Source organism: Pseudophryne corroboree (genome assembly GCF_028390025.1).
Source record: "Pseudophryne corroboree isolate aPseCor3 chromosome 3 unlocalized genomic scaffold, aPseCor3.hap2 SUPER_3_unloc_4, whole genome shotgun sequence".
Classification (NCBI taxonomy): domain Eukaryota; kingdom Metazoa; phylum Chordata; class Amphibia; order Anura; family Myobatrachidae; genus Pseudophryne; species Pseudophryne corroboree.
In genome coordinates, this window is record NW_026967530.1 from 613,433 (window position 1) to 727,960 (window position 114,528).

Below are 114,528 nucleotides of genomic sequence, written 5' to 3' on the forward strand. Positions count from 1 at the left end.
AGTTTGCAATAGGCTTGGGGACACAAGACTCTACTCTCCACAAGGTTTTCATCACTGATTAACTGAGGGCTGGATTTCCAGATTGCGCCTGCGATTCATTCCCATGTGTGTAAGTTTCTCTCTGTGACCAACCTTATTCTCTGACTGTATTTTGCCATGTTCTCTCTTTTACTCTCTCTCATTGTATGTTATTGTTTGCGATTGTGCCGCTATTGTATATTTATGTGTAGTTATTCTGTTAGATATTGATGTTAGCCTGTAGTGTATAAGATGTTAACTGTATTTTCCCTTTTGATATAACTAAATCTCGTTAGTAAAGGTTTTGGAACCTTAGCAAGGTATTGTGTGTTTATTACATTGCTGAGGGTATTCGGAGCGTCTCAAGCAGCTTTTATATTAACAAGGTTAAGAAGCGTTATAGAATTACAGTATTTCAGTAGTAAGGTTTACAGTATAAGCTTAATCTTTCAGTGTGTTGCATACAAGGTTTACTGAGTGTCATCCCGTGAGCGTCTGCGCATCATGATACTATTAGCTCCAGCTTGGCCCAGAAGACATTGGTACACACATTACTCTATTACTGGAGGTCCCTAACTAAGCATAAGTCCAGGGCTTGGACCCCACAAAGTCGGCTCAGGCCCGACCACCCTAGGGCAGCACACCATTGGGACAGTAAAGTATTAATATGTGTTAAGAAAGAAGCAGAAGCTATGGGTTAGAAAGTGCTACAAAAATAAGGGTGTTAATAAAATACTCAAAAGAGTAATATTAGTGAAAAAATAGGAGTGTTACATAAGTGCTAAATAAATAATATGGCATGCTACCCCAAGGTGGCCCAGCCCCACCAGACCCGGGTGGTACCACTCCCCAAACCCATACACAGCATAATAATAATAATAATAATAATAACATCCACTATGGGTCATACAATTGCTTAATGTATGGCCACATGATAATGGCACATACAGAACATATCCAGATTGAGAGCTAGCTTACCTGGAGGCACCCCTGTATCCTCCAAATGGCACCACAGGACCCAGCATGCCCTTCTAATGCTGGCTCCATCTATGCCTCACTGAACTGCAATAAATAGTGGCAAACTGCTCTAATCAAGCTGGTAACAATCCCCAGGTGCTGCGGGAGGGGGTTACTCTAGACCAGAAATACAAAAGGGATTTTTCCCACGCACTCTGCTGGCTGTTAGTAAGAAGAACTATATACTATGTAATAATAGGAAATTTAGAGCTCTTCGTTACATATGTTTTGCAAAAGATATGATAAGCCTCCAGGCCACTTCACGGCTGCTCTATTACTGGAGGTCCCTAACTAAGCATAAGTCCAAGGCTTGGACCCCACAAAGTCGGCTAAAGTATTAATATGTGTTAAGAAAGAAGCAGAAGCTATGGGGTTTTTTTTGTTGCTTTTGCTTGAACTTCTTCCAATCATTGTTGCAATGGAGATCTGGGACTATAGGCTTAGTAATCATAGAATTGGGTTCTGGTGTGACAATTTGGGGGCAGTTCAGGAAATTAATAACCAGAAGACTTTGTGTTCGCATGCGATGAGGTTGCTGAGGCATTTAGCTTTAAGGTGTCTGCAGAAAAATATTGATTTCAATGCTAAGCATGTGCCTGGGGTTGAGAACGAGATAGATTTAGAAGCTTAGCAAGGTGGATGGATTGTCCTGTCCTGATTTTGTACGGCAGATCATCAAGCCGGTATGAAAGCTTTAGCGTTGAAAGCATTGGCTCCTGGAACTTTGAGAATGTATTCTGTGGTTTGGGATGATGGGCAGGCGTACATGGCTTCTAGTGGTAGGGGTAAGAGTTTGCAGGATGCTATCTTGGAGTTTGTATGGTTGTGGAACGAGAGAGGTCGTTCTAAGGTGGTTATGTTGGGTGCGTTAGCAGGAATATCTTACTTTTCACGCTTAGAGGGGTTAGTCAATACCATTAGATCCTTCATTCTATCAAAGGCATTGAAAGGATGGGCTAGGGAGAGGTAAATGGATTTCTGTTCCTACACAATCGGATCCGAGCATTTGCCCCATAAGATTAGCTGAGAATTACAGTATTGCCAGAATCGTCCAAGTGGGGGGAAAAATGGCTGGTGCATAGGGATTTTATTCCTTTATCGAGACTTCAGTTTACCAGCGTGTTTAATAAGTGTCTGGAGCAGTATGGGACGCATTCTTTTAGGATAGGTGCAGCAACTTGTGCGGCATCGACATCCAGCGAAGAGATTACGCCGACAGAAAGCGTCAGTGATCCAATCAATGGTCCGGGATGTCCTGAAGCCAACCCGGGCATCGGTTGGTTAGAAATTCACTCCTCTGGTGGCTCCAAACTTCTCACCTCTCGATGTGATCCCGACCATTTGTCCAGGAAAGCCAGTAAGAAGAACCCTGCGTGGAATCTTCAGTACTGTAAAGCCTGGTAGGAGGCTGCCATTTTCTGGGAAGTCAGATGCTTATAAAGGTTATATTCGGGGGCGATAAGTTGCATACCTAGGTGCTTCCAGCGAGTTTGATGTTTGGGAATCCCAGGGCCTTAAGCTCCCCGTCGTTAAAGGGGGTTTGGAGTTCTTTTCTCCTTTTTCCTCGTAAAATGTTGAGGTTTGGTGTTGTTCACCTCCATCTGGTTCGCCTAAAATTGTTCCTTTCCCTGCAAGCAATTAATATGAATTAGTACTAATATTAAAACATTCTTTTTATTTTTACTGTTTCCTACAGGTTGTCTATTGAGCCGGTAGGCATCTGGCGTCTAAGTCGTTCCCCTTTAGTGTTAGGTGGACAGGGGTAAGGGGTATGAGATGGTGTAATTTATTGAACTTGCTCTGGGAAATTGAAGAGAAGTGGGGTGCCCCAAATTGTTTCATTGTGCATTTAGGGGGTAACGATTTAGGTACTTGTAAGTGTATTGAACTTATTAAGGACATGAAGAGGGATTTTCAGTTAATTATGGAGCATTGGCCGTTGGTTAAGGTGCTGTGGTCGGAGGTTATACCGCGTAGATCTTGGAGGGGCACTGAAGGGGGCGCAGTTTTGGATGGGGTGTGGAGAAAGCTTAATGTTGCAACCTCTAGATATGTCATTAGTTTAGGGCGGGAGGTTGTAAAGCGCCCGGAGTTGCGTTATGAGAGGGTGAGTTTATATAGGCTGGATGGGGTGCATTTGTCTGAGATTAGATATTTGTCACAGCCTTATTGAAGGGTTTAAAGGAGTATTCTAGAAAGAGAAAAGAAGACTCTATCTTGGGGGCACTCTTTGAAATATAAATAGGGCCAGATATACCCTTAGGTATCATTAAAATATAACCTTTAATTGTATCTTTAAAATTAATAGGAATTTGAAAAGGAAAAATATATAAACACACACACAGGTTTATTCATATACACCTTGGGATCACTTGGGTTATAAAAAAATCTGAATAAAAATAATTAAAACAAGCTCCTCGGTGAGCAATCAGTGTTCTCTGAACCAATAAGCTCCATAGTGAGCAATCAGTGTTCTTTGAACTCCTTGTGATAGGCAAGTGATCCCAAGGTGTATATGAATAAATCTGTGTGTGTGTTTATATATTTTTCCTTTTCAAATTCCTATTAATTTTAAAGATACAATTAAAGGTTATATTTTAATGATACCTAAGGGTATATCTGGCCCTATTTATATTTCAAAGAGTGCCCCCAAGATAGAGTCTTCTTTTCTCTTTCTAGAATATTTGGTTTTCTGACTCTGGGGAGCAACACCAACCCTGTATTATGGTGAATCTACCCGAGTAATCATAGGTATTTGGTTTTCTTTAAAGAAATAACCCCCCTCGTGTGCTCATTTTGTGTGTAACTGTGTCATCCAGGCACAAACAAGGGGGTATCTTGTTGCGGATCATCACAAATGTTTCTTCCTAGGGTTTAAAGGAGGTTTGAGGCGTTGGTTTGTGGTGGCGGTTTCGTAGTCTTGAGCCTTTGAATTTGGTGGAAAGCAGTGATCCTCGGCGGCTCAGTTTAGCGCAGCAGAGCTTGGCTAGCATTTCCCCTTTGAGAGTCGGTCACTACCTCAGGGGTGGACCAGGTCACCATCTTAAGGAGGGACCAGCACTGTGCTGGTTAAGGGGAGATGGTTCTACCCAGGACGGATTGCGCAAGGTGTGGAAACTCTGCCCCAGTTGTTTAATGATTCACTTTTTTTAAGCCATGGCCGAGTTGGCACTGCTTTTTTCCCCACCAGTGATTCATATTTCCAATTCTGATTTGAATTTAATCAATTTGGATGTGACCTCCTTTTTTCCAATCTATACAGTGGTCCGTGTCTTTATTTATGAATGAATTGGTTAAGTGTTACGTAGTAATAAAACATATGGGTGACTTATAAAAAGTTACACATCAGAGACACATTTTGTGCAAATCAAGACCAGCCCTGTAGTTACTTATTCTGTGCGATGATCGCTGCGACGAAGGTCCCGGAATTGACGTCAGACACCCACCATGCAAATGCCTGGTCACGCCTGCGTTTTTCCAGACACTCCCATGCGCATGCGTAGTTTTGCCATTTTTTTAAATGATCGCTACGCAGCGAACAACACAGCTAGCAATCAACTCGGGATGGCCCCCACAGTTGGGAGGGAAAATCGCGGCCGGCTACATCCAACCTGGAACCTGAAGTCCAGGCATGGCCTCACTTTAATATGGAGGTACTGGGGGGACTTATATAAAGCTCTCATCTACAGGAGTGATACATATTAGAGCCTCATCATTGATGACTGTTACAGAGGACGATTTATTCTGACACATACTGCATATTGCGGGTCATTCCGAGTTGATCACTAGCTGCTGTTGTTCGAAGCACAGCGATCAGGCTAAAAATCTGCATTTCTACGCATGCATATGCACCGTAATGCGCACGCGCAACGTACGGGTACAAAGTTCTTTGCGGTTTTGCACAGGTTCTAGTGAAGCTTTCGGTCGCACGGCACAGCGCAGGAAGATTGACAAAAAGAGGGCGTTTCTGGGTGGTAAATCAATGTTTTCAGGGAGTGCTTAGAAAAGCGCAGGTGTGTCGTGGAAAATGCAGGCGTGGCTGGGCGGGTGTGTGACGTCAAAAGCCGTCCCTCCATCGTTAGATTCAACGCACACGAAGAGTATGTTCAGGGCTGGTCTTGTTCTGCACAACATGTTTTTGCAGAGCTCTGCAAAGCAAAAATACACTCCACGGTGGGTGGCGACAATGCGTTTGCACGGCTGCTAAATACTGCTAGCGAGCGAACAACTCGGAATGACCTCCATTATTGTATTAAGCCTTAGATGAGGACATCTTATTTTTTTTAGAGTAAAAGGTAAGCATACTGCAACACCCACATAACAAAATGATACAAACCAATAAAGGGAAATAAACCCCAAAAACTATATAGTATAGCCATGTGGTGCAAGGTATCAATCTGCGACCCGCCAGATACTCATTATAATCATAACGTGGCAGAAAATAGGGGGGGGGGGGTAAAATCAGGGGCAGAGTTTGGTAGTTAGCGGAGACCAGGGAGACGTGACGACTGATAAAGAAACCACGGGGACCAAACCTTGTGAATCGTGGACGAGGACTTATTCTGCAAACAAGTAATAGACTCAATTGAGGCCACAAAATGAATCCGGCCCCGAAGGGTCACTAGTCAGGGTGCCACTGGAGACCTTCATCTCTTAGCTATCACGGATTTGGGCGAATTACAAATATGGACCACTAGATTGTCCAGATATTTATCAATCACTTAGAGGGGCTATTGAGCATCGCAGGCAACCAATATTCCTCACTCCTGGGAAATCAAATTCCAAACGTAATCCCGGGGGCACAGGACCCCACCACGCCAGCGCAGGCGTCCACCCCAGGGCAGCACACAGGTGAAAATAAAGAAATTAGTAAGGGTTAATTAAGCAGCACATAGGTGTTATGGAAGTGATAGGTGTGATTAAAATAATACAAAAATATAAAATTAGACGAAACATTGGTAAGTGATAGGGTGAGCCGCCCTAAAGCAGCCCTGCCGCACCAGCACAGGGGGCACAGCACCCCAAACCCAGCCCAAATAATCATTACAATACGTCTGGGTCACATGACAATGGCTGCTACAGCATCTGAGAGCCAACTTACCCAGAGACGCCCCTGACTTCTCCAATGCCAATCCCTCCCAATGCTGACTTATCCAGGCCGCGCTACCCTGCAATACACATTTACTGGCAGCTGCGCAATCACATTGTGATGTCGATATAAGCGTGTGACCAGGGCCCTCCTACCTCTATATAGTGTAAGCGTGTGAGCAGGGCCCTCCTACCTCTATAGCTCTATATAGTGTAAGCTTGCGAGCAGGGCCCTCCTACCTCTATAGCTTTATACAGTGTAAGTTTTTGAGCAGGGCCCTCCTACCTCTATAGCTTTATACAGTGTAAGTTTTCGAGCAGGGCCCTCCTACCTCTATAGATTTATATAGTGTAAGTTTGCGAGCAGGGCCCTCCTACCTCTAGAGCTCTATATAGTCTAAGTTTGCGAGCAGGGCCCTCCTACCTCTATAGCTCTATATAGTGTAAGCTTGCGAGCAGGGCCCTCCTACCTCTATAGCTCTATATAGTGTAAGCTTGCGAGCAGGTCCCTCCTACCTCTATAGCTCTATATAGTGTAAGCTTGCGAGCAGGGCCCTCCTACATCTATAGCTCTATATAGTGTAAGCTTGCGAGCAAGGCCCTCCTACCTCTATAGCTCTATATAGTATAAGCTTGCGAGAAGGGCCCTCCTACCTCTATAGCTCTATATAGTGTAAGCTTGCGAGCAGGGCCCTCCTACCTCTATAGCTCTATATAGTGTAAGCTTGCGAGCAGGGCCCTCCTACCTCTATAGCTTTATACAGTGTAAGTTTTCGAGCAGGGCCCTCCTACCTCTATAGATTTATATAGTGTAAGTTTGCGAGCAGGGCCCTCCTACCTCTATAGCTCTATATAGTCTAAGTTTGCGAGCAGGGCCCTCCTACCTCTATAGCTCTATATAGTGTAAGCTTGCGAGCAGGGCCCTCCTACCTCTATAGCTCTATATAGTGTAAGCTTGCGAGCAGGTCCCTCCTACCTCTATAGCTCTATATAGTGTAAGCTTGCGAGCAGGGCCCTCCTACATCTATAGCTCTATATAGTGTAAGCTTGCGAGAAGGGCCCTCCTACCTCTATAGCTCTATATAGTGTAAGCTTGCGAGCAGGGCCCTCCTACCTCTATAGCTCTATATAGTGTAAGCTTGCAAGCAGGGCCCTCCTACCTCTATAGCTTTATACAGTGTAAGTTTTCGAGCAGGACCCTCCTACCTCTATAGATTTATATAGAGTAAGTTTGCGAGCAGGGCCCTCCTACCTCTATATAGTCTAAGTTTGCGAGCAGGGCCCTCCTCCCTCTATAGCTCTATATAGTGTAAGCTTGCAAGCAGGGCCCTCCTACCTCTATAGCTCTATACAGTGTAAGCTTGCGAGCAGGGCCCTCCTACCTCTATAGCTCTATATAGTGTAAGCTTGCGAGCAGGGCCCTCCTACATCTATAGCTCTATATAGTGTAAGCTGGTGAGAAGGGCCCTCTTACCTCTATAGCTCTATATAGTGTAAGCTTGCGAGCAAGGCCCTCCTACCTCTATAGCTCTGTATAGTGTAAGCTTGCGAGAAGGGCCCTCTTACCTCTATAGCTCTATATAGTGTAAGCTTGCGAGAAGGGCCCTCCTACCTCTATAGCTCTATATAGTGTAAGCTTGCGAGCAGGGCCCTCCTACCTCTATAGCTCTATATAGTGTAAGCTTGCGAGCAGGGCCCTCCTACTTCTATAGCTTTATACAGTGTAAGTTTTCGAGCAGGGCCCTCCTACCTCTATAGATTTATATAGTGTAAGTTTGCGAGCAGGGCCCTCCTACCTCTATAGCTCTATATAGTCTAAGTTTGCGAACAGGGCCCTCCTACCTCTATAGCTCTATATAGTGTAAGCTTGCGAGCAGGGCCCTCCTACCTCTATAGCTCTATATAGTGTAAGCTTGCGAGCAGGGCCCGCCTACCTCTATAGCTCTATATAGTGTAAGCTTGCGAGCAGGGCCCTCCTACATCTATAGCTCTATAAAGTGTAAGCTTGCGAGAAGGGCCCTCCTACCTCTATAGCTCTATATAGTGTAAGCTTGCGAGCAAGGCCCTCCTACCTCTATAGCTCTATATAGTGTAAGCTTGCGAGCAGGGCCCTCTTACCTCTATAGCTCTATATAGTGTAAGTTTGCGAGAAGGGCCCTCCTACCTCTATAGCTCTATATAGTGTAAGCTTGCGAGCAGGGCCCTCCTACCTCTATAGCTCTATATAGTGTAAGCTTGCGAGCAGGGCCCTCCTACCTCTATAGCTCTATATAGTCTAAGTTTGCGAACAGGGCCCTCCTACCTCTATAGCTCTATATAGTGTAAGCTTGCGAGCAGGGCCCTCCTACCTCTATAGCTCTATATAGTGTAAGCTTGCGAGCAGGTCCCTCCTACCTCTATAGCGCTATATAGTGTAAGCTTGCGAGCAGGGCCCTCCTACATCTATAGCTCTATATAGTGTAAGCTTGCGAGAAGGGCCCTCCTACCTCTATAGCTCTATATAGTGTAAGCTTGCGAGCAGGGCCCTCTTACCTCTATAGCTCTATATAGTGTAAGCTTGCGAGAAGGGCCCTCCTACCTCTATAGCTCTATATAGTGTAAGCTTGCGAGCAGGGCCCTCCTACCTCTATAGCTCTATATAGTGTAAGCTTGCGAGCAGGGCCCTCCTACTTCTATAGCTTTATGCAGTGTAAGTTTTCGAGCAGGGCCCTCCTACCTCTATAGATTTATATAGTGTAAGTTTGCGAGCAGGGCCCTCCTACCTCTATAGCTCTATATAGTCTAAGTTTAAGAACAGGGCCCTCCTACCTCTATAGCTCTATATAGTGTAAGCTTGCGAGCAGGGCCCTCCTACCTCTATAGCTCTATATAGTGTAAGCTTGCGAGCAGGGCCCGCCTACCTCTATAGCTCTATATAGTGTAAGCTTGCGAGCAGGGCCCTCCTACATCTATAGCTCTATAAAGTGTAAGCTTGCGAGAAGGGCCCTCCTACCTCTATAGCTCTATATAGTGTAAGCTTGCGAGCAAGGCCCTCCTACCTCTATAGCTCTATATAGTGTAAGCTTGCGAGCAGGGCCCTCTTACCTCTATAGCTCTATATAGTGTAAGTTTGCGAGAAGGGCCCTCCTACCTCTATAGCTCTATATAGTGTAAGCTTGCGAGCAGGGCCCTCCTACCTCTATAGCTCTATATAGTGTAAGCTTGCGAGCAGGGCCCTCCTACCTCTATAGCTCTATATAGTCTAAGTTTGCGAACAGGGCCCTCCTACCTCTATAGCTCTATATAGTGTAAGCTTGCGAGCAGGGCCCTCCTACCTCTATAGCTCTATATAGTGTAAGCTTGCGAGCAGGTCCCTCCTACCTCTATAGCGCTATATAGTGTAAGCTTGCGAGCAGGGCCCTCCTACATCTATAGCTCTATATAGTGTAAGCTTGCGAGAAGGGCCCTCCTACCTCTATAGCTCTATATAGTGTAAGCTTGCGAGCAGGGCCCTCTTACCTCTATAGCTCTATATAGTGTAAGCTTGCGAGAAGGGCCCTCCTACCTCTATAGCTCTATATAGTGTAAGCTTGCGAGCAGGGCCCTCCTACCTCTATAGCTCTATATAGTGTAAGCTTGCGAGCAGGGCCCTCCTACCTCTATAGCTCTATATAGTGTAAGCTTGCGAGCAGGGCCCTCCTATCTCTATAGCTCTATATAGTGTAAGCTTGCGAGCAGGGCCCTCCTACCTCTATAGCTTTATATAGTGTTGGCTTGCGAGCAGGGCCCTCCTACCTCTATAGCTTTATATAGTGTAAGCTTGTGAGCAGGGCCCTCCTACCTCTATAGCTTTATATAGTGTAAGCTTGCGAGCAGGGCCCTCCTACTTCTATAGCTTTATACAGTGTAAGTTTTCGAGCAGGGCCCTCCTACCTCTATAGATTTATATAGTGTAAGTTTGCGAGCAGGGCCCTCCTACCTCTATAGCTCTATATAGTCTAAGTTTGCGAACAGGGCCCTCCTACCTCTATAGCTCTATATAGTGTAAGCTTGCGAGCAGGGCCCTCCTACCTCTATAGCTCTATATAGTGTAAGCTTGCGAGCAGGGCCCGCCTACCTCTATAGCTCTATATAGTGTAAGCTTGCGAGCAGGGCCCTCCTACATCTATAGCTCTATAAAGTGTAAGCTTGCGAGAAGGGCCCTCCTACCTCTATAGCTCTATATAGTGTAAGCTTGCGAGCAAGGCCCTCCTACCTCTATAGCTCTATATAGTGTAAGCTTGCGAGCAGGGCCCTCTTACCTCTATAGCTCTATATAGTGTAAGTTTGCGAGAAGGGCCCTCCTACCTCTATAGCTCTATATAGTGTAAGCTTGCGAGCAGGGCCCTCCTACCTCTATAGCTCTATATAGTGTAAGCTTGCGAGCAGGGCCCTCCTACCTCTATAGCTCTATATAGTCTAAGTTTGCGAACAGGGCCCTCCTACCTCTATAGCTCTATATAGTGTAAGCTTGCGAGCAGGGCCCTCCTACCTCTATAGCTCTATATAGTGTAAGCTTGCGAGCAGGTCCCTCCTACCTCTATAGCGCTATATAGTGTAAGCTTGCGAGCAGGGCCCTCCTACATCTATAGCTCTATATAGTGTAAGCTTGCGAGAAGGGCCCTCCTACCTCTATAGCTCTATATAGTGTAAGCTTGCGAGCAGGGCCCTCTTACCTCTATAGCTCTATATAGTGTAAGCTTGCGAGAAGGGCCCTCCTACCTCTATAGCTCTATATAGTGTAAGCTTGCGAGCAGGGCCCTCCTACCTCTATAGCTCTATATAGTGTAAGCTTGCGAGCAGGGCCCTCCTACTTCTATAGCTTTATGCAGTGTAAGTTTTCGAGCAGGGCCCTCCTACCTCTATAGATTTATATAGTGTAAGTTTGCGAGCAGGGCCCTCCTACCTCTATAGCTCTATATAGTCTAAGTTTAAGAACAGGGCCCTCCTACCTCTATAGCTCTATATAGTGTAAGCTTGCGAGCAGGGCCCTCCTACCTCTATAGCTCTATATAGTGTAAGCTTGCGAGCAGGGCCCGCCTACCTCTATAGCTCTATATAGTGTAAGCTTGCGAGCAGGGCCCTCCTACATCTATAGCTCTATAAAGTGTAAGCTTGCGAGAAGGGCCCTCCTACCTCTATAGCTCTATATAGTGTAAGCTTGCGAGCAAGGCCCTCCTACCTCTATAGCTCTATATAGTGTAAGCTTGCGAGCAGGGCCCTCTTACCTCTATAGCTCTATATAGTGTAAGTTTGCGAGAAGGGCCCTCCTACCTCTATAGCTCTATATAGTGTAAGCTTGCGAGCAGGGCCCTCCTACCTCTATAGCTCTATATAGTGTAAGCTTGCGAGCAGGGCCCTCCTACCTCTATAGCTCTATATAGTCTAAGTTTGCGAACAGGGCCCTCCTACCTCTATAGCTCTATATAGTGTAAGCTTGCGAGCAGGGCCCTCCTACCTCTATAGCTCTATATAGTGTAAGCTTGCGAGCAGGTCCCTCCTACCTCTATAGCGCTATATAGTGTAAGCTTGCGAGCAGGGCCCTCCTACATCTATAGCTCTATATAGTGTAAGCTTGCGAGAAGGGCCCTCCTACCTCTATAGCTCTATATAGTGTAAGCTTGCGAGCAGGGCCCTCTTACCTCTATAGCTCTATATAGTGTAAGCTTGCGAGAAGGGCCCTCCTACCTCTATAGCTCTATATAGTGTAAGCTTGCGAGCAGGGCCCTCCTACCTCTATAGCTCTATATAGTGTAAGCTTGCGAGCAGGGCCCTCCTACCTCTATAGCTCTATATAGTGTAAGCTTGCGAGCAGGGCCCTCCTATCTCTATAGCTCTATATAGTGTAAGCTTGCGAGCAGGGCCCTCCTACCTCTATAGCTTTATATAGTGTTGGCTTGCGAGCAGGGCCCTCCTACCTCTATAGCTTTATATAGTGTAAGCTTGTGAGCAGGGCCCTCCTACCTCTATAGCTTTATATAGTGTAAGTTTACGAGCAGGGCCCTCCTACCTCTATAGATTTATATAGTGTAAGTTTGCGAGCAGAGCCCTCCTACCTCTATAGCTTTATATAGTGTAAGTTTACGAGCAGGGCCCTCCTACCTCTATAGCTCTATATAGTGCAAGCTTGCGAGCAGGGCCCTCCTACCTCTATAGCTCAATATAGTGTAAGCTTGCGAGAAGGGCCCTCCTACCTCTATAGCTCTATATAGTGTAAGCGTGTGAGCAGGGCCCTCCTACCTCTATATAGTGTAAGCGTGTGAGCAGGGCCCTCCTACCTCTATATAGTATAAGCATGCGAGCAGGGCCCTCCTACCTCTATATAGTGTAAGCGTGAGAGCAGGGCCCTCCTACCTCTATATAGTGTAAGCTTGCGAGCAGGGCCCTCCTACCTCTATAGCTCTATATAGTGTAAGCTTGCGAGCAGGGCTCTCCTACATCTATAGCTCTATATACTGTAAGCTGGAGAGCAGGACCCTCCTACCTCTATAGCTCTATATAGTGTAAGCTGGAGAGCAGGACCCTCCTACCTCTATAGCTCTATATAGTGTAAGTTTGCGAGCAGGGCCCTCCTACCTCTATAGCTCTATATAGTCTAAGTTTGCGAGCAGGGCCCTCCTACCTCTATAGCTCTATATAGTGTAAGCTTGTGAGCAGGGCCCTCCTACCGCTATAGCTTTATATAGTGTAAGTTTACGAGCAGGGCCCTCCTACCTCTATAGATTTATATAGTGTAAGTTTACGAGCAGGGCCCTCCTACCTCTATAGCTCTATATAGTGCAAGCTTGCGAGCAGGGCCCTCCTACCTCTATAGCTCAATATAGTGTAAGCTTGCGAGAAGGGCCCTCCTACCTCTATAGCTCTATATAGTGTAAGCGTGTGAGCAGGGCCCTCCTACCTCTATATAGTGTAAGCGTGTGAGCAGGGCCCTCCTACCTCTATATAGTGTAACCATGCGAGCAGGGCCCTCCTACTTCTATATAGTGTAAGCGTGAGAGCAGTGCCCTCCTACCTCTATATAGTGTAAGCTTGCGATCAGGGCCCTCCTACCTCTATAGCTCTATATAGTGTAAGCTTGCGAGTAGGGCTCTCCTACATCTATAGCTCTATATACTGTAAGCTTACGAGCAGGGCCCTCCTACCTCTATAGCTCTATATAGTGTAAGCTTGAGAGCAGGACCCTCCTACCTCTATAGCTCTCTATAGATTGTAAGCTTGCGAGCAGTGCCCTCCTACCTCTATAGCTCTATATAGTGTAAGCTTGCGAGCAGGGCCCTCCTACCTCTATAGCTCTATATAGTGTAAGCTTGTGAGCAGGGCCCTCCTACCTCTATAGCTTTATACAGTGTCAGTTTTCGAGCAGGGCCCTCCTACCTCTATAGATTTATATAGTGTAAGTTTGCGAGCAGGGCCCTCCTACCTCTATAGCTCTATATAGTGTAAGCTTGCGAGAAGGGCCCTCCTACCTCTATAGCTCTATATAGTGTAAGCTTGCGAGCAGGGCCTTCCTACCTCTATAGCTCTATATAGTGTAAGCTTGCGAGCAGGGCCCGCCTACCTCTATAGCTCTATATAGTGTAAGCTTGCGAGCAGGGCCCTCCTACCTCTATAGCTCTATATAGTGTAAGCTTGCGAGCAGGGCCCTTCTACCTCTATAGCTCTATATAGTGTAAGCTTGCGAGCAGGGCCCTCCTACCTCTATAGCTCTATATAGTGTAAGCTTGCGAGCAGGGCCCTCCTAACTCTATAGCTTTATATAGTGTTGGCTTGCGAGCAGGGCCCTCCTACCTCTATAGCTTTATATAGTGTAAGCTTGTGAGCAGGGCCCTCCTACGTCTATAGCTTTATATAGTGTAAGTTTACGAGCAGGGCCCTCCTACCTCTATAGATTTATATAGTGTAAGTTTGCGAGCAGGGCCCTCCTACCTCTATAGATTTATATAGTGTAAGCGTGCGAGCAGGGCCCTCCTACCTCTATAGATTTATATAGTGTACGTTTGCGAGCAGAGCCCTCCTACCTCTATAGCTTTATATAGTGTAAGTTTACGAGCAGGGCCCTCCTACCTCTATAGCTCTATATAGTGCAAGCTTGCGAGCAGGGCCCTCCTACCTCTATATAGCTCAATATAGTGTAAGCTTGCGAGCAGGGCTCTCCTACATCTATAGCTCTATATACTGTAAGCTTGCGAGCAGGGCCCTCCTACCTCTATAGCTCTATATAGTGTAAGCTTGCGAGCAGGGCCCTCCTACCTTTATATAGCTCAATATAGTGTAAGCTTGCGAGCAGGGCTCTCCTACCTCTATAGCTCTATATAGTGTAAGCTTGAGAGCAGGGCCCTCCTACCTCTATAGCTCTATATACTGTAAGCTTGCGAGCAGGGCCCTCCTACCTCTATATAGTGTAAGATTGCGAGCAGGGCCCTCCTACCTCTATAGCTGTATATAGTGTAAGGTTGTGAACAGGGCCCTCCTACCTCTATAGCTTTATACAGTGTAAGTTTGCGAGTAGGGCCCTCCTACCTCTATAGATTTATATAGTGTAAGTTTGCGAGCAGGGCCCTCCTACCTCTATATAGTGTAAGCTTGCGAGCAGGGCCCTCCTACCTCCATAGCTCTATATAGTGTAAGCTTGCGAGTAGGGCCCGCCTACCTCTATAGCTCTATATAGTGTAAGCTTGCGAGCAGGGCCCGCCTACCTCCATAGCTCTATATAGTGTAAGCTTGCGAGCAGGGCCCTCCTACCTCTATAGCTCTATATAGTGTAAGCTTGCGAGCAGGGCCCTCCTACCTCTATAGCTCTATATAGTGTAAGATTGCGAGCAGGGCCCTCCTACCTCTATAGCTCTATATAGTGTAAGGTTGTGAGCAGGGCCCTCCTACCTCTATAGCTTTATATAGTGTTGGCTTGCGAGCAGGGCCCTCCTACCTCTATAGCTTTATATAGTGTAAGTTTACGAGCAGGGCCCTCCTACCTCTATATAGTGTAAGCTTGTGAGCAGGGCCCTCCTACCTCTATAGCTTTATATAGTGTAAGTTTACGAGCAGGGCCCTCCTACCTCTATAGCTCTATATAGTGTAAGCGTGTGATCAGGGCCCTCCTACCTCTATATAGTGTAAGCATGCGAGCAGGGCCCTCCTACCTCTATATAGTGTAAGCCTGAGAGCAGGGCCCTCCTACCTCTATATAGTATAAGCTTGCGAGAAGGGCTCTCCTACCTCTATAGCTCTATATAGTGTAAGCTTGCGAGCAGGGCTCTCCTACATCTATAGCTCTATATACTGTAAGCTTACGAGCAGGGCCCTCCTACCTCTATAGCTCTATATAGTGTAAGCTTGAGAGCAGGACCCTCCTACCTCTATAGCTCTATATAGTGTAAGCTTGCGAGCAGGGCCCTCCTACCTCTATAGCTCTATATAGTGTAAGCTTGCGAGCAGGGCCCTCCTACCTCTATAGCTCTATATAGTGTAAGCTTGTGAGCAGGGCCATCCTACCTCTATAGCTCTATATATTGTAAGCTTGCGAGAAGGGCCCTCCTACCTCTATAGCTCTATATAGTGTAAGCTTGCGAGCAGGGCCCTCCTACCTCTATAGCTCTATATAGTGTAAGCGTGCGAGCAGGGCCCTCTTACCTCTATAGCTCTATATAGTGTAAGCTTGTGAGCAGGGCCCTCCTACCTCTATAGCTCTATATATTGTAAGCTTGCGAGCAGGGCCCTCCTACCTCTATAGCTCTATATAGTGTAAGCTTGCGAGCAGGGCCCTCCTACCTCTATAGCTCTATATAGTGTAAGCTTGCGAGCAGGGCCCTGCTACCTCTATAGCTTTATATAGTGTAAGCTTGCGAGCAGGGCCCTCCTACTTCTATAGCTCTATATAGTGTAAGCTCATGAGCAGGGCCCTCCTACCTCTATAGCTTTATATAGTGTTAGTTTTCGAGCAGGGCCCTCCTACCTCTATAGATTTATATAGTGTAAGTTTGCGAGCAGGGCCTGCCTTCCGCTATAGCTTTATATAGTGTAAGATTATGAGCAGGGCCCTCCTACCTCTATAGCTCTATATAGTGAAGCTTGCGAGCAGGGCCCTCCTACCTCTATAGCTCTATATAGTGTAAGCTTGCGAGCAGGTCCTTCCTACCTCTATAGCTCTATATAGTGTAAGCTTGCGAACAGGGCCCTCCTTCCTCTATAGCTCTATATAGTGTAAGCTTGTGAGAAGGGCCCTCCTAACTCTATAGCTCTATATAGTGTAAGCGTGCGAGCAGGGCCCTCCTTCCTCTATAGCTCTATATAGTGTAAGCTTGCGAGCAGGGCCCTCCTACCTCTATAGCTCTATATAGTGTAAGCGTGTGAGCAGGGCCCTCCTACCTCTATTACTGATGTTCTAATTGTACAGCGCAATGGAATATGCTGCGCCATATAAAAAAGTGTGAATAATTAAATGTCACTCAGACGCTAAACGTGCAGTAATTCTGAGTAAGAAAAACATTCTGCTGTCGCTAATGCTCCCAGAGTGCCTGCACCACATAATATCACATAATACACAGATCTTGGTGCTTATAGATACTATTATAGGGTTTAGTCCCCGAGGACACACGGCAAGGCGTCTCTGTTTCACTGGGGGACCCTAACACACTGACACCACCACTGCCTCCCCCTCACTGCTACACTCTCTGCTCTGATTGGCTCTCACAGTCATGTGACCCACACAGAGCACAGTCATGTGACACAGCCAAAGCCAGCACTAGGCTTACAAAGTCTCAAGTAGCCATACTATAGAAGCCTGACCCTGTTCCTGGAGGTATTAGCCCTACACAAAATGGCCGCCTGGGAGAGGACAAAAGTATCACATAACAGGGAAGCTCTAGTGGTCACCTGATATGTACTACACTACCCAGCATGCTTTGTTTCCTCATCTCATTCCCTGATATCACACGGTGAGTATGTGTCCTGCAGCGTAATAATCCCTGATGTTATATTATATTATACTGTATATTATATCCCTGTTATACCTCATACACTGTAATATACACACAGCAATGTCATCACTGATCTGTATTATACTGTATATTATATCCCTGTTATACCTCATACACTGTAATATACACACACACAGCAATGTCATCACTGATCTGTATTATACTGTATATTATATCCCTGTTATACCTCATACACTGTAATATACACACACACAGCAATGTCATCACTGATCTGTATTATACTGTATATTATATCCCTGTTATACCTCATACACTGTAATATACACACACATCAATGTCATCACTGATCTGTATTATACTGTATATTATATCCCTGTTATACCTCATACACTGTAATATACACACACACAGCTATGTCATCACTGATCTGTATTATACTGTATATTATATCCCTGTTATACCTCATACACTGTAATATACACACACACAGCAATGTCATCACTGATCTGTATTATACTGTATATTATATCCCTGTTATACCTCATACACTGTAATATACACACACAGCAATGTCATCACTGATCTGTATTATACTGTATATTATATCCCTGTTATACCTCATACACTGTAATATATACACACACACAGCAATGTCATCACTGATCTGTATTATACTGTATATTATATCCCTGTTATACCTCATACACTGTAATATACACACACACAGCAATGTCATCACTGATCTGTATTATACTGTATATTATATCCCTGTTATACCTCATACACTGTAATATACTGTCAAAGTCAGAAAAATATCTCTATGCACACTGCCATATTTGCACCTCATTCAGGTCCGCGCTGCGCATGCGTACGCTCTCCCGTGTGTGCGCATACTCACAGTCGCGGGCACCCGCAGGCGCACGGTATGCGTATTTACGGTAGAGTTTATGCAATCGTAGCGTGCGACTCATTCATTACATATTTTCACTAATAATGTATTTTGTAGATCATGGTCCCTTTGATAGATTTTGAAAGTTTGGTTAACATAGCATGTTCCTGAACAGAGAGATCCCTCTTTGTATTGTACGAAGGGTCTAACAGGGGTCATACAGTAGTGTTTGGTACCCATCGGAAGAGTATTTAAATAGCAATATTCCGGTGTTGGTTTGGAGCAGATTAATCGCTCGTGCGAATAGTTATGGACATAAGAAGTTTATGTCCATTTACTATTATTTGTTCTTACTTAGTCATGCGGCGGGAAAACCAGTATCCCACCCACCTGAACAGTTGGAAGTAGTCACAGCCCACCTGTATGAATCAACCTATGACCTTTTGTTATAATGCGAAGCCGAATTCCTGTGTCCAATGAACAATGAGATTGTAGGGACCATTGAATTGTATTGTGTGTGGGGCATAAATAGGCAGGCCGACCATATCCAACTTCACTCTCATCAACGGTTCTCATTGCTGATAATCGGGAGCTGGATATCGAGGCGCATGCGATCGTTTCCCCTTGTGCGTAAGTTCTCTCCGTAATCATATTGTTCTTCTTGTTATTCTGACCCAATCTCTCCCAATCTCTCTCAATCTCTCGCAATCTCTCTCAATCTCTCTCTCTCTCTCTCTCCTTCTCTTTCTCCCGTATTTTCCCTTTATTGTATTGTATTGTATTGTATTTTCTGTGTAGTTATCTGGTTAGTTAGTCTATGTTATATTGTAGTGTATGCTTTGTACTGTGATTCTTTTGCAAGTATAATACTCATAATACATATAATAGGTTTTGGACCCTAAGCCCAGGTATCTGTGTATTTCTTATAGTGTTAAGTAATCTCAGAGCGTCGGTGACGCTCAAGCAGCTTTGTAGTTAATCAGGTTACACCAGGTTGCACTTACACTCTATCACCACACTAAGGTTTACTGTATATTTCGTTGTTAAAGGTATAGATATAAAGGTTTAACGTTGGGAGCGTCTGCACCGCTGGTGATCTCCTCGTGGTCCCGAGCGTCCGCTACGCTATAGCGAATCATTACGTTAGTCGGCAGCCAATAGCGTGCCTGCCTGTGATCTCTGGGCCGTAATCGAACGCGATGCTTGAGCGACTCGACTACGGTTGAGCGATCGTTACGCAAATTGCGGACCCTTACGGTACTTCCTACGTAGATAGCGTACAGTGGCCCTCATTCCGAGTTGTTCGCTCGGAGTTTTTCATCGCATCGCAGTGAGAATCCGCTTAGTGCGCATGCGCAATGTTCGCACTGCGCATGCGCCAAGTAAATTTACTATGGAGAAAGTAAGTTTACTCACGGCTTTTTCATCGCTCCGGCGATCGCATTGTGATTGACAGGAAATGGGTGTTACTGGGCGGAAACTCTGCGTTTTAGGGGCGTGTGGCTGAAAACGCTACCGTTTCCGGGAAAAACGCAGGAGTGGCCGGAGAAACGGTGGGAGTGCCTGGACGAACGCTGGGTGTGTTTGTGACGTCAGCCAGGACCGAAAAGCACAGAACTGATCGCACAGGCAGAGTAAGTCTGAAGCTACTCAGAAACTGCTAACTCGTTTGTGATCGCAATATTGCGAATACATCGGTCGCAGATTTAAGAAGCTAAGATTCACTCCCATTAGGCGGCGGCTTAGCGTGTGTAACTCTGCTACATTCGCCTTGCGAGCGAACAACTCGGAATGAGGGCCAGTGTTCTTAGACCTTTTAAAGTGTTTTATATACGATAAATATTCAGCTTTATCAATACACACACATCAATGTCATCACTGATCTGTATTATACTGTATATTATATCCCTGTTATACCTCATACACTGTAATATACACACACACACACAGCAATGTCATCACTGATCTGTATTATACTGTATATTATATCCCTGTTATACCTCATACACTGTAATATACACACACACACAGCAATGTCATCACTGCTCTGTATTATACTGTATATTATATCCCTGTTATACCTCATACACTGTAATATACACACACAGCAATGTCATCACTGATCTGTATTATACTGTATATTATATCCCTGTTATACCTCATACACTGTAATATACACACACACAGCAATGTCATCACTGATCTGTATTATACTGTATATTATATCCCTGTTATACCTCATACACTGTAATATATACACACACACACACAGCAATGTCATCACTGATCTGTATTATACTGTATATTATATCCCTGTTATACCTCATACACTGTAATATACACACACACAGCAATGTCATCACTGATCTGTATTATACTGTATATTATATCCCTGTTATACCTCATACACTGTAATATATACACACACACACACAGCAATGTCATCACTGATCTGTATTATACTGTATATTATATCCCTGTTATACCTCATACACTGTAATATACACACACACACACACACACACACAGCAATGTCATCACTGATCTGTATTATACTGTATATTATATCCCTGTTATACCTCATACACTGTAATATACACACACACACAGCAATGTCATCACTGCTCTGTATTATACTGTATATTATATCCCTGTTATACCTCATACACTGTAATATACACACACAGCAATGTCATCACTGATCTGTATTATACTGTATATTATATCCCTGTTATACCTCATACACTGTAATATACACACACACAGCAATGTCATCACTGATCTGTATTATACTGTATATTATATCCCTGTTATACCTCATACACTGTAATATATACACACACAGCATTGTCATCACTGATCTGTATTATACTGTATATTATATCCCTGTTATACCTCATACACTGTAATATACACACACACAGCAATGTCATCACTGATCTGTATTATACTGTATATTATATCCCTGTTATACCTCATACACTGTAATATACACACACACACACACACACACACACACACACAGCAATGTCATCACTGATCTGTATTATACTGTATATTATATCCCTGTTATACCTCATACACTGTAATATATACACACAGCAATGTCATCACTGATCTGTATTATACTGTATATTATATCCCTGTTATACCTCATACACTGTAATATACACACACAGCAATGTCATCACTGATCTGTATTATACTGTATATTATATCCCTGTTATACCTCATACACTGTAATATACACACACAGCAATGTCATCACTGATCTGTATTATACTGTATATTATATACCTGTTATACCTCATACACTGTAATATACACACACACACACACACACACACACACACACACACACACACAGCAATGACATCATTGATCTGTATTATACTGTATATTATATCCCTGTTATACCTCATACACTGTAATATACACACATACACAGCAATGTCATCACTGATCTGTATTATACTGTATATTATATCCCTGTTATACCTCATACACTGTAATATACACACACACACAGCAATGTCATCACTGATCTGTATTATACTGTATATTATATCCCTGTTATACCTCATACACTGTAATATACACACACACAGCAATGTCATCACTGATCTGTATTATACTGTATATTATATCCCTGTTATACCTCATACACTGTAATATATACACACACACAGCAATGTCATCACTGATCTGTATTATACTGTATATTATATCCCTGTTATACCTCATACACTGTAATATACACACACAGCAGTGTCATCACTGATCTGTATTATACTGTATATTATATCCCTGTTATACCTCATACACTGTAATATACACACACACAGCAATGTCATCACTGATCTGTATTATACTGTATATTATATCCCTGTTATACCTCATACACTGTAATATACACACACAGCAATGTCATCACTGATCTGTATTATACTGTATATTATATCCCTGTTATACCTCATACACTGTAATATACACACACACAGCAATGTCATCACTGATCTGTATTATACTGTATATTATATCCCTGTTATACCTCATACACTGTAATATACACACAGCAATGTCATCACTGATCTGTATTATACTGTATATTATATCCCTGTTATACCTCATACACTGTAATACACACACACACACACACACACACACACACACACACACACACACACACCAATGTCATCACTGATCTGTATTATACTGTATATATTATATCCCTGTCATACCTCATACACTGTAATACACACACACACACACACACACACACACACACACACACATGTCATCACTGATCTGTATTATACTGTATACTATATCCCTGTTATACCTCATACACTGTAATATACACACACACAGCAATGTCATCACTGATCTGTATTATACTGTATATTATATCCCTGTTATACCTCATACACTGTAATATACACACACAGCAATGTCATCACTGATCTGTATTATACTGTATATTATATCCCTGTTATACCTCATACACTGTAATACACACACACACACACACACACACACACACACACACAGCAATGTCATCACTGATCTGTATTATACTGTATATTATATCCCTGTTATACCTCATACACTGTAATATACACACACAGCAATGTCATCACTGATCTGTATTATACTGTATATTATATCCCTGTTATACCTCATACACTGTAATATATACACACAGCAATGTCATCACTGATCTGTATTATACTGTATATTATATCCCTGTTATACCTCATACACTGTAATATACACACACACAGCAATGTCATCACTGATCTGTATTATATTGTATATTATATCACTGTTATATTACACTGTAATATTACATAAAATATTTCTAATAATGTTTATAAATCTATTTTTAACAAGGTGCAAGACCAAAATTTTCAGATACATAGAAGATGGACAAGGATGAAAATGTGAAGACAGAAAAGATGCTAAATCTCATCATGGAGATCATCTACCTGCTAACTGGGGAGGTGAGGGGATCTGAGAGTCACAGTGACATTACATATCTCTAGTTATAATAGAGGGACATGACTGGGAGGTGAGGGGATTTGGGAGTGTCACAGTGACATCACATGTCTTTATTAATAATACAGGAACATGACTGGTGTAGTGAGGGGATCTGGGAGTGTCACAGTGACATCACGTTTATCTATAGTAATAATACAGGAACATGACTGGGGAGGTGAGGGGATCTGGAAGCATCACAGTGATGTCACTTATATCTATAGTAATAATACAGGGACATGACTGGGAAGGTGAGGGGATCTGGGAGTGTAATAGTGGCGTCACTTATATCTATAGTTAAAATAATACAGTGACATGACTGGGGAGGTGAGGGGATCTGGGAGTGTCACAGTGACATCTTTTATATCTATAGTAATAATACAGGGACATGACTGGGGAGGTGAGGGGATCTGGAAGTGTCACAGTGACATCACTTACATTTATAGTATTAATACAGGGACATGACTGGGGAGGTGAGGGGATCTGGAAGTGTCACAGTGACATCACATATATCTATAGTAATAATACAAAGACATGACTGGGGGTGGTGAGGGGATCTGAGAGCGTCACTGGGACATTACTTATATCTATAGTAATAATACAGGGATATGACTGGGAGGTGAGGAGATCTGGGACTGTCACAGTGATATCACTTATATCTATAGTATTAATACAGGGACATGACTGGGGAGGTGAGGGGATCTGGGAGTGTCACAGTGATGTCACTTATATCTATAGGAATAATACAGGGACATGACTGGGGAGGTAAGGGTATCTGGGACTGAATACAGTGATATCACTTATATCTATACTAATAATACATGGACATGACTGGGGAGGTGAGGGGATCTGGGACTGTCACAGTGACATCACATATATCTATAGTAATAATACAAAGACATGACTGGGGAGGTGAGGGGATCTGAGAGCATCACTGGGACATTACTTATATCTATAGTAATAATACAGGGACATGACTGGGAGGTGAGGAGATCTGGGAGTGTCACAGTGATATCACTTATATCTATAGTAATAATACAGGGACATGACTGGGGAGGTGAGGGGGATCTGGGAGCGTCACAGTGATATCACTTATATCTATAGTATTAATACAGGGACATGACTGGGGAGGTGAGGGGATCTGGGAGTGTCACGGTGACATCACTTATATCTATAGTAATAATACAGGGACAGGACTGGGAGGTGAGGAGATCTGGGAGTGTCACAGTGATATCACTTATATCTATAGTATTAATACAGGGACATGACTGGGAAGGTGAGGGGATCTGGGAGTGTCACAGTGTCATCACCTATATCTATAGTAATAATACAGGGACATGAATGGGAAGGTGAGGGGATCTGGGACTATCACAGTGACATCACATATATCTATAGTAATAATACAAAGACATGACTGGGGGTGGTGAGGGGATCTGAGAGCGTCACTGGGACATTACTTATATCTATAGTAATAATACAGGGACATGACTGGGAGGTGAGGAGATCTGGGAGTGTCACAGTGATATCACTTATATCTATAGTATTAATACAGGGACATGACTGGGGAGGTGAGGGGATCTGGGAGTGTCACGGTGACATCACTTATATCTATAGTAATAATACAGGGACATGACTGGGAGGTGAGGAGATCTGGGAGTGTCACAGTGATATCACTTATATCTATAGTATTAATACAGGGACATGACTGGGAAGGTGAGGGGATCTGGGAGTGTCACAGTGTCATCACCTATATCTATAGTAATAATACAGGGACATGAATGGGAAGGTGAGGGGATCTGGGAATGTCACAGTGACATCACTTATATTTATAGTATTAATACAGGGACATGACTTGTGAGTTGAGGGGGTCTGAGAGCAACACTATGAAATCACTTATATCTATAATATTAATACAGGGACATGACTGCGGAGGTGAGTGGATCTGGGCGTGTCAAAGTGACATCACTCATATCTGTAGTAATAATACAGGGACATGACTGCGGAGGTGAGGGGATCTGGGCGTGTCAAAGTGACATCACTCATATCTATAGTAATAGTTCAGTGACATGACTGGGGAGGTGAGGGGATCTGCGAGTGTCACAGTTACAGCACATATCTATAGTAATAATACAAGGACATGACTGGGGAGGTGACCGGATCTGGGAGCATCACTGTCACATCACTTATGTCTGTAGTAATTACTAATAATACGGCGACATGACTGGGGAGGTGAGTGGATCCGGAAGTATCACATGACCTTTGGGGTGTGAAGATCTGAGAGAATCACTGGGAGCATCAATTAAATCTATAGTAATACAGTGACTAGTGGGGTGAGGGGATCTGTGAGCGTCACAGTGACATTACCTATATCTAAAGTAATAATAAAGGGACATGACTGGGGTGGTGAGGAGATCTGGGAGCGTCACAGTGACATCACTTATATCTATAGTAATAATACAGGTACATGACTGGGGAGGTGAGGGGATCTGGGAGTGTCACAGTGTCATCACTTATATCTATAGTAATAATACAGGGACATGACTGGGGAGGTGAGGGGATCTGGGAGTCTCACAGTGACATCTTTTATATGTATAGTAATAATACAGTGACATGACGGGAAATGAGGGTATCTGAGAGCGGCACAGTGACATCACTTACATTTATAGTATTAATACAGGGACATGACTCGGGAGGTGAGGGGATCTGGGAGCGTCACAGTGACATCACGTATATCTGTAGTAATAATACAGGGACATGATTGGAGAGGTGAAGGGATCTGGGGGTGTCACAGTGACATCACTTATATCTATAGTAATAATACAGAGACATGTCTGGGGAGGTGAGGGGATTTGGGAGTTTCACAGAATCACTTATATCTATAGTAATAATACAGGGGCATGACTGGGGAGGTGAGAGGATCTGGGAGCATCACAGTGACATCACTTATATATATTGTAATAATACAGGGACATGACTGGGGAGGTGAGGGGATCTGGGAGCATCACAGTGACATCACTTATATCTATTGTAATAATACAGGGACATGACTGGGGAGGTGAGGGGATCTGGTGGTGTCACAGTGACATCACTTATATCTATAGTAATAATACAGAGACATGACTGGGGAGGTGAGGGGATATGGGATTTTCACAGAATCACTTATATCTATTGTAATAATACAGGGACATGACTGGGGAGGTGAGGGTGTCTGGGAGTGTCACAGTGACATCACTTATATCTATAGTAATAATACAGGGACATGACTGGGGAGGTGAGGGGATCTGGGAGTGTCACTGTGACATCACATATCTATAGGAATAATACAGGGACATGGGGATGCCCGCTGTCGTCTTTATTATTTGCGCTCACTATAGAAGCCTTGGCTTTGGCGCTGCAAGGTCTTCATTCTTTTTTAGGGATTACAATATTAGACCAGGAACTTAAAGTAAGTCTCTTTGCAGATGACATGTTGCTTTTCATCTCTCGTCCCGAAGAGTCCAACTCAGCTGTTATGGAAATTATTAGAGTGTTTGATCTATTTGCTGGTTACAGGATTAACTCTTTAAAATCTGAATTGCTTCCCCTTACTATGGCAGCATCTAATATATCCTCTTCCCTTTTTCTTTCCCATTTTGTCTTTAATACCACCAAATTGAAATACCTAGGGGTATACATTCCCGCTAGTTTATCTGATCTCTATAAGGTAAATTATACACCTATACTGAAGGCTGTCTCCCTTCAACTCCATTCCTGGTTAGCGCTTCCATTATTATTACTGGGGTGGACCTAAAGAGCATCATCTTTCCAAAAATTTCTTACTCGCTCCAGTTACTGCCGTTGAAGCTTTCTAGAGCTGACTCTGTCCTTTATGACAGGTTGTTCACAAGATTTTTGTGGGCTAATAAAAAACCAAGAATGGCGCTGGCTAAACTAAAGTGGAGGAGGGAGGTCTTGCAATCCCGGATCTTCTTACATTTTCTAAGGTGGTGGCCTTTAGATATATCAATGACTGGCTTCTGGGAAAATACACATACGCAAATTATCATATTGAACAAACTTTGGTATTCCCTCATGACCTGAGGGCCCTCTTACATACTCCTACCCCCTTACTGCCTCCGCAAGTAAAGAATAATTTGTTGTTTTGGGATTCCTATCTAGCTTGGAAAGCAATTAATAAAGCAATGCATAGAAATTTTGACCGTTCTGATTTTACTCCTCTAAGTGGAGATCCCTGTTTTACACCTCCTTTGGAGAATTCTAAATTTACAACGTGGCGATCCAAGGGAATCAGTAGCATCAAAGATGTGTTTTATCCGGGAGGTTTATTGTATTCCTTCCCTGGTCTAGTCCCCTCACCTCCCTAGTTGCTCGAACCACAAAAGTTCCTTATAAGACGAAATGGTTATATTGGGACCTTCTTCCTATGCGTATGGTCAAGGTGTGGAAACCGTTGTTTGAGAAATAGGAGGACCTATCTCTGCAGGGGTCTATGACTGAATTTTTCCGCCCTTTACCACACGTTTTTAAAGCCTTACATTCCTCAAATCTTCAGGAAATTCATGTAAAATTCCTCGACCGTGCATATATTTCACCAAGTCAGAGGAGTCATATGGTGCCCTCAGATTCAGGACATTGCCTTAAATGTCACGCGCCTCATGCTACCCTGATGCATGCCTTTTGGAGTTGCCCCAAAATACAAAGGTTTTTGAACAAGGTTTTGTGGTACATAAATATTAAATTAAATTTTCACCTTCTCCCTTCTCCATGGGCCCTTTTGGGTTTGTACTTTTCTAACTGGGGTATACCAGCTGAATCCCTCCACTTACGCCCTTTTCTCTACGTTTCCCTCACACTAGCTAAGAAAGCGATTTTGACTCAATGGATCCATAGGTCCCCCCGCAGATTGGAGCAATTGCTGACCATGGTTATGTCAACTATGTATTATGACCGTCAATCTACTCTTCCTGATATAGATAAACATGCCCCCCTATTCTATAAGAAATGGGGACCGTTTATAGAAATTGTAGACCCTATGCTTAGGACCCATGTCCTTGCGTTTTTTAGACTCAATAAAGAGGACTACCTTGCAAGATATTCACTCATCCCTGCACCCCTCCCAGTAGGTGCCAAGTTGGAACGATATATATTGATATTCTTACTCTTACTACCCCCCGAGATTCTATGTGTTTGGATCTTTATTGGAAGCATGATCAATTTATAGTTAGATTGGTGAATAAGGTAAAACCTATTGTATTACATGTTTATCCCTTTCCCCTTCCTTGTCTTTGTTGCTTCATTTGAATGTGTTGTTTACTATTCTTTAGTTCTGTAAGTTGAATTGTATCTCCGTTTCGATAATTGCTATCTCGTTATATGTACCATTACTATGGAGATTGATTCTTTTCATGTCTATGTTTTTTATTGAAAAATTTGACTAAAAATATATAAAAAAAGTAATAATAATACAGGGACATGAATGGGGAGGTGATGGGGTCTGGGAGCGTCACTATGGAATAACTCATATCTATAATATTAATACAAGGTCATGACTGGGGAGGTGAGAGGATCTGGGAGTATCACAGTGACATCACTTATATCTATAGTAATAATACAGGGACATGACTGGGGAGGTGAGGGGATCTGGGAGCATCATAGTGACATCACTTATATCTATAGTAATAATACAGGGACATGACTGGGGAGGTGAGGGGATCTGGGAGTGTCACAGTGACATCACTTATATCTATAGTAATAATACAGGGACATGACTGGGGATGTGATGGGGTCTGGGAGCGTCACTATGGAATAACTCATATCTATAATATTAATACAAAGTCATGACTGGGGAGGTGAGGGGATCTGGGAGTATCACAGTGACATCACTTATATCTATAGTAATAATACAGGGACATGACTGGGGAGGTGAGGGGATCTGGGAGCGTCACAGTGCCATCACTTGTATCTATAGTAATAATACAGGGACATGACTGGGGAGGTGAGGGGATCTGGGAGTATCACAGTGACATCACTTATATCTATAGTAATAATACAGGGACATGACTGGGGAGGTGAGGGGGTCTGGGAGTGTAACAGTGACCACATATATGTATAGTAATAATACAGGGACATGACTGGGGTGGTGAGGGGATCTGGGAGTATCACAGTGACATCACTTATATCTATAGTAATAATACAGGGACATGACTGGGGAGGTGAGGGGATCTGGGAGTGTAACAGTGACCACATATATCTATAGTAATAATACAGGGACATGACTGGGGTGGTGAGGGTAATCTGGGAGCGGCACAGTGATGTCACTTATATCTATAGTAATAATACAGGCACATGACTGGGGAGGTGAGGGGATCTGGGAGTATCACAGTGACATCACTTATATCTATAATAATAATACAGGGACATGACTGGGGAGGTGAGGGGATCTGGGAGTATCACAGTGACATTACTAATATCTGAAGTACCGTATATACTAGAGTATAAGCCGACTTTTTCAGCACCTTTTTTTGTGCTGAAAAAGCCACTTCGGCTTATACTCGAGTGAGTATTTAGGAGGGACACGGAGGGCACAGCGCGCGGCTCTCCTGTGTCCCTCCTGCGTCTACGGCAGCAGCGGCGTGTGTGTGTGTTAAAATAAGATTTCTCTGACGTCCTAGTGGATGCTGGGAACTCCGTAAGGACCATGGGGAATAGCGGCTCCGCAAAAGACTGGGCACAAAAGTAAAAGCTTTAGGACTACCTGGTGTGCACTGGCTCCTCCCCCTATGACCCTCCTCCAAGCCTCAGTTAGATTTTTGTGCCCGAACGAGAAGGGTGCAATCTAGGTGGCTCTCCTGAGCTGCTTAGAGTAAAAGTTTAAATTAGGTTTTTTATTTTCAGTGAGTCCTGCTGGCAACAGGCTCACTGCATCGAGGGACTAAGGGGAGAAGAAGCGAACTCACCTGCGTGCAGAGTGGATTGGGCTTCTTAGGCTACTGGACATTAGCTCCAGAGGGACGATCACAGGCCCAGCCATGGATGGGTCCCAGAGCCGCGCCGCCGGCCCCCTTACAGAGCCAGAAGACAGAAGAGGTCCGGAAAATCGGCGGCAGAAGACGTCCTGTCTTCAATAAGGTAGCGCACAGCACCGCAGCTGTGCGCCATTGCTCTCAGCACACTTCACACTCCGGTCACTGAGGGTGCAGGGCGCTGGGTGGGGGCGCCCTGAGACGCAATAAAAACACCTTAGAGGGCAAAAAATACATCACATATAGCTCCTGGGCTATATGGATGCATTTAACTCCTGCCTGTTTTTCCTTAAAAAAGCAGGAGAAAGGCCGGCGAGAAGGGGGCGGAGCCTATCTCCTCAGCACACAAGCGCCATTTTCCCTCACAGCTCCGCTGGAAGGACGTCTCCCTGACTCTCCCCTGCAGTCCTGCACTACAGAAACAGGGTAAAACAAGAGAGGGGGGGCACTAAATTGGCAGATAAATCTATACAGCAGCTATATAAGGGAAAAACACTTATATAAGGTTATCCCTGTATATATATAGCGCTCTGGTGTGTGCTGGCAAACTCTCCCTCTGTCTCCCCAAAGGGCTAGTGGGGTACTGTCCTCTATCAGAGCATTCCCTGTGTGTGTGCTGTGTGTCGGTACGTTGTGTCGACATGTATGAGGAGGAAAATGGTATGGAGGCGGAGCAATTGCCTGTAAAAGTGATGTCACCACCTAGGGAGTCGACACCTGACTGGATGGTCTTATGGAAGGAATTACGTGATAGCGTCAGCACTTTACAAAAGACTGTTGACGACATGAGACAGCCGGCAAGTCAGTTAGTACCTGTCCAGGCGTCTCAAACACCGTCAGGGGCTCTAAAACGCCCGTTACCTCAGATGGTCGACACAGACCCAGACACGGACACTGACTCCAGTGTCGACGGTGAGGAAACAAACGTGTTTTCCAGTAGGGCCACACGTTACATGATCACGGCAATGAAGGAGGTTTTAAACATTTCTGATACTACAAGTACCACAAAAAAGGGTATTATGTGGGGTGTGAAAAAACTACCCGTACTTTTTCCTGAATCAGATGAATTAAACGAGGTGTGTGATGAAGCGTGGTTTTCCCCCGATAAAAAACTGCTAATTTCTAAAAAATGATTGGCATTATACCCTTTCCCGCCAGAGGTTAGGGCGCGTTGGGAAACACCCCCTAGGGTAGATAAGGCGCTCACACGCTTATCAAAACAAGTGGCGTTACCGTCTCCTGATACGGCCGCCCTCAAGGAGCCAGCTGATAGAAAGCTGGAAAATATCCTAAAAAGTATATACACACATACTGGTGTTATACTACGACCAGCAGTTCCTGAAGTCTGCTTTACCAACGTCTTCCTCCGACAGGGAGGCGGTATTGGAAGCCATTCACAAGCTGTATTCCCAGCAGGTGATAATCAAGGTACCCCTCCTACAACAGGGAAAGGGGTATTATTCCACGCTGTTTGTGGTACCGAAGCCGGACGGCTCGGTGAGACCTATTTTAAATCTGAAATCCTTGAACACTTACATACAAAGGTTCAAATTCAAGATGGAGTCACTCAGAGCAGTGATAGCGAACCTGGAAGAAGGGGACTATATGGTGTCTCTGGACATCAAGGATGCTTACCTCCATGTCCCAATTTACCCTTCTCACCAAGGGTACCTCAGGTTTGTGGTACAGAACTGTCACTATCAGTTTCAGATGCTGCCGTTTGGATTGTCCACGGCACCCCGAGTCTTTACCAAGGTAATGGCCGAAATGATGATTCTTCTTCGAAGAAAAGGCGTCTTAATTGTCCCTTACTTGGACGATCTCCTGATAAGGGCAAGGTCCAGGGAACAGTTAGAGGTCGGAGTAGCACTATCTCAAGTAGTACTACGACAGCACGGGTGGATTCTAAATATTCCAAAATCGCAGCTGATTCCGACGACACGTCTGCTGTTCCTAGGGATGATTCTGGACACAGTCCAGAAAAAGGTGTTTCTCCCGGAGGAGAAAGCCAGGGAGTTATCCGAGCTAGTCAGGAACCTCCTAAAACCAGGCCAAGTGTCAGTGCATCAATGCACAAGGGTCCTGGGAAAAATGGTGGCTTCTTACGAAGCGATTCCATTCGGCAGATTCCACGCAAGAACTTTTCAGTGGGATCTGCTGGACAAATGGTCCGGATCGCATCTTCAGATGCATCAGCGGATTACCCTGTCTCCAAGGACGAGGGTGTCTCTCCTGTGGTGGTTGCAGAGTGCTCATCTTCTAGAGGGCCGCAGATTCGGCATTCAGGCATTCAGGACTGGGTCCTGGTGACCACGGATGCCAGCCTGAGAGGCTGGGGAGCAGTCACACAGGGAAGAAATTTCCAGGGCTTGTGGTCAAGCATGGAAACGTCATTTCACATAAATATCCTGGAACTAAGGGCCATTTACAATGCCCTAAGTCAAGCAAGGCCTCTGCTTCAGGGTCAGCCGGTGTTGATCCAATCGGACAACATCACGGCAGTCGCCCACGTAAACAGACAGGGCGGCACAAGAAGCAGGAGGGCAATGGCAGAAGCTGCAAGGATTCTTCGCTGGGCGGAAAATCATGTGATAGCACTGTCAGCAGTGTTCATTACGGGAGTGGACAACTGGGAAGCAGACTTCCTCAGCAGACACGACCTCCACCCGGGGGAGTGGGGACTTCACCCAGAAGTCTTCCACATGATTGTGAACCGTTGGGAAAAACCAAAGGTGGACATGATGGCGTCCCGCCTCAACAAAAAACTAGACAGATATTGCGCCAGGTCAAGGGACCCTCAGGCAATAGCGGTGGACGCTCTGGTAACACCGTGGGTGTACCAGTCAGTGTATGTGTTCCCTCCTCTGCCTCTCATACCCAAGGTACTGAGAATCATAAGAAGGAGAGGAGTAAGAACTATACTCGTGGCTCCGGATTGGCCAAGAAGGACTTGGTACCCGGAACTTCAAGAGATGCTCACGGAGGACCCGTGGCCTCTACCTCTAAGAAAGGACCTGCTCCAGCAGGGACCCTGTCTGTTCCAAGACTTACCGCGGCTGCGTTTGACGGCATGGAGGTTGAACGCCGGATCCTGAAGGAAAAAGGCATTCCGGATGAAGTCATCCCTACCCTGATCAAAGCCAGGAAGGATGTAACCGTGCAACATTATCACCGTATTTGGCGTAAATATGTTGCGTGGTGTGAGGCCAGGAAGGCCCCTACAGAGGAATTTCAACTGCGTCGTTTCCTGCATTTCCTGCAAACAGGACTGTCTATGGGCCTAAAATTAGGGTCCATTAAGGTTCAAATTTCGGCCCTGTCAATTTTCTTCCAGAAAGAACTGGCTTCAGTTCCTGAAGTTCAGACGTTTGTCAAGGGGGTACTGCATATACAGCCTCCTTTTGTGCCTCCAGTGGCACCTTGGGATCTCAATGTAGTTTTGGGGTTCCTAAAATCACATTGGTTTGAACCACTCACCACTGTAAAATATATGTTTCCAGGACGGCTGGAGTCAGAAAATCCTTTCCTTCTTATTATTCTCCATACCTTTGGTATGAGAGGTAGAAGGGGGAACACATAACCCGACTGGTACACCCACGGTGTCACTAGAGCGTCCACAGCTATTGCGTGAGGGTCTTTTGACCTGGCGCAATATTTCTCTAGTTTTTTTTTTGTTTAAGCGGGATGCTATCATGGCCACCTGTGGTCTTTCCCAACGGTTTACCATCAGTTGAAAGACTTCTGGATGAAGTCCGAACTCTCCCGGGTGTAGGTCGTGCCTGCTGAGGAAGTCTGCTTCCCAGTTATCCACTCCCGGAATGAACACTGCTGACAGTGCTAACACGTGATTTTTCACCCGTAGGAGAATCCTTGCTTCTGTCATTGCCATCCTGTTTCTTGTGCCGCCCTGTTGATTTACATGGGCGACTGCCGTGATGTTGTCTGATTGGAACAGTACCGGCTGGTTTTGAAGCAGAAGCCTTGCCTGACTCAGGGCATTGTAAATGGCCATTAGTTCCAGAATATTTATGTGTAGGGAAGTCTCCTGACTTGACCAAAGTCCCTGGAAGTTTCTTCGCTGTGTGACTGCCCCCCAGCCTCAACGGCTGGCATCCATGGCGTCACTTATATCTATAGTAATAATACAGGGACATGACTGGGGAGGTGAGGGGATCTGGGAGTCTCACAGTGACATCTTTTATATGTATAGTAATAATACAGTGACATGACGGGAAATGAGGGTATCTGAGAGCGTCACAGTGACATCACTTACATTTATAGTATTAATACAGGGACATGACTCGGGAGGTGAGGGGATCTGGGAGCGTCACAGTGACATCACGTATATCTGTAGTAATAATACAGGGACATGATTGGAGAGGTGAAGGGATCTGGGGGTGTCACAGTGACATCACTTATATCTATAGTAATAATACAGAGACATGACTGGGGAGGTGAGGGGATTTGGGAGTTTCACAGAATCACTTATATCTATAGTAATAATACAGGGGCATGACTGGGGAGGTGAGAGGATCTGGGAGCATCACAGTGACATCACTTATATATATTGTAATAATACAGGGACATGACTGGGGAGGTGAGGGGATCTGGGAGCATCACAGTGACATCACTTATATATATTGTAATAATACAGGGACATGACTGGGGAGGTGAGGGGATCTGGGAGCATCACAGTGACATCACTTATATCTATTGTAATAATACAGGGACATGACTGGGGAGGTGAGGGGATCTGGGAGTCTCACAGTGACATCTTTTATATGTATAGTAATAATACAGTGACATGACGGGAAATGAGGGTATCTGAGAGCGGCACAGTGACATCACTTACATTTATAGTATTAATACAGGGACATGACTCGGGAGGTGAGGGGATCTGGGAGCGTCACAGTGACATCACGTATATCTGTAGTAATAATACAGGGACATTATTGGAGAGTTGAAGGGATCTGGGGGTGTCACAGTGACATCACTTATATCTATAGTAATAATACAGAGACATGACTGGGGAGGTGAGGGGATTTGGGAGTTTCACAGAATCACTTATATCTATAGTAATAATACAGGGGCATGACTGGGGAGGTGAGAGGATCTGGGAGCATCACAGTGACATCACTTATATATATTGTAATAATACAGGGACATGACTGGGGAGGTGAGGGGATCTGGGAGCATCACAGTGACATCACTTATATATATTGTAATAATACAGGGACATGACTGGGGAGGTGAGGGGATCTGGTAGCATCACAGTGACATCACTTATATCTATTGTAATAATACAGGGACATGACTGGGGAGGTGAGGGGATCTGGTGGTGTCACAGTGACATCACTTATATCTATAGTAATAATACAGAGACATGACTGGGGAGGTGAGGGGATTTGGGATTTTCACAGAATCACTTATATCTATTGTAATAATACAGGGACATGACTGGGCAGGTGAGGGTGTCTGGGAGTGTCACAGTGACATCACTTATATCTATAGTAATAATACAGGGACATGACTGGGGAGGTGAGGGGATCTGGGAGTGTCACTGTGACATCACATATCTATAGTAATAATACAGGGACATGGGGATGCCCGCTGTCGTCTTTATTATTTGCGCTCACTATAGAAGCCTTGGCTTTGGCGCTGCAAGGTCTTCATTATTTTTTAGGGATTACAATATTAGACCAGGAACTTAAAGTAAGTCTCTTTGCAGATGACATGTTGCTTTTCATCTCTCGTCCCGAAGAGTCCAACTCAGCTGTTATGGAAATTATTAGAGTGTTTGATCTATTTGCTGGTTACAGGATTAATTCTTTAAAATCTGAATTGCTTCCCCTTACTATGGCAGCATCTAATATGTCCTCTTCCCTTTTTCTTTCCCATTTTGTCTTTAATACCACCAAATTGAAATACCTAGGGGTTTACATTCCCGCTAGTTTATCTGATCTCTATAAGGTAAATTATACACCTATACTGAAGGCTGTCTCCCTTCAACTCCATTCCTGGTTAGCGCTTCCATTATTATTACTGGGGTGGACCTAAAGAGCATCATCTTTCCAAAGATTTCTTACTCGCTCCAGTTACTGCCGTTGAAGCTTTCTAGAGCTGACTCTGTCCTTTATGACAGGTTGTTCACAAGATTTTTGTGGGCTAATAAAAAACCAAGAATAGCGCTGGCTAAACTAAAGTTGAGGAGGGAGGTCTTGCAATCCCGGATCTTCTTACATTTTCTAAGGTGGTGGCCTTTAGATATATCAATGACTGGCTTCTGGGAAAATACACATACGCAAATTATCATATTGAACAAACTTTGGTATTCCCTCATGACCTGAGGGCCCTCTTACATACTCCTACCCCCTTACTGCCTCCGCAAGTAAAGAATAATTTGTTGTTTTGGGATTCCTATCTAGCTTGGAAAGCAATTAATAAAGCAATGCATAGAAATTTTGACCGTTCTGATTTTACTCCTCTAATTGGAGATCCCTGTTTTACACCTCCTTTGGAGAATTCTAAATTTACAACGTGGCGATCCAAGGGAATCAGTAGCATCAAAGATGTGTTTTATCCGGGAGGTTTATTGTATTCCTTCCCTGGTCTAGTCCCCTCACCTCCCTAGTTGCTCGAACCACAAAAGTTCCTTATAAGACGAAATGGTTATATTGGGACCTTCTTCCTATGCGTATGGTCAAGGTGTGGGAACCGTTGTTTGAGAAATAGGAGGACCTATCTCTGCAGGGGTCTATGACTGAATTTTTCCGCCCTTTACCACACGTTTTTAAAGCCTTACATTCCTCAAATCTTCAGGAAATTCATGTAAAATTCCTCAACCGTGCATATATTTCACCAAGTCAGAGGAGTCATATGGTGCCCTCAGATTCAGGACATTGCCTTAAATGTCGCGCGCCTCATGCTACCCTGATGCATGCCTTTTGGAGTTGCCCCAAAATACAAAGGTTTTTGAACAAGGTTTTGTGGTACATAAATATTAAATTAAATTTTCACCTTCTCCCTTCTCCATGGGCCCTTTTGGGTTTGTACTTTTCTAACTGTGGTATACCAGCTGAATCCCTCCCACTTACGCCCTTTTCTCTACGTTTCCCTCACACTAGCTAAGAAAGCGATTTTGACTCAATGGATCCATAGGTCCCCCCGTAGATTGGAGCAATTGCTGACCATGGTTATGTCAACTATGTATTATGACCGTCAATCTACTCTTCCTGATATAGATAAACATGCCCCCCTATTCTATAAGAAATGGGGACCGTTTATAGAAATTGTAGACCCTATGCTTAGGACCCATGTCCTTGCGTTTTTTTGACTCAGTAAAGAGGACTACCTTGCAAGATATTCACTCATCCCTGCACCCCTCCCAGTAGGTGCCAAGTTGGAACGATATATATTGATATTCTTACTCTTACTACCCCCCGAGATTCTATGTGTTTGGATCTTTATTGGAAGCATGATCAATTTATAGTTAGATTGGTGAAGAAGGTAAAACCTATTATATTACATGTTTATCCCTTTCCCCTTCCTTGTCTTTGTTGCTTCATTTCAATGTGTTGTTTACTATTCTTTAGTTCTGTAAGTTGAATTGTATCTCCGTTTCGATAATTGCTATCTCGTTATATGTACCATTACTATGGAGATTGCTTCTTTTCATGTCTATGTTTTTTATTGAAAAATTTGACTAAAAATATATAAAAAAAGTAATAATAATACAGGGACATGAATGGGGAGGTGATGGGGTCTGGGAGCGTCACTATGGAATAACTCATATCTATAATATTAATACAAGGTCATGACTGGGGAGGTGAGAGGATCTGGGAGTATCACAGTGACATCACTTATATCTATAGTAATAATACATGGACTTGACTGGGGAGGTGAGGGGATCTGGGAGTGTCACAGTGACGTCACTTATATCTATAGTAATAATACAGGGACATGACTGGGGAGGTGAGGGGATCTGTGAGCATCACAGTGATATCACTTATATCTATAGTAATAATACAGGGACATGACTGGGGAGGTGAGGGGATCTGGGAGCGTCACTATGGAATAACTCATATCTATAATATTAATACAAGGTCATGACTGGGGAGGTGAGGGGATCTGGGAGTATCACAGTGACATCACTAATATCTATAGTAATAATACAGGGACATGACTGGGGAGGTGAGAGGAACTGGGAACATCACAGTGACATCACTTATATCTATAGTAATAATACAGGGACATGACTGGGGAGGTGATGGGGTCTGGTAGCGTCACTATGGAATAACTCATATCTATAATATTAATACAAGGTCATGACTGGGGAGGTGAGGGGATCTGGGAGTATCACAGTGACATCACTTTTATCTATAGTAATAATACAGGGACATGACTGGGGAGGTGAGGGGATCTGGGAGTATCACAGTGACATTACTAATATCTGAAGTACCGTATATACTAGAGTATAAGCCGACTTTTTCAGCACCTTTTTTTGTGCTGAAAAAGCCACTTCGGATTATACTCGAGTGAGTATTTAGGAGGGACACGGAGGGCACAGCGCGCGGCTCTCCTGTGTCCCTCCTGCGTCTACGGCAGCAGCGGCGTGTGTGTGTGTGTGTTAAAATAAGATTTTACTCACCGGTAAATCTATTTCTCGTAGTCCGTAGTGGATGCTGGGAACTCCGAAAGGACCATGGGGAATAGCGGCTCCGCAGGAGACTGGGCACAACTAAAGAAAGCTTTAGGTCACCTGGTGTGCACTGGCTCCTCCCACCATGACCCTCCTCCAAGCCTCAGTTAGGACACTGTGCCCGGACGAGCTGACATAATAAGGAAGGATTTTGAATCCCGGGTAAGACTCATACCATTCACACCAATCACACCGTATAACTCGTGATACTATACCCAGTTTACAGTATGAAAACAACTGAGCCTCTCAACAGATGGCTCAACAATAACCCTTTAGTTAACAATAACCATGTACAAGTATTGCAGACAATCCGCACTTGGGATGGGCGCCCAGCATCCACTACGGACTACGAGAAATAGATTTACCGGTGAGTAAAATCTTATTTTCTCTGACGTCCTAGTGGATGCTGGGAACTCCGAAAGGACCATGGGGATTATACCAAAGCTCCCAAACGGGCGGGAGAGTGCGGATGACTCTGCAGCACCGAATGAGAGAATTCCAGGTCCTCCTCAGCCAGGGTATCAAATTTGTAGAATTTTGCAAACGTGTTTGCCCCTGACCAAGTAGCAGCTCGGCAAAGTTGTAAAGCCGAGACCCCTCGGGCAGCCGCCCAAGATGAGCCCACTTTCCTCGTGGAGTGGGCTTTTACTGATTTAGGATGCGGCAGTCCAGCCACAGAATGCGCCAGCTGAATTGTGCTACAAATCCAGCGAGCAATAGTGTGCTTAGAAGCAGGAGCACCCATCTTGATGGGTGCATACAGGATAAACAGCGAGTCAGTTTTCCTGACTCCAGCCGTCCTGGAAACATACATTTTCAAGGCCCTGACTACGTCCAGTAACTTGGAATCCTCCAAGTCCCTAGTAGCCACAGGCACTACAATAGGGTGGTTCAAGTGAAAAGCTGATACCACCTTAGGGAGAAACTGGGGACGAGTCCTCAATTCTGCCCTATCCATATGGAAAATCAGATAAGGGCTTTTATATGACAAAGCCGCCAATTCTGATACACGCCTGGCCGAAGCCAAGGCCAATAACATGACCACTTTTCACGTGAGATATTTTAGATCCACGGTTTTTAGTGGCTCAAACCAATGTGATTTTAAGAAACTCAACACCACGTTGAGATCCCAAGGTGCCACTGGAGGCACAAACGGGGCTGAATATGCAGCACTCCTTTTACAAATGTCTGAACTTCAGGTAGAGAAGCTAGTTCTTTCTGGAAGAAAATCGACAGAGCCGAGATCTGTACCTTAATGGAGCCTAATTTCAGGCCCATAGTCACTCCTGCTTGTAGGAAGTGCAGAAATCGACCTAGTTGAAATTCCTCTGTTGGGGCCTTTTTGGCCTCACACCAAACAACATATTTCCGCCATATGCGGTGATAATGTTTTGCCGTCAAACGCAACCGCGGTAAGTCTTGGAACAGACAGGGCCCCTGCTGCAGCAGGTCCTGTCTGAGTGGCAGAGGCCATGGGTCCTCTGATATAATTTCTTGAAGTTCTGGGTACCAAGCCCTTCTTGGCCAATCCGGAACCACGAGTATCGTTCTTACTCCTTTCCTTCTTATTATTCTCCATACCTTTGGTATGAGAGGTAGAAGGGGGAACACATAACCCGACTGGTACACCCACGGTGTCACTAGAGCGTCCACAGCTATTGCCTGAGGGTCTCTTGACCTGGCGCAATATTTCTCTAGTTTTTTTTTGTTTAAGCGGGACGCTATCATGGCCACCTGTGGTCTTTCCCAACGGTTTACCATCAGTTGAAAGACTTCTGGATGAAGTCCGAACTCTCCCAGGTGGAGGTCGTGCCTGATGAGGAAGTCTGCTTCCCAGTTATCCACTCCCAGAATGAACACTGCTGACAGTGCTAACACGTGATTTTTCGCCCATAGGAGAATCCTTGTGGCTTCTGTCATTGCCATCCTGCTTCTTGTGCCGCCCTGTTGATTTACATGGGCGACTGCCGTGATGTTGTCTGATTGGAACAGTACCGGCTGGTTTTGAAGCAGAGGCTTTGCCTGACTCAGGGCATTGTAAATGGTCATTAGTTCCAGAATATTTATGTGTAGGGAAGTCTCCTGACTTGACCAAAGTCCCTGGAAGTTTCTTCCCTGTGTGACTGCCCCCCAGCCTCAACGGCTGGCATCCATGGTCACCAGGACCTAGTCCTGTATGCCAAACCTGCGGCCCTCTTGAAGATGGGCACTCTGCAGCCACCACAGTAGAGATACCCCGGTCCTTGGAGACAGGGTTATCAGCCGATGCATCTGAAGATGTGATCCGGACCACTTGTCCAACGGGTCCCATTAAAAATTTCTTGCATGGAACCTGCCGAATTGGATTGCTTCGTAGGAAGCTACCATTTGTCCCAGGACTCGCGTGCAATGATGCACCGATACCTGGTTTTGCTTCAGGAGGTCTCTGACTAGAGATGACAGCTCCTTGGCTTTCTCCTCCGGGAGAAACACTTTTTTCTGGTCTTCCAGAACCATCCCCAGGAACAGCAGACGTGTCGTAGGAACCAGCTGTGACTTTGGAATGTTTAGAATCCAACCGTGCTGTTGTAGCACTTTCCGAGATAGTGCTACCCCGACTAACAACTGCTCCATGGACCTCGCCTTTATAAGGAGATTGTCCAAGTACGGGATAATTAAAACTCCCTTTTTTTTGAAGGAGTATCACCATTTCGGCCATTACCTTGGTAAACACCCTCGGTGCCATGTACAGTTCAAACGGCAGTGTCTGGACTTGGTAATGGCAATCCTGTATCGCAAATCTGAGGTACTCCTGGTGAGGATGGTAAATGGGGACATGCAGGTAAGCATCCTTGATGTCCAGGGATACCATGTAATCCCCCTTCCAGGCTTGCAATAACCGCCCTGAGCGATTCCATCTTGAACTTGAATTATTTTATGTATGTGTTCAAGGATTTTTAATATAAAATGGGTCACACCGAACCATGCGGTTTCGGTACCCCAAATAGTGTGGAATAGTAACCCCGTCCTTGTTGAAGTAGGGGCATCTTGAGTATTACCTGCTGGGAATACAGCTTGTTAATTTGCCTCTAGCACAGCCTCCCTGCCTGAGGGAGTTGTCGGCAAGGCAGATTTGAGGAAACGGCGGGGGGGAGATATCTCGAATTCCAGCTTGTACCCCTGAAATACTACTTGAATGAAACAGGGATATACCTGTGAGCAAGCCCACTGATCGCTGAAATTTTTCGAAGCGGCCCCCCCACCGTACCTGGCTACACCTGTGGAGCCCCCGCGCCATGCTGTGGACTCAGAGGAAGCGGGAGAAGAATTTTGATTCTGGGAACTGGCTGACTGGTGCAGCTTTTTCCCTCTTCCCTTGTCTCTGTGTAGAAAGAAAGCGCCTTTGACCCGCTTGCTTTTCTGAAGCCGAAAGGACTGTACCTGATAATACAGTGCTTTCTTAGTCTGTGAGGAAACCTGAGGTAAAAATATTTCTACCAGCTGTTGCTGTGGATACTAGGTCCCAGAGACCATCCCCAAATAATTCCTCACCCTTATAAGGCAGAATCTCTATGCGCCTTTTAAAGTCAGCATCACCTGTCCAGTGACAGGTCTCTAATATCCTCCTGACAGAATGGACATTACATTCATTTTGGATGCCAGCCGGCAAAATATCCTTCCGTGCATCCCTCATATATAAGACGACGTCTTTAATATGTTCTCATGTTAGCAAACTAGTATGTTTGACAGAGTCACCGACCCTGCTGCAGCAGCACGCTCTGCAGGTTTCAGTCTAGTACCTGAGTGTGTAAATACAGACTTCAGGATAGCCTCCTGCTTTTTATCAACAGGTACCTTCAAAGTGGCCGTTCCTAAGACGGCAGTGCCACCTTTTGACAACCGTTTGAGCGCCTTATCCACCCTAGGGGATATCTCCCAGCGTAACTTATCCTCTGGCGGGAAAGGGTATGCCATCAGTAACTTTTTAGAAATTACCAGTTTCTTATCGGGGGAACCCACGCTTTTCACACACTTCATTCATTCATCTGATGGGGGAACAAAACACTGCCTGCTTTTTCTCCCCAAACATAAAACCCATATTTAGAGGTACTTGGGTTAGTGTCAGAAATGTGTAACACATTTTTTATTGCTGGGATCAAATCACGGATGTTCCTAGTGGATTGTGTATATGTCTCAACCTTGTCGACACTGGAGTCAGACTCCGTGTCGACATCTGTGTCTGCCATCTGAGGGAGCGGGCGTTTTTGAGCCCCTGATGGCCTTTGAGACGCCTGGGCAGGCCCGGGCTGAGAAGCCGGCTGTCCCACAGCTGTTACGTCATCCAGCCTTTTATGCAAGGAGTTGACACTGTCGGTTAATACCTTCCACCTATCCATCCACTCTGGTGTCGGCCCCACAGGGGGCGACATCACATTTATCGGCATCTGCTCCGTCACCATATAAGCATCCTCATCAAACATGTCGACACAGCCGTACCGACACACCGCACACACACAGGGAATGCTCTGACTGAGGACAGGACCCATAAAGCCCTTTGGGGAGACAGAGAGTATGCCAGCACACACCAGAGCGCTATATAATGTGGGGATTAACACTATAACTGAGTGAATTTTCCCCAATAGCTGCTTGTATATACAATATTGCACCTAAATTTAGTGCCCCCCCTCTCTTTTTAACCCTTTGAGCCTGAAAACTACAGGGGAGAGCCTGGGGAGCTTTCTTCCAGCTGCACTGTGAAGAGAAAATGGCGCCAGTGTGTCTGAGGGAGATAGCTCCGCCCCTTTTTTGCGGACTTTTCTCCCGTTTTTTTATGGATTCTGGCAGGGGTATTATATAGCCTCTGGGGCTATATATTGTGGTATTTTTGCCAGCCAAGGTGTTTTTATTGCTGCTCAGGGCGCCCCCCCAGCGCCCTGCACCCTCAGTGACCGGAGTGTGTAGTGTGTATGAGGAGCAATGGCGCACAGCTGCAGTGCTGTGCGCTACCTTGGTGAAGACTGATGTCTTCTGCCGCCGATTTTCCGGACCTCTTCTTGCTTCTGGCTCTGTAAGGGGGACGGCGGCGCGGCTCCGGGACCGAACACCAAGGCTGGGCCTGCGGTCGATCCCTCTGGAGCTAATGGTGTCCAGTAGCCTAAGAAGCCCAAGCTGGCTGCAAGCAAGCAGGTTCGCTTCTTCTCCCCTTAGTCCCTCGCTGCAGTGAGCCTGTTGCCAGCAGGTCTCACTGAAAATAAAAAACCTAATTCTATGCTTTCTTTCTAGAAGTTTAGGAGAGCCCCTAGTGTGCATCCAACCTCGGCCGGGCACAAAATCTAACTGGGGCTTGGAGGAGGGTCATGGTGGGAGGAGCCAGTGCACACCAGGTGACCTAAAGCTTTCTTTAGTTGTGCCCAGTCTCCTGCGGAGCCGCTATTCCCCATGGTCCTTTCGGAGTTCCCAGCATCCACTAGGACATCAGAGAAAGGAAGTGCACGAACCGGCACTTCCTTTAACACACGCCGCTGCCGCCGGAGACGCAGGAGGGACACAGGAGAGCCGCACGCTGTGCCCTCCGTGTCCCTCCTTCAGAAGACAGCGCGGGAGCGATGGTACAGCGCGGGATAGATGGAGGGTAAGTAACAAACTGGCACTGTGGGGCATATCTGGCACATCTGGCACTGTGGGGCATATCTGGCACTGTGGGGCATATCTGGCATTGTGGGGCATATCTGGCACTGTGGGGCATATCTGGCAGCATGAGGGAATATCTGGCACTGTGGGGGCATATCTGGCAGTATGAAGGCATATCTGGCACTAAGAGGCTGTGTACGGCTAGAGCTGCATTTCCCACCCTAGGCTTATACTCGAGTCAATAAGTTTTCCCAGGTTTTTGTGGTAAAATTAGGTGCCTCGGCTTATATTCGGGTCGACTTATACGGTATATACGGTAATAATACAGAGTCATGACTGTGGAGGTGAGGGGATCTGGGAGTGTCACAGTGACATCACTTATATCTATAGTAATAATACAGGGACATGACTGGGGTGGTGAGGGTAATCTGGGAGCATCACAGTGACATCACTTATATCTATAGTAATAATACAGGGACATGACTGGGAATGTGAGGGGATCTGGGAGTGTCACAGTGACGTCATTTATATCTATAGTAATAATACAGGGACATGACTGGGGAGGGGAGGGGATCTGGGAATGTCACAGTGACATCACTTATATCTATAGTAGTAATACAGGGGCATGACTGGGGAGGGTGAGGGTGTCTGGGAGAATCACAAAGACATCACCTATATCTATAGTAATAATACAGGGACATGACTGGGGAGGTGAGGGGTTCTGGGAGTGTCACAGTGACATCACTTCTATCTATAGTAATAAGTGGATATGACTGGGGTGGTGAAAGGATCTGGGAGTGTCACAGGGACTTTACTTTTATATATATATATATATATATATATATATCGATATATATATATATAAATAATAAAGGAGTTATGACTAGATAGGTGAGGGGATATGGGAGTGTCACGGTGGCATCACTTATATCTATAGTTTTATTACAGGGACATGACTGGGGAGGTGAGGTGATCTGGAAGTGTCACAATGACATCACTTATATCTATAGTAATAATACAGAGACATGACCGGGGATGTGAGGGGATCTGGGAGCATCACAGTGACATCACTTATATCTATAGTAATAATACAGGGACATGACTGGGGAGGCAAGGGGATCTGGGAGTGTCACAGTGACATCACTTATATCTATAGTAATAATATAGTGACATGACAGGAAGTGAGGATATCTTGGATTGGCACAGTAACATCACTTACATTTATAGTATTAATACAGGGACATGACTGGGGAGGTGAGGGGATCTGGGACTGTTACAGTGACATCACTTATATGTATAATAATAATACAGGGACATGACTGGGGAGGTGAGGGGATCAGGGAGCGTCACCATGACATTACTTATATCTATAGTAATAATACAGGGACATGACTGGGGTGGTGAGGGGATCTGGGAATGTCACAGTGACATCACTTATATCTATAGTAATAATACAGGGACATGACTGGGGAGGCGAGGGGATCTAGGAGCATCACAGTGACATCACAAATATCTATAGTACTAATACAGGGATATCACTGAAGAGGTGTGGTTAGCTGGGAGTTTCACAGTGGTATCACTTAAATCTATAGTAATAATACAGGTACATGATTGGGGAGGTGATGGATCTGGGAGCGTCATAGTGACATCACTAATATAAATAGTAATAATAAATGAACATTACTGGAGCAGTGAGGGGATCTGGGTGTGTCACAGTGACATTACTTACATCTATAGTAATAAAGGGACATGACTGGGGAGGTGAGGCGATCTGGGAGCATCACAGTGATATCACTTATATAGTAATAATACAGGGACATAACTGGAGAGGTGAGGGGATCTGGGAATAACACAGTGACAACACATATCTATATTAATAATACAGGGACATGACTGGGGAGATGAGGGGATCTGGGAGCGTCAAAATTACATCACTTATATCTATAACAATAATACAGGGACTTGACTGGGGAGGTGAGGGGATCTGAGTATGTCATTGTGACGTCACTTATATTTATAGTAATAATACAGGGGCATGACTGGGTAGGTGTGGCGATCTAGGAGCATCACAGTGACATCACTTGTATCTATAACAATAATACTACAAGAAAATGACTGGGGAGGTGAGGTGATCTGGGAGCGTCAAAGTGACATTACTTCTCTAATAATAATATACAGACATTTCTGGGGAGGTAAGGTTATCTGGGAGAGTCACAGTGACATCACTTACAGTATATCTATAGTAATAATACAGGGACATGACTGGGGAGGTGAGGAGATCTTTTAGAGATATTTGGTGTCTTCCTCAATACATAGGATTACACAGTAGTAAAGAAGACATCTGGTGAGTTTGAAGCACCCAGCAGCCGCCCCCATGTGTCAGGAGGACTGAACAGGACACAGAGCCCCTTAATGGTGCCTCCACCTCACTCAGTGATACATGAGAGAGACAATGACCAGAAGATCCTGGAACTCACCAACAAGATCATTCAGCTGCTGACTGGAAAGGTGACTGCTGGGAATAGGGCATTATACAGTAACATCAGGGGACGTGTCTGGGTGATGACTGGAGAGGTGACTGCTGGGAATGGGGCATTATACAGTAACATCAGGGGACGTGTCTGGGTGATGACTGGAGAGATGACTGCTGGGAATGGGGCATTATACAGTAACACGAGGGCATGTGTCTGGGTGATGACTGGAGAGGTGACTGCTGGGAATGGGACATTATACAGTAACACCAGGGGATGTGTCTGGGTGATGACTGGAGAGGTGACTGCTGGGAATGGGGCATTATACAGTAACACTGGGGGAAGTGTCTGGGTGATGACTGGAGAGGTGACTGCTGGGAATGGGGCATTATACAGTAGCACTGGGGGATGTGTCTGGGTGATGACTGGAGAGGTGACTGCTGGGAATGGCGCATTATACAGTAACACCGGGGGATGTGTCTGGGTGATGACTGGAGAGGTGACTGCCGGGAATGGGACATTATACAGTAACACCTGGGGATGTGTCTGGGTGATGACTGGAGAGGTAACTGCTGGGAATGGGGCATTATACAGTAACACTGGGGGATGTGTCTGGGTGATGACTGGAGAGGTGACTGCTGGGAATGGGGCATTATACAGTAACACTGGGGGATGTGTCTGGGTGATGACTGGAGAGGTGACTGCTGGGAATGGGACATTATACAGTAACACCAGGGGACATGTCTGGGTGATGACTGGAGAGGTGACTGCTGGAATGGGACATTATACAGTAACACCGGGGGATGTGTCTGGGTGATGACTGGAGAGGTGACTGCTGGGAATGGGGCATTGTACAGTAACACCGGGGGGCGTGTCTGGGTGATGACTGGAGAGGAGACTGCCGGGAATGGGACATTATACAGTAACACCAGGGGATGTGTCTGGGTGATGACTGGAGAGGTGACTGCTGGGAATGGGGCATTATACAGTAACACTGGGGGAAGTGTCTGGGTAATGACTGGAGAGGTGACTGCTGGAAATGGGGCATTATACAGTAGCACTGGGGGATGTGTCTGGGTGATGACTGGAGAGGTGACTGCTGGGAATGGCGCATTACACAGTAACACCGGGGGATGTGTCTGGGTGATGACTGGAGAGGTGACTGCCGGGAATGGGATATTATACAGTAACACCTGGGGATGTGTCTGGGTGATGACTGGAGAGGTGACTGCTGGGAATGGGGCATTATACAGTAACACTGGGGGATGTGTCTGGGTGATGACTGGAGAGGTGACTGCTGGGAATGGGGCATTGTACAGTAACACCGGGGGGCGTGTCTGGGTGATGACTGGAGAGGAGACTGCCGGGAATGGGGCATTGTACAGTGACACCGGGGGATGTGTCTGGGTGATGTCTGGAGAGGAGACTGCTGGGAATGGGGCATTATACAGTAACACCAGGGGATGTGTCTGGGTGATGACTGGAGAGGTGACTGCTGGGAATGGGACATTATACAGTAACACCAGGGGATGTGTCTGGGTGATGACTGGAGAGGTGACTGCTGGGAATGGGACATTATACAGTAACACCAGGGGACGTGTCTGGGTGATGACTGGAGAGGTGACTGCTGGGAATGGGGCATTATACAGTAACACCAGGAGACGTGTCTGGGTGATGACTGGAGAGGTGACTGCTGGGAATGGGGCATTATACAGTAACACCAGGAGACGTGTCTGGGTGATGACTGGAGAGGTGACTGCTGGGAATGGGACATTATACAGTAACACCAGGGGATGTGTCTGGGTGATGACTGGAGAGGTGACTGCCGGGAATGGGGCATTATACAGTAACACCAGGGGATGTGTCTGGGTGATGACTGGAGTGGTGACTGCTGGGAATGGGACATTATACAGTAACACCAGGGGATGTGTCTGGGTGATGACTGTATCACTGTGTGTGTCAGGTTCCTATAAGGTGTCAGGATGTAACTGTCTATGTCTCCATGCAGGAGGGGGAGTATATAGAGGAACACAGGGGTCTGTACAAGGATGTGATGATGGAGAATCACCGGCCCCTCACATCACTGGGTAAGAGAAGACTGTCATGTATTGTACAGGGAAGAGCAGGTATGGGGTCCCCTATATACACACATCATCTAATAATCACATATATACACTGTACTCAGTCACTGTGTGTCTCCTACAGATGGGCCCAGTAACAGAGATACCCCAGAGAGATGTCCCCGTCCTCTGTATTCCCAGGACTGTACAGAGGAGAATCACAGGATCCCACAGGAGGATCAGGTAGGTGGGATTTAAGGTCTCACCTATATACCAAAGTGACTGTCACTATATAATGTGTAGAGCAGCTGTGTGTGTATTATACACTGATATTTTACAGATGAAAAATAGGATTTTAATTACCTACCGGTAAATCCTTGTCTCATAGTCCGTAGAGCAGGGCTGGCCAAACCGGTCCTCGAGATCTACCAACAGTACATGTTTTCCAGGCCTCCTGGAGATCTGTAGAATTGTCAGTTAGGAATGAATGCAGCACATCTTAATTAGTAATGACTACACCTGTCTACTAGCTAGGTGGTCTGGAAAATGTGAACTGTTGGTAGATCTTGAGGACTGGTTTGGCCAGCCCTGCCGTAGAGGATGCTGGGGTCCACATTATTTCCATGGGGATGTACCAAAGCTCCCAGAACAGGAGGGAGAGCGCGGAGGCTCCTGCAGAACCAATTGACCAAACTTAAGGTCCTCAGAGGCCAAAGTATCAAAGTTGTAGAACTTTGCGAACGTGTTCGACCCCGACCAAATAGCCGCCCAGGAAGACCCCACCTTACTAGTAGAGTGGGCCTAAACAGACATAGGACAGGACTGCCATAGAATACGCATGCTGGATAGTGAACCTAATCCAGCGAGAGATTGTCTGCTTAGAAGCAGGACACCCAATTTTCTTGGGATCATACAGGAGAAACAGAGAGTCTGATTTTCTGTGACGAGCAGTCCTCTTCACATAGATTTTTAGAGCCCTTATAACATCTAAGGACTTTGATGAAATTGAGGAGTCAGTCGCAACTGGCACCACAATTGCTTGGTTGATATGAAATGCCGACACAACCTTCGGAAGAAACTGCTGACATGTCCGAAGCTCAGCTCTATCTTCATGGAAGATCAAGTATGGGCTTTTACATGACAAAGCCCCCAACTCCAACACACGTCTAGCAGAAGCAAAGGCCAACAAAGTGACAGCCTTCCACGTGAGAAACTTGACCTCAACCTCCTGTAGAGTCTCAAACCAGTCCGATTGGAGGAACTGCAACACCATGTTAAGATCCCAGGGCGCCGTAGGCGGTACAAAGGGAGGATGGATGTGCAGAACTCCCTTCAAAAAAGTCTGAACCTCAGGGAGGGCAGCCAACTGTTTCTGGAAGAAAATGTATAGGGACGAAATTTGGACCTTTATGGATCCTAATCTCAGGCCCATATCCATACCTGCTTGCAGGAAGAGGAGAAACCATCCCAGTTGAAACTCCACCGTAGGAAACTTCTTTTACTACACCAAGATACATATTTTGTCCAAATACGATTGTAATGTTTAGACGTTACTCCTTTCCTAGCCTGTATCAGGGTAGGAATAACCTTGTTCGGAATGCCCTTCCGAGCTAGAATCTGGCGTTCAACCTCCATGCCGTCAAATGTAGCCGTGGTAAGTCTTGATAGGCGAACGGCCCCTGCTGCAGCAGGTCTTCCCGAAGAGGAAGAGGCCTCGGCTCTTCTAGCAGTAGATCCAGAAGATCCGCGTACCAAGACCTTCTTGGCCAGTCTGCAGCAATGAGGATCGCTTGAACCCTTATTCTCCTTATGAGTTTTCAAACTCTTGGAGTGAGTGGAAGTGGACGAAACACGTACACCGACTGGAACACCCACGGAGTCACTGGGGTGTCCACCGCCACGGCTTGCGGGTCCCTCGACCTGGAATAATATCGCTGAAGCTTCTTGTTGAGATGAGAGGCCATCATGTGTATTTGAGGTACACCCCAAAGATCTGTTACCTCCTTGAACACCTCCGGATGGAGACCCCACTCCCCTGGATGGAGATCGTGTCTGCTGAGGAAATCCGCATCCCAGTTGTCTACTCCCAGAATGAAGATTGTTGACAGCGCCAATGCGTGTTTTTCTGCCCGGAGGTTGATTCCTGTTACCTCTGACATGGCAGCTCTGCTCTTCGTTCCGTCCTGTCGGTTTATGTAAGCCACTGTCGTTAAATTGTCCGACTGCACTTGAATTGCCCGATTTCTCAGAAGATGGGCCGCTTGAAGAAGACCATTGTAGACGGCTCTTAGTTCCAGAATATGTATCGGCAGGCCGGCTTCCAGATTTGACCACCTTCCTTGTAAGGTTCCCAGTGACAGCGCCCCAGCCCCGGGTGACAGACGTATTCTCTGGTGCATATGTAGATGGGATCCTGACCACTGGTCTAGGAGATCCAGTTGGAAGGACCAAGCATGAAACTTCCCGTACTGTAGAGCCTCATAAGAGGCCACCATCTTTCCCAGAAGGCGAATGCACTGATGAACCAACACCCGGGCTGGCTTCAAAACATCCTGGACCATTGTTTGTATCACCAACGCTTTTTCCTCTGGAAGAAACACCCTCTGTACTTCCGTGTCGAGGATCATTCCCAGAAAGGACAACCTCCTGGTTGGTTCCAAATGTGATTTGGGAAGATTCAGGATCCAACCGTGTTCCCATAGCAGGTGGGACGTGAGAGGAATGGACTGTAACAGCTTCTCCTTGAACAATGCCTTTATCAGCAGATCGTCCAGATATGGAATTATGTTCACCCCGTCTGCGGAGGAGAACCATCATTTCCTTGGTGAATACCCTCGGTGCTGTGGAGAGGCCGAATGGCTGGTCCTGGAACTGATAGTGACAGTCCAACAGAGCGAATCGGAGATAAGCTTGAGGTGGCAGCCAAATCAGAATGTGGAGGTACGCATCCTTGATATCCACGGATACCAGGAATTCCCCCTCCTCCAGACCTGATATTACTGCCCTCAGAGATTCCATTTTGAACTTGAACTCCCTCAGAAAGGGGTTTAGTGATTTTAAGTTCAAAATAGGCCTGACCGAACCATCCAGTTTCGTTACCACGAGAAGGTTTGAATAGTAACCCTTGTTTTGCATCTGTGGAGGAACTAGTACAATAACCTGTGCCTCCACCAACTTCTGAATGGCTCCCTGTAGGATAGCCCTGTCTGTCGGCAAGCCTGATTTGAAGAACCGGTGAGGAGGGAGATCTTGAAATTCCAGCCGGTACCCCTGGTACACAATATCTAGTACACAGGGATCCAGGCCGGACGACACCCATACATGACTGAAAAGTCTGAGTCTCGCCCCAACCAGCCCTACCTCCAGGCCGTACGGTCTACTGTCATGCTGAGGACTTTGGCGTAGCTGAAGCAGGTTTCTGTTCCTTGGAACCCACAGCAACAGGTTTCTTGGATTTAGGTTGACCTCCGCTAAAGAAGGTGTTGGACGGTTTGGCCTTTCTGGTGTTAGCAACTCGAAAGGACTATGATGCAGCTGAAGGAAAAGTTTCTTCGTAGCAGGTGCAGCTGAAGGAAGAAAAGGTGACTTACCCACTGTAGCCGTGGAGATCCACGCATCCAACGCTTCCCCAAAGAGAGCCTGACCTGTGTAGGGTAGGGTATCCACACATCTCCTGGATTTCGCGTTGGCAGACCACTGGCGCAGCCACAGTCCTCGACGAGCTGAGACAGAAATGGAAGAAATTCCTGCAGCCACTGAAACCAGGTCTTTCATGGATTCCACCATAAATCCTGCAGAATCCTGAATGTTACATAAAAACAATTCAACGTCACTTTTATCCATTGTATCCAAATCCTCAAGTAATGTGCCTGACCACTTTACTATAGCTTTGGAAATCCATGCACAGGCAATAGTAGGTCGTAGTATCGCCCTGAAGCCATGTATATGGATTTGAGCGTAGTGTCAATGTTGTGGTCAGCCGGCTCCTTAACGGAGGTAGATCCTAGGACAGGTAAAATCACCTATTTTGAGAGTCTGGATACAGACGCGTCCACTATGGGTGGGTTTTCCTATTTCTCTAACGTCCTAGTGGATGCTGGGGACTCCGTCAGGACCATGGGGAATAGCGGGCTCCGCAGGAGACAGGGCACATCTAAAAAGCTTTTTAGGTCACATGGTGTGTACTGGCTCCTCCCCCTATGACCCTCCTCCAAGCCTCAGTTAGGTTTTTGTGCCCGTCCGAGAAGGGTGCAAACTGGATGGCTCTCTTAAGGAGCTGTTTAGTAAAGTTTTTTTTTAGGTTTCTAATCAGTGATTCCTGCTGGCGACAGGATCACTGCAACGAGGGACTTAGGGGAGAGACTTGCAACTCACCTGCGTGCAGGAGGATTGAAGTCTTAGGCTACTGGACACTGAGCTCCAGAGGGAGTCGGAACACAGGTCAGCCTGGGGTTCGTCCCGGAGCCGCGCCGCCGATCCCCCTTACAGACGCTGAAGATAGACGGCGGAACGGAGGTCCGGTAACAGGCGGCAGAAGACTTCAGTCTTCAGAGAGGTAGCGCACAGCACTGCAGCTGTGCGCCATTGTTGTCACACGGCTCACTGACACGATCACGGAGGGTGCAGGGCGCTGCTGGGGGCGCCCTGGGCAGCAATATAAAATACCTATTTGGCAAAATAAATACATCACATATAGCCATTAAGGCTATATGTATGTATTTTAACCCAGGCCAGTGATTAAAAAACCGGGAGGAAAAGCCCGCCGAAAAGGGGGCGGAGCTTATTCTCCTCAGCACACGGCGCCATTTTCCTGCACAGCTCCGCTGGTGAGGAAGGCTCCCAGGACTCTCCCCTGCACTGCACTACAGAAACAGGGTAAAACAGAGAGAAGGGGGGCATAAATTGGCTATATATTACATATAAGAGCGCATATGTAATAAACAACACCTTCTAGGGTTGTTTATATACATTTATAGCGCTGTTTGGTGTGTGCTGGCAAACTCTCCCTCTGTCTCCCCAAAGGGCTAAGGGGTCCTGTCTTCAAAAGAGCATTCCCTGTGTGGCGGCTGTGTGTCGGTACGTGTGTGTCGACATGTTTGAGGACGATGTTGGTGTGGAGGCAGAGCAATTGCCGATGATGGTAATGTCACCCCCTAGGGAGTCGACACCTGAATGGATGGCTTTAATTATGGAATTACGTGATAATGTCAGCACATTACAAAAGTCAGTTGACGAAATAAGACGGCCGGCAAACCAGTTAGTACCGGTACAGGCATCTCAGACACCGTCAGGGGCTGTAAAACGCCCTTTACCTCAGTCAGTCGACACAGGTACCAACACAGATGATTCTAGTGTCGACGGTGAAGAATCAAACGTATTTTCCAGTAGGGCCACACGTTATATGATCACGGCAATGAAGGAGGCTTTGCAGATCTCTGATGCTGCTGGTACCTCAAAAAGGGGTATTATGTGGGGGGTGAAAAAACTGCCTGTATTTTTCCCAGAATCAGAGGAATTGAATGATGTGTGTGATGAAGCGTGGGTTACGCCCGATAGAAAACTGCCAATTTCAAAGAAGTTATTGGCATTGTACCCTTTCCCGCCAGAGGTTAGGGCGCGCTGGGAAACACCTCCTAGGGTGGATAAGGCGCTCACACGTTTATCAAAGCAGGTGGCGTTGCCGTCCCCTGATACGGCCGCCCTCAAGGATCCAGCTGATAGGAGGCTGGAAACTACACTGAAAAGTATATACATACATACTGGTGTTATACTGCGACCGGCAATAGCCTCAGCCTGGATGTGCAGTGCTGGGGTAGTGTGGTTAGATTCTCTGACTGAAAATATTGATACCCTGGATAGGGACAGTATTTTATTGACTCTAGAGCAATTAAAGGATGCTTTTCTTTATATGCGAGATGCTCAGAGGGATGTTTGTACTCTAGCATCAAGAGTAAGCGCAATGTCCATATCTGCCAGAAGAAGTTTATGGACGCGACAGTGGTCAGGTGATGCGGATTCCAAGAGGCATATGGAAGTATTGCCATACAAAGGAGAGGAATTGTTTGGGGTCGGTCTTTCGGACTTGGTGGCCACGGCAACTGCCGGCAAATCCACCTTTTTACCTCAGACTCCTTCCCAACAGAAAAAGACACCGTCTTTTCAGCCGCAGTCCTTTCGTTCCTATAAAAAGCGACCAAAAGGACAGTCTTATCTGCCGCGAGGCAGAGGAAAGGGTAAGAAAGGGCAGCAAGCAGCCCCTGCCCAGGAACAGAAGCCCGCCCAGGCTTCTACAAAGCCATCAGCATGACGCTGGGGCTTTACAAGCGGACTTAGGAACGGTGGGGGGTCGGCTCAAGAATTTCAGCAATCAATGGGCTCACTCACAAGTAGACCCGTGGGTCCTGCAGATAATATCTCAGGGGTACATGCTGGAGTTCGAAAGGTCTCCTCCTCGCCGGTTCCTAAAGTCTGCTTTACCAACGTCTCCCTCAGAAAGGACGTTGGTTTTGGAAGCCATTCACAAGCTGTATTCTCAGCAGGTGATAGTCAAGGTACCCCTCCTACAACAGGGAAAGGGGTATTATTCCACACTATTTGTGGTACCGAAACCGGACGGTTCGGTAAGACCTATTCTAAATCTGAAATCCTTGAACCTGTACATACAGAAATTCAAGTTCAAGATGGAGTCACTCAGAGCAGTGATAGCGAATCTGGAAGAAGGGGACTTCATGGTGTCCTTGGACATAAAAGATGCTTATCTACATGTCCCAATTTACCCTTCACACCAAGGGTATCTCAGGTTTGTGATACAAGACTGTCATTATCAGTTTCAAACGCTGCCGTTTGGTTTGTCCACGGCTCCTCGGGTCTTTACCAAGGTAATGACCGAAATGATGGTTCTTCTACGAAGAAAAGGCGTATTAATTATCCCTTACTTGGACGATCTCCTGATAAGGGCAAAGTCCAGAGAACAGCTGGAAGCCAGTGTGGCACTATCACAAGTAGTGCTTCGACAACACGGGTGGATTCTAAATCTTCCAAAATCCCAATTGACTCCGACAACACATCTGTTGTTTTTGGGCATGATTCTGGACACGGTTCAGAAAAAGGTGTTTCTCCCGGAGGAGAAAGCAAGGGAGTTATCCGAACTTGTCAGGAACCTCCTAAAACCAGGAACTGTGTCAGTACATCAATGCACGAGAGTCCTGGGAAAGATGGTGGCTTCGTACGAAGCGATTCCTTTCGGCAGATTCCATGCACGGACATTCCAGTGGGATCTGCTGGACAAATGGTCCGGATCGCATCTGCACATGCATCAGAGGATAACATTGTCACCGAGAACAAGATTGTCTCTCCTGTGGTGGTTGCAGACGGCCCATCTGTTAGTGGGCCGCAGATTCGGCATACAGGACTGGGTCCTGGTGACTACGGATGCCAGCCTACGAGGTTGGGGAGCAGTCACAAAGGGAAGAAACTTCCAGGGCGTGTGGTCAACCCTGGAAAAGTCTCTTCACATAAATATACTGGAGCTAAGAGCGATATACAATGCCCTAAGCCAAGCAAGACCTCTGCTTCAGGATCAGCCGGTGCTGATCCAGTCCGACAACATCACGGCAGTCGCCCACGTCAACCGACAAGGCGGCACGAGAAGCAGAAGTGCAATGACAGAAACTGCACGGATTCTGCGCTGGGCGGAGAATCATGTCGTAGCACTGTCAGCAGTGTTCATCCCGGGAGTGGACAACTGGGAAGCAGACTTCCTCAGCAGACACGACCTTCACCCGGGAGAGTGGGGACTTCATCCAGAAGTCTTCAACATGATGGTGAACCGTTGGGAAAAACCAAAGGTGGACATGATGGCGTCTCGCCTCAACAAAAAGTTGGACAGGTATTGCGCCAGGTCAAGAGACCCACAGGCAATAGCTGTGGACGCTCTGGTAACACCATGGGTGTACCAGTCAGTATATGTGTTCCCTCCTCTGCCTCTCATACCAAAGGTACTGAGAATTATACGGAAAAGAGGAGTAAGAACAATACTGGTAGCTCCGGACTGGCCAAGAAGAACTTGGTATCCGGAACTTCAAGAGATGCTCACGGAGGATCCGTGGCCTCTACCTCTAAGAAGGGACCTGCTTCAACAGGGACCTTGTATGTTCCAAGACTTACCGCGACTGCGTTTGACGGCATGGCGGTTGAACGCCGGATTCTAAAAGAAAAGGGCATTCCTGAGGAAGTTATTCCTACTTTAATTAAAGCCAGGAAAGATGTGACCGCACAACATTATCACCGTATTTGGAGAAAATATGTTGCGTGGTGTGAGGCCAAGGAGGCTCCAACGGAAGAATTTCAATTGGGTCGATTCTTACATTTCCTGCAAGCAGGATTGTCTATGGGCCTAAAATTGGGGTCCATTAAAGTTCAAATTTCGGCCTTATCAATTTTCTTCCAGAAAGAATTGGCGTCAGTGCCTGAAGTACAAACTTTTGTAAAAGGTGTACTACATATACAACCCCCAATAGTGCCTCCAGTGGCACCGTGGGATTTGAACGTGGTTCTAAATTTTCTCAAATCTCATTGGTTTGAGCCTTTAAAATCGGTAGATTTAAAATACCTTACATGGAAGGTAACCATGCTATTGGCTCTGGCTTCAGCCAGGAGAGTTTCAGAATTGGCGGCTTTGTCGTACAAAAGTCCATATCTGATTTTCCATTCGGACAGGGCAGAATTGAGGACACGTCCTCAATTTCTCCCTAAGGTGATTTCGGCTTTTCACTTGAACCAGCCTATTGTGGTGCCTGCGGCGACTAGCGACTTGGAGGACTCCAAGTTACTGGACGTTGTCAGAGCATTAAAAATATATATTTCAAGGACAGCTGGAGTCAGAAAATCTGACTCGTTGTTTATATTGTATGCACCCAACAAGATGGGTGCTCCTGCGTCTAAACAGACGATTGCACGTTGGATCTGTAGCACAATCCAACTTGCACATTCTGCCACAGCCTAAATCTGTAAAGGCCCACTCCACAAGGAAAGTGGGCTCATCTTGGGCGGCTGCCCGAGGGGTCTCGGCATTACAACTTTGCCGAGCAGCTACGTGGTCAGGGGAGAACACGTTTGTAAAATTTTACAAATTTGATACTCTGGCTAAGGAGGACCTGGAGTTCTCTCATTCGGTGCTGCAGAGTCATCCGCACTCTCCCGCCCGTTTGGGAGCTTTGGTATAATCCCCATGGTCCTGACGGAGTCCCCAGCATCCACTAGGACGTTAGAGAAAATAAGAATTTACTTACCGATAATTCTATTTCTCATAGTCCGTAGTGGATGCTGGGCGCCCATCCCAAGTGCGGATTGTCTGCAATGCTTGTACATAGTTATTGTTACAAAAATCGGGTTATTACTATTGTTGTGAGCCATCTTTTCAGAGGCTACTTCGGTTTGTTATCATACTGTTAACTGGGTTCAGATCACAAGTTGTACGGTGTGATTGGTGTGGCTGGTATGAGTCTTACCCGGGATTCAAGATCCTTCCTTATTGTGTACGCTCGTCCGGGCACAGTACCTAACTGAGGCTTGGAGGAGGGTCATAGGGGGAGGAGCCAGTACACACCATGTGACCTAAAAAGCTTTTTAGATGTGCCCTGTCTCCTGCGGAGCCCGCTATTCCCCATGGTCCTGACGGAGTCCCCAGCATCCACTACGGACTATGAGAAATAGAATTATCGGTAAGTAAATTCTTATTTTTTTTCTATCCTCAGGTTATGGGAAAGCAACCAGAACCCTTCTAGGGATCTTCCTGCTCTTCAGGAGATTATACTGGCCTGAGGATTCATGCTGGCAGTGATCCCGGGACCCTGACAGGCTTAATAGGTCAGTGTAGGGTGTAGGCGCTGGCTCAGGGCGCCCCTCACAGCGCAGCACTATGTACCGCTGAGCCCCGGAGTGCAGTTAGTACTGTGCTCCATACCCTGTTGCCGTCATCTTCACAGTGGCTCCCCGCTTGCTAAGGGGGGCGGTGACTAACTCGCCACCGATCTTCTGGCTCTGTAAGGGGGTGGCGGCATGCTGCCGGGGTGAGCGATCCCCTGTGGTGGGGAACGTTCGATCCCCTCAGGAGCTCAGTGTCCTGTCAGTGGAGATAGTGGCTCAGACCCCGCAGGGCGGACACTGCTCCCACCTTAGTCCCACAATGCAGGGAGGCTGTTGCCAGCAGCCTCCCTGTAAAATAATAAACTCTAAAATAAACTTTTACTAAAAAAGCTCTGTAGAGCTCCCCTAGCTGTGACCGGCTCCTCCTGGCACATTTTCTAAACTGAGTCTGGTAGGAGGGGCATAGAGGGAGGGACCAGCCCACTCTCAAACTCTTAAAGTGCCAATGGCTCCTAGTGGACCCATCTATACCCCATAGTACTAATGTGGAACCCAGCATCCTCTAGGACATAACAGAAATCTCAGTAATATAAGACATTAATATGTTATTGTATTGTTATGTTGGTTATTTAGATTGAAGAACTAACTGATATAAAGGTAAAAGATACAGAGGGAGAAGAAGAGACGTATGTGACTGATATGAAGGCAGAAGATATAGAGGGAGAAGAAGAGACGTATGTGACTGATATGAAGGCAGAAGATATAGAGGGAGAAGAAGAGACGTATATGACTGATATAAAGGCAGAAGATATAGAGGGAGAAGAAGAGACGTATGTGACTGATATAAAGGCAGAAGATATAGAGGGAGAAGAAGAGACGTATATGACTGATATAAAGGCAGAAGATACAGAGGGAGAAGAAGAGACGTATGTGACTGATATGAAGGTAGAAGATACAAGAGAAAAAGAAGAGACGTATGTGACTGATATAAAGGCAGAAGATATAGAGGAAGAAGAAGAGATGTATGTGACTGATATAAAGGCAGAAGATATAGAGGGAGAAGAAGAGACGTATGTGACTGATATAAAGGCAGAAGATATAGAGGGAGAAGAAGAGACGGATGTGACTGATATAAAGGCAGAAGATATATATGGAGAAGAAGAGACGTATATGACTGATATAAAGGCAGAAGATATAGAGGGAGAAGAAGAGACGTATGTGAGGGGTGATCAGCAGTGTAAGGAGGAGGAAATCCCTATACATATCAGCACAGGTGAGTAGTAAACAATTATTATAGGTAGAACTGCCTAGAGCCCTAGGGGTCTACTCTATTTAGGAGGCCTATTTTCTACTTTGTCAGGGAATAATAACTTTATTTCTACTGGATAATGTTTCATGTCAATAAGGAGACATTTAGTAGTCATGGACTTGAAATTATTCTGCGCCTTGGACCCAGCACTCAGACCTACAGTTTTTTCCTGGGTCTTACACCTGACATTACTGTATGCCACAGACTTATTTCCAAATTTATTGTGCACCAGCAGCCTTGTGCCCATACTCCCTGGTGGTCTAGAGGGTTCTAAGTAAGTAGAGATGTCCCAAGTGTGCCTACCTAGTCTATAGGGAGAGGCTGCCTTGTATGGTTCTCCTGATTCCCACCACTGCTGGCATCTCCAGTCCTCAGCTTCCTTCTTGGCTTTCACTGTCAGCCGTGGTTCTCAATGCTTAGCTGCCTCCTCAGAGTCTTCACCTTTTGGCCTTTTATTTCCCATTAGAACTCTTCCTCCCAGGTGCTCTTCTTTCTTGATGTGCTACTTCTGGACAGAGCTCTCTCCACAATCCCGGCTCAAAACGTCTGCTCTGGATTGGCTGTCTACTGGCAATGCCTTGTATTCCAAACCAGGGATTGCATGCTTGAAATAAGAGCCACTGATTGGCTATGCTTGAATCCCTTTGGTTTCAAGCTTGCTATTGCAACAAGAAAGGATACAACTTGTGTGCCTTACACAGAGACATTGGGGGTAATTCAGACATAACAGTTGCTGTACGTTTTCTCACAGGCTGCGATCAGGCAGCAATACGCAGGCATAATGGACCACAGCAACAGGGATTTACATGAAGAGGGCGTTTGTGTGTGGCAACTGACCATTTTCAAGGAGTGTTCGGAAAAACGCAGGAGGGACCAGGCGTTTGGAGGGAGGGTTTCTGAGGTCAGCTCCTGCCCCGATCATAGCACTGGAAGAGTAAGTCCTGTGCTGAGCAGCACCAGCACACAACCAATACCCTCCCCCCTGTAGGCGACGACTAACTGATCGCAGGGATGCAAAAAATTGAAACATTTAAAGCACCCAAAGCATGGAAAAGAGTTGTCTGCTTATTTTCCCAACATCAAAACATGTAAAAGGGAAACGGTCTAATAAAACAGCTTAGGAAAATATAGGAAAGGAGAGAAAGAGAGGAAAGGAAGAAAAGAAAAGGAGAAGTCGTGAAATGTAGAGGTAGGCGAAGGTATCTGCATAGAGAGGAGGAGTCCTTTGGGAGAGAAGAGGGAGGACTTTTTCAATTAAAAATCTGATACATGCTAAAGAGATACAGAATACATAATGGGAGAAAAACTAAGTAGTTATATAGGACCGATATACAGGTGACTCCTTGAAATCATACCAGGGAAACCAGATGGCTGTGAAGTTAATGGGTTTCCCTGTTGAGAAGGAGATAAGGTCTTCCATATCTAAAAAGTAATCAATCTTTTTAAACCACAGCTTAATCGAGGGCGGTGAGGCGGATCTCCAAAGAGTTGGAATAACCTCTTTTGCAGCGTTGCTAAGATGTCTCAATAGGGAGCATTTTATGAATGCACGCCCGTGGACTACATCCCCTACTATCAGTTCGGAGCATTTAAATACTTCTGTCCAAAATGGAGTTATAAGAGGGCAGTCCCACCATATGTGCACAAAGCTCCCTGGGGCGCAAGATTCGAGAGAGAAGGAAACATTTTATTAAGGACAAGGGGAGTCCTATACCACCTATATATGAGCTTATAAAGAGTCTCCAATGTTGATAAACATAAGGAGCTCGCCTGGACGTTACAAAATACGGAATCCCAATTGATCTGTGTAGGTAGCCCTGGCAGTTCCCTCTCCCAGGAAGTTATAAAGGTAGGAGGTTGCGGAAACAGGTCTTCCATAATAAGCGCATAAATTTGAGAGATAGTATGTGTAGGATATCTAGGAGAGACACACATTTTTTCAAATACGGTGAGATCCCTAGTTATATCAGAAAGGTTCTTGGAAGATGTTATGAAATGATGAACCTGCAGGAACTTCCAAAAATCAGAACTGATTATATTCCAAAAAGACTGAATATCTGAAAATGATCGCACCCTGCCCGAACTCACCAGCTGACCGACCCTGAAAAACCTGGCTTCCGCCCATAGAGCAAAGGCTGTCCCATGAAGACCTGGAACAAACCCGGGGTTATGGAGAAAAGAAGTTAAAGGGGACAATTTGGAGGATATATGGCTCCTAGACCTCAGCTTGGTCCATAATTTAAGTGTGGGGGAGACCGTGGGGTGGGTAACCTTCAGAAGGATAGGAAGCCATGGTACAATTTCGATATAATGTGGGAGACAACCCTCCTCTAGGAGAACCCACTGTTTGCAGTCTTTGGCCCGCAACCATTCCAAAATCCTATTCAAATGTACCGCATGATAGTAGCTAGAAATATGTGGGAGCTGTTGTCCACCTTGGTGTTTTCTCCTAAATAAGATGTCGTGTTTAAATCTAGGTGTGTTGCAGCCCCAAACAAATGCACGAATAAGAGTCTGGACATCCCGGAACCAAAGTAGGGGGATGTGTATAGGGAGGGTTTGGAGAAAGAATAATATCCTGGGGAGGGCATTCATTTTGACATTGATTCTGCCAAACCATGATAATCGCAATTTCCTCCAGTTCTGGAAGTCTAGGCGAAGCTTCGCCAACAAGGGGCTAAAATTCAAGGAGAATAATTTGGATAAGTCATTGGAGAGTAATATCCCCAAATATTTTAATTTGTGGTCGTGCCAAGCAAAAGGGAAGGAGAATTTCAAACCCTCTAGCACGTCAGAAGAACTAGTTAAGTTCATACCAATAGATTTGGAATAGTTTATCTTAAAATTAGAGAGGGCTCCGAACTTATCAAATTCTACCATCAGATTCGGTAATGAGATGACCGGTTTTGAAATTATAGCGAATAAGTTGTCGGCATATAAAGCCAGTTTTGTATTCGGTCCCCCTCATCAGCAAACCGGAGATATTTCGATTAGCCCTGATGCTTCGAGCTAATGCCTCCATGCATAAGACAAAAAGCAACGGGGATAGTGGGCAACCTTGTCGTGTGCCATTGGAGATAGAAAAGGAATCAGAAAGGGAGCCATTAATCCTATTTTTTTTGGGCGGATGGGGAAGTGTAAAGAGATAAGATTCTATGGAGACAGGCGTTGCCAAGCCCTAGATGTTTCAGGATGCCAGATACGAAGTCCCAGTCTACCCTGAAGGGGACGAAACCTGGCTAGCATAGTGAATCATATTAAGTGCTTTAGAGGTGTTGTCCTTGGCTTCTCAGCCTAAAACAAATCCAGCCTGATCTCCATGAATCAAACTGGGCAATAATAGTTTAAGGCGATTTGCAATCAGTTTGGCAAAAAGTTTTATGTCTATGTTCAGTAGCGAAATTGGCCGGTAGCTAGAGCAAAGACTGGGATCTTTGCCCTCCTTAGGTAAAACTGCAATATGGGCTTCGAGAGATTGCGTGGAGAAATGCGAGTGTTCTGATATAGTGTTGAAGGCTCTCGTGAGAAGAGGGATTCATTTCTCCTTGAAAGCTTTATAATATGCAATGGTATACCCGTCAGGGCCTGGACTTTTGCCATTGGGACAGAAGTCAATGGGGTTTATTTACTAAGATTCGTAATTTCCGAAAAAAGGTCAAAGTTCAATCACGAATGACATCGACAGTGTAAAACTGCAACTTTTTGAATTGATTACGATGGATTTACTAAGCTGTCGTATTCGGGTTTTTCTTTTCTTCCGATGTCGATGTCATTCGTGTTTTTTTACCTAATTTTACGGCAGTGATTAGCAAAACACTGCCGTTTTTTTTTACAATCAATCTCGGCCGGATCTGTGTGATCCGTGCTGGGGTTATTAATTTTTTTTAATTTAATTAAACAATGTAAAATCACAAAAAAAAATGCGTGGGGTCCCCCCTCCTAAGCATAACCAGCCTCGGGCTCTTTGAGCCGATCCTGGTTGCAAAAATATGGGTGAAAAAATGACAGGGGTTCCCCCATATTTAAGCAACCAGCATCGGGCTCTGCGCCTGGTCCTGGTCCCAAAAATACGGGGGACAAAAAGAGTAGGGGTCCCCCGTATTTTTAAAACCAGCACCGGGCTCCACTAGCTGGACAGATAATGCCACAGCCGGGGGTCACTTTTATATAGTGCCCTGCGGCCGTGGCATCAAAAATCCAACTAGTCACCCCTGGCCGGGGTACCCTGGGGGAGTGGGGACCCCTTCAATCAAGGGGTCCCCCCCCCAGCCACCCAAGGGCCAGGGGTGAAGCCCGAGGCTGTCCCCCCCCATCCAATGGGCTGCGGATGGGAGGGCTGATAGCCTTTGTTGTAAAATAAAAGATATTGTTTTTAGTAGCAGTACTACAAGTCCCAGCAAGCCTCCCCCGCATGCTGGTACTTGGAGAACCACAAGTACCAGCATGCGGCGGAAAAACGGGCCCGCTGGTACCTGTAGTACTACTATTAAAAAAATACCCAAAAAAAGACAAGACACACACACCGTGAAAGTATAATTTTATTACATACATACACACATACATACATACATACTTACCTATGGCCCCACGCAGGTCGGTCCTCTTGTCCAGTAGAATCCAAGGGTACCTGTTGAATAAATTATACTCACGAGATCCAGGGGTCCAGGCTCCTCGGCAAATCCAGGGTTAATCCACGTACTTGTTAAAAAAAAAAAACGGTATCCCGACCACGAACTGAAAGGGGACCCATGTTTGCACATGGGTCACCTTCCCACGAATGCCAGAAACCCACTTTGACTTCTGTCTAAGTGGGTTTCTTCAGCCAATCAGGGAGTGCCACGTTGTAGCACTCTCCTGATCAGCTGTGTGCTCTTGTCCTCACTGACAGGCAGCACACGGCAGTGTTACAATGTAGCGCCTATGCGCTACATTGTAACCAATGCTGGGAACTTTCTGCTCAGCGGTGACGTCACTTTAGGTCAACCGCAGGGCAGAAAGTTCCCAGCATTGGTTACAATGTAGCGCATAGGCGCTACATTGTAACACTGCCGTGTGCTGCCTGTCAGTGAGGACAAGAGCACACAGCTGATCAGGAGAGTGCTACAACGTGGCACTCCCTGATTGGCTGAAGAAACCCACTTAGACAGAAGTCAAAGTGGGTTTCTGGCATTCGTGGGAAGGTGACCCATGTGCAAACATGGGTCCCCTTTCAGTTCGTGGTCGGGATACCGTTTTTTTTTTTTAAACAAGTACGTGGATTAACCCTGGATTTGCCGAGGAGCCTGGACCCCTGGATCTCGTGAGTATAATTTATTCAACAGGTACCCTTGGATTCTACTGGACAAGAGGACCGACCTGCGTGGGGCCATAGGTAAGTATGTATGTATGTGTGTATGTATGTAATAAAATTATACTTTCACGGTGTGTGTGTCTTGTCTTTTTTTGGGTATTTTTTTAATAGTAGTACTACAGGTACCAGCGGGCCCGTTTTTCCGCCGCATGCTGGTACTTGTGGTTCTCCAAGTACCAGCATGCGGGGGAGGCTTGCTGGGACTTGTAGTACTGTTACTAAAAACAATATCTTTTATTTTACAACAAAGGCTATCAGCCCTCCCATCCGCAGCCCATTGGATGGGGGGGGACAGCCTCGGGCTTCACCCCTGGCCCTTGGGTGGCTGGGGGGACGGACCCCTTGATTGAAGGGGTCCCCACTCCCCCAGGGTACCCCGGCCAGGGGTGACTAGTTGGATTTTTGATGCCACGGCCGCAGGGCACTATATAAAAGTGACCCCCGGCTGTGGCATTATCTGTCCAGCTAGTGGAGCCCGGTGCTGGTTTTAAAAATACGGGGGACCCCTACTCTTTTTGTCCCCCGTATTTTTGGGACCAGGACCAGGCGCAGAGCCCGATGCTGGTTGCTTAAATATGGGGGAACCCCTGTCAATTTTTTCCCCATATTTCTGCAACCAGGATCGGCTCAAAGAGCCCGAGGCTGGTTATGCTTAGGAGGGGGGACCCCACGCATTTTTTTTTTTTTAAAAAAAGCACTTTCCCACCCCTTCCAACTGATATACATGCACGGATCTCATGGATCCGTGCATGCCTATCAAATCACGGGAAAAAAAAGCAGGTCTGTTTTTTTTTAGCACTTTTTTACGAGTTGTAATTTTTCACGGCAGTGTTTTGTGTTTTTTTGCTTTGCACTTCTTAGTAAATGACCGAGATTCATACTTAAACAGCCGCGTTTTGACCGATGGTGTATTCATTCGTAATTTTTTACCTGAACTAGGAAAAATTTACGAATGCCCTCATCACTGCCGTGATTAGTGTTTAGTAAATGACCGAGATGACACTTTGAAGAAAAAACGCCATCTCGGTCAAAATCGGGAGCTTAGTAAATATACCCCAATGACTTTCAATAACCTCAGTAGAGAAGTGGGCATCCAGATCTTCTACCTCTTTTGTGGACAACGTAGGGCCTTTAAGTAGTCAGCTATGGCTGCTCGGTGGGATAGCTTATCAGCTCTTCCAGACGGACCGGAAAGGTTGTATAAAGTGGAATAATATGCCCGAAAGGCCTTAGCAATATGAAATGTCTCATGTTGGGGCTGACCTTGACCATTTTTATATATATTTCTCTGACGTCCTAGTGGATGCTGGGGACTCCGTAAGGACCATGGGGAATAGACGGCGCCGCAGGAGACTGGGCACAATTAAAGATAGATTCAGGACTATCTGGTGTGCACTGGCTCCTCCCCCTATGACCCTCCTCCAGACCTCAGTTAGATTTCTGTGCCCGGCCGAGCTGGATGCACACCAGGAGGCTCTCCTGAGCTCCTAGAAAGAAAGTATATTTTAGGTTTTTTATTTTACAGTGAGACCTGCTGGCAACAGGCTCACTGCAACGAGGGACTAAGGGCAGAAGAAGCGAACCGACCTAACTGGTGGTAGCTTGGGCTTCTTAGGCTACTGTACACCATTAGCTCCAGAGGGATCGCACACAGGACCCGACCTCGTCGTCCGTTCCCGGAGCCGCGCCGCCGTCCCCCTTACAGAGCCAGAAGCAAGAAGGTCCGGAAAATCGGCGGCTGAAGACTTCTGTCTTCTCCAAGGTAGCGCACAGCACTGCAGCTGTGCGCCATTGCTCCTCATGCACACCACACACTCCGGTCACTGATGGGTGCAGGGCGCTGGGGGGGGCGCCCTGAGCAGCAATATTAACACCTTGGCTGGCAAAACTGACACCATATATAGCCCTAGAGGTTATATAGGTGTAAATTACCCCTGCCAGATTTACACAAACAGCGGGAGAAAGCCCGCTGAAAAAGGGGCGGAGCCATCTTCCTCAGCACACTGGCGCCATTTTCCTTTACAGCTCCGCTGGAAGGATCGCTCCCTGGCTCTCCCCTGCAGTCCTGCACTACAGAAAGGGTAAAAAAGAGAGGGGGGGTAATAAATTTAGGTGCAGTATATATAATACAAGCAGCTATAGGGGAAAACACTCTGTATAGTGATATCCCTGTGTTATATAGCGCTCTGGTGTGTGCTGGCATACTCTCCCTCTGTCTCCCCAAAGGGCTTTGTGGGGTCCTGTCCTCTGTCAGAGCATTCCCTGTGTGTGTGCTGTGTGTCGGTACTGCTGTGTCGACATGTATGATGAGGATAATGATGTGGAGGCAGAGCAAATGCCGGTAAATGTGATGTCACCCCCTGCGGGGTCGACACCTGTGTGGATGGACTTATGGAAGGAATTACGTGACAGTGTCAGCTCCTTACATAAAAGGTTTGACGACATAGGACAGCCGGCTACTCAGCTTGTGCCTGTCCAAGCGTCTCAAATGTCATCAGGGGCTTTAAAACGCCCGCTACCTCAGATGGCAGACACAGATGTTGACACGGATACCGACTCCAGTGTCGACGACTGTGACTAGTGTACCTTCCAATAGGGCCACCCGTTACATGATTGAGGCAATGAAAAATGTATTACACATTTCTGATAATACCCCAGGTACCACAAAAAAGGGTATTATGTTTGGTGAGAAAAAACTACCAGTAGTTTTTCCTGCATCTGAGGAATTAAATGAGGTGTGTGAGGAAGCGTGGACTTCCCCCGATAAGAAATTGATAATTTCTAAATGGTTATTGGCAGCGTACCCTTTCCCGCCAGAGGATAGGTCCCTAGGGTAGATAAAGCGCTTACACGTTTATCAAAAAAGGTGGCACTACCGTCTCCGGATACGGCCGCCCTAAAGGAACCTGCTGAGAGAAAGCAGGAGGCTACCCTAAAAGCTATATGTACACACACGGGCATTATATTGCGACCAGCGATTGCATCAGCTTGGATGTGCAGTGCTGCTGCTGCGTGGTCAGATTCCCTGTCGGATAATATTGATACTCTGGATAGGGACAATATTTTGCTGACAACAGAGCATATAAAAGACGCTGTCTTATACATGCGTGATGCACAGAGGGATATTTGCCGGCTGGCATCAAAAATAAGCGCAATGTCCATTGCTGCCAGAAGGGGGTTATGGACTCGGCAGTGGTCAGGTGATGCCGATTCAAAAAGGCACATGGAAGTTTTGCCTTATAAGGGGGTGGAACTGTTCGGGGGTGGTCTTTCGGACCTCGTGTCCACAGCTACTGCTGGGAAATCAACCTTTTTGCCACAGGCTACCCCACAGCAAAAGAAAGCACTGTATTATCAAGTACAGTCCTTTCGGTCCCATAAAAACAAGAGGGCTCGAGGCGCATCCTTTCTGCCGAGAGGCAAAGGTAGAGGGAAAAAACTGCAGCATACAGCCAGTTCCCAAGAGCAGAAGTCCTCCCCTGCGTCCGGTAAGTCCACAGCATGACGCTGGGGCTTCACAGGCGGACCCGGGTACGGTGGGGGCCCATCTCAGAAATTTCAGCGCACAGTGGGCTCTCTCACAGGTGGATCCTTCAAGTAGTATCTCAGGGGTACAGGCTGGAATTCGAGGCATCTCCCCCCCGCCGTTTCCTAAAATCTGCCTTACCAGCAACTCCCTCTGCCAGGGAGGCAGTGTTGGTGGCTATTCAAAAACTATATTCACAGCAAGTGATTGTCAAGGTACCCCTCCTTCAACAAGGAAAGGGTTACTATTCCACAATGTTTGTGGTACCGAAACCGGACGGTTCGGTGAGACCCATCTTAAATTTAAAATCCTTGAACACATATATCAAAAGATTAAAGTTCAAGATGGAATCGCTCAGGGCGGTTATTGCGAGCCTGGACGAGGGGGATTACATGCTCTCCCTGGACATCAAGGATGCCTACCTGCATGTCCCCATTTACCCTCCGCACCAGGAGTACCTCAGGTTTGTGGTACAGGACTGTCACTATCAGTTCCAGACGCTGCCGTTTGGGTTATCCACAGCACCGAGGGTCTTTACCAAGGTAATGGCCGAAATGATGATACTCCTTCGGAGGAAGGGGGTTTTAATTATCCCGTACTTGGACGATCTCCTGATAAAGGCGAGGTCCAAGGAACAGTTGTTAGTGGGGGTAGCACTTTCTCGGGAAGTGCTGCAGCAGCACGGCTGGATTCTCAATATCCCAAAGTCACAGCTGGTCCCGACGACACGTCTTCTGTTCCTGGGAATGATTCTGGACACAGACCAGAAAAAAGTGTTTCTTCCAGTGGAAAAAGCCGAGGAGTTGTCATCTCTAGTCAGAAACCTCCTAAAACCAGGACAGGTGTCGGTACATTAATGCACGCGAGTCCTGGGAAAAATGGTAGCTTCGTACGAAGCAATTCTGTCACAACTGAGGGCCTGAGCTGACGGGAGGCAGCCTCAGTTGTAGGGGCTGAGATGTAACGGAACCTGGGAGGTTGTATCAGACCCCTAGACATGTAAGTAACATGTAGAAGAACTGCCCGAAGGCGTGACCACGACAACCAGGGTAAAAGTCAATGATGTTTATTTATGACATACTCCGTAACACAGCAGCAATAAAAGAAAACATAAAAATCAGCAGGGAAATAATATAGTTCCTGGGTACTACAGGGTGGCAAGGGCCACAGGGCTCTGGTAGTGTGAGATAGTTTTTATAATCTTCTAGATGGAAAGTCCTTACCAGGCCCGACTGTAGCAATGGAGATAGCCCAGGATCGTACCAGCTGGTGTTCCAGGAAGAGCTGGGCTGCTCTGGATAAAACGGCTGCTGTGGGTACTGGCTGGAACCAGGCTGATGTTGGCACAGAGTGGATACTGGCTGGAACCAGTTAAATAATAAATGTAGTTTGAGAGCGATGGAATATGAAGTGATGTTTGGAGTTTGAGAGCGGTGAAATTATAATGCCGGTGATAAAGGATAATCTGCAGAAAAGGGTACCGGCACTTTAAGAAGAGCTGACCTCTGCTGGAAGCTGGATGCTGAAAGCAGGTGGATCTGTAGCTGGAAGCAGATGAATCCAAAAGGATAGGAGAGTCAGGCTACACCGCAGGTGGAATGCTGGTGCGGGTCTCTTTAGTGGAAGGGTGGAGATAGGAGCTGGAACCTGGAAAACAACCACAGGAGAGAGACAAACTGGAACTAGGTTTGACAACCAAAGCACTGACGCCTTCCTTGCTCAGGCACAGCATATTTATACCTGCAGCAAGGAAGGGATTGGCTAGGCAATTATGCAGATTAACAATGCAAACAGCAGATTGGTGGAAATGAACAGATGACAGAATCCAAGATGGCTGCGCCCATGCAGACACTTGGAGGGAAGTTTGGTTTGTAATCCATGTGGGAATTAAAGCAGTAATGGTGGCGCCGGCCACAGGAGACAGGAGACGCCAGACTGATAAGTGCACATTTAACCACGCGGGCACAGCGGAGGCCGCGGCTGACGTAATCACCACTCTGACATTCTGCATGTAGAAATTCAGGAACAGCGGCGGAGGCCGCGGGAGACGCCATTCCGGATGTAACAGGCGTTGCGGTGACCGCGTCTCAGAGTGACAGGAGAGGAGGCAGGAATGTGGACATCAGCATAACAGATGGGATCCGGTCCTGGAACGCTGAGCCAGCCTTAGGAGGCATCTGAAGGGTAAGTAATGGCGTCCAGATACCCGGATCGTGACAAATTCCATTCGGAAGGTTCCACGCAAGGATTTTCCAGTGGGACCTGTTGGACCAATGGTCCGGGTCGCATCTCCAGATGCAGCAGCGGATAACCCTGTCGGCAAGGACCAGGGTGTCACTACTGTGGTGGCTGCAGAGGGCTCATCTTCTAGAGGGCCGCAGATTCGGAATACAGGACTGGGTCCTGGTGACCACGGATGCCAGCCTTCGGGGAAGAAATTTCCAAGGGCTGTGGTCAAATCAGGAGATTTCACTACACATAAATATCCTGGAGCTAAGAGCCATTTACAATGCCCTATGCCAAGCAAGTCCCCTGCTTCAAAACAAACCGGTTCTGTTCCAATCAGACAACATGACGGTGGTCGCCCATGTAAACAGACAGGGCGGCACAAGAAGCAGGAGGGCAATGGCAGAAGCCACAAGGATTCTCCGATGGGCGGAAAATCACGTGCTAGCACTGTCAGCAGTGTTCATTCCGGGTGTGGACAACTGGGAAGCAGACTTCCTCAGCAGACACGACCTTCACCCGGGAGAGTGGGGGCTTCATCCAGAAGTCTTCCGATTTATTGTAAACCGTTGGGAAAGACCACAGGTGGATATGATGGCGTCCCGCCTCAACAAAAATCTAAAAAGATATTGCGCCAGGTCAAGGGACCCTCAGGCGATAGCTGTGGATGCTCTAGTGACACCGTGGGAGTACCAGTCGGTTTACGTGTTTCCCCCTCTGCCTCTTATTCCCAAGGTGCTGAGAATAATACGAAGGGGAAGAGTGAGAACTATACTCGTGGTTCCGGATTGGCCAAGAAGAACTTGGTACCCGGTACTTCAAGAGATGCTCTCAGAGGACCCATGGCCTCTACCGCTAAGGCGGGACCTGCTGCAGCAGGGGCCCTGCCTGTTCCAAGACTTACCGCAGCTGCTTTTGACGGCATGGCGGTTGAACGCCGGATCCTGAAGGAAAAAGGTATTCCAGAGGAAGTCATTCCTACCCTGTTCAAGGCCAGGAAGGATGTGACTGCAACCCACTATCACCGCATTTGGCGGAAATATGTGGCTTGGTGTGAGGCCAGGAAGGCCCCAACGGAGGAATTTCAACTGGGTCGTTTCCTGCATTTCCTGCAAGCAGGGGCGACGATGGGCCTCAAATTGGGGTCCATTAAGGTCCAGATTTCGGCTCTGTCGATTTTCTTTCAAAAGGAACTGGCTTCGTTTCCTGATGTTCAGACTTTTGTCAAGGGAGTTCTGCATATTCAGCCTCCTTACGTGCCTCCTGTGGCACCTTGGGATCTCAATGTGGTTTTGGGATTCCTGAGGTCACATTGGTTTGAGCCACTTAAAACCGCGGATTTGAAATATCTCACGTGGAAAGTGGTCATGTTGTTGGCCTTGGCTTAGGCCAGGCGTGTATCAGAATTGGCGGCTTTGTTGTGTAAAAGCTCTTATCTGATTTTCCATATGGATAGGGCAGAGTTGAGGACTCGTCCTCAGTTTCTCCCGAAGGTGGTATCAGCGTTTCACTTGAACCAACCTATTGTGGTGACTGCGGCTACTAGGGACTTGGAGGATTCCAAGTTGCTGGACGTAGTCAGGGCCTTGAAAGCTTATGTTTCCAGGACGGCTGGAGTCAGGAAAACTGACTTGCTGTTTATCCACTCCGTGTCTTGTAGAAAAGTGCAGTTAAAACGCCATGACCATTGGCGACGTGTACATGATGGAAGGCGTATTGTAAGGTTAACAGGGGCATGATCTGACCACACAATTTGTCCTATAGAGGCATCAGAAAGAAGATGTAGGTGTCGTTGGCTCAAAAACAAGTAATCACTTCTGGAGTATGTCTGATGTGGGTGTGAAAAAAAGGAATAATCTACCTCAGCAAGATGTGTCAATCTCCATGTATCAATCAGCTGGTGGTCGAGCAGGGCGCATCTCACCCTCCTATACTCCTTCTCTGGTCTATAAGAAATCTTTTTAGAGGTGTCATGAAGGGGGTCAAGAGTCCAATTTAAGTCGCCTCCCATCAGTACCACTCCCTCAAGGAGAGGCTCAGCAAATTCCAAAACCGAGAACAAAAAGGAAGGCTGTTTAGCATTGGGAGCGTAAACGTTCAAAAAAGAAAAGCGTTGTCTGTATATATCACATTTAACCAGCAACCCCCTACCTTCAACTAGTCTATGGGAAGTAACATTAAGGATTGGCAGGTGGCAAGCCAATAAGACAGCTACACCCAATGTCTTACCGGAAGGATTATTAGACATGAAAACATGAGGATAGTAGTGACATTTCAGAGACGGCACATGTCCCATCTTAAAATGCGTTTCTGGAATAAAAGCAACATCAACCTTCTCATCTCTAAGCCATTTGAAGAGTTTAGACCTTTTCTCAGGAACATTTAACCCTTTTACATTAAGGGTAGTGACGTGTAGATCATTCAGCCCCATTGTTACAGCAGTCCTAAGAGATTTGCAATGGTCATCCCTACAACAGATACATGAGGGGGGGAAGAAAGAACAGCAAGGGAAGGAAATAGAATGAAGGAAATCAGAGAAAGGAGAAGAAGATGCAGTGTGAAAAGCCACTCCGCAAAGTACCGCGATACCTAACAAAGCTAAGAGCAGTATTAGAAAAAGGACTGCTGCAAAAGGGACAGGAGCGGAATCCTGCCGACTCCCAACCCAAAGAAACAAGGGATGAAGCATAATGGGGGTCCTAAGGGGGGCCAATGACAGCAACCACCCAAGATACAGATGTTAATTAAATATGAAATATTACCAAGGAGTGCACATAGGCACAGTATGAAATGTATAGAAAAAATATATACTATAAATCTTTCTACAAATATTCTTGAGAACTGTATAATTCTATAAAGGAGTATCGTCAAGGAAATAAAAATGCAGCTTGAACATAATCAAAAATACATTCCAACGATAACCTATTACTTATCTATGAAACCATTACAAAAACCAATCTCACGTGTGAGCAACATCTTGCAACATTTAAGGAAAAGAACCAAGTACTTAACAATAGTAGCAGGAGAATTCACATCAGCACAGGACAAAACCTCCCCTTCATGGAGGTTCAGAGGATCGTGAACTAGCAGGAGTATTCTCCCTCATCCGCGGGGAGCACACTTGTTGCCACATGTCATCTGGAGGAATCACGAAAGGCAAGTCCGGCTGGTGGTGAAAAGCTTCCCAATCAGGTAGTAGCACCGGAGGTATTCCCAGGGTTGTGAAGAAGGCCTGTAAATCCGAAGGTCTGGAGAGACTAGCAACTTTGCCACTATGAGAAACCTGAAGAGAAAAAGGGAATCCCCATCTGTATTTCAGTTCAAGTTTCCTAAGGGAGTCGGTGAGGGGTTTTAAGGCTCGACGCTGTTGCAGGGTCGACCAAGCGAGATCTGGAAATAACTGAATCTTGTTGCCTTGAAAGTCAATACTATCCAGCTGACGGGCCTTCCTCATTATTTCCCCTTTTTGGACATAATAGTGGAGCCTGCAAATCCCATCGCGTGGCCTATCAGACGGCAAGACACGGGAACGGAGAGCACGGTGCGCTCTATCAAATATAATGTCCTTGTTTGGGTCTAGGTCAATAAGTTCTCCAAATATCGCAGTTAAAGCTTTCGTCAGATCAGCCTGTTGGACGCTCTCGGGCAGACCCCTGCCCCTGATGTTATTTCGCCGGCCGCGATTATCCATATCTTCAATACGTGATCTGAGAAAGGAGATATCACTCCTCTGATGAGAAAGCACCTCTCGAAATTTGCTTAGGGTATCGATGCTAGACGACTCGTGTCATTCCAATATATGTACACGGGCCGCAATTTGAGACATGTCTTGACGGATTGCTATCACTTCCTGCTTGATGGTGGAAAGCAGGCGAGTTTCTAAGGCCGAAAAATCTTGTTTCGTGGGAAGTGATTTGACATGAGATAGAATCTTGCTAATCTCTGCAGACGAAGAGGAGGCCTGTGGAGGCTGCGTGTTCCCGGGGGACGACATGTCGTCTATCAGAGTGTGTAGAATCGGGGAGGCTGAAACAGCAAAGGAAGCAGCAGAGTCTGCGGTCGGTGTAGTTAAGATCTGACGTAGATCTGACGAATGGCGGGCTGCAGGAGACAGGGTCGCGTCCGGCTTGGTCTTGGCCTTTTTTTTCTTTCCCTCTCACCATGAGATCGGTCTTCAAATAAGGTAGCGCAGTGTTTCACTTTCACATGACCTCGGCAATACAAAAACATGTGGATCGTCGCCATGCAGAAGCCCCCACGCGGCCTTAGGGCGACATCAGGCAGGCAGATACATAGCTAGGGGACTATACAGCCGATCACAACGGCGTAGCATCAGGGCACAGTCCACTTTGGATGCAGTTATGTGACACTTTGCGCCAGAGAGTTTGCGGCGGTAACACAGCTCCCCAGGCCCCGAAGCTCCCCCAGCCCAGAGGGGCTAAGCTTACTATGAGTAGCAGAGGCGGGAGATGATCTTGTTGTAGCTCCGGCAAGAGCAGGGGTCCGGCAGAATCAGGCGTGGATCGTATTGGGGCTACAAACAATATGCGGGCGGCAATGAGGTCCCCACCTCTAACCCGGAGTACATCCCTATGATCGCCCTCCGCTGGAGCCCCGCAGACTGCAAATCTGGAGATTGTACTCACTCTGGGGCCCAGCGGGAGAGAGGCAGCAGGGAGCCGCAGGTGTGCATCAAAGATGGCCGCCGGGCGTCTTGCGGCCCCGTCTCGCATGGAGAGTTCCGGCGCCTCCGGGTAGTGGAGGTAGGTGGCGGGCGGCAGGGTGCGTCTCCTAGCCACGGCTAGCGGCAGTGTGAGGATCGGAGGTCCGGGAAAGGTCTGCGGCCAGATCCGGAGGACTCTGGAGCTGCCGCTGGTCCGGGGGTTAAATCGAGGCCCCGGCTTGTGGGAGCCCTGTAGGCCGCAATCTGCAGGAGCAGTGAAAACCACTCCCCGATTACTCGGCGCAGACAGGGGCACTGCAGGGGGAACAGGAGGGACAGGGGGGCTGCTGAGGGCACAAAGGGAGCCCAGAGATGGGGTTTATAAAGAAATAGGAGCCCCGAATCACAGGAGCTCTTACAATGCGTGACTGCCTCCTTCAGTAGCCAGGACACACCCCCAAGATAATGATCTTGTATCTAGACCCCAGCAATGAAATAGGAGATATGTTCATCCAACAGTGATCTTATCTCAACTGTGCAATCCCCCACCGCAGGATCCTAAGTTTGTGTGTAAGTGTTAGGCTTCTGAATTATTATCTACCATTATGTTTCTGAGATTTATCTACTTTATGTCTGTCCATATTTGTATTTTTTATAACCATACCTTAGACGTTTTTGTTTGAATGAAAAGATAATTAATTCTAGCGTATTCTCTGTGTCTCTTGGTGAATCTACGAGACTGTGCGGCCAAAGCTAATAACAAAGTGTAAGTGTGTGTGCAATTAATAATTCTGGATGCAGATAGCTGCAAAGGACTGTCTGGTGTCCATATATTGAGGTTCTGAGTACCTTTGCTGGTGGCAGTTACTGGGTTTTTATTACCCACACGTGCTGAGGTAACCATAAGTCATTGGCGATTTTCAGATTGAGCAATCTGGGAAATCGGCTGGCCTGTTGTGACAAACACCTTCATCTGCTGGGCTCCCCAGCCACACTCTCATAAAACTTCCCTTGTTTCCTTTCTTCTCCAGTATTATGTTTCTGAGTGTGAAAGGTAGCACACCGAAAATATTGCACATGAGTCTGTACTAAGCACAAACCTATGGGAATAGGGGTGAGGTCATATTGTGATTAATGATGCCTTTGCTGTTGGAAACTTGGTTAACTATTTTATTTCCACCAGATGGATGCAATACAAGGAATTTCTCTGAGGGACATCTCGTATGGTCTCAAGATTATAAATTAGAAGATAAGAACACTACACAAGTGTCTCCAGAAGAAAACTGCATTATCCAGAGTATGCATACAGCACTTCACAGTGCAAATATATCATCTGATCTCTGTGTTCTTGAGGAATGGCTTCCTGGTAACTCACATATTGCTGCACAAAGTTCAGATTACAGTGGTGATACAGTCATTTTCTCTTCTGAACATGGGAAATGTTTTACACATAAATCAGCTCTTGTTACACGTGAGAGAAGTGGCATTGGAGAGAGGCCATTTCCATGTTCTGAGTGTGAGAAATGTTTTAAAGAGAAATCATCTCTTGTTAGACATCAGAGAAGTCACACAGGAGAGAAACCATTTCCATGTTCTGAGTGTGGGAAATGTTTTATAGAGAAGTCAGATCTTGTTAGACATCAGAGAACTCACACAGGTGAGAAACCATTTCCATGTTCTGAGTGTGGGAAATCTTTTACACAGAAATCAAATCTTGTTATACATCAGAGAACTCATACAGGTGAGAAAGGTGACAAAGCAATACCATGTTCTGAGTGTGGCACATGTTTTACAGAGAAATCATCTCTTGTTAAACACATGAGAAGTCACACAGGTGAGAAATCATTTCTATGTTCTCAGTGTGGGAAATGTTTTACACAGAAATCACATCTTGTTACACATCAGAGAACTCATACAGATGAGAAAGGTGACAAAGCAATACCATGTTCTGAGTGTGGGAAATGTTTTACAGAGAAATCGTCTCTTGTTAGACATCAGAGAAAACACACAGGAGAGAAACCATTTCCATGCTCTGAGTGTGGGAAATGTTTTATAGAGAAATCAGATCTTGTTAGACATCAGAAAACTCACACAGGTGAGAAACCATTTGCATGCTCTGAGTGTGGGAAATGTTTTATACAGAAATCAAATCTTGTTATACATCAGAGGCGTCACACAGGTGAGAGGACATTTTCATGCTCTAAATGTGAGAAATGTTTTACACGTAAATCAAATCTTATTATACATGAGAGAAGACATACAGGTGAGAAACCATTTAGATGCTCTGAGTGTGGGAAATGTTTTACAGAGAAATCATCTCTTGTTAGACATCAGAGAAAACACACAGGAGAGAAACGATTTCCATGTTCTGAGTGTGGGAAATGTTTTATAGCTAAATCAGATCTTGTTAGACATCAGAGAATGCACACAGGTGAGAGGCCATTTCCATGCTCTGAGTTTGGGAATTGTTTTACACGTAAATCAGATCTTATTATACATGAGAGAAGTCACGCAGGTGAGAAACCATTTAGATGCTCTGAGTGTGGGAAATGTTTTAGAAACAAATCAGATCTTATGAAACATAACAAATGTCACACAGGTGAAAGGCCATTTCCATGTTCTGAGTGTGGGAAATGTTTTAGAGACGAATCAGACCTTATGAAACATAACAAATGTCACACAGGTGAAAGGCCATTTTCATGTTCTGAGTGTGGGAAATGTTTTCTTGAAAAATCAGATCTTTTTAGACATCAGAAAACTCACAGAGGTGAGAAACCATTTCCATGTTCTGAGTGTGGGAAATGTTTTATACAGAAATCAAATCTTGTTGCACATCAGAGAAGTCACACAGGTGAGAAGCCATTTTCATGTTCTAAGTGTGAGAATTGTTTTTCACGTAAATCAAATCTTATTGTACATGAGAGAATTCACACAGGTGAGAAACCATTTAGATGCTCTGAGTGTGGGAAATGTTTTACTCTTAAATCAAATCTTGTTACACATGAGAAAAGTCACACAGGTGAGAAACCATTTAGATGCTCTGAGTGTGGGAAATGTTTTGCAGAGAAATCATCTCTTGAAAGACATCAGAGAAAACACACAGGAGAGAAACCATTTTCATGTTCTGAGTGTGGGAAATGTTTTATAGAGAAATCAAATCTTGTTAGACATCAGAGAACTCACACAGGTGAGAATCCATTTCCATGTTCTGAGTGTGGGAAATCTTTTACACAGAAATCATCTCTTGTTATGCATCAGAGAACTCACACAGGTGAGAGGCCATTTCCATGTTCTAAGTGTGGGAATTGTTTTACACGTAAATCAGATCTTACCACACATGAGAGATGTCACATGGGTGAGAAACCATTTTCATGTTCTGAGTGTGGGAAATGTTTTTCAGAAAAATCGTGTCTTGTTAGACATCAGAGAAAACACACAGGAGAGAAACGATTTCCATGTTCTGAGTGTGGGAAATGTTTTATAGATAAATCAGATCTTGCAAGACATCAGAGAACTCACACAGGTGAGAGGCCATTTCCATGCTCTGAGTGTGGGAAATGTTTTACTCTTAAATCACATCTTGTTACACACGAGAGAAGTCACACAGGTGAGAGGCCATTTAGATGCTCTGAGTGTGGGAAATGTTTTAAAGCTCGATCTTCTCTCTTTAAGCACAAAAACAATTCACACAGTTGAGAAGCCATTTACATGCTCAGAGTGTGGACATGTTTTACACAGAAAGCAGCTTACGTTACACATGAGAGAAGTCGCTCAGGTAATAAGCCATTTCCATGACCTGAGTGTGAGAAACATTTTACATACTGTATAAATCAGATCTTATTAGACATCAGAGGCATCACACAGGTGAGAAGTCATTTCTATTCTCTGAGTAGGTTTAGATTTAGGAAGTCTGACATCAAATGGTCACAGATGATTATACTGTAGTTGGTAGACTGAGGCTTAAGTAATGAACAAGGTTTAGGCTGCTCCGATTTGCTCTTCTCCAAAAAGCGCTCCCACCAATGCAAATCCAACTTATTACAAAAAGAAATCAAGTTGTCCAGGGTAGCAGGTATATCTAGGGTCACCAACTCATCTTCATTCCAGTTCAACTCAGGCACAAGTGTATTGAACTGAGTAACAAACTGACTCACTGTCTTCCACTTTGATGTAGCAGAAGAATATATAAGCAGAGGTGGTTCTTCCTGGTTCATCGATACAAATTCCTTATAGTTCGAACGCAAGAATCCAACTTTTCCCATAATGGGGACGCCCATTCCAAGGCTCGACTGGATAAAAGTGATATAATGTAAGAGACTCTGGATCTGGCAGTGAGAAAACTGGTCGGGTGAAGCTCAAAATGAATTTCGTTTTGGTTTAGGAAACCTCTGCAGTGTTTGGGATTTCCATTAAACTTGCTGGGGAAAGCCAAGTGAATCTGAGGAGCAGAAGATATGGGAGCAAAGGCCTGCATGGGCAGAGCGGGAGAAGCAGTGGTTACAACTGGAGCTCTGGATAGAAGACTCTAGATCTGATCCAAATGGGTCGACAAACCTTGGATGAATTGCACAAATTGTTGTTGTGACCTCTTCTGCTGGTCAAGGCAGCTCAGCACATCTTGTGGAAACCGGCACCCTGATCAGTGGCCAAATCCATTGGGCCAGTGCCAACTGTCTGGATTTGGTGTAAGGATGTCTTCCGGATCTGTGTCAGAGTTGCTGATGGCTAGAGCAGTGTTGTGCTGAAAGCTTGGAGGGCTTATGTCGTTTCTTCTCATAGCATTCGTAGATCTTCCCTCAGGAGAATCGGGATGTAGTTATGTGACCGCCCCCTTAGAATCCCGACAGTCAGCAAGCCAACTAGCAGGGACTATTCCCCCTCGTGGGTGTCCACCATACCGATAGAGTGGGAATAGAACCTGTGGCAAGCACAGCACAGCTAGTTGTGCCCACCCCTCCCCCCCTTCGGCTGTCTCCTGACTGTCAGTCATGCAATACCCAACCCAGAGAATCAGGCTGGTAGATGACTAGACCCAGAACAGGGACAGAGTCTTACCCTGCCAGTGGTCTTCACCTGTCAACCCCACAAGGGGATTTGGGTTTCATGACTCCCTGTCTGGGTTACCAGAGCTAGTACTGTAGATGTCAAGATGGCGCCATCCATGCATCTGAACCAGTGGGAACAGTGCCACGTGAGGTGCCGTCACAGCACCCCACTCCCAACCCACTGCAGTCATGCACCTCATGCCCCCCAGGCACATCACCACCCGAAGGAGAATCTGCAGCTGCGCAGACAGCATGCTGCCAACCCATGGGCTTGACATGTGATGGGGTGTGTGTATATGGGTGTGGCATGCTATGGGGTGTGTATATGGGTATGGCATGCTATGGGGTGTGTGTATATGGGCCTGGCATGCTATGGGGTGTGCATATATGGGCATGGCATGCTATGGGGTGTGTGTATATGGGCGTGGCATGCTATGGTGTGTGCTATATGGGTGTGGCATGCTATGGAGTGTGTGTATATGGGCGTGGCATGCTATGGGGTGTGCTATATGGGCCTGGCATGCTATGGGGGTGTGTGTATATGGGCCTGGCATGCTATGGGGTGTGCGTATATGGGCGTTGCATGCTATGGGGTGTGCGTATATGGGCCTGGCATGCTATGGGGTGTGCTATATGGGCCTGGCATGCTATGGGGTGTGCGTATATAGGCGTGGCATGCTATAAGGTGTGCGTATATGGGCCTGGCATGCTATGGGGTGTGCTATATGGGCCTGGCATGCTATGGGGGTGTGTATATGGGCCTGGCATGCTATGGGGTGTGCGTATATGGGCCTGGCATGCTATGGGGTGTGCGTATATGGGCCTGGCATGCTATGGGGTGTGCGTATATGGGCCTGGCATGCTATGGGGGTGTGTATATGGGCCTGGCATGCTATGGGGTGTGCGTATATGGGCGTGGCATGCTATGGGGTGTGCATATATGGGCCTGGCATGCTATGGGGTGTGCTATATGGGCCTGGCATGCTATGGGGGTGTGTATATGGGCCTGGCATGCTATGGGGTGTGCGTATATGGGCCTGGCATGCTATGGGGTGTGCGTATATGGGCCTGGCATGCTATGGGGTGTGCGTATATGGGCCTGGCATGCTATGGGGTGTGCGTATATGGGCCTGGCATGCTATGGGGTGTGCGTATATGGGCCTGGCATGCTATGCGGTGTGCATATATGGGGTGTGGCATCTACAGTCACAACCAGGAGGCTGATTCAGAGTTGGGAGCAACAAAAAAAATTTGCCCCATGACCTGTTGACCTTAAGCAGTGTCGACCATTCACCTTTTGACTTAATACATGTAGACCATATGATGTTGTCCTGGCTAATATTGTTGATGTATCATTCGGATACCACACAAGGTGATACCCAGGTAACCGGCTCATCTGCAGGAGTCCAGCAATAGATCTGTAAGAGGATCTAGTGACCCCCATCCGTGGCTCTAACCACAGAATGTGACACCTACCCCAGGAGTCACACATATGGTTACAGCTAATACACTAACATACAAACAGCATACAGTATATACGTGATCCTAGTGTCAGTCAGACGTAACATCACCGCAAGAACTACAAGTACCAGCAGGCTGTGCTAACCTGGAGAAAGAAGCTGTGACAGAGATACACGGGCACTTTTTTCATGTCCGTTTCTGGTTTTTATTATTTTGTTTTCATTTTAGGATTTATCATGAATATTGTTATTGCCTTTGTTAATATATTTGTTGTGCTGTTTTATAGTTATATATTGATATTATTGGTTCAGAAGCATTTTAAAAGCATCTGTTTTTTTCATAGACTTGCTTTGTATTCTGCATTATGTATTCATTGATACACTGTGTGTGGGACTAGTAGCCAAAATACAGTTTGCTATATACCATTGTATACTATGACAGACCAGACACATGTTCAATAAACTTCATTTCATTAACCCATTGCTTGATCATGACTTGGCCACCTGCAACGGGAGTGCCCCCAATCTCATGGCCCCTTTCCTGGAGCCCATTCTGCTCTGGTTTCTATGGTACAGTATGCGCCTGAGGACTATCTAGTGGGCATGGACAATGATTGGGTTCCTCCTCCGGTTGAGCAAGAGGGGATGGATGGAGTAAGACTGTGCGAGTGGAGGATTAAAAGGTTTAAGGACTATGGGATTTGGGGGCATTATGTTAATAGAACCGGATTTGATCCCTAAAATGCAGGTGTTATCGGGGTCAGCATGTGCCGATTGCTGCTATTGATGGAACAGATTGATGTCCAGTAACGCAGGTTCATCTGCACTGGGGTGTGGATCAGGCAATGGTGGAGGTTTGCCTTCTGCAGGGACGCCCTCCTAAGGTGATATTGGGGAATGATCTGGGCTGGAGATTGATGACTCACTTGGTACAGGAAGTTACCTGAAGACAAAGTCAGATGTTCTCTGCACTACTCAACTGGTATGCTTGCGGTTGACAAGGGTTGCAGTACTACCCCCTCCGCGGCAATCTCTTCTGGACACGGTCCTCATAGAACTCCTGGTGGCTGGTTCCTAGGTCTCCATCTTCCACCTCAGCAAAGGGAAGGTGTACTGCATCTCCTCCTGGGGTGCCTGCAGGGTGTGCACCACCTTCCGTTGGCTGCTAGCCTCCCCCAGCCTAGTACACTGGGCGCCGGCTTGACACAGCTGCAGGCAGAAGCCCTCTGTCTCTGGCACTGGAGTCTCTGTAATAACAGGCACAGTCTCTGAGCTCTGGTCTATGGGGATATATTCTGGTGCAGCACTCACCCTGGACCCTGGCTCTGCTTCATCCTTTGCATGCTCTGGGTGCGTCGGTCTGTCCTGCAGGGCCACAGCGTCCAGCTCCACCATACCCCCAGACATCATGTAGGGGGAATAAATATCCTCTCCCAGACTTTTATCTGCCACAGCCCCAGTCTCTGATGTTAGGGCTCCTACTGAGCCACAGGGCCCTGGTGTCACCCTGCAGGGACACTCCACAGCTAGCTCCTCATTTTCCAACTCACTACATGGGAACAGTTCTGTTATTTCTCCTTGTGTCAGTGAGGGATCTAAAATACGGCTTATAGAGGACTGCTGCGCCTCAGAGAGCGGCAGTAGTGATATCTACAGGTGGTCACTCAACCTCCTTAGAACATAAATACACAAACAAATGAGAGATCACGTCTGCGCTTATCAAATAATAAAACAAATTCAAGAGATAGGTTTGAGGTACACAGTCTTTGATAAACGTTCAGTTCTTTTTCATAGAAATGTGCACGTTGAATTAATGTGTACCGTACTCATATGAGAGGCACATCACGTTTTAACATGAGTACGGTACGCACAAAGTCATTTCTACCCTAATCTTCTGGATTGGGACCATCCCAAAGACACCTTTACGTATAGGTCCACGCACTATCCCGTTATACACTCCCTCATTAAGAGAAGAAGGAAATAGAAGCCAGACAACATATACGAACTTACTACACTATTAGTTGTCTTTCCCTTCTTACCCCCGAGGATACGAACCCATTGAGGATCCTATTCGGAGAAGTAGAAGGAAAGACGGGAACGAAGCCCTTAAGATACCATTATAGGAGAGACATACCACGTATCAACGTGAGTACGGTACGCATTAATTCAACGTGCACATTTCTATGAAAAAGAACTGAGAAAAAGAACTGAACGTTTATCAAAGACTGTACCTCAAACCTATCTCTTGAATTTGTGTTATTATTTGATAAGCGCAGACGTGATCTCTCATTTGTTTGTGTATCAGTGAGGGATCTAGTTCTGCAGCTTTCTTATTGTGCATAAGCTGTAGCAGATGGCGCTCCTCAGATTGCCCTCTGTGGCACTGGTCCAGCCAGTCTGGGGAATTCACCTGTCCATTGTAGGAGACACTGCAGCTGTTCCCAGACACTTCTCCGTTCTCCTGGACACAGGACCCATTTCCTATACACACTGCATGTAGTGGGTCCTCCTGGTGCTCATACACCCATTGGATAAGGGTGTGGTGTGAGCGGCCTTCAGTGGGGGTGCTGCATCGTAGCCTCCATTCTGCACTTAGATCCTCTAGACTCATTCGTACCAACGGATTGCCCGATTCTGCAAGCCGCATTTTCTCTACCTCCCCACCTTGTACCTCTGCAGTGGACCGCTCGGTTGTCCTCCCAGGTGGCACCATCATCTTCTCTTCCTGCTGGGTTCTTTTTGACCCGGTGCTGGCACAGGGGCCAATTCACCCGGTGCTGGCACAGGGGCCTCAGCAATCTGACATCTCTGTATTATTTGGTGCGTGGAGTTACTTACATCCGTAACAAATGCCTTCCACTCCAGTGTTTCTAGCAGATTTTCCAAAACAGCATCACTTTTTTTTTCAATTGTATTTATTAAGAAAGTACACACATATTATGATAGGCATAAAGTACAGAAAATCATAAAACACCATTGTATCAACAAAATACAGAATAGGGTGTAACAAGCGGCCTTCCACCAGACACGACGTGGACACAGTTGCATGGAAGTAATGCAGACCGTTTACTTCCACAGCAGAGTAAACTGATGTTTCACAGCAAGTTCCAATGGGTACCTTCATTAGGCACCAGTTCACAAACAGCATGTACACAATCTCAGGCTCCCTGTCTCTAACCCACTGGCCCGCCCTCCATCGTCTGGCCACTTGTTGGCATCAGGAGCCCTGAGCCCTTGCCCTAACGAGCTTTATAAAAGTGTGGCACAGGTGTGCCTGATTGCTGGGAGCACTTGCTACAATACCTGGACCGGACCTGCATGGATGGGATCTCATGTATGAAATTGCCGGGTATTTCTGTGTATCAACAGCAATATAATACTATAATTTCCAACTGCCAGATAATCTTTGACACAACATTAAAGAGACAACCTGCTGTGTCCCAACACCTCTCTGGGGTTTCCTCCGGGTCCAGTCCTAAACCCAGGTTGCCTTAGCCTGGGGCACCCGAACTGTTGTGCCCTGTCCTGCAAACACCCGGGGTGGCATCCGGACTGGACTGCCACATATTCTCCCCCTAAGCTTCGAGCCTACGGGTGAAGCTGAGTCCTTCTTTGGCGCACATACCTGCTCGCCAATCTCAGCAGGCATACCCCTTTTCGGGTCGGTCTGTCTCCGAGTCCTCCTCCCCTCTTCTAGCTTCACCCCACAGAGCTCTGCACCTTTTGAGGAGAGGAACATCCTTGAAAGTGCATCTGCGTTGCCCTGTAATCCTCCTGCTCTGTGCTGGACCTTGAAGCAGTACAGCTGGAGGGCAAGTAACCACCATGTTACCTGGGCGTTGGTCTCCTTATTTAGGCACCTCCATTGGAGCAGTGATTATTTATTTTATTTATTAACCGTTTCGTATATAGCGCAGCATATTCCGTTGCACTTTACAATTAGAACAACAGTAATAGAACAAAACTGGGTAAAAACAGACAGACATAGAGGTAGGAAGGCCCTGCTCACAAGCTTACACTCTATAGGGAAATAGGCATAGATACACAAGGATAGATGCTACCTATTGCATAATGGTCCACCAGATTGCTAGGTTCTTAATGGGTTGTATGATGATACCCCACAAAGTTGGCCAAGTGTCAGGAGGGTGTGAGACTAAAGAAAGACAAGATATGTGATGTTATGAATACTCTACAGAGGATGTAATTAGATAGGGAAGCACTGAAGGTTATGTGGGTGGGTCTGGAATATGATAGGCTTGTCTGAAGAGATGATTTTTCAGGGAACATTTAAAGGTTTGGAGACTAGAGGCGAGTCTTACTGTGCGTGGGAGGGCATTCCACAGAGTGGGTGAAGCCCGGATAAAGTCCTGTAATTTTGAGTGTGAACAAGTAATGCGTGTGGATGAGAGACGTAGATCTTGTGCAGATCGGAGAGGTCGGGTAGGGAGATATTTTCAGATGAGTGAAGATATGTATGTTGGTGCAGTTTGGTTAATAGCCTTGTATGTGAGTTAAAGTATTTTATATTTAATACAGTAGAATACCGGTAACCAATGGAGGGACTGACAGAGCGGATCTGCAGACGGTGAATGTCTAGCGTGGAAGATTAGCCTCGCAGCTGCATTCAAAATGGATTGTAGTGGTGAGAGCCTATGTTTGGGAAGACCGGTCAGGTGACTACTACAATAATCAATGCGGGAGATAATGAGAGCATGGATTAGAGTTTTTGCTGTGTCTTGTGTAAGATATGGTCGCATTTTGGATATGTTTTTTAGATGTATGTAACATGATCTTGAGACAGATTGAATGTGGGTAACAAAGGACAGTTCAGAGTCAAGAATGACACCTAGGCAGCGAGCTTGTGGGGTAGGGATGATTGCCGAGTTCTCAACAGTGATAGAGATATCAGGTTGGATACTACTATTGGCCGGTGGAAATATAATTAATTCTGTTTTGGAAATATTAAGTTTGAGGTGGCGAGATATCATCCAAGATGAAATGGCAGAAAGGCATTCAGTGACACAGCCCAATACAGATGGTGACAAATCAGGGGAGGATAGGTAGATTTGAGTATCATCCGCATACAGATGGTACTGAAATCCGAAAGAGTTGATTAGTTTGCCAAGAGATGTGGTATAGATAGAGAAAAGCAGAGGACCTAGGACTGAGCCTTGCGGTACTCCAACTGAGAGAGGTAGCGAAGGAGAGGTGGAATCAGAGAAACGAACACTGAAAGAGCGATTAGATAGGTAGGATGAGAACCAAGAAAGGGCTGTGTCCTGAATACCTAGGGATTGTAGTGTTTGTATGAGAAGAGAGTGGTCAACAGTGTCAAAAGCAGCAGAGAGATCAAGGAGAATAAGTAGAGAGTAATGTTCTTTAGATTTAGCAATGACCAAATCATTCACTACCTTAGTCAGTGCTGTCTCTGTGGAGTGTTGGGCACGAAATCCGGACTGAAGTGGGTCCAGTAGGCTGTGTGAGTTAAGAAAGTGTGTGAGGCAAGTGTAGGCAAGTCTCTCAAGTAGCTTGGAGGGGCATGGGAGCTGAGAGATGGGACGGTAGTTAGAGAGAGAGTTCGGGTCAGAGTTTTTTTTTTTTTTTCAGAATGGGAGTAATCACTGCATGCTTGTATAGAGAAGGAAAGATACCAGTAGACAGGGAGAGATTACAGATGTTCGTTAAGGTTGGGATGAGCACAGTAGACAGAGCTTTAGTAATTTGTGAGGGTATAGAGTCAAGGGGAGAGGTATTAGAGTAGGCAGATGAAAAGAGTGCAGATACTTCATCTTCATTTGTAGGATCAAAGGAAGAGAAGGTGTTAGAGGGTTCAGGCAGGGAATTGAGCAGGTCACTTGCTGTGGAAGAGCATACCATTTCATTTCAAATCTTGTCCTTGAAATAGGAAGCAAGATCTTGCGCACTGACAGTGGCTGGTGGGTTAGGTGAGGGAGGGACAAGAAGTGATTTAAGTGTATTAAAAAGTCGCTTGGGGTTAGAGGCTTGAGTAGAGATGAGAGATTGAAAATATGTTTGTTTGGCAGTGTCCAGAGCATTACGATAAGAGTGGTAGGTGGTCTTATATGTGAGAAAGTCACTTGAACTACGAGATTTACGCCACTGGCGTTCAACTTTACGTGAGAGTTTTTGTAAGTGTCTAGTGTATTTAGAGTGCCACGGTTGACATCTAAGTCTACGTGGAGTGTGATGGGTAGCTGGAGCCACTTCATCAAGTGCTGTTTCTAGAGTTTGGTTAAGGTGTGACACAGCAGTCTCTGGAGAGGTGAATGTAGAAATTGGTGAGAGCAGTGGTTGCAGAGAGGTAGATAGTTGTTGAAAATTAATAGCGTTAATATTTCTGCGGGTAAGAGGTGTCCTTGTAGACTTTAGGGACATTGAGTTTGAAGTAATGGAGGAGAGCATGCAGGTGATAAGGTTGTGATCTGAGAGAGGGAAAGGAGTGTTAGTGAGTTCAGAAACAGAGCATAGTCTGGTGAATACAAGATCAAGGCAGTGGCCCTCCTGATGAGTAGGGGAGTCAGTCCATTGGGAGAGGCCAAGAGAGGAGGTTAGAGAGAGTAGTTTAGAGGCATGGGGAGATTGTGGACTGTCAATAGAGAGATTGAAATCGCCCATAATGATGGTGGAGATGTCAGAGGATAGAAAGTGAGGGAGCCAAGCAGAAAAATCTCCCAGAAACTTTTTGGGTTGCCCAGGTGGGCGATAGATAGCTGCAACACGCAGAGAGAAAGGGGTGAAAATCCTAATAGAGTGTACTTCAAAGGATGTAAATGTGAGTGAGGGAACAGGTGGTAAAACGATGTGCGTGTAAGATTTGGACAGTAATATTCCAACACCACCTCCTTTAATGTTACCAGGCCTGGGGGTGTGTGTGAAGTGGAGACCACCATGTGACAGTGCTGCAGGGGAGGCCGTGTCTGATTGTGTGAGCCATGTTTCTGTTCTGGCTAGCATATTGAATTTTTTTGCTATGAAAAGGTCATGAATAGCTGTTAATTTGTTGCAAACAGAGCGTGCATTCCATAAAGCACATTTTAGTGACTTGGAGGTAGATGGGAGACATGTGATGTTGATAAGGTTTGTTGGTTTTATATTCCGTTGTGAATCAGCTGAATGTGATTATGGTGAACTCCTGTCCCAGGAGATAGTACCTCAGAGTCTCTACTGCCCACTTGATAGCCAGACATTCCTGCTCTACCGTGGCATTTCGCTGTTCCCTAGGCAGTAGTTTCTTACTCAGGTAGAGGACTGGTTTCTCTTCCCCACTTACCTCCTGAGACAACACTGCACCGAGGCCTGTTCCTGAAGCATCCGTCTGCAGGATGAACCTTTTACCAAAGTCCAGGGCTATCAACACTGGTGCTTTACACAGGGCACTTTTTAAATCCTTCCAGGCCTCATGTACCTGGAATGTCCACACAAGCTTGTCCAGACTTTGCTTTTACAAGCAATCAGTGAGCGGGGCTGCTCTGGTGGCAAAGTTCGGGATAAACTTGTAGTAATATCCCACCAGGCCTAAAAAGGCCCTGACCTGGGTTTTCCTCTCAGGCCTTGGCCAGGCAGCAACTGCCTCCACCTTATTGACCTGAGGTTTGATTTGGCCCTGGCCCACCACGTACCCCAAGTACTTGGCCTCCAACATACCTATTGCACACTTCTCTGGGTTGGCAGTGAAGCCGTGGAAGCGCAGTCTTTAATACGGCTTCCACTTTGGCCAGATAAGACTCCCAGTCGTTACTGAAGATAACAATGTCATCTAGGTACGCTGCTGCGTACTTCCGGTGGGGCTGGAGGAGCTTATTCATAAGGACAGCCTCAAGCACTGTATATGGTCCTTGCCAATGGGCATAAAGCTGGCCCTCCTCTATGGGTACCAAGACCAAGACCTTGTCTCCAGGGTTAAAACTCAGTTTCTCAGCTGGGACATCATAATGACATTTCTGTCTAGACTGGACCGGAGTCATATGGTCCCTGACCAACGGAGCTATCTGCTGGAATTGCCTGTAGAGCTGGTGAATGAACTGTACTACACTTGGTTCCGGGGACATCTGTTGTTTCCATCCCTCCTTTAGGAGGTCCAGGATTCCCTGGATCTGTCTGCCGTACAGCAGCTCAAAGGGGCTGAAGCCCATAGAGGACTGGGGAATCTCTCGGATGGCGAACATCAGAAAAGGTAGGAGTTGGTCCCAATCCCTTTTGTCCTGGGCGACTGCCCTCCTGAGCATCTGCTTGAGTGTGTGGTTAAAACGCTCCACCAAGCCATCAGTCTCGGGGTGATACACTGAGGTGCGACTCTTCTTAACCCCCAGCAGCCGATATAAGTTGCTCCTCAGCCAGGACATGAAGGGGGTCCCCTGGTCAGTGAGGACCTCCTTGGGTATGCCCTGGCTGGAGATGATCAGCAATAGTTCTTTGGCAATGCTTGCTGTCTTCATATTTCTTAGAGGAATGGCTTCAGGGTATTGTGTGGCATAATCAAGGAGGACTAAGATATACTGATCTCCCCTTGCTGATTTTTCTACTGGCCTCACAATATCCATCCCAATCCTTTCAAAGGGAATGGAAATTACCGGAAGAGGTATGAGGGGAGCTCTGTACTAGGGTTTTGGTGCAGTACGCTGGCAGATGGGACACCCCTGACAGTACTTTGCTACCGACGCTCGGATTCCCGACCAGAAAAATCGCTGCTGTATCCTCTGCAGTTTTCTCCTCCCCCAAATGTCCTCCACACAACTGTGAATGGACAGCTTTCAGGACCAGAGGCTGATGGACCCGTGGTACTATAAGCTGCTCAACTTTATTGCCCCATTCCTCGACAACCCGATATAGTAAATCCTTCTCTACTATGAAATAAGGGCTGCCCCCCTGGTTAAGGGCGAATACATTTTCCCATTATAAGTACAAATGTTCTGGAAAGCATTCGCGAGGTTCGGGTCTTCCTGCTGGTCTCATCAAAAATCCTGAAGCGACATGACAGTTCTTAATGTCCTTTCGTCACTCACCTCCTCCGGATCGGTCGGCTCTTCTGGCGTAGACGTACCGACTCCACACACACACACTCTGTTCCTGAGGACTTACTCAACCTTCGTGCCACAAAGCTTGGGACAGGAAGGCAGCTCCTTGAGTTGAAATGCCAACAGTTCCGATAGGCCAGGGAAATCTCGCCCCAGGATCAATTGGTAGGGCGAGCGCTGGTCGACGGCTGCCACCAGCTGGATTGTTTGCCCCTGATGTTGTACTGGAAACTGCACTCTGGGGTACTTGCAAGTGGCACCATGGACGCAGAGCATCTCAACCGCATGTAAGACCTGGTCAGCGCCTTCAGGGACCAACCCCGTGGAGATAATTGACAATTCACTCCCAGTATTGACAAGCGCCTGGATTGGCAGTGCTGCGATCTGGAGGGTCACCTGGAATCGGGAGGGCACAGATGAACCCTTGTTTCTGACACAGCTGTAGGCTGGTTGCCCTGAATTCCCTGCTCCACACTCCATAGGCTCAGGTTGTTTGGTACAGTCCTTTCGGTTGTGGCCTTGTTCCCTGCACTCATAGCAGATGACCGTATTTGTCCGGGCCCCCATTTCCAGAGGTTGACGGGTCCGGGGTCTTGGTATTGTTCGAGTCTCTCAGTCTGAGAGCTTAGCCATCTTCCCCAGCGCAGCGTATCTCTCCATTGCGGTGGCTAGGTCCTCCATATTTTGAGGGTCAGCCTGGAGAACCCACCTCTGCATGCCTCTGTCTAAGACCCGCACACAGTGGTCTATGGCTATGGTCTCCACCACTTGGGTAGCCATATTCTTTTCTGGCTGAAGCTTAGACCTCGCCATTTTTAGAAGTTCAGCCAGCTGGATTCGAGAATTCTCTGTCGAGATCCAATGCCAGTTCAGGAACCGCTGGGCTTTGCAGGCTTTGGTTACACTGATGCGACCCAGTATGGCAGCTTTAAGCTGCGAATAGGTAGATGCCTGGTCCGCCGAGAGGTCATGGTACGTTTTCTGGGGATCCCCCGTCAAATATGGGGCCAGCTTATTCGCCCAGCTACCCTCTGACCATCCCAGGCGTGCGGCTGCGCGCTCAAAGGTCCCCAGGTAGGCTTCCACATCGTCTGAGGGACACATCTTTTGCAACGGCCTAGGCTCCTGGTGATTCTGTCGCAGGAGACCCACTTCATCACGAATCAGGTGCAGGGTTTCCTGCTGAGCCTGTACTTGTGTTTGGAGAAGCTGCATCTGGGATTGTTGCCCCGCAGCCACATTAGTTAGGTCCCTTAACAACTCCTCCATGGTAGATGGGATGGATGCACGATATATGAATCTTGCGTCCCTTAACATACACCACCAAACCACAGTTCAACAACAACAACAAAAAAACACACAAAAAGACTTTTTTTCATTTTAACTAATTGACACACACACCCTGGCTGGTTACTAACCTGACCAGAGGAAGTTTGCAGAGTCTATGGAGAATGTCATGGCTCTGGAGCCTCCTGCAGCTGCTGGGTTTCCGCTGCGCTTGGTGCATCCAGCAGAGGGTCCCTGTTCGGGGTGCCAATTTGTAAGAAGTGACCTTCCACCAGACACGACATGGACACAGTTGTATGAAAGAAATGCAGACCGTTTACTTCCACAGCAGAGTAAACCGATGTTTCACAGCAAGTTCAGTGGGTAACTTAATTAGGCACCAGTTCACAAACAGCATGTACTCAATCTCAGGCTCCCTGTCTCTAACCCACTGGCCCGCCCTCCATCATCTGGCCACTTGTTGGCATCAGGAGCCCTGAGCCCTTGCCCTAACGGGCTTTATAAAAGTGTGGCACAGGTGTGCCTGATTGCTGGGAGCACTTGCTCCAATACCTGGACCGGACCTGCATGGATGGGATCACATGTATGAAATTGCCGGGTATTTCTGTGTATCAACAGCAATATAATACTATAATTTCCAACTGCCAGATAATCCTTGACTCAACATTAAAGAGACAACCTGCTGTGTCCCAACACCTCCCTGGGCTTCCTCTTGATCCAGTCCTAAACTCAGGTTGCCTTAACCTGGGGCACCCGAACTGTTCCAGACTGGACTGCCACAAGGGAAAAAAGGCACAAGAAACAGTTTGATAAGTACAGGTATGAGCCTTGACTGTTGAAAGAAGACTAGCAAGTAAACAGTATTCGTGTTCATTCTAGCACCCTGCACCTTTCAAATCCTGTGCAGTTCCTCTTTCCTGCCTGGGGTGTCACTCTCTGCTCTGGTGCTTCTCAGCACACACAGGTTTGTATCACAGCACTGAGTAGCTGATCAGAGTGTGCTGATAAGCACCACAGCAGAGAGCGACACCCCAGACAGGAGAGCGACACCCCAGACAGGAGAGGAACTGCACGGATTTTGAAAGGTGCAGGGTGCTAGAATGAACACTACTATATCAATGACATTTAAAAAAAACTGACTAGAAAGGTGTAAGCCAGGCATGTCCAAAGTCTGCCCGGGGGCCAGTAGCGGCCCGTGCTCAAATTTCCACCGGCCCGCCGCCTCTGTGAAAGCTATTTTAGGGGCGTGGCCTGGCATCTGAAGGCTACAGAGTCGTGTCTCTGCTGAGCTCCAAGGGCTACCCATAAACAGCTAAAGCAGACATTGTCTCCCTGCTAAGCCCACTCTACTGCTCACCCGATATTGAGGAGACCGGAGGGGACTAAGCAATGGAGGGAGGAGTGTATAAACTCGCTCCTGCGGGCTGCAGCCTTCCCCTCCACCTTAGGCCGGGATCTGCAGCACAGCGCACTTGTCTACGGGTATCCTGGACCACATAGAGAGACCCAGCGTGACGTGAAGCAGTGGCCATCTTGATAAGGTCTGTGATCCTAATTTTATGTTCTCCCCCAACTAAATATATATATATATATATATATATATATATAGGTGCACTATTACTGGGTGCACCTCTTCTATATCTGGATAGGTGTGTGCTATACCTGGATCCTTTATAACTGAACAGTGCCAGCCCTTATTTACATGGTATAAATATATGCTGTGCCATCCTGACACTCTGACCATAATAACCAGGCACCGGATGACACCCTGTGGGCTAGTGTTTTTCCCTGTCTTGTCATTCTGCTCAGGGTTGCATGTGTTATATATGATTCTTTTTGCCATCATCTGAACCTAGGAGCCCATCGCTGCAGCAAACAGTTGTTTGGGACCAAGCTGTAACTATTCCAAGGACACCTGTCACAAATGCAGCGCAATACCACACATTTCCCATCGCTGCAGGAAATAATGACCCGTTTTTTCAGAGAACAATATCAGTGCGCAAATGAGGAAGTATGCAGCAGACATCTCATCTCTGGCTGAGGAGTTTCAACAGCGCTTTCGGGACTTATAACGCTCCAGACCAGCTCATTGAGCTGCAGTATAACACCGACTGTCGCAGTCTGTACCAACAACTCCCTCTTGTCAACTTTTATCGCCAGCTGGATAAAAAGGCAGGTTCCAAGACACTCGAACATTTGCCAAGAAAATGCTGAGCTTGTTTGGCTCGACATACTTGTCAGAGAAGACATTCTCGGTTATGAACCATAACAAAAACCACGTGAGGACAAGGCTAAGCGACTCTCACCCCTGTGACATCTTGCACATCAAATCCACTGTCTTTGAGCCAGACCTGGCCTATTTACTGCAGTCAAGATCTCAGCATCACCCTTCACATTAGAGCAGGTAAGACAGGTTGTTTAGTCTTCTGAGGTGATTAATGGTTCAAAAAAATGTCAGGCTGAATGGTCGGCCCCCAAACATTTTCACCTCACCAAATCTGGGAACCCTGGCTACGCGCTGGAGAAGGAGGGTTGCTGTCAGTAGAATTATCACGGCCCTTGCCTTTACCCGAGGTGGTACCTCTGAGGTTCCGAGGAGTTTTAGACATGAATTTGTCCATAGTAAGGATAATACCCAAACAATTATGTGATGTGCAGGATAAGTCAATGAAATACAATAGTCACAGCGTGATGGGCAGCCAGAGAAAGGACTCTGTGTTAATGCAGGTAATAACAAAAATCCAAATCGGCAGGTCCACACAAAGTTTTAGGCCACCAGGCACCAAATAAAAATAAAAAATGGTGCTAGATGCTGAAAATAATGAAAAGAAACAGACACCATACAAAAATCCACACTGGGAGTTACAGGTGCAGTGTGAGGAGAAAATTGTAGGGAGATACATACAGCAGAGATGGAGGTGGACAAAGCGTGTCCCAGGACTCACCACCTTCCTTATGATGTTCCAGACAGGAGGAAACCATAGGCCACTGATGAGGTCTGTGTCCGTAGCTATGGTCCAGCCAGTAGCCACTGAGAACCAGCAGCAGCTGCAGCGATAGATCTTCAGTGCCTGAGAGGAATCCTAAAGATGGCCACCTGGAGGAGAGCGAGGAGGGCATTCCGGAGCTTCAGAGGTGGACGTTGGAGGGCTGGAAGGTGCAGCTAGGAGAGCCGCCAGCTGGAGGAATCTCTTGGGAGTGAAGAGACCAGCAGTGGGCCGTGATTGTGGGTGAAATGGGGAGCTCTGTTCCGCCACCCTGGAGAGCCGCAGCAGTTCCCCAGCTAATGTGAGGTCCCAGCTTGCGAGGGGTGAAGGGGCGCAACCTGCTGAGACGTGTGTAATGTACCTCGGGTCCTGGTCCCCACAAGGAATGTGCAGGGTGGACAATAAGGGCTAAGCAGGCTGATATATAGATGGTAGGCTATTATATAGCAGATGCCAAGCAGGAGCCGAACCAGGGCACGTCCTCTCCCTCAGCCTGCCAGGCCACACCCTCAACAGCATCACTTTTATACTGCACACATTCCTCTGTCAGGTAGGCAGCTTTCTCCTCTGTTGTAGCTCCTGTCCACAATCTAGTCCACCGGCACGCTGCCTCCCACTGCTCCCACAGGGACTGCATCTTGGAGGATGTACTTCTCGGGTCCCAATCTTCAGCCCACGACTCCATGATGATTCCTCATCCATGAGCTACACTGCCCTGGGAGACTTGGGACTTCTCTTTGGGTGTTTCTTTCCCTGTCCGGGCACCATTTTCCAAACGGGCTGCAACAGTAGGGCTCAGCCAGCATCACTTTCTGGACCCCCTCACTGCAGCTTCTGTTTTTGGGGCATGGCACACTCCACCGTTCCCCCACTTGCAGGGTATGTCCACCCTGGATAGGCTGACACTAGAGTGATTTTTGCCCTCGCTTAATGTCCTCACATGTTCCGCTCACTACTCCTGGGCACCCACTGCTAGGACTTATGATTTAGAAGAGCTCCCCACTGTGTGGTTCTATACTACTGCGTTACGGGCTATTGCACCTTCAAAGCTTGGTCATACTGACTCTTAGCTCTACCCGGGCATCGGGACTGCGTGTTCCCCACTGGTGTAGATCTTGCTGATCACTGTCCGCTATGGGCCTGATGGTCCTCTATCGGCATGGGTAGGGCACGCCAAACAGTCACTTGACTACAGCTGGTACACCAGTCACACGCCTGAGACAGCTCTGGATGGAGCCCACGCTTGGCTGCGTATTTCCACTGGACCTACTCCACTGTCACGCCTGAGGACTGACTCTGACCAGTGAAGATCTCAGGCACAGGGGCCGACTGGAATGTGAATCTGGGAGCTTTAATAAAGTTCTTATACATTAACCAGGATATGGTAAACTTGAGCGTAGGCCCGAAGACGTGACCAGAATGGAGGAGAATATGAAATAAAACAAGTCTTTTATTCAGCACACAAGATGGTACAGATAGCGGCAGATGGTATTGGATGCAATGATCGGTATCACATATAATGCAGTAACTTTGCCACAGGAACAAGGGTAATATTGTAGCAGATGTAACATCGATGGCAAGATGTAATATGAGATGCAGTGTGAACCACTGATGAAGTCCCAATAAAAAAGGAATACACAATGTTACTGACCACTGGAGAAAGGACACAGATGGTACCGGATATCAGTGGCGGAACACCGATGGAGCTAGAGATCGGTGACGGAACACCGATGGAGCTAGAGATCGGTGACGGAACACAGATGGAGCTAGAGATCGGTGACGGAACACCGATGGAGCTAGAGATCGGTGACGGAACACCGATGGAGCTAGAGATCGGTGACGGAACACCGATGGAGCTAGAGATCGGTGATGGAACACCGATGGAGCTAGAGATCGGTGACGGAACACCAATGGAGCTAGAGATCGGTGACGGAACACCGATGGAGCTAGAGATTGGTGACAGAACACCGATGGAGCTAGAGATCGGTGACTGAACACCGATGGAGCTAGAGATCGGTGACGGAACACCGATGGAGCTAGAGATCGGTGACGGAACACCGATGGAGCTAGAGATCGATGGAAGAACAACGATGGAGCTTGAGATCGATGGTGGAACACCAATGGAGCCAGGCAGAGCTGCAAGCTGGATGTCTCAGGGCAGAATGGAAACTCCTGGAGCAAAGTATCCTGGAAGCAGCAGAGAGCAAACAACCATACAGGGTATGACCATCATAGCACTGGCGACAAGGCAGTCCTTACCCAGCATTCTTATAGGAGCCAGTGTGCAGGGATTGGCTGGAACGATCAGGTGGTGCAAGGAAGCTCAAACAGTCACATAATTAGCTGTGCGGCAGTCAGGTGATCAGGACTTGTCACAGCAGTACTCTAGGCTTAGGCTCTGATGTGGAGTGAGGTCTAGTAGGACCAAACACTAGAAAGCAGACAATATGAATAGACACACTTAGAGTTTATACACATTATGCTGAGAGAGCTATGCAGGAACAGCATGTACAGACTTTACTGCCAGCTGGGTGTGATGAACAGAGCCCAGTTGCTGAACACTGGATCCTGGCAATTACTCACGCAGAGGAAATCCTACTCAGGTGCTACTCAGTAAGAAATCAAGACTGCAGTAGTATGTGAAGCAGATGCAGGTTCACAGAATATGCTGAGGTAAGTCACAGAACATAAGAAATTCAGTCAGGATCATGACATGGCTGACACAATCTCCTGTCAACAGCTCTGGACAGGAGCTTCACTCCACTCCCCAAAAAAGCCCTCGCATGTGACCTTATAAAACCTCTGATGCTTGTGCAAATTAGGGGACAGCTCTACCTCTGGGATTGGTGGGTTTTTCAATCCTAATATGTAAACGTCTCCGATAAAACCAGTGTGGACCCCTGTGGAGATAGTGCCTGGACGTCTGCTGAAAAGCCTTCTAGCACAAAGGGCACCTAATTATGGTGATAAGAAGGTTGGCTGCCCTGGAGCCATAAAATGAGTCCTATTTTCCCCTTGTAGCAATTTGTGATGTCAGAGGCCATTCACCTGATCAGGACTTCCTGTGAGGGAGAGGAGAGAGGGGAACTGTCTGTGTGTGTAATATAGAGCACCGGGCACTATCTGTGTATAATACAGGGGAGCCGGGCACTATCTGTGTATAATACAGGGGGAGCCGGGCACTATCTGTGTATAATACAGGGGGAGCCGGGCACTATCTGTGTATAATACAGGGGGAGCCGGGCACTATCTGTGTATAATACAGGGGGAGCCGGGCACTATCTGTGTATAATACAGGGGGAGCCGGGCACTATCTGTGTATAATACAGAGCACCGGGCACTATCTGTGTATAATACAGAGCACCGGGCACTATCTGTGTATAATACAGGGGGAGCCGGGCACTATCTGTGTATAATACAGGGGGAGCCGGGCACTATCTGTGTATAATACAGGGGGAGCCCGGCACTATCTGTGTATAATACAGGGGGAGCCGGGCACTATCTGTGTATAATACAGGGGGAGCCGGGCACTATCTGTGTATAATACAGGGGGAGCCGGGCACTATCTGTGTATAATACAGGGGGAGCAGGGCACTATCTGTGTATAATACAGGGGGAGCCGGGCACTATCTGTGTATAATACACAGGGAGCCGGGCACTATCTGTGTATAATACACGGGGAGCCGGGCACTATCTGTGTATAATACAGGGGGAGCCGGGCACTATCTGTGTATAATACAGGGGGAGCCGGGCACTATCTGTGTATAATACAGGGGGAGCCGGGCACTATCTGTGTATAATACAGGGGGAGCCGGGCACTATCTGTGTATAATACAGGGAGAGCCGTGCACTGTGTATAATACAGGGGGAGCCGGGCACTATCTGTGTATAATACAGGGGGAGCCGGGCACTATCTGTGTATAATACAGGAGGAGCCGGGCACTATCTGTGTATAATACAGAGCACCGGGCACTATCTGTGTATAATACAGGGGAGCCGGGCACTATCTGTGTATAATACAGGGGGAGCCGGGCACTATCTGTGTATAATACAGGGGGAGCCGGGCACTGTCTGTGTATAATACAGGGGGAGCAGGGCACTATCTGTGTATAATACAGGGGGAGCCGGGCACTATCTGTGTATAATACACGGGGAGCCGGGCACTATCTGTGTATAATACACGGGGAGCCGGGCACTATCTGTGTATAATACAGGGGGAGCCGGGCACTATCTGTGTATAATACAGAGCACCGGGCACTATCTGTGTATAATACACGGGGAGCCGGGCACTATCTGTGTATAATACACGGGGAGCCGGGCACTATCTGTGTATAATACAGAGCACCGGGTACTATCTGTGTATAATACAGGGGGAGCCGGGCACTATCTGTGTATAATACAGGAGGAGCCGGGCACTATCTGTGTATAATACAGGGGGAGCCGGGCACTATCTGTGTATAATTCAGGGGGAGCCGGGCACTATCTGTGTATAATACAGGGGGAGCCGGGCACTATCTGTGTATAATACAGAGCACCGGGCACTATCTGTGTATAATACAGGGGGAGCCGGGCACTATCTGTGTATAATACAGAGCACCGGGCACTATCTGTGTATAATACAGGGGGAGCCGGGCACTATCTGTGTATAATACAGGGGGAGCCGGGCACTATCTGTGTATAATACAGGGGGAGCCGGGCACTATCTGTGTATAATACAGAGCACCGGGCACTATCTGTGTATAATACAGGGGGAGCCGGGCACTATCTGTGTATAATACAGGGGGAGCCGGGCACTCTCTGTGTATAATACAGGGGGAGCCGGGCACTATCTGTGTATAATACAGGGGGAGCCGGGCACTATCTGTGTATAATACAGGGGGAGCCGTGCACTGTGTATAATACAGGGGGAGCCGGGCACTATCTGTGTATAATACAGGGGGAGCCGGGCACTATCTGTGTATAATACAGGGGGAGCCGGGCACTATCTGTGTATAATACAGGGGGAGCCGGGCACTATCTGTGTATCATACAGGGGGAGCCGGGCACTATCTGTGTATAATACAGGGGGAGCCGGGCACTATCTGTGTATAATACAGAGCACCGGGCACTATCTGTGTATAATACAGGGGGAGCCGGGCACTATCTGTGTATAATACAGGGGGAGCCGGGCACTATCTGTGTATAATACAGGGGAGCCGGGCACTATCTGTGTATAATACAGGGGGAGCCGGGCACTATCTGTGTATAATACAGGGGGAGCCGGGCACTATCTGTGTATAATACAGGGGGAGCCGGGCACTATCTGTGTATAATACAGGGGGAGCCGGGCACTATGTGTGTATAATACAGGGGGAGCCGGGCACTATGTGTATAATACAGGGGGAGCCGGGCACTATCTGTGTATAATACAGAGCACCGGGCACTATCTGTGTATAATACAGGGGGAGCCGGGCACTATCTGTGTATAATACAGGGGGAGCCGGGCACTATCTGTGTATAATACAGGGGGAGCCGGGCACTATCTGTGTATAATACAGAGCACCGGGCATTATCTGTGTATAATACAGGGGGAGCCGGGCACTATCTGTGTATAATACAGAGCACCGGGCACTATCTGTGTATAATACAGAGCACCGGGCACTATCTGTGTATAATACAGGAGGAGCCGGGCACTATCTGTGTATAATACAGGGGGAGCCGGGCACTATCTGTGTATAATACAGAGCGCTGGGCACTATCTGTGTATAATACAGGGGGAGCCGGGCACTATCTGTGTATAATACAGGGGGAGCCGGGCACTATCTGTGTATAATACAGAACACCGGGCACTATCTGTGTATAATACAGGGGGAGCCGGGCACTATCTGTGTATAATACAGGGGGAGCCGGGCACTATCTGTGTATAATACAGGGGGAGCCGGACACTATCTGTGTATAATACAGGGGGAGCCGGGCACTATCTGTGTATAATACAGGGGGAGCCGGGCACTATCTGTGTATAATACAGGGGGAGCCGGGCACTATCTGTGTATAATACAGAGCACCGGCCACTATCTGTGTATAATACAGGGGGAGCCGGGCACTATCTGTGTATAATACAGGGGGAGCCGGGCACTATCTGTGTATAATACAGGGGGAGCCGGGCACTATCTGTGTATAATACAGGAGGAGCCGGGCACTATCTGTGTATAATACAGGGGGAGCCGGGCACTATATGTGTATAATACAGGGGTAGCCAGGCACTATCTGTGTATAATACAGGGGGAGCCGGGCACTATCTGTGTATAATACAGGGGGAGCCGGGCACTATCTGTGTATAATACAGGGGGAGCCGGGCACTATCTGTGTATAATACAGTGCGCCGGGCATTATCTGTGTATAATACAGGGGGAGCCGGGCACTATCTGTGTATAATACAGGGGGAGCCGGGCACTATCTGTGTATAATACAGGGGGAGCCGGGCACTATCTGTGTATAATACAGGGGGAGCCGGGCACTATATGTGTATAATACAGGGGGAGCCGGGCACTATCTGTGTATAATACAGAGCGCCGGGCACTATCTGTGTATAATACAGGGGGAGCCGGGCACTATCTGTGTATAATACAGGGGGAGCCGGGCACTATCTGTGTATAATACAGAGCACCGGGCACTATCTGTGTATAATACAGAGCACCGGGCACTATCTGTGTATAATACAGGAGGAGCCAGGCACTATCTGTGTATAATACAGGGGGAGCCGGGCACTATCTGTGTATAATACAGGTGGATCCGGGCACTATCTGTGTATAATACAGAGCACCGGGCACTATCTGTGTATAATACAGGGGGAGCCGGGCACTATCTGTGTATAATACAGGAGGAGCCGGGCACTATCTGTGTATAATACAGGGGGATCCGGGCACTATCTGTGTATAATACAGGGGGAGCCGGGCACTATCTGTGTATAATACAGGGGGAGCCGGGCACTATCTGTGTATAATACAGAGCACCGGGCACTATCTGTGTATAATACAGGGGGAGCCGGGCACTATCTGTGTATAATACAGGGGGAGCCGGGCACTATCTGTGTATAATACAGGGGGAGCCGGGCACTATCTGTGTATAATACAGGGGGAGCCGGGCACTATCTGTGTATAACACAGGGGAGCCGGGCACTATCTGTGTATAATACAGGGGGAGCCGGGCACTATCTGTGTATAATACAGGGGGAGCCGGGCACTATCTGTGTATAATACAGGGGGAGCCGGGCACTATCTGTGTATAATACAGGGGGAGCCGGGCACTATCTGTGTATAATACAGGGGGAGCCGGGCACTATCTGTGTATAATACAGGGGGAGCCGGGCACTATCTGTGTATAATACAGGGGGAGCCGGGCACTATCTGTGTATAATACAGGAGGAGCCGGGCACTATCTGTGTATAATACAGGGGGACCCGGGTACTATCTGTGTATAATACAGGGGGAGCCGGGCACTATCTGTGTATAATACAGGGGGAGCCGGGCACTATCTGTGTATAATACAGGGGGAGCCGGGCACTATCTGTGTATAATACAGGGGGAGCCGGGCACTATCTGTGTATAATACAGAGCGCCGTGCACTATCTGTGTATAATACAGGGGGAGCCGGGCACTATCTGTGTATAATACAGGGGGAGCCGGGCACTATCTGTGTATAATACAGAGCACCGGGCACTATCTGTGTATAATACAGGGGGAGGCGGGCACTATCTGTGTATAATACAGAGCGCCGTGCACTATCTGTGTATAATACAGGGGGAGCCGGGCACTATCTGTGTATAATACAGGGGGAGCCGGGCACTATCTGTGTATAATACAGAGCACCGGGCACTATCTGTGTATAATACAGGGGGAGGCGGGCACTATCTGTGTATAATACAGAGCACCGGGCACTATCTGTGTATAATACAGGAGGAGCCGGGCACTATCTGTGTATAATACAGGGGGAGCCGGGCACTATCTGTGTATAATACAGGGGGAGCCGGGCACTATCTGTGTATAATACAGGGGGAGCCGGGCACTATCTGTGTATAATACAGGAGGAGCCGGGCACTATCTGTGTATAATACAGGGGGAGCCGGGCACTATCTGTGTATAATACAGGAGGAGCCGGGCACATCTGTGTATAATACAGGGGGAGCCGGGCACTATCTGTGTATAATACAGGGGGAGCCGGGCACTATCTGTGTATAATACAGGGGGAGCCGGGCACTATCTGTGTATAATACAGGGGGAGCCGGGCACTATCTGTGTATAATACAGAGCACCGGGCACTATCTGTGTATAATACAGGGGGAGCCGGGCACTATCTGTGTATAATACAGGGGGGAGCCGGGCACTATCTGTGTATAATACAGGGGGAGCCGGGCACTATCTGTGTATAATACAGGAGGAGCCGGGCACATCTGTGTATAATACAGGGGGAGCCGGGCACTATCTGTGTATAATACAGAGCGCTGGGCACTATCTGTGTATAATACAGGGGGAGCCGGGCACTATCTGTGTATAATACAGGGGGAGCCGGGCACTATCTGTGTATAATACAGAGCACCGGGCACTATCTGTGTATAATACAGGGGGAGCCGGGCACTATCTGTGTATAATACAGGGGGAGCCGGGCACTATCTGTGTATAATACAGGGGGAGCCGGGCACTATCTGTGTATAATACAGAGCACCGGGCACTATCTGTGTATAATACAGGGGGAGCCGGGCACTATCTGTGTATAATACAGGGGGGAGCCGGGCACTATCTGTGTATAATACAGGGGGAGCCGGACACTATCTGTGTATAATACAGAGCACCGGGCACTATCTGTGTATAATACAGGGGGAGCCGGGCACTATATGTGTATAATACAGGGGGAGCCGGACACTATCTGTGTATAATACAGGGGGAGCTGGGCACTATCTGTGTATAATACAGAGCGCCGGGCACTATCTGTGTATAATACAGGGGGAGCCGGGCACTATCTGTGTATAATACAGGGGGAGCCGGGCACTATCTGTGTATAATACAGGGGGAGCCGGGCACTATCTGTGTATAATACAGGGGGAGCCGGGCACTATCTGTGTATAATACAGGGGGAGCCGGGCACTATCTGTGTATAATACAGGGGGAGCCGAGCACTATCTGTGTATAATACAGAGCGCCGGGCACTATCTGTGTATAATACAGGGGGAGCCGGGCACTATCTGTGTATAATACAGGGGGAGCCGGGCACTATCTGTGTATAATACAGGGGAGCCGGGCACTATCTGTGTATAATACAGGGGGAGCCGGGCACTATCTGTGCATAATACAGGGGGAGCCGGGCACTATCTGTGTATAATACAGGGGGAGCCGGGCACTATCTGTGTATAATACAGGGGGAGCCGGGCACTATCTGTGTATAATACAGGGGGAGCCGGGCACTATCTGTGTATAATACAGGGGGAGCCGGGCACTATCTGTGTATAATACAGGGGGAGCCGGGCACTATCTGTGTATAATACAGGAGGAGCCGGGCACTATCTGTGTATAATACAGAGCACCGGGCACTATCTGTGTATAATACAGAGCACCGGGCACTATCTGTGTATAATACACAGCGCCGGGCACTATCTGTGTATAATACAGGGGGAGCCGGGCACTATCTGTGTATAATACAGAGCACCGGGCACTATCTGTGTATAATACAGGGGGAGCCGGGCACTATCTGTGTATAATACAGGGGGAGCCGGGCACTATCTGTGTATAATACAGGGGGAGCCGGGCACTATCTGTGTATAATACAGGGGGAGCCGGGCACTATCTGTGTATAATACAGAGCATCGGGCACTATCTGTGTATAATACAGGGGGAGCAGGGCACTATCTGTGTATAATACAGGGGGAGCCGGGCACTATCTGTGTATAATATAGGAGGAGCCGGGCACTATCTGTGTATAATACAGGAGCAGCAGGGCACTATCTGTGTATAATACAGGGGGAGCCGGGCACTATCTGTGTATAATACAGAGCGCTGGGCACTTTCTGTGTATAATACAGGGGGAGCCGGGCACTATCTGTGTATAATACAGGGGGAGCCGGGCACTATCTGTGTATAATACAGGGGGAGCCGGGCACTATCTGTGTATAACACAGGGGAGCCGGGCACTATCTGTGTATAATACAGGGGGAGCCGGGCACTATCTGTGTATAATACAGGGGGAGCCGGGCACTATCTGTGTATAATACAGGGGGAGCCGGGCACTATCTGTGTATAATACAAGGGGAGCCGGGCACTATCTGTGTATAATACAGGGGGAGCCGGGCACTATCTGTGTATAATACAGGGGGAGCCGGGCACTATCTGTGTATAATACAGGGGGAGCCGGGCACTATCTGTGCATAATACAGAGCGCCGGGCACTATCTGTGTATAATACAGGGGGAGCCGTGCACTATCTGTGTATAATACAGGGGGAGCCAGGCACTATCTGTGTATAATACAGGGGGAGCCGGGCACTATCTGTGTATAATACAGAGCACCGGGCACTATCTGTGTATAATACAGGAGCAGCAGGGCACTATCTGTGTATAATACAGGGGGAGCCGGGCACTATCTGTGTATAATACAGAGCACCGGGTACTATCTGTGTATAATACAGGGGGAGCCGGGCACTATCTGTGTATAATACAGGGGGAGCCGGGCACTATCTGTGTATAATACAGGGGGAGCCGGGCACTATCTGTGTATAATACAAGGGGAGCCGGGCACTATCTGTGTATAATACAGGGGGAGCCGGGCACTATGTGTGTATAATACAGGGGGAGCCGGGCACTATCTGTGTATAATACAGGGGGAGTCGGGCACTATCTGTGTATAATACAGGGGGAGCCGGGCACTATCTGTATATAATACAGGGGGAGCCGGGCACTATCTGTGTATAATACAGGGGGAGCCGGGCACTATCTGTGTATAATACAGGAGGAGCCGGGCACTATCTGTGTATAATACAGGGGGAGCCGGGCACTATCTGTGTATAATACAGGGGGAGCCGGGCACTATCTGTGTATAATACAGGGGGAGCCGGGCACTATCTGTGTATAATACAGGGGGAGCCGGGCACTATCTGTGTATAATACAGGGGGAGCCAGGCACTATCTGTGTATAATACAGTGCACCGGGCACTATCTGTGTATAATACAGGGGGAGCCGGGCACTATCTGTGTATAATACAGAGCGCCGGGCACTATCTGTGTATAATACAGGGGGAGCCGAGCACTATCTGTGTAGAATACAGGGGGAGCCGGGCACTATCTGTGTAGAATATAGGGGAGCCGGGCACTATCTGTGTATAATACAGGGGGAGCCGGGCACTATCTGTGTATAATACAAGGGGAGCCGGGCACTATCTGTGTATAATACAGGGGGAGCCGGGCACTATGTGTGTATAATACAGGGGGAGCCGGGCACTATCTGTGTATAATACAGGGGGAGCCGGGCACTATCTGTGTATAATACAGGGGGAGCCGGGCACTATCTGTGTATAATACAGGGGGAGCCGGGCACTATCTGTGTATAATACAGGGGGAGCCAGGCACTATCTGTGTATAATACAGTGCACCGGGCACTATCTGTGTATAATACAGGGGGAGCCGGGCACTATCTGTGTATAATACAGAGCACCGGGCACTATCTGTGTATAATACAGAGCGCCGGGCACTATCTGTGTATAATACAGGGGGAGCCGAGCACTATCTGTGTAGAATACAGGGGGAGCCGGGCACTATCTGTGTAGAATATAGGGGAGCCGGGCACTATCTGTGTATAATACAGGGGGAGCCGGGCACTATCTGTGTATAATACAGGAGGAGCCGGGCACTATCTGTGTATAATACAGGGGGAGCCGGGCACTATCTGTGTATAATACAGGGGGAGCCAGGCACTATCTGTGTATAATACAGGGGGAGCCGGGCACTATCTGTGTATAATACAGGAGGAGCCGGGTACTATCTGTGTATAATACAGAGCACCGGGCACTATCTGTGTATAATACAGGGGGAGCCAGGCACTATCTGTGTATAATACAGGAGGAGCCGGGCACTATTTGTGTATAATACAGGGGGAACCGGGCACTATCTGTGTATAATACAGGGGGAGCCGGGCACTATCTGTGTATAATACAGGGGGAGCCGGGCACTATCTGTGTATAATACAGGGGGAGCCGGGCACTATCTGTGTATAATACAGGGGGAGCCGGGCACTATCTGTGTATAATACAGGGGGAGCCGGGCACTATCTGTGTATAATACAGGGGGAGCCGGGCACTATCTGTGTATAATACAGGGGGAGCCGGGCACTATCTGTGTATAATACAGGGGGAGCCGGGCACTATCTGTGTAAGTAGATAAAGTCAACCTTTCTGTCAAACTTGACAGTTGTTAACGCCCCCTTGCACTAGGACCCGCCCCCTTTTAATATTAAATGATAGTGTTTTATATCGCTTAATATAAAATTAATATAAATTTATAGTGTTCGATATTAAAACGTATTAAAAATTGTCGCGTAACACCAGTCGCAGAGTGTCAAGCAGCACCAGTCGCAGAATGTCACATATGACACACACTTTAAAATACATCTTTTTTTTTTTTTTTTTTTTTGTAACACAAAATGTTCTTACATTCCAGCAGCTGAAACTTCATGAGTCACACATGTTACAGTTTTAAAAAGGATAATCACTAATGACCGTGTCACAAAGGTCATTTTAAATGCTCAGAAACAGGACACGTTGTACATAAAACGTTTCACGCACAACGCTGTGTGTGAAGCGTGTTACGCACAACGTTGTATTGTTTGTGTAACTTGTAATCAACATTCTGTTTGATACGTTTTATGTACAACGCATCATACCTATGATGTTTTTCTAATAAACAACGTTGTTTATTAAACTTTATATCGTGTGCTTGAAATTTCTTCCGTTTACAGCAATAGAAACAAAGAACAAAACGTTGTTTTATAAAGCATAAGCATATTTTATTGATATATGTATATATATATATATATATAACACGGTAAAGATGAGTTTAAAACATTACATAAAATATTATTGACATAAGTTAAACATTGTGGCGCAAAATACCAACACAAAATACAGTGTATAAAAATAATATAAATTAGTTATATGTTATAGTTTCAGCCACTGTGAATCCTGAAATAGATTTACGGATCTTTTCCTAGGCAGTAAGTAACCATGCGGTGTTGTTAAACCTGGGGGACTTAAAACATTTATTCGCCCTTTGTTAAGGGTTTGTAACGACATGGGCGATGTCACAGCGCCATCAGAGTCATCCTGCATCTCAGCTTTTAATCGTTCTAAACACATTCTATTCCCCGCATTGGCTATGACGGTTGAGGGAATATTCAATTCAGACATGGCCCGCATAAATTCAGGCCAACCATTCGGTATATTACGGATCGACACACCGTTACTTTGCGTGATGCTTCTTATTAAATCTAACATGTTGGAACCAGGCACAGTGACGCCTTTGTACAGAAACTCCCCTTTACTGTTCCAGTCTGTGATGTGTTTAGAGCGTGTCATTTTACTCAATAGTATTTCACAGTTTTTCTTATACCGGTCATTAACACCGCTCAAAAGCTCATGATAAACAGCATCGGGGGCAATAGGCTGTGTCGTATTATTTGATTCATCAACAGATTTTGCAACGGGTGATAAAAGAGCTAAAGTTGACATTTCACTATCAGCCTGCTTACTCAACACCAGGTATCTCTGCAACAACATTGTATATCGCTTTGCTTTTTCATATTCTGATAAATCATTATTCTGTAGTATTTTCACGATCTCTACATCTAGACCGTGCGTTGCTGTTTTACGTATGTCGTCGCTGTTCGTTTTATTATGTAAACGTTCTATCTGATTCTGAGGCACCAGATACATTTTCTCAGCGTACTCCATCAGCGATTAGACAATAGTCCTGTAATTAGCGGTATAGCAAAACCAAGCAGCGAGCCGATAAAACCACCCGACTGTTTAACCAGAATCTTCTTTTTTCCAATGGCACATTTCTTATTACAAAGTGATTTTATAAGCGCACGCTTCTTTTTAAGGTAGTTCAGCTGCCGTTGAGACAGCGGTATTTTGCCTTTAAGCGTGTTGAGCGCTATCTCACAAATGGCCGTGACTAAATCGTTTGAAGCGTTGGATAAAATAGCATTTCTTTGGATTGGTGTGGCTTTAATTAACGTTTTTAAAAGCACCCAATTACGTCTTATCCGCCCCGACATGTTCACCGTTGTTAGAATGGCAACAAATGACTAAAGGTTGTACTGTTATAGCTTTATAGAACCACGCTTCTTAATGACAAAAGCGACAGGCTTGTCTGGTGGGAATAAGCCGCTTCGTAAACGATAATCGTCAAGAGCGTTGTTTCTTAAATCAACCAGCAAATACCCATAAGGGGCAGCCGTCGCGGATTCATAGGATTCGAGAAAAAAACGATGTTTCGATGGGTACATTTGTCTAGCCAGAATGCCCACCTGCATTTTATCCCTGGGGTTTTTGAACAGGACCATATATTTTGTGTTTAAATGTATAGTTCTGCTCTTTTTACCTTGACAAAATATGTTTTGGACAAGGTACAGGATACTGAGATTACGATGATGTACATACTTTGTGAAAGCCTTCTCAACCTCAGAATTATTACTTGCCGCGTCCATCAAATCATCAATCACTGTTAAATTAACCTTATCAGGGGGAAAAAGTTGATCATCGCTAAAAGACTCTGGTAACCCCTCTATAAAGCGCGTACAGGGGTAATCACGCAGAAGTTGGTCGTATATAGGTTGCCAACAGGTGTAAAACCAAACAACATTATCAGGTACATGAGTCATATGTGTTGCAGCGTGTTGCAACAGCGTTTTGACAAAATAACTTTTACCCGAATTGGACGGCCCCGCTAAAATACATGAGAAAGGGTGTTGAAATCTGGTGTCCATCTTAATAGCCGAACGGCAGTGTTGTGAAGTTGTCCGTAAGAGACCGTTTAGTATAAACACACCTTTGCGTCTTCTGCAAAGTACGCGTCTCTATCTGCCAGCACTTTTTCACACGTACTATACCGGGTTGACGGATCACAACCTTTTTCTGGTCATCGCCTTCGGGGTTTAAAGGATAATCTAAGACCAGTTCTTTCAGGCTGTCAAAGTTAACGTGCTGCGCATTATCAACATTGAGCGTTATACCTTTAACTTTTAAACAGGTCTTTCCGTTGTTTAGTCGATAGCCGTATGACTTGGGACCGGCTGAGACAAATTCTGTTATATGGGTGCCTGTGGGCAGTTCGCTGGTCAACTCACCTAAATAATCACCCAATGGCGGGCTCCAGTCACCGGGTCTACTGACAAAAATTACAGAATCGGTGTCGTGATAAAGACATCTATCTTGTAATCTATACAGTAGTTTGTACAGTTCAACACGGGCATAAGCCGTTGTAAAGATGGCTATAGTTACATTTGAAATTGCACCCCTGGTGTAATGGTCTTTGGCATACTTCCAATTTACCATAACTGTATCATCGTCAATAAAATCCAAAGCGGACACGTCATAGTACGGTAAGAACGCGTATTCAAAAAGTTTGTCGGGGTCGGTCACTAGACACGTATTGGGCATGTTGCTACGTTGACCAAATTTACCCCATAAGGAATTTAAAAACAATTTTGAAATTTGTCTTTTAGCGGGGTTGATTTCTATGTGTTCGGGTCGTAAAGACAAGCCTTCATTCTTTTGATAGGCGTCTATATACTCTTGGCGTTTCTCGGCGTCTGTACACCATTCGGGATAACCAGAGGCCTCTTGTTTATCCCTGAGGTGCGTTTTAATGTAGCCTGAAAACAATTTGTCAGATCTCTCATCAAAATGCCACACCTCATAGATTTTACATACCTTGTACCCCATTTCTACAGCCAAGTTTAGTTCCACGGTACACCATGTACCGATGAGCGCACGTTTTTCTGAATCATGAACGCACGGCTCAGTCTGTCCAGACTCAGCGCATGTGCGACATAATGGAAACATTAACTTGCCGCCCATTTTAACTGGCAGAACCGGAAAGAATAGGCCACGAGGTGGATAAACTTTAACCCTGGCAAAACCGAAATACTTTGTGACATCACCAAAGTCCTTATAAATAATGCGTGGGTGCTGTATAGGATACGTTTTGGTTTTATTAACATACGGATAGAGACTGGTGAAATCAAAATAGTGTATTTTTTCATCACAGCCTGTTTTGTGATACAGCTTTATGGCGTTTGTGCGCCCGCCATAAAGAGCATCACGTGGCTCCAAGGGTTCGGGTAAATCTTTACCCTTCAGAAAAGCCTGTAGATCCGCATCAGAATCTAGCATAGACTTCCATTCACAACCCCAGATTTCACGTATCTGAAATCCACAACGTTTAAGGTAGTGCAACTTTACCTGCGTCTTGTGGTGTAATTGACCGTAGGTCGTTTTAGTCAGTTTGTTTTTATCATCGGCGTTGTAACAAGCACCACAGCCGTGGTAAAAACAACCTTGGAATTCAAATGCAGTTGGTGTGCCGTTAATCACGGCATAACCATCCAGGCTGTATTTACCAACTTTCTTCTCACCCCCTTGTAAAGCGTGTCTTATACTCACCCCTTCTTTGTGTTCTATGTACATTAACCACTGTATGGCGGGCGTTGAGTAACGCTTCTGCGTCTTGTGATAGTTATCACCCGGTACAAGCGCCAGTGTCTTTTCCTGTAAAAATTTACACCGGTACATGGCCATGCATACGCTCGCCAACGTGACTAATTGAAAAGCCTCGATGTGACGTTTAACCACAACCTTTTTTTTTTTCTTTGTTATTAGAAACTCCTGTTCTGTCATGGCTATAACAGCAGATCTGAAAGCATCACAAGCTTTTTGTAATATTTTCACATCGTCTTTACAATATCGCACGAGCTCTTTTTGAAAGTTAAACGGTTTGTGTACACACTGTTTATACCAAGCTGTAAACTCAGATAATTCATCAGGCATCATGTATTGTGGACCAAAATACTCTATTGACGGCATAGTTCCTATGTAATTTTGGTTATCAGCTGTGTTAAAAAAATGTGGGAAATAACCTTTGGTACCGTCAAACCCCATCGCCTTTGGTAACTTGCTAAGCCGCATGGGTAAAAAATTTAAAGAGTCGATAAATCTTATCTTCAAATCTTTTACCGTGATGCACATTATGTTGCCGCCTCTAGATAATAATTCAATCTTTAATTTCTCCTTAATCAGCTGGCGCAGCACAAAATATGCATCATAGCGACCTGCATTATGGGCTATGAATGTGTAATGCTCAAATTTTGGTTTCATGAACGTCTTTACAAAGTCTTCGATACACGCAACACCCTTAAACTCCCAGTCTTTCTCACCCGTTAATGTTAAAGCGTAACAGTAGTTTGGTATGTGCACACCCGTCTCCTGCATACACTCAAAATCATAAAAGATGTATTTCTTTGTGGGCTCTTCCGGCTTGATGGTTTGTATATAGCACAAATGGTTCGAAAACCCATCAACGAACACCTTACAAATGGGGCACTTTAGGCCTCTGCAGTTATGATCTGTTCGCCTGTAGAGACAACACTTGTCACAATATACATGTTCAAGACAGGATATTTTGTGATCAAGAGCTAAAGCTTTGTGTAGCTCTAAACACTCGTTTGATCGACAAAATACCCTACACACCGAACACCTTAAAGCCGTCACACCGTCGTCAATACAAGCCGGCCTGTGACAAGCCTTACAAAAGAAAAGACAATCGTGATTATTTCTATGATGGTAAGCGCTATGACAACGGACGCAGTAATATCGGGCACCAAGAAACGCTTTGATATCGAGTATCCCATAAAAGTGACAATCGTGATATAGCACAAAGATCGTGTCTTTGTAACGACTGTCTGCACTGTAGTATTTCCAAGACCCTTGACTGTAATAGAGGAGATTGATGGATACTTTTAAATAATTTTCAAAAATTGCAACATCGCTAAAGCTGACCGCTTTATCAAGCGGCAGATTCAAAGCTTTATGTAGTTGTATCGCTCTCTCCTGTATTACATGATCATTGGCATTGTTACCTTTATCCAGAAGTTTACAGACGCTAGCGGCCAAACACAGGTTATTACCTACGCGTCTGAAGTCATAGAGATATCTCTTTCTTTTATCTATTATTAAACTTTGGGGCAGGCGTTGTAAACTACGCCCAGTCAAACCAGACCCTGATCTGTTCATAAAAATACTGATCACAAATCTTAAGCCTGTGGATAATAAGAATTCAGCGTTACTTTGAAGCGTGTTTGTAATCTGATTCAAAAAACTGGCAGCGTCTAATGTTTCTTGCGGCTTACGATGCGAATAGATGGCATTGTGTAACCCACCCCCCTCCAATCTAAGCTGAACGCGGTCGGCAGGATCCACGCCCGCAAGGACATCATCGAGCATGGCCTGTATAGCCGTATGAATGGCTCGAACTCCCTCTACAAATGATGTAACCCTATCCAAATTAACAAACCGATAGTGATTGTGGTACTCAACGGCTCTGAAATTCGGTCGTTGTCGTTCATAGCGGTTAATTGCTTCTAAGTATACATGTTGCCGACCTTCGTCATTACCGGGTGACTCAACACGGCCTGCATCATCATATATGGGGCTTGCATCGCGCTCAATATTGTCAGCCTGTGATTCATCATTCGGTAATGCATGGGGTGGAGATTGATCTAAATCTACATGCCTCGCACTGTGCTGACCTCCTACCACATGTACCCTGTGACGCTTGCGTTTTCTCAATTGACCACCTACCGCATGTTCCCTGTGCCGCTTGCGCTTTCTCGA

The 114,528-nt window shown here is 46.5% G+C and overlaps 1 protein-coding gene across 1 annotated transcript; it reads left to right on the forward strand.

The window, feature by feature from the left end:
- The first annotated feature begins 22,861 nt into the window (after positions 1–22,861).
- LOC134984204 (zinc finger protein 585A-like) lies at positions 22,862–82,788 on the forward strand. Its single transcript, XM_063949838.1, has 6 exons — positions 22,862–22,970; positions 46,651–46,842; positions 48,814–48,892; positions 49,011–49,108; positions 59,366–60,005; positions 76,990–82,788. The coding sequence occupies exons 1-6, from the start codon at positions 22,893–22,895 to the stop codon at positions 79,500–79,502; spliced, it is 3,600 nt and encodes a 1,199-aa protein (XP_063805908.1). The 5' UTR covers positions 22,862–22,892; the 3' UTR covers positions 79,503–82,788.
- The last annotated feature ends 31,740 nt before the right edge of the window (positions 82,789–114,528 follow it).

Coding starts and splice junctions, on each gene's coding strand:
- LOC134984204 (XM_063949838.1), top strand. CDS start 22,893: ATGGACAAGGATGAAAATGTGAAGACAGAAAAGATGCTAAATCTCATC. Junction 49,109..59,365: donor GGATCCCACAGGAGGATCAG/GTAGGTGGGATT, acceptor TTGGTTATTTAG/ATTGAAGAACTAACTGATAT. Junction 60,006..76,989: donor CCCTATACATATCAGCACAG/GTGAGTAGTAAA, acceptor TATTTCCACCAG/ATGGATGCAATACAAGGAAT.